The sequence below is a fragment of the Manacus candei genome, unplaced genomic scaffold (assembly GCF_025592945.1).
Source record: "Manacus candei isolate 608988 ecotype Guabito, Panama unplaced genomic scaffold, ASM2559294v1 h1tg000003l, whole genome shotgun sequence".
Classification (NCBI taxonomy): Eukaryota; Metazoa; Chordata; class Aves; order Passeriformes; family Pipridae; genus Manacus; species Manacus candei.
In genome coordinates, this window is record NW_026138051.1 from 18,664,878 (window position 1) to 18,790,734 (window position 125,857).

Sequence of the window (125,857 nt, forward strand, 5' to 3'; positions counted from 1 at the left end):
AGCCACTCTCTGACACAGGGCTCAGGAAGCTCCAGCACCTCAGGACTCAGTTCTCAAGCAGGTAGCCAGGAGCTTCAGTGTCAGTCACACTCCAACACAGTCCTTGAGAAGCTCTGGCACCTCTGGGTTCAGTCCCCAACCCCAGGCAGGTGGCCAGGAGGTTCTCCAACAGCCACGCTCCGACACGGTGCTCAGGAAGATCCCGCACTCCCAGACTCAGGCCCCAAACCTGAGCAAGTGGCCAGGAGCTTCAACATCAACCACGCTCTGACACGGTGCTTGGGAAGCTCCAGCACCCCAGGACTCAGTTCCCAACCCCAGGCAGGAGGTTCTCTAACAGCCACACCTGAACACGGTGCTCGGGAAGCTCCAGCACCTCTGGACTTAGTCCCCAACCTCGAGCGGGTGGCCAGGAGCTTCAACATCAGCCACATTCCAACACAGTCCCCACAAAGCTCTGCCACCCCAGGCTCAGTTCCCAGTCCCACATGGGTGACCAGGAACTTCAACATCAGCCACACTGGTGCTTGGGAAGCTCCAGCACTCCAGGACTCAGTCCCTGACCCCAGGAGGGTGGCCAGGAGGTTCTCCAGCAGCCACCCTCCAACACAGTGCTCGGGAAGTTCCAGCACCCCTGGAGTCACTCCCCAATCCCACGTGGAGCCTCCTCATCAGCCACATTCCACCACGGCATCCGGGCAGCTCCGGCACCACCGATCGGCTCCTCCGGGATGGAGGGACTCAGTCCCCACCCCAAGGGGTGACCACCCCCCAGCTGGGACACCATGCCCCACACCAAGTCCCCTGCACTGAAACCAGGGGGTCATGTGAGGTTTTTTACAGCCACAGCTGTTTTTTTTAATAAGAAAACACCAGTTTTCTGACAAACGGTCGAATTTGGCATGAAAACTGGTTTTTAGAGAGGGGGGTTCCTGCTTGCACTTTTCTCATTCCTGGGGAGAAAAAGGGAAGGATCAAAAACAAAAGGGACAAACCTCAGGGAGAGCAAAAAAAAAACACAACTAATGAAAAGCTGGAAAGGCACAGCAACAAACAACACAAGTAACTGTGTTTGGGTTTCACTTTTTGAAAGGAAGGAGTGTAAAAATCCAGAGACACAGGGGAATAAAAATCACCTTTCTGGCAAAGAAAAAAACCCCCAAACCATTCTCCTCTGGACACATCCAGCCCCAAGTGTCCCCAGCCCCTTCCCAAGGAGCTGCACTGTGCCAGGCTCGCTAAGAGCCTGGTCTCTGCCTCCTCTCTGTGTTCACCCACCCCAGGTCAGCCCCAGAACCTCCCTTGCCCACTTCCTGTGTCTCCCAGGCAGGATTCCCACACAGGCTGTGCCCTTGCAGGGGGATGTTGCTGTCACCCCCCTCGGGGACAACCCACCACCCTCAGGGGACTCGAGGACCACAGAAATAGGAGAGGGAGGGGATTCCTGCCACTCTGGGGACTTCACAGGGGCCACACAAGGGCTGTGATCACTCAAATGATTCCAGGAGCCACAGCAGAGGTTTGGGGGCTCACAGCTGCCATTCCCACACCAGGCATAAGCATCAGCTGGCAGGGGCTCAGCATGTTGGGTCCTTGGAAAAGCAAACACAGGAAAAGCTCAGGCCTTGCCAGGAGCCCTGCCAGGCTTTGTTTTCCAGGGAAGCTGTGCTGCTGCTGGAGCACACACCAGAGCTCCCAGGAAACACCAGGAAGATGGGGGTGTCCCCAGCAAGCCTTGCAGGACCACACAGGGAAAGGTTTTTACAATGAGGGTGGGGAGGCCCTGGCACAGGTTGCCCAGAGAAGCCGTGGCTGCCCCATCCCTGGAAGTGTCCAAGGCCAGGGTTGGAGAAACCAGGTCTGCAGGAAGGTGTCCCTGCCCATGGCAGGGGCTTTGGACTAGATAATCTTTAAGATCCTTCCAAGCCAAACCATTCTGGGATTCTGTGATAAATTATATAAACCAAAAGAGTTCCTTCTCTCTCCACCCCATCACCAAAGTGTGGCCTGGCAGCCCCGGGGCTGGGTGCCCCCCATTCCCGGAGCAGGGCACACTCCAGGCTGTGCCTGCCCTGCAGGGATCAGCCCAGCTGGGATTTCCCGAGGCAGAGCAGCTCCCCCTGGCAGGGATGGGCCAAAGCCACGGCAGGGCCCTTATCTGCTGCTGGCCTTGAGTACATCCTCCCACCTGGGACTTTGCCCCCAGCCCCCGGGGGGCCCCCCCGGGCACACCCCGCTGGCACAGGGTCCCTTTGTGGCCCCACGTGCCGGCGGGGACAGCACGTCTGGTACAGCGATAAGGGCAGCTCTCCCTGACCCCGCCACACCACGCACCTCCCTCCCAACATTCCTCTCTCTCCCTCCATCACTCCATGCAGAATTCCCTTCTGGGGGGGGAAGCCGAGATGCCGAAGGGGGTTTGGGGAAGGGAGGGCCTGGGAAGTGGGTGATGGAGGGTCCACGGTGGCTCAACCCACCCGAGGGGGTCTCAACCCAAGGGCTGGGGCTGAAGGCTCTTTGCAGTGCCAAGGAGGGGAGGGGGTGCTGGTGGGAAAAGTGGGGAGCCAGCCCCTGATCCCCAGCCCTCGAGCACTCGGGGTTCATGGGAATGGTGAGGAAGGACACCCGGGTCCTCCTCTCACCTTCAAGCAGAGGGAGCAGCAGGAGGTGAAGCCCCGAGTTACAGAGACTTGAGTTAAAAGGCAAGAAAGGCACCAAATTTTGAGGCAGTCTGGATCAGGCTGGGAAGTGAACTTCAGCTCCTGCCTCCCAGATTATCCCAGAGGCACCCCCAGCCTGGGTGAGCCCCAGGGGCTTCCACCCATCCTCAGACCCCAGCACTGGGCTGGGTCCCAAGAGCCACCCCAACGGGTGACAGCCCAGCAGCACAGCCCGGTCCCATCCCCACCGGGGTCCCAGAGCACATCCCACCCAGCAGGTGGGGACAGGGGAAGGGGCCAGACCCCGGCTGGGGGTCCCAAGCCCTGCTCTCCTCCTGCAGCAGCTGTTCCTCCCCCTGCCGCTCCCCCAAACCCACTACTCACCCCGAAGGCGGCGGCTGCAGCACTGACCTCTTGCTGTGCCGTGATGGACATCCCAAATCCTCTCTGCCTCCCTGGGGCCAGGCGCTCCTGCTTCAGCCTGGGTGCTGCTCGGGATTCCTCTGGGAGTCACAGGCTGGCCAGGGAAGGGGGACAAACCCCCCCTTGCCTTTCCCCAGGACCAGCAGACAAAGGTCGGCGAAGCTGCCGGAGCCACCCCGCGCCTGCCCCGCTCCCCCAGCGAAACCCAAAACCACCTAGTTTTGTCTCTTCCTTTCTCCTCCTCGGGAGGTTTTCCAGCCATCAAATCCCTTCCCGGGAGCCCTTCAAAGGAGAAGCGGCCGCCCCATCATCCACTTGCTAAACCAGTCTGAGCAGTGCCGGGAGAGGCCCCGCACCCCCCGGGAAAGGGACGGGGAACCGTCCGGAGGGACCTCGGGTGACCCCGGAGCGAGGAGAGGGATGAGTGTGGCACCTCTGGGACAAAGACATTGCCACCCCCTGTGCACCCTAAGGTGCCACCAGACACCAGGACCCCTCAGCCGGGCTGCAGACCCTCCTCAGTCACAGCTCATCCACAGCAGGGAGCGATTTTGAGATTGCTAAACTCTTATCCCGGCCAGGGAAAGCGGCAGGCAGGGATGGGGAAAGAGCCCCGCGGAGCTGGGGAGGTCCCCAGCGTCCCCAGTCGGGCGGTGCTGGAGCACTGGGAGGTATCACAGCCCCCGGCAGGGAAATCGAGCGGCTGTTCCAGGCGTTCCTGGGAGAGAAGGAGGGTGGGGAGGAAGCAGAAGGGCCCGAGGCTGAGGTAAATTTCCAGGACAAATGGCAAGTGGGAGGAAGGGGATGGTTTCTGTCTTTTTAATCCCCCAAAACCCAGGCTCGGACCTTTGTCAAACCTGGAAACCAAGCAGAGGGGTTCCCCATGTTCCCATCTGGGCTGCAGGGATAGACCTGGGGCCTCTGCAACAGGATCCACACCCGGCTCCACACCCTGATCCCAGCCCAGGGACACCCACTGCACGGAGGGATTTAACCCCCTGCCCCTCCCGAGCCCACGGGGGAGGGCAGTGCCCCAAAACAAAGCCAACCCCAAGAGTTCCAGCAAAGCCCAGTTCCCCCCAGTCCAACCCAGTTTGAGCTGTTGCTGCCTGCACCCAGTTGGACCGTGCTGGGAACACCATCTGCTCCCACCTCACAGGGAGACCCTCCAGCACCCACTGAGGGAAGAGCCAAGCCACGAGCACAACCCCACCCAGCCACTGGAGAACCCCCCCGAGGATGTGGAGCTGGATAACCACCTCATTCCACAGGGTGTGGCAGCAGCACAACCCCACCCAGCCACTGGAGACCCCCCCCCCCAGAGAACATGGAGCTGGATGTCCACCTCATTCCACAGGGTCTGGCAGCTCTGCAGCCACTGAGGGGCTTTGCTGAAGCTCAGGGACCACCTGCCCCAAAAAGGGGGTGGCACAGACCACCCTGGGGAGTTCCCCTTGCTCTGGGGCAACAGGATCCCAACAGGATCCCAGGGGTGAGACAGGTCCAAGGTGGAGAGCCAGGAGGGTCCATGGCTGTGGAGGTGCCAAAACAGCTCCAGCACAGCAAAAGGGGGAGCTGAGGGTCTCACCCCGAGCTTAAATGGGCCCACAGCTGTGGGTCAGGGTCTTGGGTGGGGCTGGTCACAGCAATTACGGCCAATTAGTGCCCTCAGGGCCCCAGCCGGGAGAGCAGAGCCTGGAGTCCTGGGATGATGATTCCAGCAGGTGGGGAAGGGCTGGCACCAGCTGCCTGTGCAGCAGGAGCTTGGCATCTTCTCCGAGCACAGGGTGATGCCAACTGAGAGGGGACCGATGTCCCTTTGTCACGTGTGTGTGACACAGGACCCCGTGGGACCCCCAAACCTCTGTGCCTTCCCCCAAGACCTGGGGGCTGCACCCCACCACCACCCACCCTGCCAAGGGAGCAGGAGATGCTGAGCTCCAGCACCAGGAAAGGTGTCCCAGAGGCAGGAGAAAGGATGAAGGAGGTGACACTGGAGCTGGACAGAGCACAGGGGGTCTCACAAAGGGGGGTAGGGTGGTCTGAGGCCTTCCCCAGCTCATCCCATGAGGTGAGGGCATCATCCCATGAGGCACCCTGCAGGCAGGAGGGGGGTTTGCTCCGGGGCTGGAGTGTTTGCCTCCACTCTGGAATGACAACCTGGCACCCTCCAGCCAAATGTCCACATGCAGGAGAGGTAAGGCAGGATGCAGGGGGAAAATCCAGGGAAAAAGGCACTTTTCCCTGAAAGCACATTCCCACTGGAGTGAGCTCAGCCAGCACTGGCATCTGAGACAGGATTCCCTCTCTGGGGTAAGACAAAGCCGTGGTTGGCAGCTGGGAGGAGTGACATGGGGACACCAGAGCTGTCCCATCAGCGCTGCAGTGAGTTTCTCCCCTCAGGTCTCAGCACCGCCCCCCGGGGGCTGGCTCAGGGTTTGGGCACAAACACCTCAGGGTTTGGGCCACAAGGGCCAAAATCTCACACAACACCTTGGGTTTGCCTTGGAAAACTTCCTCTCTTTTGTTGCAGTTGCTCTGGCTCCTCCACCGGCAAACTCGAGCAGCGCAGGGAAGAGCTCGGCTGCCCCTGGGGCTTCCACGATGGACACGTGTCTCCCTGGAAAACCATCACCTGCTCCCAGGCATTCAGGGAATATTTGGCCGAGCTTCTTTAAAAAGTCATTTTTTTGCCTTTAAAAAGTCTTTTTTTTGCCGTTAAAGATTCCTTTTTTTTTTTTTTTTTGCGTTTAAAAAGTTTTTTTTTTTAATCCACTGAGTCAACGTAAAAAAATAGAAGCCCAAAGTAAAAATAAAATAAAAATTAAAACAAAAAATTTCAAAAATAAAAATAAAATTAAAACAAAAATTAAAAATAATATGTAAAATAAATTAAAAAGAATATATAAAATAAATTAAAAATAAAATAAAAATAAGGTAATATAAAAATAAAAATAAATTCCAAAATAAAGTAGAAATAAAAAATAAAATATAAATAAAAATAAAATTAAAGTAGAAATAAAAATTAAATATAAATAAAAAATAAAATTAAATTAAAAATAAAATTAAATTAAAAATTAAATTAAATTAAAAATAAAATTAAAATAAAAATCAAGCAGGATAAATAAATAAATAAATTAAATAAAGCCACGGCAACAGGGAAGGATGTCGGGGAGGGGGAGTGGTGGGGCACCACCAACCCCTTCACTGCCACTTCGGAGGGGTTTGTCCGCCCCTGCTCCACCTGGGGGTCCGGGGGTGCCGCAGGGGTGGGTGAGGGGTTCGCCTCGGGGGGTCCCTGCTGAATCCAGAGGCAGGCCGAGGTGCTGCTGTTTCCCGCTGCGGGAGTTGTTCAAAAGGAAGGAAAAGCCACATTTTTCCCCAACACTGAAATTTTTTTCTCAGTTGCTGGGAAAAGGGAGATGATTAAACCCAAACGCTGTGCCCAGCTCGGCCCCTCTCCCTGCCCCACAGCACGGCGCACACGGAGCAAACCCCACTCTTTCCAGTGTTATTCCTCTGTGGAAAAAACGGGTTTGTATAAATCTCCCAGCTCTGGAGGCTCAAAGTGCCCGTCGGTCGAACAACAAAAGAGCAAACAGACCCGCCCCGCCCCAGGGCTCGCAGCAGAGCAGGGGGGGGGGCGATGGAGTCCCCGCCTGGGGGGGCTCGGGGCTGGCCCCAAAGCCCCCGGGAACGGAGCAGCCCCAGCCCCCGAGGGGCTCAGAGACCCCCCCGGGTTCTCCCTTCTCTGGGGGAAGGCAGGACACGGGAGCAGCCCCGGGAGGAGCCGCATCAGTTGGAGAGCTCGGCTTTGGAGAGGGAACAGCAGAGGGGTGGGGATGTTTTGGTTAACGAAGGGCCCGAAAATCGGTGGACAGACACTGGGAGACAGAGGAATCCAGAGGAAAACCGCTTGGACTGGGAGGGGGAAAAAAGGACAGGGGTTCCTTCGTTGTGGGTCCTATGAGGTACCAGCTCGGGTTGTTTCTGTCACTGTGCCGTGAATAAATTGCTTTATGGGATGGGCCCAGGGAAGGGAACGGAGCTGGGGAGGGGCTGGAGCAGCAGGAGCGGCTGAGGGAGCTGGGGGGGCTCAGCCTGGAGAAAAGGAGGCTCAGGGGGGACCTTCTGGCTCTGCAACCCCCTGACAGGAGGGGGGAGCCGGGGGGGGGTCGGGCTCTGCTCCCAGGGAACAAGGGATAGGAGGAGAGGAAACAGGTTGCTCCAGGGGAGTTGGAGATTGGATATCAGGGGAAATTCTTCCCAGAAAGGGTAATTAGATATTGGAAGGGGCTGCCCAGGGAGGTGGTGGAGGTGTCCAAGGAAGGCCTGGACGTGGCCCTCAGTGCTCTGGGCTGGGGGACAAGGTGGGGGTCGGGCACAGGTTGGACTCCATGGTCTCAGAGGTCTTTACCAACCTCAGTGGTTCTGGGATTCTGAGACATGTGACATCTCTTCTCCTGCTGGGACAATGGGTGGCGATGGAGAGGGAAGAGCCCATCGCCCCCCTACCCCTGTCCTTGCCACGGCTCCCAGGGTGAGGAAGGGCTTGATGCCCATGTGGCTGCGGGAGCTCCTCGGAACGGGCCAACTCCCAGGTGTAGCCTCCCCGGGGGCACTTGCAGGGCTTCTCACTCCTGTGAGGGGAACAGAGAGGGGTCAGCGCTGCCACAACGACCCCCACGCGCCTCCCGGCAACTTCCAGGGAAGGGCAATCCCTCGGTAATTCCCAGAGCAGGGCAATCCCTCGGTAATTCCCAGAGCAGGGCAATCCCTCGGCACCTCCTCCCAGCCCTCGCCCAGCACGGGCCGCGGGCGCCACCGGGTGCCCGAGCGCTGCCGTCGGGTCCCAACAGCAGCACAGCCCGGCCCGGATTTTGGGGGCACTGCCCTGCCCCAGGACCCCCCACGGCACAGCCGGGGGTCCCAGCCCCGCACCCTGCGCAGAGGGACCCCCGGGCGCTGGGGCTGGTGAGGAGGGGGGAGCCCCAGCTGGGCATTTTGGGGGCTTGGGGAGGCTTTTTTGGGGGTGCATGCACTTTCTGAAAAAAACCAGAAAGGGGTCCTTTATGGGGTTAGGGGTGTCTTTGGGGGCGCTGGCACCCTCTGCCAGAGACTGGGGAGTCCCTTTGGGGGCTCAGAGTGCTGACACCCTGTGCCAGGGCTGGGGGGTTTCCTCTGGGGACATGGGGGGCTCTTGGGAGGTGGCCTTTGGGCACACGGGGAGCCCTTTGGAGGTGCTGCCTTCCTCCGTCAGGGTTCAGGGCGGCCCCTTTAGGTCCTTTGGGGCTCTGTGCTGGCCTTTTTGGGGGTGCTGGTACACAAAGCCATGTCCCGGGGACCCTCCCGCCCCCTCTCCCCCCAGGCTGGTTATGGGGGCTCCCGGTGCCCCCGGGTGCGGGGCTGGGACCCCCGGCTGTGCCGTGGGGGGTCCTGGGGCAGGGCAGTGCCCCCAAAATCCGGGCCGGGCTGTGCTGCTGTTGGGACCCGACGGCAGCGCTCGGGCACCCGGTGGCGCCCGCGGCCCGTGCTGGGCGAGGGCTGGGAGGAGGTGCCGAGGGATTGCCCTGCTCTGGGAATTACCGAGGGATTGCCCTTCCCTGGGAATTGCCGGGAGGCACGTGGGGGTTGTTGTGGCAGCGCTGACCCCTCTCTGTTCCCCCCACACGGGTGAGAAGCCCTGCAAGTGCCCCCGGGGAGGCTGCACCTGGGAGTTGGTCCGCTCCGAGGAGCTCACTTGGTACCTCCACAAGCAGCCAGTGCCAGGCACTGTGCCCATGGAACACCATCCTGGGCACGGACATCAAGTCCTGCGGTGACACGGCCCCCAAGGAGAACTGAGTGGGACAATGGGAGTCCTTTCAAAACCAGCCTCGTGGAGCCCTGGGCCAGAGAGCTCAGGATGGAGCAGGGGGATCATATTCCCTGTCAGGCACCAGCCTCTGGGAAAGGTGAGTGGAATAATGGACTGTTAAAGACCACACTGAGAGCAGTGGGTGTGGGACCTTCAAACATTGGGATCCACATTCAGGAAAGGCCCATGCTGGAACAGTTCCTGAAGGTCTGTAGCCTGTGGGAAGGACTCACACTGGAGAAGTTCCTGGAGAACTGTCTCCTGTGGGAGGGACCCCACTCTGGAGCTGGGGAAGGACCCCTCTCCCTGAGCAGCATCAGGAATGTGGGATGACCTGACCGTGCCTCCCATTTCCGTCTCCCTGCATCACTGGAGGGAGGAGGCAGAGCCTGGGAAGGAGGGAGGGGTGGGGGGAAGGGGTTTTAAGTTTTATTTTACTTCTCATTCTCCTCCTCTAATTTTGTTAGTAATAAATTCAGTTAGTATCCCCAATTTGGGTCTGTTTTGGCCATGGCAGTGATCAGTGAGTGGCCTCTCCCTGTCCTTACCTCAGCTCCTGAACTTTAGGCTGTATTTTCTTTCCCTGCCCAGCTGTGGAGGGCAGTGATGGGCAGCTTTGGTGGGCACGGGGCATCCAGGAGGGTCCAGCCCACCACAGGGGTGGGCAATATGCTAGTTCTGGCCAGGACAGGGTTAACTCCTGCAGCTCCAGGAGGAGCAGGATTCTGGGTTATTGATCCCACCTCAGCCACGTGCAAGGGGATGGAGTCTGGAGGGTTCTCCCCAGCTTTCCAAGATGTGGGTGGTTCCACGTGGTGAGGGATCACCTGGGAATCATCCCCTGCTTTACACACTCTGTTGTTGGTGTTGGTACTGTCTGTTTTCTTATTTCACTGCTGTTTCTGGTTAATTGTTCTTATCTCAACCCCTGATCTTTACTTTCTTATGCCTCCACTTCTCCTCCCCATCCCCCCCAGTGCTCTGGGGTGTTTCAGTGGGAACACTAAATGGGGGGATACCATTCCTAAACCACCACAGGTGTACTGGACATCCCTCCAGGGGAAGGCAAACAGTGGCCTGCACTCTGCTGCCAGAGGAAGGACCTGACCACTCCCTGGCTCTCCAGTTCCCAAATCTCATGGATGGGGATCACAGAGTCTCAATTCCATCCTCGTGCCCAACCTGGCCCCTTCTCCTGGCACGGAGGGGGCAGGGGAGCTCCCACTGCTGCCAGCCCCCCTCCCTGCCCCACAGCACGGCACACACAGGGCAAACCTGACTCCTTCCTGTGTCGAAACAACGGGTTTGTATAAATCTCCCAGCTCTGGAGGCTCAAAGTGCCCGTCGGGTCGAACAACAAAAGAGCAAACAGACCCGCCCCCGCCCCAGGGCTCGCAGCAGAGCAGGGGGGGCGATGGAGTCCCCGCCTGGGGGGGCTCGGGGCTGGCCCCAAAGCCCCCGGGAACGGAGCAGCCCCAGCCCCCGAGGGGCTCAGAGACCCCCCCGGGTTCTCCCTTCTCCGGGGGAAGGCAGGACACGGGAGCAGCCCCGGGAGGGCTTTGGAGAGGGAACAGCAGAGGGGTGGGGACACACAGACTGAGACCTCGCAGGAGTCACAGAATCCTTTGGGTTGGAAAAGCCCTCTGAGACCATCGAGTCCAACCATCCCCCAGCACGGACAAGGCCACCACTAGCCCATGTCCCCAAGTGCCACATCTACATGGCTGTTAAATCCTTCCAAGAGAGGGGACTCCACCCCTGCCCTGGGCAGCTGTGCCAGGGCTGCACAGCCCTTTCCATGAAGAATTTTTCCTTAATATCCAACCTGACCCTCCCCTGGCACAGCTGGAGGCCGTTCCCTCTCCTCCTGTCCCTTGTTCCCTGGGAGCAGAGCCCGACCCCCCCCGGCTCCCCCCTCCTGTCAGGGGGTTGCAGAGCCAGAAGGTCCCCCCTGAGCCTCCTTTTCTCCAGGCTGAGCCCCCCCAGCTCCCTCAGCCCCTCCTGCTGCTCCAGCCCCTCCCCAGCTCCGTTCCCTTCCCTGCCCACGCTCCAGCCCCTCAGTGTCTCTCTTGTCTGAGGGGCCCAGAGCTGCCCCCAGGGCTGGAGGTGCCTCAGCAGTGACAGCACCAGGACGGGCACTGCCCTGGGCCTGCTGCCACACCAGGGCTGGCACAGCCCAGGTACCTTTGGCTCCTTGGCCACCTGGGCACACACTGGCTCTTCCAGGTACTTTCACAGAACCATGGAATATCCTGAGTTGGAAAGGACCCACAAGGATCACTGAGTCCAACCCCTGGCCCTGCACAGACACCCCAACAATCCCACCCTGTCCCTCAGAGCGTTGTCCAAACCCTCCTGGAGCTCTGGCAGCCTTGGGGCTGTGCCCACTGCCCTGGGGAGCCTGGGCAGTGCCCAACCAGCCTCTGGGGGAAGAACCTTTCCCTGAGATCCAACCTGACCCTGCCCTGGCACAGCTCCAGCCAATCCTCAGGTCTGTCCCTGGTCTCAGAGCAGAGGTTGGAGCTGCCCCTTTGCTGCCCCTCATGAGGATGTTGAAGATTCCAGTGAGGTCTTCCCTCAGTTTCCTCCAGGCTGAACAAACATTCCCCAGCCTGTCCATATATCTGGGGTTGCCCCATCCCAGGGGCAGAATCTGGCCCTTGCCCTTGGCAAACTCCACATGGTTGGTGGTTGCTCATGTCTGATCTGTCGAGGTCTCCCTGCAGGGCCTCCCTCCCTTCCAGGGACTCAACAGCTCCTCCCTGTTTGGTGGTGTTGGCAAAGTTACTGAGCATCCCTTTGAGTTCTGTGGCGAGGTCAGGTCAGGTCAATGAAGATGTTGAAGAGCACAGGGCCGAGGAGGGAACCCTGTGGAACCCCACTGGTGACCAGTGTCACCCCAGTCACTGTCACCCTTTGTGCTCAGCTGCTCACCCATCCTGTAACACAGTTATCCAGCTGTGGGCTCAGTTTGTCCAGCAGGATCCTGGGAGAGACACTATGGAAAGCTTTGCTGAAGTCCCAAAAGATTCCATCTCCTGGCTTTCCTAGATCAGCCACGTTACCCTGTCCCAGAAGGAAATCAGGTTGGATAAGCAGGTCTTTCCCCTGGCTGCAACCAGTTGTCCTCCAGGTGTTTTTCAGTACTTCCCAGAAAAATCTTTTCCATGATTATCCCGGGCACTGAAGTGAGACTGACAGGCCTGGAGTTTCCAGGATCCTCCTTCTTGCCCTTATTGAAAATGGGGACAACATCCTCCAGATTCCAGTCAGCTGAGAATGCCCTGGATTCCCAAGACCACTCAAAAATCATGGAGAGAAGTTTTGTGATGACATCAGCAGCTCCTGAAGGATTCTGGGATGAATCCCATCAGGCTCCATAGATTTGTAGGGATCCAGCTGGAGCACCAGATCCCACATGATTCCAGGCTCCACTTGGAGTTGGTCATTTTGCAGTCACAGTCCTGCAGCTCAGGGCACTGAGGCCCCCCTTGGTCCATCATCCATGCTGAAGATGGAGACAAAGAAAGGGTTAAACCCCTCTGCTTGTCCCTGTCCCTGCTGGTGAGGTGACCACCCTCATCCTGGAACAGGATGATGTAATTTCTACACTGCCATTAATATATTTGAAACATTCTTCCCCATCTGGCAGCTTGCCAGCCCCTCTGCCCCAGGCCTGCAGCTTGTGGGGGGCTGTCGTGCCCAAGTGCAGGACCTGGCACTTCACCTGAATCACCTGTGCCCACCCTCTAGCTGTGCCCAGCCTCAGGGAGGTCAGCAACCACAAAGCTCTGCCCATGAACACCCTGAAGTGGAGAGGAAAAGCAGTATCCCAAGCTGCCATCAGTTGTTTTTAGGGGCCACGGGTCTCTGAACTGTCCCCCCAGACCCTCCCCACACCAGCTGCTCCCTCCCCAAGCAGCCAAGGCAAAGGCATCAGCTCCAAGAGACGTTTTGGGAAGCTCGTCCCTCAAACCAGCCCCTGCAGGGACAGCCTGAGGATTAGGGTGTCATGGGCCCCCCACCCATCACCCTTCCCACCACTCAACAGCTTCAACCCCAAATCCTGCCACCCTCCCAGAAACCAGGGGGAGGTTGGCTGAGGGGGAAGGAGGAAGAAGAAACACTCCACAAAAACAATTATTAAAAAGCAAAGTGTGTGGCCACAGCCGCTGGTTTAACTTAGAAATGCTTCACGTGGCCCAGAGGCTTCCAAAAACCCCGAGAGCTGGTGGCTCTCATTCCCCCCACCCTGTCCCACCCCCTCTTAAAATTTCCATAAAATCAAAGTTTCATGTTCCACAGAGTTTCCCTTTTTGTGGTGGTGGTGGTGGTGGCCTTGTTTGTGGGTCACTGTGGGGTTGTGTTTCCCCCTGTTCTTGCTTCCTCTTTTCCTCTTGGCCCTCGACGTGACCCCAGCACTTCCCACAAAGCCCAGCACACACTGAGGGACACACAGAGGTGACACTCCAGAGTCCCTTCTCCCACTGGGACAGTGTCTGGGAGGGAGAGGGAAGAGGCCAACAGCTCCTGCACAAGGGCCTCGTTGCCTCCCTGCCCTTGCCATGGCTCCCAGATTTGCCCCCAGGCACTGGGAGGGGGCAGGGGACAATGAGCACACCAGGTGGAACAGGCTGAAGAGACGCGGGTCAGGAGGCAGCTGCTGGATGAATCCCGGGTGAAGAGTCAAGGAGGAGCCTCCAGCCGTGCCGAGTGGGGAGGAGAATCCCAGGAAACAGAAGAGTTGGGGACAAGAGAGAAGGAGGAGCAGTCCAGAATCCAGTTTCCCACGCTGTGCCAGCGGGGCTCCCGCAGCGGGCACGGGCTGCTCACAGTTAGCTCGGCCTCTCCGCTCCCACAGTCCCTGCACACGGAGGGGCACGGGGGCCCCTGGCACCCCTGGCACCCCTGGCACCCCGAGTTCACATCATGACGTGCCGCCGGCGGTGCAGGGCCAGGTGGTCGGAGCGGGAGAAGCTGCGGTCGCAGTCCGAGCAGCGGAAGGGTTTGATGCCCGTGTGCTTGCGGAAGTGCCGCGTCAGCTCGTCCGAGCGGGCGAACTTCCAGGTGCAGCCTTCCCACGTGCACTTGTAGGGCTTCTCACCTGTGGGGGGGAGGCACAGAAGGGTCAGCGCTGCCACAGCGACCCCCGTGTGCCCCCCAGCTATTCCCAGGGAAGGGCAGTTCCTTGGTGCCTCCAAAGAGTCGCCGCTGAGCCCAGGGACAGACCACGTGTGGCCCGGGGTACCGGCACCACGAAAGGGCCAGCACAGAGCACAAGAGATCCAAAGGTACCCTGACACAGGGCACCAGCACCCTGAGCCCCCAAAAAGACTCCCCAGTCTTTGGCAGAGGGTGCCAGAACCCCTAAAGGGCCACCCCTGAGCCCAGGGATGGACCACACATGGCCTTGGGTACCAACACAGGGCCCAAGTGCCCCAAAGGTACCCAAGGGGGCCACCCTGAACCCTGACAGAGGGTAACAGCACCCCCACAGAGCACCCTGTGCCTACAGAGAGCATCTCCCAAGAGCCCCCTATGACCCCAGAGGAAAGCCTCCAGCCCTGACACAGGGTGCCAGCACCCTGAGCCCCCAAAGGGCCTCTCCAAGGGCCCCTCTCTGTTTTTTTCAAAGGGCCCTGCACCCCCTAAAAGGCCTCCCCAAGCCCCCAGAGTGTCCCCTAGCTCTGGCATGGAGTGCCAGCACCCTCAAAAGGTCACCCCAGAGCCCAGGGATGACCCACTATCACCCTCCCAGCCCATCCCTGGGTGCCCCGAGCCGATGGGGGTCCTGGGGACACTGCTCCTGCTCCCACCTGTGTGTATTCTCCGGTGGGCTTTGAGGTGGGAGCTCTTGGTGTAGACCTTGTTGCAGCCCTCAAAGTCACACTGGTGGATGCGTCGCTTCTTCAAGTCGGGGGAGTCGGCCCTGGGCCCCCTCACTGCCGGCCTGCGGGAGGAGGGAGGGCTGGAGGCACAACCCTGGCACCCCTGGGCTTTGTGGGGCACCCAGGGGGCACAAACCGGGAGGGGAGGCACAGACAGGGTGAGACTCACTCTCTTTGGAGGTCCTGGAACGGGGCTGGGCCGCTCTCCGAGGCGCTGTCCTCGCTGTCGCTGTTCATGTCCATGGGGAACACGGAGCCCGGGTCCATTTTCACAGGTGGGGTCCGGGATAGGAAAGCTGTTGGCACAGAAAGAGGGAAGGGGTGAGGCAGGTGAGCACAGAAAAGGGACAATCCCAAAATCACCCACCCCTACAGCATCAAAACCACCATCCCCCTGCTCCCACAGGGCATCGAACACTCTCCGTCCCCCCACGGAATCAAATCCAATTGGGCAGATGGAGAAACTCCTGAGGCGGGGAACAACTTGGGGGGCACCCTTTTGGCTGCCTGCTCCTGCCCAGAGGAGGGCACATCCAGGGAATGTCCTGGGAAAGGGGATTGCAGGGGGCACAGGAAGCAGGCGAACTGAAACCAGAGCTGCTGGCAGCGGGCAGCCAGTGGGAAGGGCAGGCAGACTGCCAGCAGCAGCATGGGTGGAGGACAGGCAGTGCCATGCCCCACGTGTCCCCGCCCTGCCGTGTCCCCTGAGGGGCACAGGCTGGGGGCTGAGGGCGAAGGTGGCACACGGTGCGTGGGGGGGGGAAAACACCCCACAGTGGAAAAACCTGATCCCCTTAAAGAGTGAGGCGGGACAGACGCCCCCCCCTCCCACCCCCCCAAACTTCAGGGCTGCCCTTACCGGACCCCGCGTTCTTGCCATCGCCCCCGATGAGGGGCACGGTGATGGCGGTGACGCCGTCGGTGGGCACGGTGGTGTAGACGACGGGCAGCGACTGCACCACCACGGGGATGGTCTGCAGGTTGCCCATCTTGCTGGGCAGGTTGACGGAGGGGATGGTGTGAATGACGTGCAGGATCTGCTGCCCGCTGCTGCCCTGCGTGGACGCCAGGATGGAGCCGGGCGACAGCACGGCCGGGATGGCCGAGGTGGAGCTGAGGCCCGAGGGCGGGATGGACACGGTGGCGGGCGCGGGCAGCGGCGGGGCCACCAACATGGGCGAGGACTGCACCGAGGAGGGGGGAGGCGGAGGTGGCGGCGCCGAGGCGGGAGCCACCTTAGACTTGTTGAGCGAGAGATCCACGGGCTCAGCCTGCGGCTGGCTGCAGTCGCTGGCCAGCAGCTCCTCGGGGGGCTCCGTCTTGATGTCCGCCAGCAGCACCGGCGGGTCGAGGGGGCCCTCGGCCAGCAGCGCCGACGAGCTCATGGCGGGCGTGGCCTTCCCCTGCGAGAGAGACAGACAGAGAGAGAGAGAGAGAGAGAGAGGAGAGAGACCCGTGAGCGCTGAGGGGAAACTGAGGCACCAACCAACAGAGTGAGAGAGAGGGGGAAGGACTCGGCGCCTCAGGCGGCGCCGGGGCCGGGCGGGGCCGTGAGGGGCGGGCGGGACCCGCCGGGAGGGGCCGTCACGGCCCCTCCCGGCGGGTCCCGCCCGCCCCTCACGGCCCCGCCCGGCCCCTCACGGCGGGTCATGGCGGGTCCCGCCCGGCCCCTCACGGCCCCGCCCCGCCCGCGCGCGCCTTTGTGCCGGCCCAGACCCCGCCCCGCGCGCGCCTTAAAGGGGCCGCGCCCTCCCCCCCGCACCCCACCCATGGGGTCACTCACTCGCTGACCCCCCCCCCCCGCCCTCCACCCCCCCTACCCCTCTTCCCCCACGCGTGGCCGCGGAGCTCAGCGACCCACCCGCAACCCCCCCGCAACGCCGGCAGCGCCATCTCACCCCCGACCCAACCCCCCCCCTTCCCTCCCCCGCCGTGAGGGGCGAGGTGCGAAGGGCCCCGCGGCTCCACCCGGGCTCGGCCGCGCGGGTGGAGCTTTCTTAAAGGGGCCAGCGAGGCAGCGGGGACCACCCCCCCCCCCCCACACACACACACCCCTCAGGGCTGCCGTTCCGCGACACAACACCGTGGAGCAACAGGGACCCCCAAACACCCCCGCGCCCCCCCCTCAAGACACGCGTGGGGGTGCCCGGCACGCGGCGGCCACGGGGGACCCCCCCCCTCCGCAAAGCTGCGCCTCGTCACCTCCCCTACAGTGACCCTCCAGACCCTCTGCACCGACCCCGGGACCCCCCTGCGCTGACCCGGGACCCCCTCCCCCGGCACGTACCTGCCCCCGCAGGGCCCGTCCCCGCCCGCGGAGCCCCCACGCACCGGCCCCGCGCGGCCCCGCCCCGCCACACCCAGCGCCGCGCCCCGCGCACTCGGCCCGGCCCCGCACGGGGCGGGGGGGGGGGGGATAGAACACACCCCCCCCGAACCGGTACACACCCCCCCGAACCGGTACACACCCCCCAACACCGGTACACCCCCCCCCGAACCGGTACACACCCCCCGAACCGGTACCCCCCCCCTGAACCGGTACACACCCCCCCGAACCAGTGCACACCCCCCAACACCGGTACCACCCCCCCCGACACCGGTACACACCCCCCCGAACCGGCGCACACCCCCCCGAACCGGTGCACACCCCCCAACACGGGTACACACCCCCCGAACCGGTACACACCCCCCCGAACCGGTGCACACCCCCCAACACCGGTACACCCCCCCCCCCGATCAGACACCGACCCCCGAAACGCGCACAGCCACGGTCACGCCTCGGAGGGACACCCCACACCCCCCCTCAAAGCACCTCCACACACACAGCCAGGGAACCCCACCAAGCAGAGCCACGTATTCACCTGGGGACCCCCAAACCACCAGGAACCTCCCCCCAAACAAAGCCAGGGACACCTCCACCCCCCCACATATTTGGCTAGGGACCACCAAACCAAGGAGAACCTCCCCAAACAAAGCCGGAGACCCCCTCTTGTACCCACATGTTCACCTGGGGACCCCCAAACCACCAGGACCCCACCCCAGACACAGTCAGGGACCCCCTCCCAGTACCTACATATTCACCTGGGGCCCCCCAAACCACGAGGGACCACCCCCTCCCCAGACACAGCCAGGGAGCCCCCCCAGACAGAGCCAGGGACCCCCCTGGACACACTCAGGGACCCACCCCCAGTACCCACATATTCACCTGAGGACCCCCAAACCATGAGGGTCCCCACCCCCAGACACACAACACTCAGCCAGGGACACCCCAAGCAGAGCCAGAGACCCCCACATATTCACCTGGGGACCCCCAAACCACCAAGAAGCCCCCCCAGACAAAGCCAGAGATGCCCTCTCATACCCACACGTTCATGTGGGGACCCCCAAACCACCAGGACCCCCCCTCAGACACAGTCAGGGACCCCCTCCCAGTACCCACATATTCACCGGGGGACCCCCAAACCACGAGGGACCCCCTCCTCCCCCAGACACAGCCAGGGACCCCCCCCAGATAAAGCCAAGGACCCCCCTGGACAGAGTCAGGGACCGACCCCCAGTACCCACATATTCACCTGAGGACCCCCCCAAACCACCACATACCCCTGAAAGAAAGCCAGAGACCCCCACATATTGACCTGGGGACCCTCAAACCACGAGGGGACCCCCCCAGACACAGCCACACACAGCCAGGGACCCCCTCAAATAAAGCCAGAGACTCCTCCCCAGTACCCACCTATTCACCAGGGGACCCCCAAACCACGAGGGATCCCCCCAAAACAGCCACAGACACACAGGGACCCCCCTAAGCAGAGCCAGAGGGCCTCCAAGGAGAGCCACAGACACCCCCCTCAGTACCCACATATTCATCTGGGGACCCCCAAACCACCAGGAACCCCCCCCCAGCAAAGCCAGGGAACCCCCCAGTACCCCCATATTCACCTCGGGACCCCCCAACACACACACTCAGCCAAGGACCCCCCCAGACCCCCCCAGACAGAGCCATGGAGCCCCAAAACACCCCCTCCACCCAAAAACAGTTCCTCTCTCAGCCAGGGGCCCCCAAGACGCCCCCACAGAGCAAAGGACCCCCAAAACACCCACCTGAAGAATCACAGATCACCAGGACCCCCAAAACACCCCCCCACAAGCAGATATCGCCCCCAAACACCTCGAGTCACAGCCACTACCCCCCAAGACCCCCACGCTTGGCCAGTGCCCCCCAAGACCCCCGAAACACCCCCCCAGTCAGACACCTCCCCCCCAAAAAAACACACCGCAGGACACCCCCAGACAGACACACAACTGTCCCCCCGCATCTGGGTACCCCCAACCCACTCCCGGAGCCCCCCCAGGGCCCCCAAACCAACCCCTCACGCGCGAGGAGTCCCCACAAACAGATTCCTTTTGGGGGGGGAGCACAAAGGGGCGCCCCTTCCACCCCGGGGAGACCCTCCCCAACCGCATTTTGGGGGGGGTCTCTGGCACCCCAAAGTCCCGCGGGGTTGGGGGGGGGTGAGATGGGGCAGGGGCTCGTTGCACCCCCAAATTCCAGCCTTGCTGCCCCCCCCCCCTTCATCAGTGAACTGAATTCCTCCGTCCTCAGCCTGGGCACACCCCAGACCCACCCAAGCGTGGCGAGGGGGAACTGTGGGACCCCTCCCTCCACCCCACACATCGGGGGCTGCTGTTCTCCCCCCTCCGCAATAATTAGTCCCTCCCCCCCTTTCGCCCGAAACAGCCTAAAGAAGGATTTGGGGTGACCTTGGCGGGGGGGTGGCTGGGTAAACGCCTTCCACCCCCCTCCCCCGCTTTGTCCCCTGCGTGTCCCCACCCCCGGGGTCCCCCACCCGTGGGCGTGGGGGGGTCACGCCCCGCCGCCGCCACCGCCACACCCCCCCGTGGAATTTCCTCCGCGCTCCACCCTCCGCTCGGGACACGGCGCGGGGGGAGAGGAGGGAATACAAAGAGGGGGAACTCAGGGAGGGGGGATACGGGGGCCGGGGGGAGGGGAGGGGGTCAAGGCGAAAAAAGGGGGGTGTCCCTTTAAGAGCAAAGGGCGTGGGAGGGGGAGGGCCGGGCGGGGCCGCCCGCGGGGACCTCCCGGCCGCGGGGGGGCGCCCTCCGCGGAAGCGCGCGCGGCGCGCGGGGGGGGACACCCCACGCGCGACCTCCGCGGGGGGGGGAGGGAAAGGGGGACGGGGGGGAGAGACGGGGGGGAGCCGGACCCTCCCCCACCCACCACCGCCCCCTCCCCGCCGTCCCCGCGTTCACACCCCGCACGCCCCCCCCCGCCCCCCAAAACCCACCCCAACAGACCCCACGCGCGACCCCCCCGGAGCCCGCCCCCCCCCCCCGGTGCCCCCTCACCGTCCCCGCCGCCTCCTCCGAGCGCATCCCCGGCCGGCGCCGCCGCCGCTGCCCCCGGGGCGGTGCCGGGTGGGGCGGGGTGGGGCCCCCACGGGCGGGGAGGGGCCGCGTGGGGCGGAGCTCCCCTCCCCCACCCTCTCCTTTTTTTTTGGGGTGGGGGGTGCCCCGCCCTGGAGGTGACATCATCGGCAGCCAATGGGCGGCTCCCCGCGCATCCGGCGTTGCCATGGGAACGGACGGGGGTTTTGGGGATGGGGGGGTGAACCCCAACTTGCTCCCCCCCCCACGAAGGGCACACCCACCCCCCAAGGAGGGCACCCCCAAATCGGGGGGTGGGGGTGGTGCTGCTGAGACCTGGTGAACTCGTGTCAGCGATGGGGGGGAGCAGAGACCCACCCTTTTGGGGGTCGTGTGCCCCCCCCCCGTGACTGAGGGGGGGAGCATCCCACTGCACCCCCACCCCAGAGGGGCTTCGGACACCCCCAAATCCTTGGGCTGGGCACCCCTGGGGGCCCGGGGTGGGGACAGGGCATGATGTGGCCCCCTGGGGGGGGATGTCATTCCTAAAGTGGGGGGGGTGCACTGCCCGCACCCCTCCCTGCCCAATCTCTGCCTCACCCTACAGGTAACCCCCCACCCCCAAATATTTGGGTACCCCCTTGGCACCCCAGCTGGGGGGCACCCCTGTGGCTCTGGGGACAGTGGGGGGCCCCCGGGTTTGTCGGGGCTGTGGCAGAGCTGGGGGAGCCTCCCCGAGGGGCTGCAGCCACAGGAGGGGCTGGGGGTCCCCTGGCCCCTTCCCAGGGTTCCTGGGGAGCCCCAGGGCACAGCTGCCACCTGGGAATCCACCCCCCACCCACCCCACGCTCCCCGGGCCCCCACGATTTTCCAGCCCCTTGTTCCATGGGGACCTGGCAGCTCCCAGTGCAGTGTCCCCAACCTCGGGGTGACCCCACTCTCGAGGTGTCCCCAGTCTCTGGGTGACCCCAATCTCAAGGGGTCCCCAGTCTCAGGGTGCCCACAGTGACCCCACTCTCAGGGTGCTCCCATTCTCGGGGTGACCCTACTGTCCTCCCCCTGCACTGAGTTTGCCAGGGCTCAGCTGCTGGCTGGGGCATCCCCGGGCGGGTTAATCACCCCCTGACCCAAAAAATGTATCTCCTGCCCCAACTCAGGTCATCCCCAGGGCTGTTTCACACATGGCCAGGTGCCCTCCACCCACCATGTCCCCCCCCAGGGGTGACTCAAGGCCAGCACGAGTGACCTTGGCCGAGAAGCTGCAGCTCCTCCAACCACCACAGAGCTCAACTGGGGGGGAGGAGGGACCCCTGTGACCAAAATGACCCTGTTTGGGAAAAAAAAATGTAATCCCACCCCCTAGAAATGTGAGGGAAGGGGTCACCTCCCCGAGGAGGGGTCACCCTTGACCGGCCTCCCCCGGGAAGCTTTTGGGGCCAGAAAAGTTTTTTTGGGACCACAAAAGCTTTGTGGGGAGGGAGTTGTGTGGTGGGAGTGGGCCCTGGAGGGACCTCCACCCTTGGGACCCCCACCCCGACGGCACTGAGCTGAAGGAGCAGCTGCAGGCCCTGCAGTGCCAGGGGAGCTCCCAAAAAACACAGGAGAAAGGGGGGAATGGGTCATGGGGTTCCCTCGAGGTCCCTGTGGCAGCTGGGGGACCCAGGGCACATCCCCCCCTCCTGCTCTCCCTGGAAGGGCATCCCTGAGGATGAATTTGGACAGGAGGGGACACACCCCGGGTTGTGCTGGTGCTGGGGGGGGCCCTGCAGCTCCAGGGGGCCCCATGCCCATGGCACTGGTGCCTCCTCCAGCAGCTCTGCCCCAGCAGGAACTGGGCAGGAAGGGCTTAGGGAGACCCCACATCTGGGGGGACACAGAGGAGGCAGAGGCAGAGGAGGGAAGGACGGGGACAGCCCCCCCAGGAAGGGGCTCTGTGGGGTCCCCTGGGCTTTGTCACTTCCCAAGGGGAAGGTCCATCACCTCCAGCCTGTGGGATCCAAGCAGCAGCAGCTGATCCCAGGTCCAGGGGATGGACAACACCACTGGGGCTGGGCAGAAGGTGAGGGACAGGGAAGGGCCATGGAAGGAGAGGGGGGTCACAAAGAAGGACAAGCAAAAGAGCGAGAAGGTGGCAGCCCCCAGCAGCCCTCCAGCCCTTCGGGCAGCAGCAGCACGTGCTGGGCTCCAGCAGAGGTGGGGGTTGTTCCTGCCCACCCTGGGAGCAGCCAAACAACAAAAGCACCCCAGAAACGGGTGGTTTGCTGTTCTCCCGCCACCTCAGGTGAGGAGCTGGATGTGGAATATCCCAGATCCCTCCTCCATGCAGCCATGGAAGCCAGGGCAGTGGTCTCCAGGTTAACCACAGGTGTGATCCTCGACTCCACAAAACCCACAGGACCTTGGCCATGCACCGTCCTGCCTCTCCCCTCCCTGCTGAGCCTGATCCACCACATCTCCAGGTCCAACTGCACCAGGATGTTTCCTTCCACAAACCACTTCAGCTCCAATAGGAGATGGTCCCTTCTCACTGCTCTGCTGAGGGAGCAGGTCCCTCCATCCCAGCACTGGCCTCCTGGAGCTCTGGTTTGACCAAACACTTCAGGTGGGCTCAGCTCATCCCTCCAAGGGCAGGTCCCAACCCCTTCCAGCCCAGCTAAACACACCTCACCTTGTTCTTGACGTGCGGAACTCTGGAGCAACCCCGACACCCACAGCTTCCAGAAAAATGGGTGGAAAACTAAAGGAACTCTTGTGGCTCAAAGGGTTGGGATGAACATTAAGAATCCCCATGACCACTGGCGAGGGAAGATGAGACTGTTCCTCTCCTTACAGCACTTTGAGACCAGCCTTTGCCCAGTTTGGGGGTCCCCAGCACATCAAAAGCAGGGATGGAGGCACTGGAGCACATCCAGGAGGTGCTGGGGCACCTTGGGAAAGAGCCAGGTGGCTCTCCTCGTGGAGATGGTGGTGGCAGGACAAGAGGCACCATGGGAAGCTCCAATATGTGGATTTCTATTCTTAATTTTAAAATGCTGAGGGTGATGACACAACAGAAATCCATCCTTGGAGATGCTCATCTCAGCAAGGCCAGGCCCTCAGCTCCCACCTGGACCTGCCTAGAGCAGGACAATGGCCATGGAGATGGGGCCAGGCTGCAGCTGGGTGAGATCCAGCACCATATGATCATAACCACCCAAAATCATCCCCAGCTCACACGTGGGAAAGACCCTCATCTGACAGAAGGTCCCACAAGGACTTGGAGATCTTGGATCTTCTGAACTCCAGGCCCCTGGGGATGGTGTGGATGCTCCTCACGAGGTGCCTACAAACCACAGTTGAGCAGAGCAAGGCTACTGCCAGGGATTTGCAGAATCCATGCTCCCCACTGGATGTGCTGGAGGAGCTGGATCCCAGCTGGATCCCAGTGCCTGGCAGCTGGTGAGCACCACAGACCTATGTCCATCCCACCCAGCCAATTCTCCTGGGGACAGCCAGGTGCTGCTAAGGAGGGAAAAGCAGCAGGGGTACCCTCAGGGAGAGCCCCATAAGCCAAGTTGACCCTAACACAGCCCATCACTGCTCACCCTAAAGCTGACCCGACTTGGACCATCCACAGTCCAACGCAGGAAGGGAACAGTCAGAAAATTTGGGAGCAATACCCAAGACAAACACAAGGACCCCAACCTGCCCAGCCCCAGGGAACCCACCCTGGGCCTCACAGCAGCTCTAGGAGGAAAGGAACAGGGCCAAGGGGGGGATTCACTCAGGATCTCGGTGACAGGTGGCATCAAGTTTCTCCCAGTTCCAAGGTCAAGCACTGACGGAAAAGGACGGATCGCTGCCATCTCATCAGGGTTTGGCTCTTTGGGACAGGATGTGTGTGTGAGCAACATCTGGAGCAGCACCAGCTGGTTTTTGCTGTGAAGATCTGCCAGAGAAAGGAGGAAGAGTTTTCCAGGAGTGGGATGAGGGTGCTGAGCCTGATCCCCCAAAGCTCCCTGCTCAGATCTGGGGAGAGGCAAACAAGCCAACACGGTGCTGCTGGAGCATCTTGCTACAAAGCCACCTGTGTTTTGTCACAGGAGGTTTCACAGAGCAGCACCAGCAGCACCTCTGCCAGAGCAAAAGCACAAGGTTGATTCCCAAAATCCATGTATTTTAGGAAGAGAGATTTCCAATCAGAGAACAGCAGATCTTTAGCCCCAACACTGGATCACTGGTCCTGACGGGCTCCAGCCAGGCCAGACCCGGCACATGGGGTTTGGCTCCTGAGCAGCTCCCAGAACACTCCTCCCTCACCCCCATTCCCACCCCTTAACCTTATCCCGCTTCCATGTGCTGAAGTTTATCCCCTAAGGAAGCCCAACAACTCCTCATCTCCATGGAAATGATGCAGCATTCCCACTGTCCTTCCCCCGGCTCCGGCAGGATCAGGGATAATGTGTTGGGATAAGGTGCTCCCAGCAGGTGCCTCAGTCTTCCTGGAACTGTGGCTGTGACCCATCTTGTGCTGTCCTGGAGCTGCAAGCAGAGCCCTTCCTGGTTATCCCCTGGAGCTGGATTCCCAAGGCTCCAACACATGGATCAGCAGCGACTCCTCCTCTTGCTCTGCTGGGCAGCACCGAGGGCAGGGTTGGGGGGTGGGAATCCATGACATTCCCTGCAGGAATCCATGACATTCCCTGCTGGCCCGGTCCCAGCTGGAGGGGGAACTGGAGTTTGCTCCACCCAGACCTGCTGTTCCCACTCCAGGTATTCCAGAGTCAAGCACAACCCCTCCATCTCCAGCCCATTCACAGTTCTCCAGAAGCTCCTGGACTGTTCACAGCTCCTCTCCCACGGGGATGATTCCCATTGAAAGCTCCCCAGCCTGAGCAGCTGCAGGGTGGGCGGTGTGAGACACGGGTGTTAATTCCATGAGGATGGAGAGTGGATGGCAGGGTTTGTGTGGAGCCCCCTCCATTCTCCAGCCCAAGGTGCCCTTTGGCTCCTCATCCTCACCCAACAGACTTGCCCTGTCGGATGTCTCCCCTCCCAGTGGGTGTGTGGGCAGGGATATGGGGGCAAAGCCAGGCTTGGAGTCACCACACCCTTTTTATACAGTAATCTGATGCAGCAAGAGAAAAAAAAGGGAGGGAGATGCTGCCAAGCATCAGCTCCCACCCACCACGCCAGCAATTCCCAATGAAACTCCAGAATGGCTTCCAGACAAATCCCCCAAAAACATGAAAGGTGAAATGCAGCTCCCACACATCTGCTTCCCAAAGCTGCCTCAGGTTTTGGAAGAAAGCAAACCCACTTTCCAAAGCTGTAGGATCTGAAATCCCTGGTAGCAAAAATTTAATTTTATGATCGAAGACAAGGAGAAATTCAGAAACTTATTCAAGCAACCAACCAAGAAACCACTAAATATCCCATATTCTTGGGACTTAAAATGTCCTCCTGGCAGCAAAACATCCACCTGAGAGCACCAGCCCACGGGCATATCACCTGTCCTGCCTCCTTCCCAAGCCCAGGGGGTGCCAGGGAAGTCTCTGAAGGTCCGCAGTGTATCCAGACATCCTCTGAGCCTCTAGTGTCCGACGTGAAAAGGAGAGAAAACAAAGCAGCACACTCATAAAGCCCAACAAAGACATCGACAGTGTTAGATTCTCCTAAAAAGTAGTCCCAAATCCATGCCTCCTGCCCCCACAGCCTGGGATCAGCGCATGAGCAGGCTGTGCTTTGGGCCATCCACCCTCTCCAGCTTCTCAAAGTGTTTCCTGGCGTTGCGGATGTTGATCAGCGTGGCCGCGGAAGCTGCGACGGAAAAGGGACAGGGCAGATAAAAAGGAGTTAAAAGGGGGCAGTGGCCACGTCCTGAGGGCAACAGCCCTGTCTGCAAGGTCCTGTTTCATTCTGCTGCTCCCAGGATGGGCAAAATTCAGTGTGGGAGGCTCCGGGGGAAATTTGATGTGGGAGGGTTTTGGCAGAATTTGATGTGGAATGGTCTGGGCACAATTTAATGTGGGAGGGCCTGGGCAAAATTTCATGTCAGATGATCTGGGCAGAATTTAATGTGGGATTGTCTGGGCAGAATTTAATGTGGGATGGTCTGGGCAAAATTTAATGGGGGAAGGTCTGGGCAGAATTTAATGTGGGAGGGTCTGGGCAAAATTCATTGTGGGATGGTCTGGGTGCAATTTAATGTGGGAGGGCCTGGGCAAAATTTCATGTCAGATGGTCTGGGCAGAATTTAATGTGGGATGGTCTGGGTGAAGTTTAATGTGGGATGATCCAGGTACAATTTAATGTGGGACGGTCTGGGCACAGTTTGATGTGGGAGAGTCTGGGCAAAATTCAGTGTGGGATGGTCTGGGTAAAATATAATGTAGGAAGGTCTGGACACAATTTGATGTGGGAAGGTCTGGGCAGAATTCAGTGTGGGAGGGTCTGGGCACAATTTAATGTGGGAAGGTCTGGGCATAATTTAATGTGAGGGGGTCTGGGCACAATTTCATGTCAGATGGTCTGGGCAGAATTTAATGTGGGATGGTCTGGGCAAAATTCAGTGTGGGAGGATCTGGGCACAATTTAAGGGGGGAGAATCTGGGCAAAATTCAGTTGGGATGGTCTAGGCAGAATTTGATGTGGGATGGTTTGGGCAAAATTTAATGTGGGAGGGCCTGGGCAAAATTTCATGTCAGATGGTCTGGGCAGAATTTAATAGGGGAGGGTCTGGGCAAAATTCAGTGTGGGATGGTCTGGGCACAATTTAATGTGGGAGGGCCTGGGCACAGTTTGATGTGGGAGGGTCTGGGCAAAATTTAATGTGGGAAGGTCTGGGCACAATTTCATGTGAGGGAGTCTGGGCTGTTTGCTGATCCAAGAACACCACGAGGAAGAGCCCAGTGAACTCCAGCCACAGGGAGAGCTGCACAAGTCCCCAGAGCTGCCCATCTGCTGTTCCCCAGCACAGCCCTGTCCCAGCTGTGCCTCAGTCACACAGTTTTCCCTGTTTCAGTAACAAATGCAAGGGCAAGCACAGTGTGAGGCACGAGGTGTCCTGGACAGTGTCTCTGGAGCACCTCAGATCCCACCAGGAGCTCCAAGTGGAGCTGTGTAAACAGTTAACTGGTCCCAGGGGGCCTGGGCTGGCACTGCTGCAGCTTCTCCTTTAGGATAAATAGATGCTGCTATAATTAGAGTCCTGTCCACCAAGAGCAACACTCCAACATGATCCATCCCTGCTTCCTCTCCAAAACTCACCGGGGCTGCCAGCCCAGAACAGCCCAAAATAGGTTATTAGACATGACCTGCTAAACCAGGTCACATCTGTTCTGGTGGTTCCTCTCACAGCCACAGATCCTCCCCGTGACAGCAAGAGCTCAGCTGTCCCAGCACATCCCACCTCTGCAGAGTCACTGCTCACCCACCCTCCCCACCCCACTCAATTCCTCTCCCTCTCTTCAGTTTTGTAATTAAATCTCATTTTCACAGTTGAAACTGTACTCATTTTGGCCTGTTGGGGTTTTTTTTTCTGTCCTAAACAGGCTTATCTTGGCTTCGACTTACGTATGGAAGGGTCTGACATAACCACCATCACGTATGTGTTGGATGTAAAGATGTCAATGAAAGCAGCAAAGTTAGAGTTCCTGACCTCCATGCTCTGGAAAGAGGCTGCCAGCTTACTGAAAAAGTAGAAATAAAGGAAAAAAAAAGTAAAATAATTATTATTGTACCACTGCTCAAGCAGCTTTTGTGCCCACGTGGCCAAAATCCCTTATTTGAGCTGTTGGGAACAAAGCAGAGTTTGAATTCCCACTTGGCAGGGAAAATCAGGTGTGACCACAGCAGGGTTGGTTTTTAAGGACAAAACTCTTTGGCTCTGGGCTAAATGAGAACAGTACAAAGTGACTTGTGCATTGAACAGTGAAGGAAACTCCAGACACACAACCCCCTGACTGAGCCTGGACACTCTGGAGGACCCAGCAGAGATAAGGATAAAACTGGAACATCTGGAGACATCTGAAACACCTGTAAACCATGGAGCCACTTCTCCATCCACCCAGGCTCCACACACTTCCAGGTATAACCAGACTGCAGAGCCTGGAGGCTGTTCAGAACCAAGCTGCCCCAAAGCTTTCCACTTTTCCATTCAAAATATATGGATAAATAGTGCCTGGAAGCCTCTTCCTCCCCAGCCAGCCCAGGACTGGAGCAGAGCTTTCCACCTGACATTCCAAGCACTGTCACTGATTTATTCTGGAACTTTCCTCCTTTGCCCAGGAGAAAACAGCTGTTTCAGAACAAACAAACCTCTTCAACCATCAGCAAAGGAGAAAGTTATAAAAGCAACAACTTAAGTGAGCTGTGCTTAAGCCCAGTACAATCCCACAGAACTGGGATTCACTGGAGAGCCCCACAAAGCCAAAATCCCTGCTGAGGTTTCTCCCCACCTCCTGATCACATCAGCTCACCTGCAGCTCAGCTTGAATTGTTTGATGATGTTGCTGATTTTCTCAAACCTGTGGACGTCCCTCTGCTCTTTGCACTGATAGTGAGAAATGACCTGGAGAGGGAGCAGAGTCAGTCAGTGAGTCCAGCACAGGTTCCTCACTGTCAACAGCAATTCTGGGAATGGGTGGTGACCAGGATTCCCTTGGTCTTTGGCTGATAGAATCTTGGGAACCATTTGCAAGAACTCTTGTGGTGCTTTCAGGGAGGAACAGGAGTCAGTAACACAATCACCAGGGAGCCTTTCACACACACAAAGCCTGGAAATATGCAGTTGTCCACCTGAGGTCTGGATGCTGCAACTTAGCAGCAATTTAAATCTTGATTCAAAGTAAAAGAATGTGCAAGGAGAGGAAAAAAATGCAACCTCAGGAACGGGAAAGGACACCTGCCAAGTGCTGGGATGGCTCTTCCCTTCTCAGTCTAAGGTGCTGTGGATTCTCAAGGAACCTGAGCACAGGCAGGATGCACAAACAGAGCTCCTGGAGCCAGACCAAGCTGTTCCTCCTGGAGAAAAGCAGCCAAAGGCAGCTGGATTCCTCAGGAGTTCTCTATCCATCAGTCCAGTCAGACCAGCACTGAGCTGCCTCATCCAGAGCACTTCCCTCCTCTTCCTCCCACGCAAATCCAGCAGCAGTTGCAGGATTGGATTCAAACATTCAGGGATCTAAAGCCTTTTAGGAATCCTTGCAGTGGGATCTCTCTGCCAGCCTTTCTCCCCAACCCCTTCCCTCCTCAGCCACATGAAGAACAGGCCAAGAACTGCATTTACTGCACGAGGGAAGGGCACAAAGAGCTGCACCATCTCCATTCCCACTGCAAAGCAAAGAGGAATATTTAAAAAACCTGAAGCCACAAGATTCTTCAGAATCACAAAATCAACTGTTACTGGCAGTGCCCTTGCACAAGGATGTGAAACTCTGGAGTCACATTTGTGACTTCTGAGAATTAATGGTTTTTTTAAGTTTGGTTTTATTTTCCTCTTTTTTTTCCCTTAAGCACCTTAAAACAATCACTCTTTAAACCTGCCCAATTATTCACACAAGGACAGGTTTAGCCAGATTCAAGGGTTGCATTCCCAGTGTGAAGTTCCTTCCTAAACATCCCAGATGAGGGTTTTTTTTTTTAAACTATGATTTGAACACAATTTCAGAATCAGGTTTCCAGAGTAAGATTCCACAGTAAGATTTTCAGAGTTAAGATTTCACTTCAGGAGAAAAAAGCTCTGGGGGCTTTTTAATGTATTCCATAAATACATGGAATATATTATTATATATGAATATATATTATTATTCATATATTTCATAAATACATGAAAAAAGGGAGATGAGTCTTATAAAATTCAGCATCACCCTGAAAATAAGAAGTTTTGTAGCAAAGATTATTCATTTTCAGTTAAAAATGTCCTTCACTGTTACACACCCCCAAGGTGGAACTATTTATTATCTAGAAGAGGTCAAAAAGCAGGTGTTTGCTTCTGATAGTTTAAAAAGGGGGAAGAGTCATGGCTCCTTTCCCACATTCCTTCCATCATTTCCAAATCCCCATCAAGGAAAGAACTCAAAAAACTTCAAACTCTTTCCTTCAGCTCAGCAAGAGTTTTGGGGTAAAGACTGAGGAGCCAAATCCATAATCCAAGAGTGTGGATGGACAAGCAGCAGTGGTGGTTTTAAGCAGCACCTTTCACCTGGCAGAGACAGGGATTGGGAGCACAATAACCTGGAAAACCATTGCAACCCAATGGTTCATGATCCTTTATCCATATTCTGGGTTTGCAGAGCATCAAACCCCAAAAGAAATCAAGTCCAGTTTAAATGTCACAGCAGAAGGAAATGAAAAGGTTTCTTTTTCAAGCTAAATGAGGTTCCTGCCCTGTGCAGAAAGGAATTCTCAAAGAAGTCTCACACTTTCACAGCCTGGAAGAGGGAAACACCAATAAACCCTCAGCTCAGCTGCTGGAAGGGGGAATTTTGGGAAGGTCCCATGAGCCACAGAATCATATCAGCTACTTTCAGTATCCCAAGGGCTGGATCAAAGCATCCTGTGTGTGGGGCTGGCACCTCCCAACAGCACTTCCATGGAATCCTAAATGGTTTGGGTGGGAAGGGACCTTAAAGGCCATTTCATTCCACCCCCTGCCATGGGCAGGGACACCTTCCACTAGCCCAGGTTGCTCCAACCTGGCCTTGGACACTTCCAGGGATGGGGCAGCCACAGCTTCTCTGGGCAACCTGTGCCAGGGCCTCCCCACCCTCACAGCCCAGAATTCCTTCCCAATATCCCATCTAACCCTGCCCCTGGCAGTGGGAAGCCATTCCCCCTTGTTCTGTCCCTCCAGACCCTTGTCCCAAGTCCCTTTCCAGCTCTCCTGGAGCCCCTTTAGGCCCTGGAACTCACCAGGAAGGTGGCTCTCTCAAACAGCAGCACTTCATCTGCCTCGATGATCTGAGCAAAGTTCCTCAGGTTCATCTCCAGCTGCTGCACGTTGGGGATCAGCTGGTACACGATGCTGGACCAGGCCTGGCAACACAGACACAACATGAGGGGTCACCAGCACTTCTTTGGTTCCCAGTGTGCTCAGATTCCCTAAGAGTCCAGATGGTGTACAGTGTACATCCCAGATGTGGTTAAAGTTTGCACGACTCGGGCCAGAAATGTATTCCTGCTACTTAGCAACGCTGCAATGGAGGGAGGGAGAGGACAAGGTGGGAGCATTGGTCAGTAAACTCAGGATTTATGAGGACACTGTCACCGCCCCATTACGAGCCCACGTCTCATCTGTGGAAACCAAACTGGCTGAACACGTCCGAAGCCTGGAAGAGAAAATTGAAGAGGGACACCAGAAGCTAAGAGAAGAAATTAAGGAAGGGATTTTCCATATCTCGCCAGGACAAACAAGAGTCTCTGCTATTAGGAGCCAGCGTCCCCCAGCTAAGGAGAGAAGGTACACTCCATGTGGTGATCTATGGTTTTACCTCCGTGAGCACGGAGAAGATATGAGGAAGTGGGATGGGAAACCCACCTCTTCCTTAGCAGCCCAGGTACGTGAACTGAAAAGAGGAACAAGTACCACAAGGAACTCTTCAAGGGTAAACGTTGCTCCAGTCTCTCGTGGGCAAGACTCCAGACGGTGCAGGAATGATGATACGTCTGATCCTCTTGAAGGGACCTCCAGGTCATATCACAAGAAGAGCACAATGAGTACCATGACCAGGACTAGGGGTGCCCTGCCTCTAGCCAGGTAGAGGAGAGGGACAATCGAGTCTATTGGACTGTGTGGATTCGGTGGCCTGGCACATCAGAGCCACAAAGATATAAGGCTTTAGTGGACACTGGCGCACAATGTACATTAATGCCATCAAGATACGTAGGGGCAGAATCCATCTCCATCTCTGGGGTGACAGGGGGATCCCAACAGCTGACTGTACTGGAAGCTGAAGTGAGCCTGACTGGGAAGGAATGGCACAGACACCCCATCGTGACTGGTCCAGAGGCCCCATGTATCCTTGGCATAGATTACCTGAGGAGTGGGTATTTCAAAGACCCAAAAGGACTTCGTTGGGCTTTTGGCATAGCTGCTGTGGAGACGGAGGAAATTAGACAGTTGAACACCTTGCCTGGTCTCTCAGAGGACCCCTCTGCTGTGGGACTGCTGAAGGTTGAAGAACAATTGGTACCGATAGCCACAGCAACAGTGCACCGTCGGCAATACCGCACCGACCGAGACTCTGTGACCCCTATACATAAGATGATTCGTGACCTGGAGACCCAGGGGGTGGTCAGCAAGACTCGCTCACCCTTTAATAGCCCTATATGGCCAGTGCGTAAGTCCAGCGGAGAGTGGAGGCTGACGGTGGATTACCGTGGACTCAATGAAGTCACACCACCCCTGAGTGCTGCTGTGCCGGACATGCTGGAGCTCCAGTATGAGCTGGAGTCCAAGGAAGCCAAGTGGTATGCCACCATTGACATAGCCAATGCCTTTTTCTCCATTCCTTTGGCAGCGGAGTGCAGGCCACAATTTGCTTTCACTTGGAGAGGTGTGCAGTACACCTGGAATCGACTGCCTCAGGGGTGGAAACACAGTCCCAGCATTTGCCACGGACTGATCCAGACTGCACTGGAAAAGGGTGAGGCTCCAGAGCACCTACAGTACATTGATGACATCATTGTATGGGGGAACACAGCGGGCGAAGTCTTCGAGAAAGGAGAGAAGATAATCCAGATTCTCCTAAGAGCTGGTTTTGCCATTAAACGGAGTAAGGTCAAGGGACCTGCTCAGGAAATTCAGTTCCTAGGAGTGAAGTGGCAAGATGGACACCGCCTAATTCCAATGGAGGTGATTAACAAAATAGCAGCCATGTCCCCACCAACCAGCAAGAAGGAAACACAGGCCTTCCTAGGCGCTGTGGGCTTTTGGAGGATGCATATCCCCGAGTATAGTCAGATTGTAAGCCCTCTCCACCTTGTGACACGGAAGAAAAGTGATTTCCAGTGGGGCCCCGAACAACAACAAGCCTTTGAACAAATTAAACAGGAGATTGCCCATGCGGTAGCCCTTGGGCCAGTAAGGACAGGACAGGACGTGAAGAACGTGCTCTACACCGCAGCCGGGGAGAATGGCCCTTCTTGGAGCCTCTGGCAGAAAGTGCCTGGGGAGACCCGAGGACGACCGCTGGGATTCTGGAGTCGGGGATACAAAGGATCTGAAGCCAGCTATACACCAACTGAGAAAGAGATCCTGGCTGCCTATGAAGGAGTTCGAGCTGCCTCAGAAGTAATCGGCACCGAAGCGCAGCTCCTCCTGGCACCCCGACTACCAGTGCTGGGCTGGATGTTCAAGGGAAGAGTTCCTTCCACACATCATGCCACCGATGCCACATGGAGTAAGTGGATCGCTCTGATCACGCAGCGAACCCGGATAGGGAATCCTAATCGCCCTGGGATTCTGGAAATTATCACCAATTGGCCCGAAGGTGAGAGTTTTGGACTATCCTCTGAAGAAGAGGAGGAGAAGGTGACACGGGCTGAGGAGGCCCCACCATATGACAAGCTACCAGTGTGAAGGTCCGTCACATAGACACTCATGTAGGCAAGAAACGGGCTAATGAGGAGCATTGTAACAACGAGCAGGCGGACCGAGCTGCCAGGATTAAAGTCTCTCAGGTAGATCTGGATTGGCAGCACAAAGGAGAATTATTTCTGGCTCGATGGGCCCATGACGCCTCCGGTCACCAGGGGAGAGATGCAACATACAGATGGGCTCGTGACCGAGGGGTGGACTTAACCAAGGACATTGTCTCGCAGGTCATCCATGACTGTGAGACATGTGCTGCCATCAAGCAGGCCAAGCGGGTGAAGCCTCTATGGTATGGTGGACGGTGGTCGAAGTACAGGTATGGGGAAGCCTGGCAAGTTGACTACATCACGCTCCCCAAAACCCGCCAGGGTAAGCACTACGTACTGACCATGGTAGAAGGAAGCACTGGATGGTTGGAGACATACCCCGTGCCTCATGCCACTGCCCGGAATACCATCCTGGGCCTTGAAAAACAAGTCCTGTGGCGACACGGCACCCCGGAGAGAATTGAGTCTGATAATGGGACCCATTTCAAGAATGGCCTCGTAGACACCTGGGCCAAAGAGCACGGCATTGAGTGGGTGTATCATATCCCCTACCATGCACCAGCTGCTGGAAAAGTTGAGCGGTGCAATGGACTGCTGAAAACCACCCTGAAGGCACTGTGTGGGGAGACTCTCAAACACTGGGAGCTGCATTTAGCAAAGGCCACCTGGTTGGTCAACACCCGAGGTTCCATCAGTCGAGCTGGCCCTGCCCAATCAGAGCTTTTGCATACTGTAGATGGAGATAAAGTCCCCATGGTACATATGAGAGGAATGTTAGGGAAGACTGTTTGGATTAGTCCCACCTCAAGCAAAGGCAAACCCATCCGAGGGATTGTTTTTGCTCAGGGACCTGGTTCCACCTGGTGGGTAATGCAAAAAGATGGGGAGACACGTTGTGTACCACAAGGGGACCTAATTTTGAGTGAGAATGGTCTGTAATGTTTCATTGTATATATATATATATAGATGTATATAGTTTTAAAGGGATATAGTTTTTAAAGGGGGTTAATTTGGGCATGACATGGATGGCATAGAATAAGGGGTGGATAATGTCCTAGTTAGGACAGCTGAGATCAGTTCATCATGGTGGGTGTAACCCAAAACTGTATTCTATAGCCTTCCATGTCATTTCCCAGAAACTAGACTATTGTTGTCAACAGACTATTCGCACCCTCTGCCCATAGAGCCTGACTCCTCAGGCTATAAACTAGGTGTTAAGAGGCCTGTGAGATAGGAGGATGCTTTTGTCCTCACACCCTTTGTGAAACTCCCCGCCCTGAGGGGAGCACTGAACATTCCTGCCTGAACTGGAGGATATATAATCTTGGAGTCTTGGAACATTTTCAACCACTGGTGGGATCCAGAGGAAGACTGCAGATCACCACTCTCAACCAAACTGAGACCACCACTTTTCAGCCAGACTGCAACCACCACTCTCAACCAGACTGCAATCACCACTTTTGACCAGACTGCACCAGCACTCTCACCAACAGGTTTTTCCCCTCTCCCTTTACTTTGGACTCGGGGCCCAAAGAACACCACTCTGTTCATGCCCCAGGGTGCTGGGTTATACATTTGGGGTTTGTGGGTTAAAACCAATTGTTTGTCTGTATAATCTTACTGTATTATTTTATTAAATTGTTATTCTGACTTATAATCCCTCTTTTGAGTTGAGTTCATTTCCCCTGCTGGTTTACCTTTAAACCAGCACATTCAGAGAGGGATTATTTGCAGTTCTGGGTATTGACAGCCTGGGCAACACTGAGAAGCTTCTCTCACCTCAGGTACCTACAGTGGACACCACCAGAGGAAGCCCAGACCTGAGGAGACTCTTCACCAGGTCAAGTTCTTCTCCACATCACTCAGAGAAACCATAATGCCACTAAACAGGCTTGAACCATCCTCATTTGAAGTTGGCAATGCTTCTGTCTCTTCCTCCCAGATAAATCTGCTCAGGTTTCCAGAGATATTTCAATCTGGAGGAAGGTCAGATCGCAGATGGACACTTGGCAGCCCATCCCTGATCCAGAGAGCTCCACCCTATCCCAAGGAGCCAGGAACAAGCCCAGGAGGGGCTGGGGATGCTGTGATCAACATCTGTGCTCTTCCAGACTGGGATCCTCCCAGCTCAGCTCCCCCTCTCTGCCCCTCTGCTGACCCAGGTGTGTGGCACTGCCTGACCAGACCCTTCCCCAGGAGCCAGCTGGATATTTGGGATGCCTGTTTGCCAAGTGCCTGACTTCTTTTAATTAATTAATTAAGCCCAGGATGCCCTGACACCATTTACACCCTCCAGAAGGAGCTGCTGCAGAACTGACCAGAGCCAGTCTCTGCCACAACACCTCTCCCTCTTTTCATGCTCCTGTCTCCAAGTGGGAAGGCAGATATGGAGAGGGAGCTGTACAAACCTTGTAAAGGGTTTCATCCCAGATGGAAGTTCTAAAACAGACACATTCCAAGGGCCGAGAGAGGCGTTTCAAGTCCTCTTCACGCTCCTTAAAAATCTGGGAGATGAAAAGACAGAGCAGCAGTTGAGTGAAAGCAGTTCTGCCTGTGCTGTGGTTGCTGTATGGAATTACAGGATGAGTTTCAAACGGATCTCTAGAGAAGGGACAAGAGCAGAGCAGTTGTCCAGGACAGGCTGGGAGAAACCAGCTCCCAGTTCTCCCAGTGAGCAGCAGGGCCACACAGACCATGGATGTCTTGCTAGAGAATCCCAGACTGGTTTGGGTTGGAAGGGACCTTAAAGACCATCTCATTCCAACCCCTGCCATGGGCAGGGACACCTCCCACTAGCCCAGGTTGCTCCAAGTCCTGTCCAACCTGGCCTTGGGCACTTCCAGGGATGGGGAATCCAAAACTTCCCTGGGACCCAAAGCTGAAATAACTGCAGGTGTTGGGAAGTGGGAGTGAAGGCAGACAGGTTAGAGTGTCCCTGAGGACCTAAACTGTGACAAATCCCTGGCAAAAAGCTCCATCACTGAGAGCAGGATGGGAGGGAAGCAGCTGAGGGCCCTCAGAATGAGCTCACACAGACTTCTCTGCCCACACCACACTCTGCCCTCAGAAGTTATGGGCACCAAAAAAGGGCAGCAGAGGAACAGCAAAGCCCAGCCAGGCTCCTCTGGAACAGCTGGAACAGCAGCAGGACAGTCAGCAAGGGGAACACACAACCACCACCCTCACTTGAGTCTGTTCATGGGAACATGACAGAGCATGAACCCATGAAATGCTGGGCCAACACCATGTGGGTCCTGGACAGCACAGGTTTCACTAAGACCTACAAAAACAGTGATTTAGCCCAGTATTTGCATGGGCTACTGAGCAGCAGATACCCTAAAACAGTTCTTGATGGGTGGTAAGGCCCCTCTTCTGCCCACCCCTCCCTTCAGGGCCTCTCCTGAGTCTGTACCACTGGTTAAACCAGTATTTGTGCACTAGTCCCTCCTCAAATCTGGACAGGACTGCAGCAAAGAAGATTTTAGATTCATCCTTCCACCTGGAGGGAAATGAGGAAAAGCACCTTGAGCCCTCTGAAAGAGCTCTGAGCTGTTTCTGCCCTGAGCTGGAGGGTAGAACTAGAACTGGAAGAGGAAGATCTCTGCTTTCAGATAGGACAAGGGATCCAAAGCCCACCTGCCAAGTGGAAAGGTGTGTCTGTGCAGGGAGGTCAGCTCTGGTTTCAGCCACAGGACCTGCACGTTCCCTCTGCAGATGCCCAGGCAAAACTCAGTGGGAACTGGTAAAAAGTTTAATAAAACCTCTTATTTCTGACAAAACCCAGCACACTGAAGTGGTCTCCAAACTCCCTGCAATGCAGGGAGTGGCCAAGCAGCTGGGGATGTGCTCAGACCCACACAGCTCAACTCCCTTGGGCTATCAGGAGCTGTCCAAACACAAAAAGGAAGGTTTGTAGGAATTCAACATCTTCCCACCTCCCTGTGACCTTTCAAAAGCTCCAAACAGAACAGAAGTCACCCAACACCTCTGAAAGGTTGATCCTCAGCCTTTGTTCAGGTGCTTGGGTGCTTCAGAGGATCTCTGGGCAGGCAGAGCAGGATCAACCAACCGAAACCACCTCCTGGTTAAGTGGGAAAGTTCCAGCTCTTATTTTTTGGTGATGCTTTAGAACAGAGCCTGTGCTGGACTGAAAGCAGCAGCTGAGCTGAAAACAACTCTCACTGTCACCACCACCATCCAAATGGCGGGCAGGGAGTTTAAGGAGCTGGATTTCCTTCAGTTCCACCTCCCTTCTGGAGCCAAGGTGTGCTGGAAGCTCTGGAACCAGCACTATAAAGGGAAAGGCTTTGAGCGGTTGTCACTAAAAATCACCGCTTCTGTTCTCCAGGACATTACAAGATGACACACTTCAAAAAAGGCAGAGAAAGCTTAGAGAGCTCTGCCAAGCCTGAACATCTGAGAAACCCTTCGAGGAACAGCCCTGGCAGGGCTGTGTTTGATGTGTGACACCGCCCTGCACCCGCACAGGCAGGAGATGCTCCGTGGGGAAGCATTCCCATGGCAACTCCCGGCTTCTCACCAAATCCCGCTGGTCCTCCTGCACCAAGTCCATCTTGTGCACCAGGCAGAAGATCTTGGCATCAGGGGAGTTCTGCAGAATGGCCTCCAGGCAGGACTGGTAGTAGTGCATGTCCTTCTCCAGCTCCCGGCTCTCCACGTCGAACACGTAGATGAGAACCTCCACGTTGCGGAAGATGTTGTCCCTCTGGCTGGTGAAGTAGTTCTCCATGAAGGTGTCCTGCCTGAGCAGCAGAGCAGGAAAGCAAGGAGACTCCTGTTAGAGCAACCAGGACTTGCTTGGAAAGGTGAAGAAGGTGCTAAGTGTAAAATATCAGGGCTTTAATTTGGAGCTGCAGATCCCACCGCAGGAGGGACAGAGCTCTATTCCCCACGACAAGGCTCCCTGAGCATTCCCAAGCAAGGCTGGAAGCTCCTGAAGAGCATCAGCCCACCAGTTCCACCTTAAGCTGAAGCTTCCCTTGTGCTCTGTGTCCTGCTTCTGGATCCACACTGGCTTCTAAAGAGCTGCTTATAAAACACCCACAGCAGCAGAAGCAGCTGAAATATGACCAAAGTATCAGTTTAGCCTGTTATCCCAGGATTTCAGTCTCCCCTGGCTTTGGCTGAATGTGGTTTAGCTGATGCATGAGGCCATGGAGCTGAGGAAGCTGAGCAAAGCTCAGCTGAGGCTCTGTCAGAGGGACAGCATTCCTCAAAAAGCTGCTTCCAGGAGCCACAGGATCACTGGCGACCTTCAGCATCACCTCTCTGCACACATCCCACTTGGAACAAGCTGGTGGTGGGCAATTCCAAGAGCAGCAGCACCTCCCAGCACCTCAGGAGAAAGCCCAGATGGAGGATTCTCTTGGCACACAAGCACCACACTCCCCCCTTGGAGCAGAATCTGCTCTGTTCCATCCTCACCTGATTCCCCACATCCACCCCCAAAGAACTCAAAAGGAAAGGAATAAACAGTACCTACCCTCCACAGTCCCACAGGTTTAACACCAGGTTTCCCAGGAATCTGACATGGGAATGCTCCACATCAACTGCAGAGAGACAACAGGAGTTTACTGACTGTACCACACACCTGGATCAGAGCTGCCTCCCCCAAAAATGAGCAGAGAATCATGGAATGGTTGGGGTTGGAAGGGACATTAAAGCCCATCTCATCCCACCCCCTGCCATGGGCAGGGACACCAGGTTGCTCCAAGCTCAGTCCAGCCTGGCCTTGGACATTTCTGAGGATGGGCCATTTCTCCCAACACAGCCCCCAGTTGGTAAAATCCCACCTAAACACCACTGCTGGACATTTCCCACAGGAATTCCAGCCTCCCTGCCCAGGACACTGCTCTCCTGAGAAGTGCAGCAGGTGCCCCCCCTTCAACCACACACTCCCTGATCTCTGGGATATTTTAGGAATGATTTTAGTTGCATCAAACCCTGCAAGGCCTGAATCCAGCCTTGACAAAATAAACCAATAACACAGAGAATGGAAACTTCAGGAACAGGTCAAATTGACACCAATCCCTGACATTAAGCCCTCACATTAAATCCTTCCCCATGAGGAGTGTTAGATACGGACAATTCACCCTCCTCTTTCAGAGGAATCACTTCTTGTTTTTTCCCATCAATGGCTGCTTTGGAAGGGGAAAAAGAAAAGGTACAAGGCACTAATCAAGCCCAGTGTTTAATCCTGCCAAAACCACGGGCAGATTGCAGGATCCCTGTGCTGGAGATCAGCTGCATACAACAGGAATGCTCCACCAACACAGAGCACGAGGAGGCTCTGACACTCCTCCACTAACAGGTGTAGCTGCAGCACAAGCTGCTTCCTTATCCCAAAATAAAAAAAAAGTTCAGGATGAAGGTCAAACAATAAAGCAGCAAAACAGGACCCAGTCAATAAAGCAGCAAAACTGAAGCCAGTGCTGCCTCCCCCTTCCCTCTCCAGCTTCCTGCCTGTCCCCAGCTGGCCTCCAAGGGAGCTCCCTGTGAGGTGTGGCAGCTGGGAGGACCAGCAGGGACACACTTAATCCAGAGGAGAGGCAGGAATTGCTGCAGGGAATGGTCCCACCCCGTTAATGAGGGGAGTTTGAGCCCTGAGAGCTGGGAGTGCAGACAAGAGCAGCCTTACTGGTGGCCCCCAGGCGCCGCGTGTCCCGGGCGATGTAGTTGGCAAAGATGATAGATCTCATGCTGGTCTTCCCAGACCCACTTTTACCCATCAGCAGCACCTGGGAAGGAAAAACAAACCGGGAAGAATTAGGTATGAAACAGCACTAAGGCCTTCACAGCCCCCTCTAGTTGCCATCTCACTGCCAAGGCCACAGAAACACAGCACTGACATGTTTCAGCTGGGACTGCACAGGAGAGAGAGGCAAAGAGGAGCACCAGGCCTGGGAAGCAGGACATGGACATCCTTAACTCCTTGCTATCCATGGGCACTGGACTGTGGTCAGGCTGAACACCTTCTCCCAACACAGCACTTGGGAAGAGCAGGAGCTGCCTCCCCCTTTCCCGGCCCCTCACCACAGGAAGAGCCCTGATGGCTTTCATGGCAGCAAAGGACTTTGCCAGGACAGAGGAACAGCTTTGTCTCAAGCTGTTAAGACCAGACTGGAAACAATCCCTCCCCCCCCTTTCCTAATCACAGGATGGTTTGGGTTGGAAGAGACATTAAAGATCATCTGATCCTGTTGTTCTCCTTCTCATAATGTGACTTGTTTTCTCTTCCCCAACAGAAGTGACAATTCAAGTTTCAGGGGTTAGAAGACCAGAAAAAAGAAGTTAAAAGCAGGTGGGACAGCCCAGGTCAAGTGCACCAGTGTATGGGGGACACTTGACTCCAGAGTCTTGTCTGCAGGACATCAGGCCAAAGGAAAGGTACCAATAAGTAGGGGATGCTGGGGCTTGGGGAGTGGGGATGAGGGGAGACAGTCCCACAGGAGACAGTCCCACAAGGCAAGACTTGACATTGTGATCTAAAAATAAAAATAAAAAAGAAACCCAAGCCAACCGTGGCAGCCAACACAAAACCCAGCTGTTAAACAAGTTCCAGTCACAGAACCCAGTCCAGCCTTTGGCAACAGCTCTGGAAGTCTCCTGTCAAGGAGAGGTTTAAGGAGAGCAGAGGCAATTTAAGGAGTGCAGGACACTGGCCAGGAGGGCACTTGCTCCACTCCCACTCTCTCTCTGTGACAGTACAACAGGAGCTGCCACAATTTCATGGGAAAACCTCAGCAGAATCCCAGCTCTCTGCTCACTCCAGTCATTCCTGCAGCTCCTCAGAGGCTGAGAGAGCCCTGGCCAGAGGAACCTGAGCACAGGCCTCCAGGATTTGGGAACGAGGCCTGTCCCTGAGGGAGGGAGGCTGGTCAGGCCAGCCCAGAAGGCTGTGCTGTCCCCTGAGCTCATCCCAGGGAACACAGCACAGCACAGCTCTTATTTCACAGCACCAGCACAAACGCCACAGCCAGGTACTCCATCCAGATCACAGGGAAACCCAAATCCCAAGTTTTGGGCTGCAGAGGCCTTGCAAAGGGATCAACCAGCAGGCAGGAAACCCAATCCTAGCACACCATGGAAAACCAGCCACATATTCCCTACACAGCCCCTTTAACAGCTTTGGATGTGCTTCTGCTGGAATACACCCACCCCTTCAATTCCCAGAGGAGCTTCTCCTTCCCCAAGGGTTAAATTCCATCCTCCCAGGAGCCCTGAGTGAATTATGGGCTCCCCACTGAGCTCCTGGACACCTTGGAAGGCTCTCCCCTTGGAAGGGCCAAGGAAGTGGTTTGGAGCAGATCCTCTTCCCCCACACTGAGCACGGGGGTTTGCAGAGGGTTTTGCAACACATCCCAGAAACAGTTGCCCACGGTTCTGGTGGATGGCCCTGCAATCAGCCAGGAATAAACCCAATTTTAATGTCTGGCTCTTGATGCAGCCGCTGATTCCAAGAGCCTTCCAAGGCACCTGAGCCCCAGAGGGACCCACACAACAAACAACGACATTCCCAAATGGGGACGGGGAAGGAAAACCCAACAGCACAGGATCCCCCTCCCAGTCCTTACCTTCTTCTTCATGGCTGTGCTGGGCATCACACACCTGCCGAGAGAAGCCCACCTTGGATCGCTGCTTTCCTTGGATCACCGCTCGCCCATCCCGATCCCACGGCCCGCAGCGCGGGGGAAGCGCTGGCACAGCCCCCCCTCCCCTGCCATGGGGAACTCCCATGCTGGGAAACCTCCGGCACTCCCGGGATCCCACGGCCCGGGCCCCCCCGCAGCCTCTTCCCCGGGATGAGCCGGGATGTCCCTGCCCTAGGGATGTTCCGCAGCCCCTTCCCCGGGGATGCCCCTTCCCTCGGGACGTTCCAAAGCCCCTTCCCCCGGGATGGCCCCAGAGCCCCTTTCCCAGGATGTTCCACAGCCCCTTCCCCTGGGATGGCCCCAGAGCCCTTTCCCAGGATGTTCCACAGCCCCTTCCCCCGGGATGGCCCCAGAGCCCCTTTCCCAGGATGTTCCACAGCCCATTCCCCTGGGATGGCCCCAGAGCCCTTTCCCAGGATGTTCCACAGCCCCTTCCCCCGGGATGGCCCCAGAGCCCTTTCCCAGGATGTTCCACAGCCCCTTCCCCTGGGATGGCCCCAGAGCCCCTTCCCCCGGGATGCCCCTTTCCCGGTTCCCCCTTCCCCCCAGCCCCATCCCCAGCCCGCCCCGAGGCCCTCTCTCCCATCCCCGCGGGGCCCCTCAGCGGCCTGGCCGCCGGGGCCGGGCCGTGCCCGCCGGTACCTGCGGCGGCGCTGGGCGGCTCGGGGGGGCTGTGCCGGGGCGGCCCCCGGTGCCTGCGGCGGGTCGGGGCCGGCCGGGGGCGGTGCCGGTGTGGCCGCCGGTGAGTCGGGCGGCGGTGGCGCGGGCCGGGAGTGTGTCCCAGTTTATCCGGGCGGTGTGTCCCGGAGTGTCCCGCCGTGTCCCGGTTCCCCCCCCCCGCCGCTCACGGGACCCAGCGCTCTGGGGCGGCCGCCGCCGGTCACGTGAGCGCGCGCGCGCGCGCGCCCCGCCCGCCGCGCGCGCGCCCCCACCGTGCCGTCACGAAGCCCCGGGCGCCATGTTAAGTGAGGGCAGCCCTTCGCTGGCAAAGGGCGGGGAGATGTGGCGAGGGTGTCCTGGTGATTCCCGGCCATTCCCGGTGGTCCCGAGGGCACGCGCGGGGCAGCGGAGCGAGGCCCACTGGAGCAGCACCGCTCGGCGCGGCAGCGGGGAGAGGCAGCGGCACTTTGAGCCGCGCGGGAGGAACGGTTCTCAGCGCCTCCCATATGGTCTAGCGGTTAGGATTCCTGGTTTTCACCCAGGCGGCCCGGGTTCGACTCCCGGTATGGGAAGCTTTCTCTTTTCCTGCCGGGAAGGAGGAACTGTCGCCCGTGTCTCGCCGCTTTCCCCAGATTTCTCTCGCAAAACTCCTTCGGGCTTCATTTTCGCACCTCTGCGGCAAAACTTCTCGACGCCCAAAGCCGTAGGAAGCGCTTTGCTGCTGCAAACGCTGCCGCCCCCCTGTTTAAAACCTTCGAGTGCATTGGACCGCACAGCCCCTCGCTAATTAACATACCGTTAATTGCCCTTTTAGCTAAGGCAAGCAAGAAAATTCCTGCTTGTGTTCCGCAGAGTGTTTTAACCCAAGGCAAACACCATTGTACTGCAATTCCAGCAGCAGAAACCTGCTGGAGATATACATCTATAGAAATATATATGTGTATATATATATATATATATATAAATGTAATGTACAGAAATATATTACATCTATTATACATAGAAATTTATTTTATTATATTATAGTAATATATATAATATATATATTACACATACATAGAAATATATTTTATATGTATATATATAAATTGGGGGGTCTCATTGCTGAAGGAAAATCTTGGAGCAAAGCCAGGTGTGTCCAATGCCTTTGTCACGAGGTGTCCATGCTCTGGCAGAAGGAACATGGGTGGCAGCAGATCCCACCAGGCTCCTCCACCAAAGCCCACCTGGGTTCCCACAGAGAGGGCAGGGCAGCCCCCCATCCATGGGGAGAAGTTGGGGTCTTCCCGGGAGCTCCCTCAAAGCTGGGGGACTCGGAGGGGACATCCCCACCGGCTGCTGTGGCCTCCGGGGTGCCGGAGGTCAGTGGGGCTTCGGGACACACCGAGGTGGTGCTGCCACAGAGTCAGAGCCTTGTCACCTTGGGTGTCCCCTCTCAGGCCTTGTCACACTGTGTGCCCCTCTCACAGCCTTGGCACCCCATGTGTCCCCACTCACAGCCTTGGCACCCCATGTGTCCCCACTCAGAGCCTTGTCACCTTGTGTGTCCCCTCTCAGAGCCTTGGCACCTTGTGTGTCCCCTCTCACAGCCTTGGCACCTTGTGTATCCCCTCTCAGAGCCTTGGCACCTCCCTTATTCTCCCCTTAGTGCCTTGCCACCCCATGTGTCCCCTCTCACAGCCTTGGCACCCCATGTACCCCCACTCACAGCCTTGTCACCCCATGTACCCCCACTCAGAGCCTTGGCACCTTGTGTGTCCCCTCTCAGAGCCTTGTCACCTCCCTTATTCTCCCCTTCATGCCTTGTCCCCTCATGTGTCCCCTCTCACTGCCTTGACACCTCCTGTGTCCCCTTTAGAGCCCGGTCACCTCATGTACCCCCCTTTCAGAGCTCTGGCACCTCATTTATCCCCCCCAAGAACCTTCTCACCTCATTTATCCCCCCTCAGAGCCTTAGCACCCTCTGCACCCCCTTTCAGCACCCTGGCACCTCATGGATCCCCCCTTCCAGAGCACCTGGCACATTTTGGCTCTGAGGCAATCCCTGCCTGGCAAGATTTTGGGACATGGCCCCTCAGAGCTGCCTCTCCTGCCCAGGAAGGCCCTGCCCAGCTCTGCTCTCTGCCAGGGGGCCCCCAGGCAGGTTTTAGGGGGTCTGTAGACAGGACAACGTGTTCCTTGGGGGGCTGTGGGTTCCAGGGAAGCTGGGCTTGTCCTGGGTGGATGGTGGGGCTTGGCAGGAGACCCCTCAGCTTCTCTCAGCCTCTTCCAGCCAGGAATCCCCATGGAAACAGAGTCTCTGTGTCCCCTCCTGGGGAAAACTCCTGCTGGTGTTTTTTGAGGTTACTTAAATGATTTCCAAGACCCACCCAGGGCTATAAATACCTGATGGAGTTCCAACTTCAATAAGAAGCTCTAAACAGCCCTAAAACCAGAGGCCAGATGTCTAAATTATAAAGAACTAAAGACTTCAGGCACCACCAAGGACATTTTGTTCCTTTGAGCCCCAGAATGAAGATATTTCTGCTAAAATCTCAACCTGCATCTTAAGAGAAAGGAATTATTTCGTTCCACCAGGACACAGAGAGCATCAGGAATATTCAGTGCAGGGTCTCCCAGGAGGCCTCTCCTCTTCCTCCTGCTCCCACAGATCTGGGACACTCTGGCTATTGCCTGCTCTGATGCCTCCTTGTGACATCCACAGCCTTGGGAATTCATGGAGTTGTTCTGGGAGCAGATCCATGAGTGAAGGAAACCTTTCCAGAGGGCTGGAGAGAGGAATGTGCAGCTCCAAAATGCATAAGGGTGAAGAGATGAACGACAGAGCTGACAGGAATCCTTAGGGATAGAGCAGCCAGTTCCAGCTGGATGGGCTCTGAGGGAATTCCCAGATTCCCAATTGGGAAGGGAAGCTCATTGCTTCCAAATCAGTGAACGAGGCACAGAACATTCCCTTTGGAGCCAAGGAGGGTTTGTACATCCATGCAAGGGAATTTCAGCCAGGGAAGTTTCTTGGATGCTGGATAAAAAAATATCCACACAGCAGAGGAAAATGTGTCCCAAGGGGGGCAACGGCAGCTGAAAAGGAGTTTTAGGACACACAACCCCCACATTCCATGTGCTTCCCACAGAACTGCTGGGGTTGGGAGGGACTTGGAGGTGTCCAGTCCAACCCCTGCTCACAAGAGCAGGTGTCCAGGGCTGTGTCCAGAGAATCTCCAAGGAAAAGGGGTGGGAATGGCAGTGATTGCCCAAAGGATTTCACGCTTTTAGGCTTTTTTAAGTCTTTTTTCCCCCATTACTTAAAGCTTTTAAGAGCCAACACAGCCAAAATTGGTTTTAGGTCTCTCTTTGAAGACTGGGAAAGATGTGAGGAAAACATCCCCCCTGTTCCTTTTTATATTTGCTTTTAACAAGTATTTTATATTTGCATTTCAAACATCAGGACAACACCCTTGTTAGAGGCATTTCACCTCTTCATTCCTCCATCTGAACCCTTAGATGTTCCAATTAAGCAGAAAAAAAATTAAAAGTGAGATTAGCTGTGAAGGGGGAGCAGAATAAAATGGTTTTTCCTCTCCCACCCCCTTTCCTTCTGTACCTCTCCCTTTAAATGTGCCCTTTAAAGCACATTTTCAAAGAGAATTGTACAAAGTCAGAACATTCTGATAAAATCCCTTTAATTCTCTGATATTTTTGTAGGAGAGAAGCTTGTCTTCAATTTTGACACTAAGTTTATAATTTATCTGCACAAGGACAACATTCACTTGCTGCCAACACCTGCTCTGAGCTTGTTCATCAAGGGCCTCCTGCACAGATCCTGGTAATTGCACGTTTAAATTGTTGATGTTTAAAGCTTTATTGGCCAAACTTTCACTGCAACAATCCCAAAGGCTCCAAAAACTGCAGCTCAGGGAGTGTACAGGAATAACAACACACTCCACAAGACAAACTTCAACCACTGAACTTCTCTGCACCTTCAGCTCTCACTTTTAGGATGGTGACAGACAATAAATAGCCAGAAAATGTGTAGCTACACTATTTCCTTGGCAGGCTGCCCTGGATTTTGTGTTTAGCAGGGAGGGGGGTTTGCACAGAGACATGAAGGCACCAGCACTCTGATCATCTTTTGCAGCAGTACAGGAAACAAGCCTGGAAGCCTCAGTTCCAAAAATATCCAGGTGTTTCTGGTCTAAAATAGCCTCATCACCCAGGTAGTGTTTAATTGGCTTCATTACTGCAGCCTGAGATGAATCAGTGACCCCACAGGATTGTCACTGTGAGCAGCTCCCACTTTCCTCACACTGAGAAGAAAAAAAAAAACCACACACACAAACCCCAAAAAAGCTGCCAAAACTTTAAGACAAAACATTTTGTGTAAAATGTGTAAAAAAGAAGTTCACTGTGCTCTGATAAAACCTGTACCAAGGGCTCCAACAAGTGCCAAGACACTTTGTTCCCAGGGTCTGACTGTGGGGCTGCAGGATTTTCTGAACACACAGAACATTTTAATCTGCTTTAGCTGCTTTTATGGAAAAGAGAGACACAAAATGAGGTAACAACCCCCCTCCCTTCTCCTCCTGCCCCCAAACCTGACTGAAGGGCAGCAATAACTGTTGTTTAAAGAACAGGAAAACAAGGGCATTGTGTGAAAGCACTTGAAGAGACAAAATGTGTGGGTTGTGAAATCCTCCAGAGCAGGTGAGGTGGTGAGCTCTTTGTGCCAGTGCTGCCTGGGGGGAATTAGCACAGAATCATTAATCACAGAATCATGGAATGGTTTGGGTTGGAAGGGACCTTAAGGATCATCTCATTCCACCCCCTGCCATGGCAAGGACACCTTCCACTATCCCTGTCCAACCTGGCCTTGGACACTTCCAGGGATGGGGCAGCCACAGCATCTTCTTGTCTGTAATCACCCAAAATGATCCAGCAGGGAAAAAAAGAGGGAAGCTCAGAGGTGTTGGGACAGGAGGGAGCCTTGTCAGGTGGATTCTCCACATGGATATTCCTGTTCTAGTCCTGGAAAGCCTTTGCTGTCCCCAGCTGTGATCACCCTTTGTTTGCTGCAGCATTCCTTTCTTACCTCCTGCTTTGAAAAGCAGAGAATCCTTTCCAAACCTGTCAGGATGATACAGGGTAAGGGTGTAGTTGCTGACGAGCTTGGAGGGGTATGGATGGTAACTGGGATGTGACTGGTTTGACTTCCAGATGTTCATCCAGCTGGAAATCAACACAACATTCCCACTCCAGCTCTCGGGCAAGGACTGGAGTTAAGGAGTATTCCATCCTGGGGAGTGTGAGGGGTCTGACAGCACACGTGAGGTCAAGCCCAGAGCTCCAGCGGGGATTTGGGGAAGCTCATCCCCCATGGATATATGAATTCTGGAGCAGCCCCTGCTCGTTTTCCCACCTCCAGCTCCTGCCTTTTGAAGGGGATTTGGGAGGGGGTTTCCCCACTGCCCTTCTCCGGCTCCACGACACAAACGAGTTCGAAACGCCTGAGCTGAGGCCTCTCCCACGTCCCTCACCCAGATCGCTCTGGAAAACTGCCCCCCGGCCCCAGCTCAGCTCCGGCGCCTCCCACGGGATTCCCCTCCGCGGAGATTTAACGTAGCGCTCGAGACCCTCCTAAAGGCCACCAAAGCCCCCCCTTGGCCACCCCCACGGCTCAAACTCCCGCAGACAAATCTCTCCGGGTCGTTTTTTGTCTCCTTTTCCAAGGCACAAAAACTCCCAAAAATCCACTTCCCGAAGGCCCCTCACGGCCCCTGTGACGTCACCAGCGCGCCGCCCACTGATTTGTCGCTCCTGCGCTCGCGCCTGCGTACTGAAGCTGGCGGTGCTTCCGGGTTGTTGAGGGTCGGCTCCGCCGCTCCCGGTGTTCCCGGTGTTCCCAGTACCCCCGGTGTTTCCGGTGATCCCGGTGGGGCAGGGCGGCCTCTCCGACCCCGCCCTTCCCCCCGAGTCTGAGGCCCCGCCGGGCCCGGGGCGGTGCGGGCGGGCCCGCGGACGGGAGAGCGCGCAGTGCGCGTGCGCGAGGCGCGCGGGTTCTGGCGCCCCCTGGCGGCCGCGGGGCGTGGGACAGGAGACATGGGACCCCTTGAGTGACACAGAGAGAGACCCCCATTGACACAGAGACCCCCTGAGTGACACAGAGACCCCCATTGACACAGAGACCCCCTGAGTGACACAGAGACCCCCACTGACACAGAGAGAGACCCCCTGAGTGACACAGAGAGAGACCCCCATTGACACAGAGACCCCCTGAGTGACACAGAGACCCCCATTGACACAGAGACCCCCTGAGTGACACAGAGAGAGACCCCCATTGACACAGAGACCCCCTGAGTGACACAGAGACCCCCACTGACACAGAGAGAGACCCCCATTGACACAGAGACCCCCATTGACACAGAGACCCCCTGAGTGACACAGAGACCCCCAGTGACACAGAGACCCCTTGAGTGACACAGAGAGAGACCCCCCCGAGTGACACAGAGACCCCCTGAGTGACACAGAGACCCCCAGTGACACAGAGACCCCCAGTGACACAGAGAGAGACCCCTTGAGTGACACAGAGACCCCTGAGTGTCGCAGAGACCCCCCGGGCCCCACAGACCCCACAGTCACTGAGGGGGAAAAGCCCTCCAGGACCATCCAGTCCCCCCTGTGGTGACCCACCCCCACCTTGTCCCCCAGCCCAGAGCACTGAGTGTCACGTCCAGGCCTTCCTTGGACACCTCCAGGGGTGGGGACTCCACCACCTCCCCTGCCAATGTCTGACCACCCTTTCCAGGAAGAAATTCCTCCTGATGTCCCACCTCCCCTGGCACAGCTTGGGGCTGTTCCTACTCATCCTGTCCCTTGTTCCCTGGGAGCAGAGCCCAAATTCCCCCCCGGCTCCCCCCTCCTGTCAGGGGGTTGCAGAGCCAGAAGGTCCCCCCTGAGCCTCCTTTTCTCCAGGCTGAGCCCCCCCAGCTCCCTCAGCCCCTCCTGCTGCTCCAGCCCCTTCCCAGCTCCGTTCCCTTCCCTGCTCCAGCCCCTCAGTGTCTCTCTTGTCTGAGGGGCCCAGAGCTGCCCCCAGGGCTGGAGGTGCCCCAGCAGTGACAGCACCAGGATGGGTACTGCCCTGGGCCTGCTGCCACACCAGGGCTGGCACAGCCCAGGTGCCTCCTGCCCCCCTGGGCACACCCAGGCTCAGGCCCAGCCGCTGTCACCAGCACCCTCAGGGCCTTTCCCAGCTTTTCAGCCCCTCCTTCCCCAGCCTGGAGCTCCATGGGGTTGTGGTGATCCAAGTGCAGGACTTGGCACTTGCCCTTGTTGTCCCTCACACTGTTGGTCTCATCCCATGGATCCAGCCTGTCCAGATCCCTCTGCAGAGCCTTCCTGCCCTCCAGCACAGCCACATCCCACCCAGCTTGGTGTGATCCATGAATTTACCAAGGGTGCACTCAACCCCCTCACCCAGATCATCAATAAAGGGATGGACCAGGGCTGGGCCCAGCACTGATCCCTGAGGGACACCACTGGATGTGGCACCATTCCCACTCCTTCCTGGGCCCAGCCAAAAGGGAACTTCTCCAAAACTGTGGCTGCAGCTTTTCCAGCAGGTCCACCCTGTGCAGTGCTGAAATGGGGCACAAAGGCAATATTTCAGGCCAAAGAATAGCTTGAAAAAAGGAAAAGCATCAGAAAAGCCAAAGAGGATGATGAGGAGAAACAATCCTGGCCTCGGGGACAGGGAAAGGTGTAAGTTCAGCCCAGAGGAGAACTGGTGCTTTAATTAGCACATTTAATTACCAAGCTGATGTAAAATCAGAGGAAAGTAGAGGGGTCTGGAGCACAGGTAAAGTGAAAAAAACCAACCCCAAAAGTGAACAAACCCCTCACAAATAAAGAGCCCTGAGAAGGAAGGACAGGAGGCTTCAGCAACAGAGAGATGTGGCACAACCAGGTTCATTTTGGTTGCTTTGTTTGAGGCAGGACCCAAAAAGAGGAATCTGAGAGAGGAATCAAAGAGCAACAGGGTGGAAACAGAGGGAGGTGAAGGGCTGTCTCTCTCCCAGGTAGTGGGAGGTGGAAGGACTGTGGGTGTAACACACCTTTGAAGGTGAACCCCTGTGGCTGAAGTCAAACAGCAAGCTGGGAACAAAGCAAGGGAGAAGCAGCCAGACCTGAATCCAACAGAGCTGCCTCCACTTCCCAACAGGGCAATCCTCAGAGGACAAATGTCCTTCCTCTGAGTAGCTCCAGAGGCTACAGATCACCAGAGCCCCTGCAGAAAATTAGAAATAGAAAAATAGAATAGAAAGTTAAACACAGAGAGAAATAACTTGCTGCACCCATAAAATAGAATATCTTTTCAGATGTAGGAAAGCTCAGGCAAATCCTTTACATGTACAAACACTCTGCACAGCCCACTGTGCTGGAGCACACTGTACCCCCCAGGAGTGGCTTTTCAGCACCTGCATCCATTCATCCATCCCATCCATCCATGAATCCTTGGCTGGAAAGAGCAGGGAATTACCCTGAGTGGCAGCCAGAGGTCCCTCAGTCGCAGGCAGTGCAGAGCTGTGTGTGCAACCCACTCACACAGCAAGGGCATGACAAGGACAGTTCTGTTACTGCTGAGGAGTAAACGGCAAAAATGCACAATTCCAGTTCCTGTCTTGGGGAAAAAAGCAGCAGGGATCCAAAAAAAGAAGCAGGGATCAGTCCTTGGAGTCCTTAGTTGGTCTGGGAAGGGTTTTTCCAAGACAGGGACAAGCACAGGCAGCAGCTCCACGGGAGGAACAAGCTTTGGAGCTGAACACCTGCTCTGCACAGCTGGACTCAGGGGTGGCACAGCACCACAGCAAAAGAGGCATTTAGTGGTTTTTAGTAAAAAAAAAAAGGGGTTTTTAGGGACTCCTCAGGTGTTGCAGGGCTGGGGTTGTCCCATGAGTGCTGCAGACAGCGGGTTACTCTGTGCTACCACAGCCCTGCCAGTGCCCAAGGCCAGGTTGGAGCAACCTGGGCCAGTGGAAGGTGTCCCTGCCCATGGCAGGGGGTGGAACTGGATGAGCTTTAAGGTCCCTTCCAACCCCAACCATTCTGGGATGCTCTGACTGTTGCTGGTGTTCCTGTAATCCCAAATCCCTGCTCCCCCTGGCTGGATGAGTAGTAACTCCTGAGAGCAAAACCCAAAGCTCAACAGCCCCATAACAAGGCAGCTGTGACTGTCCTTAGTCCTGAGAGCACACATAACCCCAGAACCTCCAAGGAAACCTCGGGAATTACTTCCAGGCCAATGTTATTAATCCTGGAGCAGAAGCTGTTGGAACAGCAGGAGAGGGAGGTGCTCCAGGTGTCTTCTGAACTTACAAACATAGTCCCTTTTCACCCTGTGAAACACAGAACAGGGAGAGCAGAGCTGAGCCAGGCCCAGCTCCCAACATTCCCGGGGCTGGAATGGCTGATTTATTCAGGTTTTTTTCTCAGGCTGGGCACCTCCTTCTAGAGGAGTTTCTGCTGATATCAAGGGTCCCTTAAACTGCATTTTGGTTCCATTACTTTACCAACTTCATTAGGTAGCACCGAGAAATACTGAGCCTTGCTCACATTGCACCCTTTGTTATCATTGGTTACATCTCTAGAGCAAACATAAATTTTAATTTAATTTAAATGAGATACTATAACATTTAAGCATCAATTTTTACCATTTTCTTTTTCTTTCTCTTTCTCTTTTTAATTTTCCTTTCTTCTTTTCTCTTTTTAATTTTTCTCTTTTTTCTTTCTTTCTCTTTCTGTTTTTCTTTCCATCTTTCTCATTTTCTTTCTCTTTCTGCTTTTCTTTCCATCTTTCTCATTTTCTTTCTCTTTCTGCTTTTCTTTCCATCTTTCTCATTTTCTTTCTCTTTCTGCTTTTCTTTCCATCTTTCTCATTTTCTTTCTCTTTCTGCTTTTCTTTCCATCTTTCTCATTTTCTTTCTCTTTCTGCTTTTCTTTCCATCTTTCTCATTTTCTTTCTCTTTCTGCTTTTCTTTCCATCTTTCTCATTTTCTTTCTCTTTCTGCTTTTCTTTCCATCTTTCTCATTTTCTTTCTCTTTCTGTTTTTCTTTCCATCCTTCTCATTTTCTTTCTTTTTTCTTTCCATCCTTCTCATTTTCTTTCTCTTTCTGTTTTTCTTTCCATCCTTCTCATTTTCTTTCTTTTTTCTTTCCATCCTTCTCATTTTCTTTCTCTTTCTGTTTTTCTTTCCATCTTTCTCATTTTCTTTCTTTTTTCTTTCCACTATTCTCATTTTCTTTCTCTGTTTTTCTTTCCATCCTTCTCATTTTCTTTCTTTTTTCTTTCCATTATTCTCATTTTCTTTCTCTTTCTGTTTTTCTTTCCATCCTTCTCATTTTCTTTCTTTTTTCTTTCCATCCTTCTCATTTTCTTTCTCTTTCTGTTTTTCTTTCCATCCTTCTCATTTTCTTTCTTTTTTCTTTCCATCCTTCTCATTTTCTTTCTCTTTCTGTTTTTCTTTCCATCCTTCTCATTTTCTTTCTTTTTTCTTTCCATCCTTCTCATTTTCTTTCTCTTTCTGTTTTTCTTTCCATCCTTCTCATTTTCTTTCTTTTTTCTTTCCATCCTTCTCATTTTCTTTCTCTTTCTGTTTTTCTTTCCATCCTTCTCATTTTCTTTCTTTTTTCTTTCCATCCTTCTCATTTTCTTTCTCTTTCTGTTTTTCTTTCCATCCTTCTCATTTTCTTTCTTTTTTCTTTCCATCCTTCTCATTTTCTTTCTCTTTCTGTTTTTCTTTCTTTCTCATTTTCTTTCTCTTTCTTTTTCTTTCCTATACTCTTTTTATCTTTCTCTGTTTCTTCCCTTTCCTCGTTTCCCTTTTCTCCTTTCCCTTTCCCCTTTCCTCCTTTCTCTTTTCCCTTTCCTCCTTTCCCTTTCCTCCTTTTCCTTTCATCTTTTCCCTTTCATCTTTTCCCTTTCCTCCTTTCCCTTTCCTCCTTTTCCTTTTCTCCTTTTCCTTTCCTCCTTTCCATTTCCTCTTTTGCCTTTTTCCAGGGAAAATCTTAGCTCACCACTTGCAGTAATGCACAAAATCAAAACTTTTTGGAAGCAGCAAATCCAGCGTTCAAACTTTGATTATTGGACAGGGAATCTCGTCACACCTCACTGTGCCATCACCTGCTGGACTTATTTATGTCCTGGGTCAATCCTACTATTGCTTCCAATAATCCTAACAGGAAAGGAAGGGGGATCTGGGTGTGATTGAGTGTTCAGGACTCAGGGAACACTCAGCACTCAGCCCCTTCCCTGCTCCTGGAAATCCACACTGTGGGGATGAGGATTTCATTCATTCCCCACCCCTGGGCATCAGAATGTGCTCTTTGTGTGGCACCACAGCCTGGGACCAGTGCTCAGACCCTGCCCAGACTGGGACCAGTGCTCAGATCCAGCTTAAAAACAGTGCTCAGACCCAGCCCAGACTGGGACCAGTGCTCAGATCCAGCCTAAAACCAGTGCTCCCATCCTGCCCAGGGATCTGCTGGCATTGTCCATTTGGAGTCATTCCCTAGGTCAGGCTCCATGGAGGAGAAAAGCAGCTCTGGGATCTCCCCTGTTATTTGCCCCCCTCCAAACCTACCCCTGGAGCAGACCCAGCCCCTTTAGCACAGCCTGTCAGGATCCCAGGATTTTGGTTCCAGACTGGCAGCAGAGGGAAGTGCTATGAAAGTGAGGATGCTGAAAATAAACCCAAACACAACCCAGTGTCACAAAACAGCTGCTTAATGACACCTTGAGTGTCCCTGAGCCAACCCCTCAGCCAGGGCTTGCTGGCTTTAGCTCAGTCAAATCTCCTCATGTGATTCCCTTTTATTTCTAAAAAGTACAGATTGATTATCAAGAGCCCAAGTTCCCCCCTCTTTGCTCAGGAACAAAAGACTCTCAGATCAACCTATAAAATTTTACTGGCTGAAAAATGCAAGTTCTAACTGATCTGAGTGCTGGGGCTGTACCATGGTGAATCCTGGGAAAATCTGCCACAAATATAGAGAATGTTCCTGTAAAGTATTCCCTGATGTCTGTGGTAAGTCAGCACACATCACCTGGAACAGGTTTCCAGCATTTCTTTATCAGTGCATGAGCACAGCTTTGGCCAAGCTAAAAAGTCCCTTTTGTGTTTCCAATCCCAAAACAAAACACTCAGAAAATCCCAACCAAACAAACCCCCCCCCAAACAAACAAACAAAAACCGCCCCAAAACAAAAACCAAAACAAAACACCAAAAAACCCCCAAAAAACCCCAAAAAAGCCCAACCAAAATACAAATTGGATTAGTTGCATAAGTCAAGATTATTCTTAGAAAAATCACATTTGGGGCATTTATGTCTTAACAAATCTGGGTGAAATCAAAGGATGGATTCAGGGGGTTTGCTACCAGCGTTCCCTGTGTCCTCCTCAAATTCCTCTGAAGGAAAGGGACTCTACAGGAGATGGATTCTGCAGGGACACAGGGCTGTGGTCACTCCTCTCCTTATCTGTGCCCAGGAATTTGGAGCCAAAAGGGGCTCCAAGGGAACTCCAAGGAGGAGAAGCTCCTTGGCTTTTGCATTTCCTTGTCCTGACACACTTTGGTGACCCTGCAGTGTTTTGGGCTCTTGCTCATTCCAGCAAGGACTGAAACGAAAAAAAGCCACCCCAAACTGTCACTGCAAACCTACAGGGAAATCCAATCCCTCAGGCCCTGCATCCCTGGACATGAGGGCAACTGGAGTTTGAAGCAGATCCCAGTGCCCTGGACAAGTGCGTTCCCACAAGCACGAGCCCATGGCTCCATTCCCAAGAATGAATTTTCACATCCACCTTCTCATGAATATTTGAGAGAGTGAGACCAGCTTACCATAAATACAAAGCAAAAGCCAATCACTGGGATTCTGCTAGACAGCATTTAATTGTACACAACTATAGCAAAACAAGACCAATTACAAAATGACCAGGTCATTGCTAAAGAGAAGAATTTTACTGCTGCCAGCAGTAGTAAATTAAAATCTTCAGTTGCAAACTTGGATCAAATCTTTTCCCTGCCCCTACAGTGAAACAACTTTTAATGTTGAATAGTAAATTAATAGCAACACCAAACCCATATGTTCTCTGTTCAGGTGTATCTGATTGCAATCTTAGAAAGCTTTATCTGAGTTTACAATGGAACTGGCTGTTCTTTCATTATCATCACTAAAATCAGCATTGTGCTTTCAAAGGACATGCTTTCATACTGCTTCTCTGGGCTGCTGTTTTCTAAACAGAAACCAGCAGAGGCACAACAGCCATCAAGAGCTGCAGTCCAGTATTGTGCAGTGTGGTAGAAACAAAAAATTATGTTCAAAGGCACCTGTAACAGCAAAACCTTTAGCAACGCTGTTTGCTTTCACCAACGTCTTTTATTAACGTCTTTGGTGCCAGCAAACAAAAATCTAAACACATTATAAAAGCATTATAAAACTTGGGTCACGTAAGAGATGAAAAATGTCCTAAACTTGGCGTAGAGTACTTTTAAATTTGAAAATAAAAGTTACATAGTTGCACAGCGCAGCATCTCTCACTAGGAATGCAAATGTACAGTTACTTTATAAATATATATATATATATATATATTACACTAGAGACTCTTCCAAATTTAAATATCTTGCCCAGATGGCACAAACGTTTATCACTAGCTACTGTTAAAAAACTATTAGTTTTCGTCCTTAAAGGGAGAGGGGAAATAGGTTCCTTCCCCTGGCGTGCAAGGGGCCGATCCACCCACAGAGCCGAGCCATTTTATTTATTTACAGCTCTACAGCAGAAAGAAAGGAGGGGGGAGGGGGCCTGGGTGGCAAATCCCCAGCGCCAGCCCGACGGCTACCGAAAGTTTTCACAATTTTTACCTTTTTAGACAATTTTTACGCGCCTCCGACGTTTTGCAGCGGGACCTTCAATCCTCGGGCCCGGCCCCGCGCCAGCAGGGGGCGAGCGAGAGTCCCGAGCGTGAGGCGGCGGCGCGCGGGCCCGGCCCCAACCGAGCGGGGGGGGGGGGTGAGACCGGACCCGGACCCGAACATGAACCGAGCGTGAGGGGGGGTGAGACCGGACCCGAGCCCGAACATGAACCGAGCGTGAGGGGGGGCTGAGACCGGACCCGAACCCGAACCTGAACCCGGACCCGAACCCGAACCTGAACCCGAACCGAGCGTGAGGCGGGGCTGAGCCCGGACCCGAACCCGAACCTGAACCCGAACCGAGCGTGAGGAGGGGCTGAGCCCGAACCCGAACCGAGCGTGAGGCGGGGCTGAGCCCGGACCCGAACCCGAACCTGAGCCCGGACCCGAACCTGAACCCGACCCGAGCGTGAGGGGGGGCTGAGCCCGGACCCGAGCCCGAAGCGCGGCCCCCGGGGGTCAGCGGGCGCTGGGCCCGCCCCGCGGCCGCCGTTGTTCCCGCCGGCAGTTGCCGAGGGAGCGCCGAGGACGCGCCGGGCCGGTGAGTGCGGGGGAGCTGCTCCTCCTGCGGCGGGAGCTGCCGAGGGCGATGTGGCGCCGAGCCCCGCGCGGGGCTGTGCCCGGCCGGGCAGCCGGCCTGCGGCCTGGACACCCGAGAGGGTGTCAGACCCGCGGGGGCTCCTCGCTCGCACCGCGGTGAAAAGACCGAGTGCCTCACGGCTTTAATCAAAATAGCCCTGAGGCTGCCTTGGTTGCAGCTTTGTACGTAGAAAGGCCGCTGGGCTCGAGCGGGAGTTGCGTTCCTGTGCCCGGAGAGGTCCCTGGCCCAGACTGGGACCAGTGCTCAGATCCAGCCTAAAAACAATACTCGGACCCTGCCCAGACTGGGACAGGTCCTCAGATCCAGCCTAAAAACAATGCTCAGACCCTGCCCAGGCTGGGACCAGTGCTCAGATCCAGCCTAAAACCAGTGCCCAGACCCTGTCCAGACTGGGACCACTCCTCGTGAGGCGAACCCCGCCTTCCCTCCCTGCTCCTTCCAGTCGTACAAGGCTTTGTCAGAACTGGCGGAGCTGGAGAAAAGTTTGGAAGGCACTTGTAAAATATATTAAAGGCAAGACGAGGTTGTTTTGATTTTTCTGTGTTGTAGTAGGACTTACAGGTCTGAGAGGTGTTTCTCCCCTCAGTCTACAGCAGAATATTGTGATCTTGTTTCCTACTATCTTCTCTCTTTTTTTCCTTTCCACCTCCCAAAAGTCACAGCACTGCATGTTTGAAAGATGATATGTGAAAGTTTATATGAGTGAATACTCCTTCCAAGTAATAAATGAGATTATTTTAGATGACAAGCCAAATAGAGTAAATGTTTATCTTTGAAGGAGTCAGTAGAGAGAGAATGTAGGCTGGAAATACTTTGTGATAGGCCAAGGTAGACAAGTGGTTTCTCCTCCTTTTTTTTCTTTTTCCTTTTCTTTTTTTCTTCTTCCTTCTGTCAGAGAAGTGGGACAGGATTTTGTGAGAAAAGCATCATCTTGGCTGTGTCCGAGACTCAGGAAAATCTAAATCCGTATTGAAACAATTAAATGTTTTTAAGATTTCATTAGAAACCCCATCTAGCCCCACTGGCTGAGAACTTTTGATAATTTAAAATCTGCAGTTTTGCTACTTTTGAATGATGCTGGGACAGCAGTTCACTTCTGGGGGTTATACAGGAATTTGGACCTAAAGCATGAGCTTTGATACTCTAGTTTTAAGTATCCATCTCATTATGGTCTGGTCTTGTCTAACACTGCAAAGTCATGTGCACTTTTTTGTCAGATACTGGTGGTGATAGAACCAGTTTTTAAAGTAGTACAGTATATAAGAAAGTTAAGGTTTCTTTAACTTTAGTAACTACATGTAAAATTCTTACTTATACTAGGTTAATCCTAGAGATATGGATTTTTTTTCCTCTCTTCATATGTGAAGTTCTTTTCTCTTAATTTTTGATTAACAAGTGCTGAAGTGACTGTAGAGTAATCTTTCTTGGAAATAAAACCTGATTTAAGTTTTTAAGGTTCAGCATGACGTGGATCTGGCAAGATATAAATACAAATTTATCTCTCTTGCTTTATTATGCTTTCTCTTATTTGAGGTACAAGCATATGTTGTTTTGGCTTTGTTTTTAAATGAATGGATTTCTTTGACACTGAAGAGAACACCCATAGCAAAGTTTCTTAAGCAAGCAGGAAATAGTGAAAACCAGTAGTGTTTGCCTATGCCTGTTATTGTGGTGGTGTTTATGAAGCTTGGTTTTGATAGATCACAAACACTGTGGAGTCTTGGTGATAAAATATTTGTTTAGCTCTTGACATCTCTGAAATTTGCCAAAAACCTTTGTCTTTTTTTGATTTGTGAATCAAAAGACAAAGACATCTACATTCTGGAAAGACATAATTGTAACATCTTCCCCTTGCTACCATCACAAACCAAATTTGGGTTGATTATCTAGAGGTAAAAGTTTTGGTTTCTCTTTAATCTCAGTTGCTGTAAAGACATTGGTACAGTGACATATAAGGAAGCATTTGTTCCACAAGAAAGAAAAATGGGTCCAGGTTTTTATAAACAGTCAAAGCTGGAAATAATACTAAATTTTAGTGAAAAGAATTGAAAGAAAGACTGACTGGTTGGAAACTAAACTTCCATTAATAACCTTTTTGTTCCTTTTGGACAAAGCCATAAGGACACCTGTTCATGACAGAAGACTTTACTAGTAGAAGGAAGGCATTGCTCTAGCAGCAGCTTTGATTATGATAAAATTAACAGATATTTCATGGAATGTCTGTGTAGCTTCTGTCCTCTGCTGCAGGTCTTTAGTAACATCACTGTTAATTTCCCAACACATTCCTAGATATTTTTCAGTTCACCAGGGATTTGTATCACCTCAGGAGTGTAACAATAGTGGGAGGAAAAGGCCATGCAAAGGACTTTATGTTTCTCCTTTTCTTGCTGTTTCAGCATTACTTGAATCTCTGGCCAGCAGCTAATTTTGTGCACTGGAAGACAAGAAAGAAACAGCAGTGGTTAACAAGTTTCTTCATATCTCTGAAACAAATGTAGTACTTTCTCACATTAATACTTTCCTAATCTCACTTTGGCATGTAACTAAACTTTCTGCTGCCTCAAGAAAGAAATGTCTTGGTATTTATGAGAGTCATTCATAGGAGTGTCTCTGTCTTAAAAAGTAATTTCTCTTATGACAATGATTGCAAGAAGATTAAGAGAATGGCAGGCATGGAAATGAGTCCATAACCTCCAGTACCTTGGTTTCAGAGGCCCACTGAAAATGTGGAAGATGGCATTAGTCACCTACCAGTTGATGCCTTAAGCTTTGACCTGTCTTAAAATGAATAAATAGTTAAAAAAACCCCTCCAAACCCCAAACAAAAACCCAAAAATCTCCACAGGTTCCCCTCCCCCATCTATTTGGAAATATGGCCTTAGCCCAGAGATTTCTGAAGACAACAATTATAATTCTGCATTTACAGTGGGAGCTGTTGTGTAACAAAAAAGCTGTGTTTTGTCCATGGATAAAAGTTAGCATAACATGAAACTTAAAATTCAGATTGTCCCCTGAGCAATCCAGTTGAGACGGGAGCATTTCCAGTCACGGGTGAGTTTGTTATTTCTGTGCCTCTGCCATGACTTTTGTCACTGTTTTACTTGATGTGTTGTGGTTCACTCTGGTCTCCCAGTTTCAGTTGCAGCTGGAGAATCATTTCAGTTGGAGTGTGTTCCTGGTGGATAAGCCATGCCTGTGTCAGCTGATGAACCTGGGGGGGACCCAGCTGGGAGAGAGCCAGGTCAAACTCCAGCTGGAACTGAGGGACCACAAGGTTGGTACCAGATGCTGCTTATTGCACTTACAGACGTGGATCAGTGGCTTTGGTTTCTCTCTAAAGATGCTTTTGATGTTCCCACTTGCAAAATTAAGTTCAAATACCATTCAAAATCTCAGTTAAATTTTGAAAGGTGCTGTGACCTATTCTATGTTTAAGTTGGTTGTTGTAAGAGAGGAGCTGATGTGAGATGCTAAAGCCTGGAAGACTCCTTGAGCTGTAACATTCATCCTTCCAAAAGGCAAGAGAACTTTTTTGCTGAGTTAAGGTCAAGGCCAGATCCATTTAAAAAAATTGGAACCAAAAGTACCACACAATTCTTATATATTACTCAGCTGCTGTTAGAATAGAACTACGGGACTTACTTTCAGAATTAAGAGTTAACCCTTTCAAGCTTCAAGAGACTATGTTGACTTTGAAACAGATTTGAAAGCATCCTCATTGTAATGCTAATTTTATTTTTTCAGTAGTAGGTTTGATCGTACTTTGTTGCTTGCTAAATTGTTACCTTTGCCTGGTCTAGTAGATAATGTTTTAAAATTTTTTGGCTTGGGTTTTTGGGGGGTTTTTTTGTTTAGTTTGCTGCATCATTTGAACTCTTTTTTTTTTTTTTAGTCTTTAAGAGGAAGGAAAAAGGAAGTGATTAACGTGCCAATAAATCTGAAAAAACTCTCAGACCGATGGCAGTGTAAAATATCAAATGACTTGAAAACTTTCATGAATTTTTTTTTCCCAGCATTTCAAAGCGAGGTAGGCTCTGAATTACGTGCTGTTGATTGTGTTGAGGGTAATTTGAGGTTGCCTTGGTTTGGGCAGAAGCACCGACTGCACAGAACGTGAAAGCTCGACAGGCCGTGTCGCGGATCAGCCGCGAGGAGCTGGAGGACAGATTCCTTCGGATCAGCGACGACCACCTCCTGCTCAAACAGCATGCAAACAGACAGGAGGAGAAAATTAAAAGGTAGGGGGGTTAGGATTTTTATTTTAAACTTTTTTTTGCCCCTCAAAACATTATCAGCATATTGAAAGTCACGCTGGTTTCTCTCGGAGCGCTTTCTAACGCCGTGGTAAAAATCACGCCTTGGAATCCATTTCTGTGTTGGTTTCTGGTTGTCTCTGGGTGTGTGAGATGCTTTTTGCAGTGGACCCTGTTAGATCTCCATGTACAGAGGTACACTGCTACCTGCTACTTTGGAGCTGGCACTTTGGGTTCCCAGCTGTGCTGGCAAAGTACAAATGTAACAGGTGTTCTGGGAACTGAAGAAGAGGCTACAGAAGCCTAATGATTTATCAAGGGGTTTATTCTAGAATCAAAACGACCTATACAGAGAGATGCTGCCCCTTTTTTTGTCTCTGTCTGTTTTTTGAAGAAGCTGACTAGCATCCAGCCTTTTATCATTGAATTAGCACCAAAATATTTTTATAATCAGCTCTCCTTTATTCAGCATAATAGATAACTCCAATGAAGAAGTCCCAGGGAGCATGGGGAGCACAATACCCAGTGTGCCCAAATATATACAACCAACTTTAGGCTGATTACTGACCTTAGTGTGCCAAGATCTGTGTGTTAATCCAGCTGATCTGGACTCTGCAGAACTGTTTGTGGTGTTACTGTGTTGCAGGAGGGCTGATTACTCCCAAACCACTTTTCCTGTGTTCCCATTGTGCTAATTGCTAATCAAGTCTTGCTGCATGTGATCAGGCTTCTCACCAGAAGCCAACAAATTCATCAAAGGGCAGCTGAAAATATTGCCTCTGTACATGAGACTGTTTCATACTTTGTTAAAGTCCAGAATATTCTTCCCTTATGGCTCAGTGTTCAGTGAGCCAGGATCCAGTAGACCAGCAGGACATAATTTCCATCTTTTCTGTTAGACTGTTGTCAGATATAAGGTGATAGAGCAAATGAATTGTTTCCTTACAAATGGCTGTTCCTCTGTTTCTGTGCACAGCAACATGGGACATACCACTCCATATCCACTTAGGTAAAATTACACATAATGTCCAAATTGGTAGAGCAAGGCACAGAAAATAAAAAATATAGAGTGTTTGTCTAGATTCCCAGAGAAAAATCTAAAGCTAAATCTAAAGCTGAATTTCTTCCTTAGCTTCCCTCATGCCAAAACCCTTGTAACTAGAAGTTTGGAATGAATTTCTAGTAGAATTACACTGAAAAAAACCAAATAAACAAAAAACCTGCTTACAGGCAAGTAACATTCTGTGACATCCTATTACAGATGTGTTTGGTTTAATTTTGTTCTTTCAGGTAGAAGCTTCTGTCCACAAGTATCCAAAAATCTAACAAGCCCCTTTAGACAAATTAAGTGTCTCCTTATTTTCTTTCTGGGCTTTCAAAAATAGATTCCCTGTAAACTGGATACAGGTCTGGATGATATGTGGCCAGTTTTGTAAAGTCTTGAACTTGTCTGTCTCATCAAAGCCACCCTTCTCCTTTTGTCCTTTTAAAGATAGATGGCAACCATACCCTCTGTATCTGATTGTATTTTTCAGCTCACTGTTCCTTCTCTGAAGCACATTGGTCATATTTACCCAGAATAAAATTGAGTATGGTAATGGCAACTATTAAGTCTCTTTTTACAGAGTACCTTAAATATCTCCACTTATGTATTTTAGCCACTTTAGAAATGAAATATATAATTAAATCCTAAAATACTGGAAATTATATATCATTGGAATGTTGCATATTATTATCATTCTTTCAGTAGTTGAATGTTTTGTGGAATTGTAGCTTTTATAGTTTGCCCCATCACATCCAAAGTCTGTAACTTCACTTAACAGCATGCAGAGGTTCTAATAGAAGATCATGTGTTAAAATTAAGCAGCCTGTGGGGCAAATATGCTTCCTTCCTTTACTAACCTTCAATCAGAAGCCTTAGGAAACTGTTATTTGTCAGCTGTAGTGGGCTGACCTTTGCCTGATGCCAGGTGCCCACCAAGCCACTGTCACTGCCCTTCCCAGCCAGACAGGGGAGAGAAAATAAGATGGAAAACTACTTGTGGGTTGAGATGAGGCACTTTACTAAAGCCAAAGCCAAAGTTTGTGCACCCCCAAGCAAAGAGGAAAAAATAACAAGGTTTATTCTCCCCTTCCCACCTGCAGCCATGTCCGGCCCCTTCCCGGGGAGCAGGAATTCAGCACACAGTGGTTGCTCCAGAGGGCAAACACTGCAAAAAACAAATGAGCCCCTTCCTCCTCCTCTCCTTAGCTTTTCTATCTGAGCTGATGTTCCACGGTCTGCAATATCCCTTTGGTCACTTTGGGTCAGCTGCCCTGCTTGTGTCCCCTGCCAGAATCTTGCCCTCGATTGGCGGGGGAGGAATGTGCCAGTGCTGGTGCTGTGCCAGCCCTGCTCATAGGAGCCAGAACACTGGGGTGTTATCAGCACCTTTCTAGCTCCCAGTGCCAAGCACAGCACTGTGAGGGCTGCTCTGGGGAAAGGAACTGCAGCTCAGCTGTAAAGCACATTGCTGCACAGTGCTTTCAGTTACCTTCAAGGAGTTCTGCACAGGCAGTAATAGTTATACCAAAACCTGGCTTTATTATCCAGGTTCTGTGGTGAAGCCTTCACAGTGACCACGTTTCTTTCAACAGAATACTTTTTATGCTGAGTTTTCACGTTCCTTTTCCTGTTTTTTGGACTGTTTTCCCCCAGAATGACCACCAAGTTAATGCGGCTTGTTAACGACAAAAGAAAAGCCGAGCAGGCAGGGGGTGGGCCCAGGAGGCTGGGCCAGGCCCTGGAGCTGGAGGAGATGATGGAGCATCTGCAAGAGAGAGTTCGTGAGCTGGAGAAACAGAACGAGAACCTGCGCAACAAACTCATCTCCACCAAGCAGCAGCTGCAGATCCAGGGCCACAGGGCCTGTCCCTACAGCCACGTCCAGGCCCGCGTCAACTCCGGGCTCAGGAAAGGCACCGAGGCTTCTGGCACACCTGAGCACGCCAAGAGAGGTACCTGCCACATGTGTCACAAACAGGGAGCCCACAGGGTCCTCCTCAGTCTGAACCTCACAACATCTGCAGTGCAAAATCCGCAGAGCAATTATCCAAAAATAAAAAAAACCGCCTGGAAAAATTCGGGAAAGTTTAGAGGTGTGAGGAGACAGGACAAAGAAAGAAATATGTCTTGCTGTGTCTGCTTTGTGTTTGGCTGATTTAAAAATACCACGGAAAGCTCAGCCAAAAGTCCTCGTCAGGTATGGATTTTCAGTAAATACTCTCTGGTTTCTCATTACTTTCTTTATTGAGTGCAAGAAATACCTTGATTTGAACAAAAGTAAATAAAAACACATATAGTCTAGGCATATATACAGGCACATATATATGTATATCACAATTACCAGTACCTTAAAAATACTTTCTTTGTTGAGTGCAAGAAATACCTTGATTTGAACAAAAGTAAATAAAAATATATGTAGTCTAGGCATATATACAGGCACATATATATGTATATCACAATTACCAGTACCTTAAAAATAATACTTTCTTTATTGAGTGCAAGAAATACCTTGATTTGAACAAAAGTAAATTAAAATATATATAGTCTAGGCATATATACAGACACATATATATGTATATCACAATTACCAGTACCTTAAAAATAATACTTAGAGACCAAAATTCAAATTAGATCAAGTTAACACAAATGCAAAGTAGGTAATTTTTTTCAGGTGTTTGGGGAACTGATGGTCTCATTGTACCTTCAATCTAAATGAGTCCATTTTGGGGACTGAGGGATGGCCTTAATGCTGTGTTTGAAATGGTCCCACCTCAAAACTTTATTTCTTCTTGTTGGAAAAAGAGAAGTAGAAAAATTTGGAGAAACCATTGCTTTTGCAAATCTTCCTTAATTGGTTTCTGACTTTTCTTCTTCACTAGGGGCTTAGGATTCTTCTAAAGAACACAAGAAAATTATTTGCACTGCTACTAAAAATGGCCCTTTAGTTGCCTGTCTGGGTGAATGACTCTTGTGATTTTGCAAAGAAAATGCTGACAAAACCCAATCACAATTCCATGTTCCTGTTTAATAATATTGATATTGTTCTTCTGAGAAGACACCATCTCTGCTTTCTGACTTTGAAAGTAAAATCTTCTAAAAAGACCTCTCAGGACATGTTTTTAGCACTTAACACTATGCTGTATCACCCACAGTTCAAATTTTACAGCAGCTGTGTTGTAGATACTCTGTTTCTCTCCATGTGAATTGGATGTAAAAATACTTTTTATGGCATCTACAATAGAAGCTGCAAGTGTTTGTACTGTATAGAGGTTGCTGGTTTGTTAAATGCTTTTTCATGCAACGTGACAAAAATGTATCTTTTCTTTGTTTTCAGGAATGAGACTTCAGAATTTAGAAGTGAGATCATCTGACCTTGTGCTCCCAAAATATGGACAGAGTCTTCTTGAGGATTCAAGGGCTGAAATAAGAAATTTGTATGATTTTCATATTATTTATTTTTTGTCACTATTATTCTTAAAACTTATGGTTTTCTTGAAGAGGAAAAAAAATACATCTTTTCAGAAGTTTTCACTTCAGAAAATAAACTGAAGTGGTTGGATCTGATAACAATAACAATGCAGAAATGTTTTCTGATAAGGAACAAGGAGGATTGGTTTGTAATCCAACTGCACCTTTTAACTGAAAATAAACCCCTATAACATCCCTGACATAGAGTTTACATGAGCAGATAGGTGTTATATAGGCTGGAGAAAAGGTAGTTAACATCTAATTTAAAGATACTGGGGTCTGACTAGAACATTTTTCTTCTCTAAAGTATGGGTTTTGAAATCTGGTTTTCCAAAAGCTATTTTAGCATGTTTCTTTATTTTCATAATGATTTAGCTAAATTGGATTTAAGACCTCATCTGTAAATGCTATATTTTCAATAAATGGGCAAGCTAAGCATAGAAATATATGAATTAATGTGCAGTCATATATTTTGTGCTCAGAGTTGTGTAAACACAAAGATTTACTGGGATCACAGGAAATCATTGCACAGAAATGTTTTCATCAATTATTTTTTAAATTGCATTTACTGCATAAACCCCACTGTTTAAGACACATCTTTTGTGGTTTTTTTTGGTGTAAATTTACCTATCTCAGAATAAAAGCTTAAAAATTACTTTAACTGCTCCATCCATGGAAGATCTCATAATCTTTTGATAGCTAGTCCTGGTGGTTTGCTTTTCAGAAAACACTTGGTACTGATAGATCAGAGGGAAGATAATTCTAATATAGAGTAGAAGACACCATGGACAGTGTTTTCAGGCAGGTTCTGCTAAGCATTGTTCAGTCCACATAAACATTTATTTTGAGAGTTTGTGTTGTGTTTTCATAGTAATTTAAACTCTCAGGCCTCTGTTGTGATGCCTGTGATTAAGAAATACAAATTTTGCTGAACACTTAAAAGTTTTAGCTCTGCTGAGTATTCATTTGAAGTTTTTCCTTTTCTTAAATACTTCCCTGCTTTTGGAATGTAAGATGTTTGAACTTGCAGGGAGACTGTGATTGACTCCCAAAGGAAACACATCGAGGAACTAGAACATGCCAGAGAGATTCTGGTGAGTCAGCTGAGGAGGAAAGAAAAGGAGATTGAAGACTCTCTCCTGAGGCTGAAAGAGCAAGGCACAGCAAGCCAAAGGTACTGGGAAAACTGGGGAGTTCCATGGTGGAAGCATTGGAAGAGCTATGTCATAATCTTTATACATAGCTGGGGAAATTACTGCTAAATTACTAAATTTCTGTAAAGGAATAGGGGCTTTATCCATTTTTTCCCTTTAGTGAAACTGAGTCTCCAAATAACCATGGAGATAGTTACAGTAAGAAGTTATAATGTGTTTTTCATAAATAAACAAGTTCATAATTACCATGTTAGAGAATTCATTTCCAGCTGATACGGATTCAGCTGAAGTTCAAGTCATAAAGTTTTAATCCTTCACTATTAATTCTTATAAAATTTTAGGTATAAGCTCATATGGGCATTTTAATGTTCACTAATACTCATTAAGAATTTGGAATCTACAAATAGTAGAAAAATATTGGCCCTACTGCTGCTGAAAGCATCAGGATACATTGAACTCTCCAACACTATTTTTTGGTATTAGACAGTGGCACTGCTTTATTCCCAGTGCTGAGGGCAGGGGGGGGCTCCAACCAGATGCACACACACATTCAAAACTTCTTCAGTATTTATACATTTTTAGCAAACAAAGAAATTAACATTCATTGGTTCTAGATGATATTATTCTCTTCGCTAATTAGTGTTATATCTTCTAATGGTTATTGTTTTCTTGCTTCTCATGCTCATTAGTCCACATTGTCATCCTCTTTATTATCGTTTTTCCAGGTACTGTCTTTCTTACTTTCTTCTTTCTCTTCTGGTTTCTTCAGCATGTCCTTAGAGGGCTATAAGCTGTGCATTCTTTGTGTCCAATTTTCAGCAATACTTCTCTCCCCCAGGGGTTGTTCATAGCAAAACTTCAAAGTTTCAGTGATTTTTCTGAAGCTGTTCTAACAATAGCAGTCTGTGGGGAAAAAAACCCCACCTTTGCTATGTGCTGGCTAAAGTGAAAAATTACACTGCTTATATTTAATACATTTTTTTTTAACTTTCTGAAAAAATGAAAGTAATGAAAACAATTATTTTCTCTTCCCATACTCGTGGAAAGAACGGGGTTTAGTTGCACTGGTTTGAAGTAAGGAAAAACACTTAAATATTTTTTAAAACTTGGAATTATTTTAAACATCCTTTCTGTTAAACAGTACATTCTCAAATTAATCTCAGAATTGTAAGAACATGGATATTAAGGGATTTTCATGTAGTTAAGACACACCTACAGGTTGTTTGAGTACCAGCCTTAAGGTGTTCCAGTATAAATTGCTAAGGCTTATTTTCTTAACAGTGTTTGACAGGTGGAAACTGTGAATACAAAGTGGTATTCTACTGGCACCAAATACTTTGGGTGGTGGGAAAGAAGTGAATGGAAAACAAATAATCTCTTTAGGTGTAGGATTGTTTTCCTGTCGTGTCCAGTTCTATACAATAAGCAAAGCTGTAGATGTATTGATTGAAGTTGCTGTGTCACCATGCAGTAGAATGTTTCTCTCCCTAAATTCTGTAGGATGGTTTATAGGAGGAGAAATTAATTTGGGTGTTACACACGAAATCTTCTTCCATATGTGTTCTCATGGTTCATTTCTTTTTCATTGTGAAGGCTAAACATTCAGGACAACGTGGAGATGATCAAGGTCCGTAAACAGCTGGCTGAGAAAAGCAATGCTCTTTCAGCTATGGAAGGAAAATTTCTCCAGCTTCAGGAGGTAAATGCAGTTTGATCAGTAACACTCCTATACTCTTGTCACATTAACATGCTAAATGGAAAAACAGATTATCAACAATTCCTGACAATACTGAGTACATGAAAGTGAACCACATATTACATTGCACTCAAGCAAATGAAGTAGAGATTTTTAGTCTTATTTCTCTTTTTCAGAAGGGTCTTAGTGATTTTATCTGCAAAGTCATCCCAAGCAGATTATGAAGAGTGACCTGGGTTGCCATTAGAGATTCCTGATCATTTAAAGAGAGAGCTTTGACTTAAATGTACCAATTTACAAAAAGAGGTACCAGACCCCTCTCACTTTATCAATCTTTGGTAAAGTTGGGGAGGTTTGGCTCTTTTGTTCTCACATTAGGGTTTAGCTTCCGTTCATATGTTTGGGGAAATTATTTTAAAGTGGAAAATCATGTATTGCCTGAATGCCTCTTAATTTCAAATTTATAATAATTTGGAGGGAGGGATCTTCCTTCTGTTCCAGGAACGTTCTCATCTTCCTTGGCAAACATTATCTTTAAGAGAGAGAGGAAGAAATGTGGAGAGATATGAGAAGAATGTAAAAACATGATTTTTAGGGTGTCATTTTTGAAATTATTTAAATACAGTTCACAGATACAGAACAGAGCAAGAGGAGCCCTGAAGAAAGACTTAAAAATTTATGAGTAATAGACTTCATTAACTCTCTGAAATAAGATTGACTGCTAATATTATTTATTCTCTATGACATTTTTCTTACTGAGAAATGAGATATAAAAGGCTGAAGATGAAGTTAGTGATTGCTTTTTCATGGTTTTCTTTTTCTTTTCCAGTCTATTCAGGCTACATATGAACATAAATAATTTGTGCAGGGTTCATACTCAGCTTCTCCATTTTGTAGGAATATATATGGAAAAAATGAAGTTAACTTCTTTCTGTCTGCAATCATTAATCTGTACTCACATATATATTTGGCATAAGTTCTCAGTCATTTTATTAATCAGGAGGTGAGCCTTTGGACTGTTTTGTCTCAAATCATAATTTTAATGTGATTTACATTGAAATTTTTAATGAATGAGGATTTATTTAAGGATTGTGGAATGTAGGCAGTATAATATTAACTAATATTCTGCAAATAGAGGCTCTGTCAGCATTAAAATTGGTTAAATGTGCCTTACTATAATCCATTGAAGTAAATGAAAAGGTAAAGGAAATTAAAAGTCCTTTATTTATTTTTATCCTGTATATTCTTCCTTCTCATAGAACCTAAAGAATTTGAGGACCAACCACGATGCTTTATTAGCCAAAGGTGATGAACTGAATGCACAACTTAAAGAGGAAAGGTTAAAGTGCTTCCATCTTCAAAAAGAGTTGCAATCAGTAACTATTTCAAACAGGAGGACAGAAGAGGTGAGACTGTGTTCAAGAGATCTTGAACCTGCTTTAGGTAGTACATATAGATAAGGGAAAAGTTAATGATGGGGTACTTTTTAATTTCAGAAATGTGAATAGACCATTCAAGCACATTTAGAAGATTGACCTCATTATATATATACTTTTATCCCATTAAAATCAAAAACAGTGGCTGCTGCTTGCATTTTATGGAATTGTGAGCAACACCTGATCCCTCTGCCACATAATCACTGCACCAGTGTCTGGACAGTATTTGAGGTTAAACCACAGGATTTTGTGTCAGTTCTGATACTGAACAAGTGTGTTGTTAACTGAAAAATAATCATACTTGATTTCTTGAAAATGTATTGCTACTTTATTAGTATTCTTTTGACCTGATTTAATTTCAGTGGTAATTAAATGTGGTATTACGTCTGATTTAGCAGTTCAAATCAGTCACTTCTGTTACTTTGTCTAGAGGCTCTCAGAAAGCAGTGTCATCACTAACAGGCATCCAGATTTAGGGCTAAAAATCAGGTGGTTTATTCCTCATTCTCTTCAATATATGAAGAGTAAGAGTCTACAAGCTTACTTGTTCTTTCTTACGTTTTGTAGCAACTTAAATTTAATTTCACATATTTTAAATGTATTTTACGTGAACCAAGTTTACCAGGATTATCTTACAGATATTTCCTCCAAACCTTTAAACTATTGTAATGCATGTAGGTGTCTTCCCTGGTTAAGGTGTCTCAGCTTTAAAATCATATCCTGCTTTAGTGAGTATTTTAAAAGCAAGGATGTGTTGTTTCTATAATGGCAGTAAAAAATATTAATTATACAAAAGTCATACAGTAGCTAATACTAATAGTCACTTACTGAAATGGCAATTTAAAAAAGTAAGGCTATAGATTTTTATGTTATTTTACATAAGAGAGAATGCAATTAGATACTGTTCCACTGCAACAGTCTCAGCTGCACAGAAACAACAGGAAAAGACTGTTGAGGCCAAATTTAAATCCCTGTGGTGTTACTTTGAAGCTTCTGAGAGACTGATGTGGCCCCTGAGGTTGGCTCCACTGGTTAGAACAGAGTGCTAAGAGTTGGGCTTGGTGGTCCTTGCAGGGCCCTTCCAGCTCAGAATATTCTGTGATTCTGATTCTGTGGAAAAAGAACAAATAACAGCCAGACAATGCATACAAATTATTAACTATTTGTCTTCACACCTTCACTGTAATTCCCTTTTGTGCTGAAATGATCCTTCTCCATAATAGTTACAGGAAAGAATAAATTATCTAGAAAAAGAGAATGAACTCTTGAAGGAAAACTATGATAAGCTGCATAATAGGTAAGTTCTGGTTTTTGTAGATAAAAAACTAGATTCCTGTCCTGTTGAATGGGTCTTCATACACTGGGCTGGAATGTGCATCTGCATGTTGAGTGTGCACACGTGGAAATACTGTGCTAAACAAAGTCTTGAGTTTCTGTAAGGTTTTGAATAAGAGTTTATCATATGGTAAAAGCAAGCAGCCAGCTGGGTGACAGAGATGGGACCAGCTTCCCAAATCTGCACCCCTGCTACAGGGTACATTTAGTATTTATCTGAGCTACTTCATGCATATTAATTCTATCTTAGACATATCCATTCTACAGGGTTTTGCTAAGTATTTAATATAAATACAATATATTTATATTGTGTGTATATATATATATATTAAAAAAATATATAATTGATATAATTTATATTATATATATATATATAATATAAATAAAGCTAAAGGGTTATCTCTACAACCAGTCATAATTCATGCATTCTTGGACAAACAGGCACCTAAAGATTTAAAGTTCTACTCTATTTTATTCTTAGCATAGCAAGGAGGTTTTAGGCCTCTTGACCTTGTGAGGGTGTGTTTTATTTCTTTATGGGGGTGTAATTAAGTTTTACAGTCCGTTTGTTTTATTTTGCTGTAATCACCCATTTGTTTCACGAATCACAGTTATTTATTTATCACAGTATGTTCATGCTCCAGTTTCTCATCTCAGGAGGTGTTTGGAACCCCCTGTGGGGCTCTGGCTGTGTTTCATCTCTGCTGTTGGAACGGGCCAACTTTTCCTAATGCTCTCCCAAGTAGTAGGTTACTGCTTTGAAAAAATGTAATTAGAAACAAGTGAGGCTCACTTTGTTTTGAACATAAACACAAGAAGTTCTTTATTATTTCTAATAATTTTCTTTAGAGTTATTATTGAAAGAATCCATCTAGGTAGACATATATTCCATTAGGGTTGTTTTGGCCTTTGGGATTGTTCCTTTTTAATTTTGGTTTGGTTGTTGTTTTTTTTTAACAAAGGGGTGTTTGAACTTTTTGTATGTTCTTCCAGCACTTCTCAGTGAACTTACAGAAAGTCTGATATTTGAGAGCTTCTCCAATGTTTATTTTTGAGAGGTGATTGGTTGGTTTTGGTAATAGCTACCATTTCACTGCTATTGGTAAAGAAAAGAAGTCATTCTAGTCCATTGCCACAAGCATATTAAAATGACCTTCAAATAAACCTTTATTGTAAAATTATGTGATTTTTTTTTTTTACACTTAAAGAGGTTTAGAAAATAAGACACATGTCCTAGAGCTAAGAATTGCCTCAGAAAGCAGGTAAAATGCTTGAAGTCTTTTCTTCTATCGAAATTATTTCTCCTTTAAAAGTGTTTGGCTTCTCAGTGTGATGTCTGTCAAAAAATATCAATGACTAAACACAATGTGAGTGATAGCAAATTTTGTTTATAGTATTCTTACAATATTTGTTACACTTCTTGCACTGTCTGTGATGAAATTAAAAGTTAAGGCAGTAAAAAAACTGAGTACAAATAACACATTTTTTTACTTATAACAGTTGTATAATCACAATATTTAGTTTTTTTATAGAGGTAGTTGATGAGTTGTCTCTCACCTGAGTTAATTGTGGATTTCTCCAAAGTTTGATCATGTTATAAATATTTCTGGTGATCATTTCTTTCTCCTCTATCATTATGGAGAAAAATTACTCTTACTAACAAATCAACTTACAGTCTTTTTGTTCTCCATAAATCACAGTGAGATAAGAAGATGTTTAACCAGATGAATTTAAATATGTTTCTGCTATAACACAGTCATCTACAATATTGCTTTTCTTTCACATGAAATGACCTGCCTTTTCACATACTCCCATTTCAGTGTTGATTCCTGTCCCCTGTGTTTCCTCAGTGTCTTCAGCCTGCCCTACGACCAGCAGTGGAAATCCAAGGAGCAGCAGCTGAAACTGCAGATTGCCAAACTAGAGACAGCTATCAAGTCTGATTTAGCAGACAAAAATGAGATCCTTGACAAGATTAAAGTAGAAAGAGGTATGTTTCTGAAAAATACATCATTTTCTCAAGACATGAGACTGCAGTTGAGGTTTTCTGCCCAGAAAAGGGTAGTTTCTGTTGGTGGTGTTTTCAAAGCTGCCTTTTAAGTGTACATTTGCTCAATATGAGTATGTTATGACTACTTATTAAATACAAAAATTGACCCAATGCATATTATGTGCTGAATGAGGCTCATATAATTTCAGCTGTATTCATTCTGCATTTGTTTGGTTAATAATTACTCTTTATTCAGTGTTTCTTACAGAAAAGAGGCTTATCTGACAGTCTCTCTCAAGTTATAAACCACTCTTCTGTTTACTGTACAAAGTTACATGAAGCCTATATTGGCCCCTGGTGATGATGTTTAATTGTCTTTTAATTTTATTAATTCAGAATTTTTTAATATTTTCAGTATATACTAATTTTTATTTACAGCTTTGTACATTTACAATAACACAGTTTTCTTATAATCTACTGAACAGATTATTTCATGTGTGTTTTTCCCATGCTGTAGGATAAGTTCTGGTGAATATTTTTAAGAGCTTGCAATCTTTTCTTTTTTTTTATCTCAACACTGTGATATACTGTAGCAATATAAGGTTTACAAAAGAAGAGCACAGGCAGGAATTGAAAACATTTAGTTTAGAGTTGATTCTTCAAATGTGTGTTTTTAAAAGGTGCCTCTCCAGATTCTCAACAGGCTGTTCACAATTTTGAAGTTAGTGTAAGTGTGAATGAATATTACAAATGTGTACAAAAACTGGAGTTCATGTTAGAAAAAGAGTGGACTGAGCTTGTTGCTGTTACCAGAAAATCCATGGTGAGACAGAATTGCTTGAGGAGAGGGATATCTTGTCTCATCCTTGGAAAAAGTGCCAGTCCAGATCTCAGTTTATATTACAGGGAAAAGAAACATAATCAACATAAGGGGCCATTTCTCTCTGGGGGGGATCTCCAAACAGATACACATCTTTCAGGTTTGTTAGTTGGGAGGATCTGGAAGCCTCAATTGCTGTCTTCTCTGTCCATTCACAAGGCTTATTTTAACTGTTCTCTTGTTTGGTTTAGCCCTTAGTGTTTCTAATTACATTTTCTTCTCAACTGCACAAATGCATTGCATTTTCCTCAATAACTGTATAGAATTAAAACCTTACTGTGGTGACTGTGTGTCTGAATTAAAAGTGACTCTTGTGAAGAATCCTCACACGTGTCAGGCTACTGAGGATAAGAGCAATGGCATTACACATGATTCATTTTTAGTAAAGATGTCAATATATCAACACTGGAAAATTAAAACAAGCCTTGGAACATTTCAAGACCCTTGAGACCAGCATCTCAGCCTCCTGTTTCCAGATGAATTCAAATTCATTCAGATTGACAAAGAATTTTATATCCTCTCTGTTCCCCTCTTCCCTTCCTCCCCCAGAACAGAAAGCTGTACTTAGTCAGGCCTTACCTCTCAATTTAGAAATAGAAAAAGTGTAGATTTTTGACACTGTAGGTTCCCTTTTTTTAGTCCTTACATGTATGAGATGTATCAAAGAGGAATAGCTTTCTGTCCCTGTCTGTGTGGTTGTTAACTCCAAAGTGTGGTGTTTTAGGATTGGTATTCCCCAATGTAGTGTTCCCACCAAACCGTCCAAGCCAGTTTAATTTTTTTAACTATGTTGAATTAAGCTTAATATTTTCTTCTTCCATATTAAGACCAAAAGGAAAAGCTGATGCAAGACAACAAGGACCTGCAGTTATGCTACCTGGAACAAAAGCAACAACTAGATGATCTGAAAAATCAAGTAAAGTCTTTGACCAAGGTGAACTCTATTTCTGTTTAGAATATGAGACAAAAAAACCCTCTATGTTTTATGCATAGCACGAATACTTCCTGAAAATAAAAGAATGCAGAATATAAGTGTTTGTTTATTCATGCTATCAAGCAAAGTGGCATGTCTAGTGAGAATGTATTTCTTTGATTCCCATCTGATGCCATCTTTCCCTTAAGTTTCAGGAAGGTGATGTTGATGTGGCAGAACTCAACGAAGCTCTCTTGCTTATAAAGGTAATTTACAAAGCATAAGCCTATGAGGAACTAGATGATCTGTAGGATCCCTGCCAGTGCAAACCATCTAGGAGTCTATATATTTTGCATTAATTCTATTATTTTAAATCAGATTCACAACCATTTTTCTCAGTTAAATGACTTATCAGGCCATTTTGTTCTTCCTATAGTGTTTGTTAAAAGCAATTTTGTTCACTAATTGTGTAATTTCTGCGAGCAGAGCATAAGCAGGGAAGTTCTAATGTGTGACACAGCAATGCTTAGCAACTTCTCTCTGTTTATTGAAACAGAAAACCAAAAGTACTCAGAAAATTTGCAGCAAGTTTCCACTGAGTGACTTACATTTTATTTTCTTGAGGAAGTGTTTGCTGTAAATATAATCTTTTTCTGCAACAGAAATGCAAATGATAATTATATAAGGATAATGAAAAAAAGAAAGAAAAAAACCCACCGAAAAACCCTCGATGAAAATTAAAACCCCAGCATTAATAACAGAAGTAACCTAGACTTGAGAATAATAATTCAGATTTTATACATTCACTGAGCAGGATTATTAATTATATAAAAGGCAAATATATGAACAAGTTTGTATTTTCATTGGATAGCCAGGAGTGATTGCTTCTGAATAGCTGATGTGCTTTAATTGGTGCTGGTAATCAAAAGATTACATTGCTTAATACAACCCCAACACTTTCTAGTCTACCTTGTTCCTATTTTTGTGTGCTCAGAATTTATAAAGTTCTGCTGGCTGTCTTCTTGTTTTACCACAAGTATATCCCAGTGTTGCATTTAGTCAGGCACAAATAGGTCCAAACCTTTTGCAAAAGTTTGTTCTGGTAATTTTTTTGAACTTGCTCCAGGATCGGAAGCAGCAGAAGAATGGGGACCCTCTGTTTTTGGAAAAACCAGAAGATGAGATCCATAAGGATTCAGAACACTCCATAAGGGAGCTGCAGTTAACACATGCAGAAACAGTGCAAGAACTTGAAAAGACAAGGAATATGTTAATTATGCAGCACAAAATTAGCAAAGATTACCAGGTACTAAACTCTGCTTACAGTGGAAAATAACCTGATAATGGCATTTTAACATTTGTAGCTTTGACACCTGCAATAACTAAGACTTGCAAATTCAGCAAGCAACAAAGCCAGCCTGTGCATGGGGAACTGAACATAAAATTTGGGGGTGTTGAAAGCATTGTTTGAAAAAAACCTGAGGTCCCAATGAATATAATTGTAGTCTTTTAACTCATCCTCATCAGAGCCCTCAAGCTGTGCTTTCTTGGCATTATCTCTGAGCTCTTATCAGCTCCTCACAGGTAAGACAGTAACTGTGCTTATCTGATAAGCTTCCCTTGCTCCTTTCACTCTCTTCTGTTGGATTATTGCAGATCATATTTTGACTTCTCATTCGATTACTTTAAGTTTAAAATAACAGACTTATTAAAGAAACTGTTTGGAACATTGTCCTGAAAGAACAGCTACTCTGTTTTTCTGAATAATGTGTTTAGATTTTGCTGAAATTAGAACTGATTGCTGCATTGATGTATTAAAAACTGCTGCATTTTTGGGTGCTGTCAATGTTTTTACCTCAAATCTAACTCTCTTTTAATTTGTTGCCAGAAGCATTTGCAATATCAGTGCAGACAAGCCTCAAAAGTCATTTTTACATGAATTTTCTTTTCAGACTGAAGTAGAAACAATGACTAAAAAGCTGGAAAGGATACAGAAAGACTATGAGTTCAAACTGGAACAGGATGCCCACCTTCTTGATATCAGAGCTGCACGGATCAGAAAACTAGAAGGTATCTTTATTGGACTCAGGGATCCTGATGAGTCCTTTCCAACCCAGCACATTATATGATTCTTCTCTAATTTATTTTTTTTTTATATTTTATCTCTTGTAAATTACTGTTGTAAATCTGTTCTTCACTTGAAACACTTTTCCATTCCTAAAACTGGTAGAAAGGTTAGTTCTTTCATGGAAAATTATCTGTGTACTATTTTATTGACTTCAATGACAGTTACTAATCAAACAAAATCCAACAAAGCAGATTATGCTGCAGCTATTGCTGAATAAGAATAAAATTACCAAACTTCATTTTTTAAAGTAAATCATATGTTTATGATCAGCCTTTTGTTTTGCAGTCCTGTCATTACAGAATCACTTCCTGTTGCTAAAAACCCTGAAGTCATGTTATAATATACTGACATATTATTTCAAATAGTTTTTTAATGACTTCACTGTGTAAAAGGTGCATAAGAAGCCTGAAATAGAAAATCTTGCAACCCCTGATGTTGTAACAGTTCTCATGTTTTGTCTTCCAACCTTCCATGGGAAGGGTTTTGCTGAGAGTTCTACCCACTCAAGATTTAACAGATGTTAAAAGTCAGATGTATTGTTTCTTTCCCTACAAAAACATGCATCTTAAATCTCTGGTACATTTGCACAGTGATACTTATTTTGAACAGTGCATCAAACTTCTGAATTCTTGCTTTTTAACTCCTTTATAACCTGATAATAACTGTTAGGGGCCTGTGTCTATTTTTATGTATACTGAAGCAGAGCCACTGAGAAATGCTCTTGACTGTTGTCAGTGTTCTCAGTGAGCATTAGATGTATGATTTAAAGTGTGATTTCTTCTTTTTGGTAGTGCCTTTAAGAAAGTAACATTGTTCACAGAATTGAGTTAGGCTTTTATCCTTTCTACTCAGCCATTAATTATATTTGATTTTTAAAAAGACAGTCATATTATAGCTCTGTTTTATCTGTTGCAGCCCAACTAAGAGATATCATCTATGATGCAAAATCACCTAAGTCCAGACCAGAAATATCACCAGGTGATCCCATGGATGGATTTGTTGAAACTATTCATTTAGAGAAAGGAGAGAACCTTCTTGAAATTCATATCAGCAAAGTGATCTTCTCTCCCGAAGCCATGCACGCTTTTGGTGACCAGGAACCTGCAACCTTCTGTACTTATGCCTTCTATGACTTTGAGCTTCAGATCAGCCCAGTAGTCCGTGGAGGTGCCCCATGCTTTGACTTCACTTCCCAGTTCCTGGTGCAGGCTGATGACACCTTGTGCCACTACCTCCAGCACAGCAGCGTCCCCCTGGAGCTGCACCGCGCCCAGGGCGTCGAGTACCAAACCCTGGCTGCCTGCCACCTCAGCCTGCAGGGGACCCTGGAGAGCAACAGCAAGGTCCACAGCACAGCACATTTAGTTGGTAATGCAAATGGCACAGGGGGTTCTGTTGGATGCCCTGTTGGAAGTGGGAGCCGTGTGCATTTGGGCAAAAATCGAATTGGCGTATTACCAGTTCAAAGGGAGAAAAACCCCAGGTTTCTACAGAAGGCTGCTTTCTGCAGGAGGCTGCTCTCTACAGAAGGCTGCTCTCTACAGAAGGCTGCTTTCTACAGAAGGCTGCTCTCTACAGAAGGCTGCTTTCTACAGAAGGCTGCTTTCTACAGAAGGCTGCTTTCTACAGAAGGCTGCTTTCTACAGAAGGCTGCTTTCTACAGAAGGCTGCTTTCTACAGAAGGCTGCTTTCTACAGAAGGCTGCTTTCTGTGGGATGTGCAGCAGGTTCTGGTGGCTCTACCAGCTGTTGTGGGAAAGCTTGGACAGGTGCAACTTTGCTCATAATGGTAAAAGGGGGGAAAAAACCCAAACTGGGAGGGACCCCCACTTCACCCCTATCAAATATCAGGGCTTTCTAGCTGGCCCAAATGCCATCAATATATCCTCTTACTCCTTATCAATAAATAAAGGAAGAGACGGTGTAATTTAAACTGGGAGGACAAAGGTCTTCATGTAATAGTTGTAAAGCATCAAAAAGGTGCAAACTATGGAGATTATAGTTAATTATATTTCATATATTATATGAATAATCTGTGGGGATGTTGGTTTATATTTTGTGCATTATTTTAAAATTGTGCATAATTTAAAAATAATTTTAAGGTATCCTGGACAAGACACTCTTAAGAAGTATTGAATGTTCTGTGCTGCTTGCTTTTACTTTTAAAAATGTCAGATCAGCATATTCAGTGAGCTCTAACTGCCCACTTTTGTAAAGAATCTGGTTTAATAAGCCCTTATAAAGTGATACTTTTGCCAGTAATTTAAATTACATACCACTTTTTGGGATACTTCCAACTGTTGACATACAAAACTGTCCTAAGCTTTATTTGCTTTGAAGAGATTAAAATAATGAACTTGACCTGAACTCACTCTACAGCTTGCACAATAAGTATTGCAGATTACAGTATGAAAAAGTCATATTTTGATTTTTGGATCATACATGTGGAGCCAGAGGAGCTGTTGTTTCTGTTTCTAACACGAGCTACAGATCTCTTGTTACAAACACTGTCATAATGCACAGGCACAAGTCAGCTAATCTCTAATTTGTGGGGCTTCCTAGCTTTTTACTAAAGGGCTTTATTTTGGAAATGAAAATTAATGCAATCCCATATTTATTCCTTAGGAAAACCAGGACATGTTCAAAATTATGGTACCATAGAATATTGGGTCAGGTTACAAGTTCCTATGGATCAAGCCATTATTCCTTACAAACAGACATCCAGTTTTAGGGAACATGAACAACCATCCCAGGTATGTTTGGGTCTCTACTTCATAGAGAGAATTACTTCATGGAGAAGAGAAGCTTCAGGGTGACCTAATTTTCTTTTTCAGTTCACATAGTTTAATTCAAGTCTTGATGTGTTGAAAGTTAATGGAGTTAAAGATTCTTGAACTGGAAAACAGCAGTTGAATGACAGGTTTTTCATATAAAGAGATCAAGAACCAGTTGAATTATACCTTTCCTGAGGAGGCAAAGTCTTAAATTCAGTTATTTATTTTTACTGAAATTGTCATTAGAACATTTGAAATTATTATATTTAATTTTTTTAAGCCATGACAGATTTTGTGAACATGTTATTCTAGTACAATATTCATGAATGTTAAACCAACTAGGTGTCAGATCACTAGAATGGGTTGTTCAGAAAAGTCTCTGAGAAAATACTCAGAAATGTTTGAGTATTACGATATTACTTCACTTTGGGTTTTTTATTGGGTTTTTTTACTGGATATTGAAGAGAATTTTGGTAATATAATGCACAGTACAATCAAGTTAAAATAAGAGTCACAGAAAAAGAAGGGACTTCCAACATAACAGTTGATTAAGAAATAAAAGCTATCAGGTGGAAATGTATTAACTAGAGTTTTTAATGGGCTTTTTTTAATCTAAGCTGTTTAAATTACTCTAGGTCTGGAGTAACTTTAATGTTTTATATTATTTCATAATGTAAGTTTATATTCTAGGAAAATCTCAATGGGTTCCATGATGCAACCTGAGAAGTGTGTCATGTATGAGTTCTGATAAATCATCTCATCCATTTAGAATTGAATTTAGTGCCATCAGACTTGGCTTTGAGACACATCAGGGTCTCTCCTCATTTACTGCAATATAAGATGGTTAGACTGTGGCAATAACTGGTCTTCATGTGTTTTTTTGTGACAGAAACCAACCCCCAGACGGAGGCAGCGAGCAGCAGGAGCAGACAGGAGAGTCTCTTTTCTGGATCTCAGTACCAGACAGGGAGCAGTAAGTCCTAATTGTTTTTGTCACACATGTTGAAGCATGAAAGGCTGCTTATGGCTCAGGATGGACAATGTGTAGAACTAATAATCAGGAACACTGGATTATTTTAACAGCACAATCCTGGCACGTCCCAGGCAATGAGTGACAGCACAGTACTGCATATAGGGGGGGAATTCAGTGCAGGGATATTTGTGTGACACCCTCAGAAGTGCTTGATGTGCTCCACACTTCACAAGCTTCAACTTGCACAGGCTTAGGGCAAATTCTGTCAGGACCAATCCAATCCCTCTGCACTGTGTTTCTCAGCTCTCTGCATTATTAAAGTGTCTCTGTACAGTGCACCCCTTGCACCAGCATAGAAATGGCTCTGGAGAAACCAGGCATGAGCCAAACAGCTCCTGAGGGTTGTGCCAAGGAGATGCAATAGGACACAGTGCAGAGTCACCCTTTAAATGAGATTTATCAGCTGAGATAGCACACGCTGTGAAAACAATTACACTGCTAAATGTGGGATACACTGTCATCTGCACATCCTTCCAGAGTCTGGGAGAGTCTGTGTGGAACTAACTCAAACATCTCTGCTGCATACTGTACATTTTCATTTGATCTGAAATAATTTGTCTTCAGAGAACTAAGAATAGGCTGTCTTTAGTCTTTTAATTAAATCCAGTAAGTAAAGGAAAGTTTTTCAACAGGTAATTTTAAAAGGTTATGAGTATTAATATTACATAATTATAATAATAATAATATTGTGTTGCATTAATTAAAAGCTAGCTGTGATAAGTTTTCCTTTCATAAATGCCTTGATTTATTTTTGAAATGTTAACATCAGTTTTCAATTAACAGATTCTGCTGTTGTTTAGTTTACTATGAATAGAACTTTCTTGTGAGCTATACAGTATAAACTGGAAATAAGAATTAAGTCAATCTGTTGCACTTATTAACTTTATAAAAAACCAAAAAGGCAAATGTTGGTGAATAAAATCTTCCGAGAGTTAAGATAAGAAAAACTGAAATGTTAGCTGGATAGTCACACACACAGTGTATCTTCAGCTGTCCAAACAGTCACTTTTCAAAGTTCAATTTTTCACAAACTGGGATTTTCTAAGGGAGACAGCTACTTGGTTTCCATCAGGGTGGGCACCTCCCCTAGCTGTTTTAAAAATCTAAGTCTCACCATCTGGCTAGAGACAAAAGTACTGTTAGACCTAAATAATGAAATAGCTGGGCCTTCTCAGATGTCCAGATCTTGTGGTGAAATGGCAAGAGAGTGTCCATGCAAGAGAATTAGAAGTTCAGCAGGTTAAAACAGGAACAGCCTGTTTCATTTTCCAGTTCATTTTCTGAATAGCAAAGAATCTAATTCTTGATTAAGGTTCTTATTAATGTGATACATGCCAAAGCAAATAATTGTTTTCAGGAAAGGAAACTGGCTAAAAAGTGGGATGAATGATTTGACTCACCAAAACTACTTGTAAGAATTGCCCAGCCTCACACACAGAAGCTCTAGCAGGGGGTAGAACCAGTAATGCTAATGCAGGGAGGCCAAGGAGGACATAACCCCCTGTCCAAATGCTTCTCCAGTGAATTTATACCTACTTTTGTGTATTAATTGTCTACTATATATTAAAGGCTTCCTCTTATTTTCTTCATAACTTGGGGCTCTGTTGTTGAAAATAACATGGAAGTACTTTAACATTTACAAGGCAATTCCAAAGGGTTCACTACAATTATAACAATGACTTAACTATAGATTTGAGATAGTAACATCCATACCAAAGTCAGTTCACACACACAGAGGTAAAATTATGTGCAGGCCTGTTTCTGTATGTGTAAAGTTACCTGTCAAAAGTTCCCCTGGGGTTCAGTGAAAGACTCACATCAAATCCCTTTGTGTTTCCCAACTGGCAAGGGATGCACCTCGAGGAGTGTGGAGCTGTGTGGTGTCAGCAGTGGTCTTTGGGGTATTGCAGACATGAGGGGTTGTGAGCTCTGAGAGGCCCCACTTAGAGAGAGCTGCTGGAGCAGCCACTGCAGCCCAGGAGAGCTCAGAGGGCCTCCCTCAGGACCACTGGTCATAGGGCTGCAAGGTGATCAGCATTGGTCTCAGTAATTTCCATCCTGGCCATAACCCAAGTCGGTAACTACTGGATTTTTATCCCAAAGTGCAATAGGAATGGGACAGTTCCACTTGGGCTGCAGTTCACAGTGGGGCTGCTCTACTCGGGCATCATCACGGCCGGGCTTTGTGAACGAAGGTTTGGGAAGGCTCTACCCATGTTTGTTACAGGCACACTGGTGGCTAAAGAGGCCAATATGAGACAGACACGTCAGGTTGCAAAAGGCACAGCAGAAAGACTCCTTAGGTGGTACATTCTGCAAAACACAGTTCTTTCTGTGCTGTCTTTTCTCCTCAAGGGTGACCCTGCTGTGTTCTCAAAACAATCAGCAGCGTTATAGATGGTGTGTCTGCAGAGCTCCTGATTGGAGGCCAGAGTAGACCAGTTCTGGTGATCAATATGGCCAAGGCTGAGATGTTGTTTCAGGCAGTCCTTGTATCTCCTCTTTGGGGCTCCTCTCTTGCGGCAGCCGGTGGCAAGTTCACCATAAAGCAGGATCTTAGGGAGGGGGTGGTTGGTCCTTCATCCTGGAGATGTGCCCTGCCCAGCACAGCTGTGTTCTCAGCAACATGGCCTCAATACTTGTGACTGCTGCCTGTTCTAGAACAGATGGATTGGTCACATCATCTGACCAGTGGATGTTTAGGATTGTACGGAGGCAGCGTTGATGGAAGCGTTCCAGGAGTCACAGGTGGTGGCTGTAGATGACCCAGGATTCAGATCCATATAAGAGAGCAGACAGCACAGTGGCTCTGTAAACACTGACCTTGGTGCTTTTCTTCAAGTGTTTATTTCGCCCAACTCTTTTATGGAGTTTTTGGAAAGCATTATATGCCTTTGCTAACCTGTTGTCTGTCTCTCCATCAATCTCACCATCCGAGGAGATGAGGCTGCCCAGGTAATTAAACTGCTGGACTGATTTGAGCTCTGATTGGCCAATGGTGATATGGGGATGAAGGAAGACTTCCTGAGGTGCAGGTTGATGGAGAACTTCTGTCTTCTTTAAACTGACTTCCAGCCCAAAGAGCTCAGCAGCCTCAGCAAAGCAGGATGTTAAACGCTGCAGAGCTGCTTCTGTGTGGGCAACAAGGGCGGCGTCATCAGCATAAAGCAGCTCCTGGACAAGATGGTTTAAGGTCTTGGTGTGGGCCTTCAGTCTCCTTGGGTTGGAAAGGCTTCCATCAGTGAGGTATCGGATGTAGGTCCCGTCCTGATCCTCGAGGTCTGCCCTGGCCCTTTGGGGCATCCTACTGGAAAAGACTGTGAATAGGGTTGGTGTGAGAACAGCCTTGTTTCACACCATGGGTTATTAGAAAGGGCTCAGAAAGTGCATTGCCATATCTGACTTGGCTGTGCTGATCCTCATGGGGTGAGATGATCATTTTGAGGATCTTGGGGGGACATCCTAAACGTTCCAAAATCAGGTAAATGGTTTACCTACAAAGGATAATTGTTCATTGTTTGTTTACCACCTTGCCTGGGCAGCTGCTGTTTCCCATTGTTCCCACCTGTACCATGCAGGAGCTCCTGGTCAGATCAGGGAGAGCCTCCTGGTTCAGCTGATCTGGTCAAGGGACACTTCACTCAGCCAGTTCAGTCAAGGCTTATCAGGACTGTCTGAGGTCACAGAGCAGGCCCCAGGATGATGGAGGGGGGCTGCACCACCAAAATATGTAGCATTTCAAGGAGAAGGAAAGTATTAAATACTGTAATTTGTATTGGTCGAGTTGGTTGTGAAAATAAGTTTTGGCAGATTGGCAAACTGTAGTTTCCCACATTTAATCACTGACTCTTACCTGCCTGCCACTCTTCTACTTTAAAGCTCCTCTGGGACTTTGATTGAGAAAAGTCTTCCTCTTACCACATGGGGTGGTGGTGGTCAGCTAGAATAACCAAAAAGTGTTCTCTCTGAAGCTTTCATGGACAGAATACAAGTCTGTTACTGAAGGAATTAAAAAGAATGGCTGAACATTGTATAAAACACAGTGGTTATGACACATACTCTATGCCTAGAAGGAACATAAGAAACATAAAGTCAGTTCTCTATGACTTGAAAACTTCAAGGATAACCTTTATTTATAGAATAAGGCTCTTACCTGTTTGTATTACTTTGCTTTGTGAGGCTCCAAATGTGCTAGAATAGAAATAACTCTTCAGGTCAAGTTTTGGAAAATCCAGATGTTCTGTGGATAGCTGACAGTTCTCTCATGGGTTCTGGGGGTGGGAGATTGGATAATAAATAATGCAGAGGTGTCCAGCAAATTTTCATGGAAGATGCCTTGTCTGTAATGCTGATCCACTTATGAGGTAATACTTTATGTAACTGAACTCAAAAAGAAAGAAGTTTACTTCAGAATAAGTTATGCACTTCAGATATTTTACCCTAGATAACATGTTTGTACTGTGTAGCAAGGCTGATTCTTCTTTTTTGTGATATTAGTTTGCTTTTGGAACAGCAAATACTGTATAATTTAAGTTATAAAATTGCTAACTGAATAAGGAGGTGGTGGTGTTCTTTGTGTGTTTTGTTGGGTTTTGACTGAATCTTGTAGAACTTGTAGGACAAGATGAAATATAAATGAATCTGGAAATCTTAACAGGCTGTATATACACTGACAGGTACAAAATGATTATAATTGTTATGTTTCCACAAATACACATAGTTAGAGAACTGTCTTTCTGCTGTATCAATTATATGTTCCTGCAGCTGCCACCTTCTTTTGTCCTGCATTGCACAAGCAATACAGTTGTTTAAAGGCTGTGGATAATGAATGTGGGCCACAACTCTTCAAGTTTTGAACTTTAGCAGCTTTTACTATTCAAGGACTGTTATACAGAGTGTAAGTGTATTTTTCCTACAGTGTGTGGTGCAGGAGGTTCAACAGCCATCAGAGGATCAGGGGAAGGAGGTGGCTGAAGGAATTCAGCAGGGAAAAGAAGAGCTCTCCCATCTCTCTGAGCAGCAGTTACCTGAGCAAACAGCAGCTCCTTCTGCAGATGAGACAGAAGTCATTGAAGAACTGGAGCCAGAAGGTAGAATTCATTGTTGTTGATAAGTAGCTGTATTTTAGAAATTTTGGCTCTTCCCATTTTCATAAGCATTTCTTACTAGCAATGGGAGCTGCCTCATTATGAGGAACTGAGATTCTGGGGTGCTTTACAAGCTGGAGCTGGGTGGTGGATGATCTTCCCAAATGGAAACTGTATTGCAGTTGATTGCAAAAATCTGGTATCTTACCTAGATTCATAAAATATTAAAGGATATTTATATTCTTCCTTAGAAATAGGCTCTTCTAAAGACTGTTTTAATGAATATGCTCCTTTTGTGTGCAGGTAACAGCCAATGCTGGTCTCAGAAATCCTTTCAGACAGTGAGAGGAGTGGTATGCCTTATCACATCTGTAACTTAAAGGTGTTAGAGGCAGATTTATTTAAAGATTATATAAGCTATAAAGATTTATTTAAGATTATATAATTTATTTAAGATTTTTTTAAAGATTATATAATCCTCTTCCACCTCTGAGCTTAAACTGTTTAGTATTGAAATAAACCAAGTCAACATTACCAAATTTAAAGTAAAAGCACAAGCAAAATGCTAAAATTTTATGTTTAATTGTTTGCAGCTTCTGCATAAGAATTCATAAGAAAGACTGGAAAAACGTGATGTTGTCTTTATTATAAGTAATTTGCTTCAGAGAAAAAAACCCCCTGAATGCTCTAGAAAATAATCCATCTGCATACAGAATTACTTTGTTATTAAAAAAAAAGTGCATTCTTCTTTAACATGTGCATGGTTTTAAAGGAAGTCAGAGGAAATCCACAAATTCAGGCCACATTCTTATATAAAGCTAACAGTTGTTCATACCTCAGTTCATCACAGGACTTATGTCATTCTATTTGCCACCTTTCATCTGGGAAATATTACTATTTTTTTAACAAACCAGGAAAAAAATACAGTTTCTGTGACTCTAAAGGTCATTGATTTGCAGTATTAATCTTCTGCAATGAAGAGAAGATTTACCTGGCACTTATTCTTTATTTATTAGAAAAGGAAATGTAGTACTATCAGATTTCTCAGCAAGTCTCAGATTGTCTAAAATAAAGGTTTTAGCTACACTGATTTTTTTTTTCAGATCAAGATGATAGACAAGAGGATGATGCTGTTGAATCAATAAAAACTGACAGTGATGACTGTATCATTTCAAGTCCAGTATCCACAAATATTAAACAGCTGAATCAGAGTGTATATGGCAATGTGGTAAGACTAAGAAAAATAGTTTAAACCTAATGTCCTCTAAGAGTAGCTTTGCTGTATTTAACATCAGTTTTCAGTGAAGTTGTACATGCAGAGTATCCAATCTCTTGACTTCTTCAAACCAGCAATTCAGGACATGAAGTCATAATATACAAACTAGTGACACCTTGCCTTTGTTGGTTAAACCACTCCTTCTTTTGTGCCATCTTTTACTGCTATTGTTGTGTTTATTGCCATTTCCTCAGCAAATTGGGACTCCAGTTTATAATGCCTCTTAATATTCTTTCCTGCACTACCAGAAGAGGGTGTTTGAGAGGGCTTGGTCTCCTCAGGGAGTTCTAGAACATGAAGAACATTTAGAACATGGTCCTTCTTTTACAGGACCAGGGGTGTAATTTTATATCCAGTCAGTTTTAACCATTTTTAGTGTTCTGCAGTGGGATATCCTAGAGGTAATCTGATTTTTTGAAGTGCTCTTTTCAAGGTTCTGTGACATCTTACAAAGTAACTAGCAACAAGAAACACGTATGAGAAATATTGGCCCTTTTCTTTCAGCTGTAAAAGGTACATCTTTAAAGCTGTTACACATCTTCAGCTACACAGATGTGTAGAACTGCTGTCACTCTGTGTTCTTAAGAAAGATACAGAAGGTACTTTTGAAGATTGAATTATTTATATGTAAAACATTAAAAAATTTTCATCTGTAATTTTGAGAACTAAAAGGACTGCTACTTCTCAGTATTAATTCAAACTATAATGCAGTTGCTTTGTACTTTTCTAGTCATCCTGTATTTTATTTTATCAAAATTATTTAAGAAATAATGAGAATTTCTGAGAAAATATTGTGTGTAGATTCATTTCAGGTTCATCTGTTTCTGCCTTTCTCCACTGGTCTGTTCCTCTGGTAACAAAGTGCCTGTTCATGAAGGGTAGATAAAATAATAAAAGCTATAAACTACTAAGGCAACACATTTGATACAAGATGGATATAAAAAGCAGGCATTGGTTTATTTGAATTCTTGAGCTACAGAATATGGCATGTCAAAATTGTTATTGAATTGTTTTTTTTTTTTCAAAGATTAAAAATTACTGTCTTTTATCTTTTAAGATAATTACCCTTCTGGTAATCAAATACTGTAAATACATTTTGTGATTTTTAGAAATCATTGTGCTGATTATCCTGTAAATCTGCCAAACTGTTTAAGCCATTTAAGATCATACTGGGGGTTTTTTGCATGTTGCAAATTAGACAGTTCATGGTTATTTCTTATATTAATCACAAGGGATATCTAACAGATTTTCCAGTGCCTGGCTGTACCATTTGCTTCCTCTTGTCTATGATGTAGGATTAATCAAAGAATACTTCATTTTGTTTCATTTGATTTACAAATTTGAATATGAAAACCATAATTCAAGTCAAGGACCATCACTTTAATGATCCTTGGCAGTCATTTGACTTACTAGATTTTAGGAAAAGAATTCCTTTAACTCTTTCATTGTTCTGTGCCTATCCCAGTAATATTGCCAGCTGGATTAGTGGAGACAGAATGGTGTGGAATTTTTTCTGTCATCCTAGTTAAATTTCCATTAATCAACTGAATAGTAAAATAACCTTATTAAAATAATCAGATTTGGGGTTTTAGTTGAAGTGGCTTAAGATACATAATAAAAGGAAATGTTTTGAAAGAAGAGGGTAAAATTCTTCATCAAATACTGAAAGAACTTGACAGCAATGGAAGGTGTTCTCTATGATGGATATTTTTACAATAGGATATACCTGCTTTTCAGTTTAATTATATAATTTGCTTGGAAAATGTAAGCTATGTCCATAATAAATAAGAATATTGATCTGCAGTTCTGACAGAGTTAGAAAGCTAATCTTTTGAATATGGTTTAGTCCTTCAAGTGATTTAAGTTTACAATCAAAAGTTGTCAAAATATTTCAGTGTAGGGGAAATACTTCTAACGAAGTTATGAACCTGAAAAGAAAGAAGTAAAAACCATTCTTTGACCTTTCTGTACTCCAGCATGTTCTGTTTGCTCTTTGAAGAATGTCACCTTTGAGTGCTCACCTGGGTATTCCAACTTTGATACCACAGTGGCTTTTCTTTCCTTGAATTACAGAGTTAACCAGGGCACTCTTTGTGATTCTTTCTCTTGGGTCTGACATTCCCACTTAAATACATCAAACTTATTAAAAGTTATCTGCACACAAATACTCCAGACTTTGCAGAACAGTATGAAAATTTCATATAAGGAACAGAAAAATATAACTTCAGTTAAAGACAATAAAAAAAGACTGGTGAAGAACAATTGGGATATTACTTTTGTTACCATATTGTTAATTTTAACTTGTAAAGGTATGTTAGATTTACCTGGGAAAGTTCAGTATTTGACATTCAGTTCCTTGCAAATACATTGTTACTTTACATGCCTAACAATTTGTGACTTGATGGATTTTTATTGAACTGCAGGAGGTACTAACAATTCTCTTTCATCTGGAAAACTTTCGTCCCCAGTATCACTGCAACTGTTTTAAGCAGTTACAAGATCAGTTTGCTGTGTAGCTAAAAATGATGACAACTGAAATTTCTGCTTCAGACAGTGTTTGTACATAAAGATAACCTGATCTCCAGCAGACTGTGGCTATTGCAAAAATATTTTAAACATCAAATAGAAATCAGCATCTCTTGCAACAACAGTCTTCAGTACAAACCCTGGGGCTTTGGATTCTCCTTGTGTATATGTAAAAATCAGTCAGTCAGCATTAATCAGACAAAATAGCTGCTGGTTTACATGTGTGAATGTTTGTTGGGGGTTAATTTTGGGTTATGTTTGTGTTTTGTTTTGAAACAGGAAGCGGAAAAAATCCGGATTAAAATCACGTCCCTTGCTCTGAGTGACTCACGGGTTACCTCGGATGAAACCATCCAGCAGCTGTTTGTGGAGTGCAGATTAAACCATTTCCTGGCAGAGGAGACCCCCCTGTCACTCCCCAAGCCCAGGGCTGGCCAGAGGATTCACTATAACTACAGCACAGGTGAGTGGGGGTGTTTGAGCAGGCTGTTCCCTCCAGCTGGGGCACATGGAAGTGCCTGCAGTGGAGCCTCCTCCCTGGCCACAAGGGTTGTGTTCATCTGTGTGCACACTGCATTTGTCTGCTTTCCACATATTTTAGGAAATATTAATGGTGGTTTTTAAGAAATGAGGCAAAGATGCAATTTTCAAGTACAAAATGAAATACTGAAGTAGGCTCGTGCATGAAATAGTAACATCACAATATATTTAAATATGCTGGTAGCATGTAAATTTGAAAATTGGAGTATGCATAACAAATTTATATATTCTTTTTAAAAGGGCATGATGAACTAATTTTTCTATTTACATGATGATATAGCAAAAGAAAAACATTCTGTCTAACCACAAACAACTAAAATACAACTGAAAAGAGAATATGTAATTGGACTTGATCATCCCTTGCAAATACTAATAACAGCTTTTTAATATGGGAAGCTATTCACCCATGTTTAATACTAATACATTGCTAATTATTTCATAATACTTTATATTTACACTACTGGCATACATAGAACTATTGTAACAATTGATAATTCTCTTGTTAATGATTTTCCCAGCTATTTCTTAGTATTTCAATTATTCATTAACTTTTCCTTTCCTGTTAAAGTCTATTTCAATTAAGATTCAGTCTGAGTGCTTCATGTTGTCTTGGACTTTTAGGTGACAATATCCTGGAGCAGGTGAATGAGTTTGCTATTTTTGACAAACCATTAATACAGACATTCAAATTAAACATTTTTTTTTTAAAATAATTTTGTAAAAGTGGCTTTGCAGAAGTGGTGTCCCAGTCAGATCTTTAAAACTGCTACCATCTACCAACCTGATTTGAGCTGAGTCTTCCATTGGCTGAGGCTTTGCTTCCCCTCAAACCAGTGGGATTTCTGCCATCATACACTAAATAAATCATCATTTAAGGGCTCCTTCTCTGAGGTGTAAACTCCCCCAAATGTTCTAGACAGGCAGACATAACTGCAGGAATATTTTTAAAACCTCATTGAAATAATACCACAAGCCATTAAAAGCTTTTAAATGCTTTTAATTTCTCTTGCTTCAGGAACTCTCACTGCTTGGAATATAAGAAGCTTTTAGAAGGTATAAAAGTTCTTAGACAATATTCTGATTCCTGTGTATACTAGCTACAGTCTGAGCATATTAGTTGTTTAAGTATCAACTCTGCAAAATTAAACTAATGAAATGCAGCAAAATTATGATGAATAGAAAATAAAACTGCAGACTTTTAGGACAATTAGGAAACTTCAACACATTTCAAGCTGTGATATTTGAAAATAGTATCATGCTTTGTAGAGACTGTAATTTATGAAGCTTTCCAGCCTGGTAGTGCTGTATTGTATTGCTTCTGTTAATCCTGGCTTCATAACTTTGATTTTTCTATTTGCTGCTTCAGTATGGACTATAGAACTTCAAAAGTTTAAGCTTCAGCAAGTTCCTAATGAATCAGTATAAAAAGGGGGGTTTCAGGATGAATTGCTCCAGGGCTGTATCCTGCAGCATAACACTAAGGCAGCTGTGATTTGCAGAGGTTTGCTTAGATAATTGGTCACCTAATTTCTACTCAAGATTAGATTTGCATATATGGGGGAAAAAACCCTGATGAGCCTGCCTTTTGATAAAGGCAGTTGAGAAGCCAGTGAGATTATAGTAATGAAATCTGCATCTGTGTTTGCTGCAGCTTTACTGCATCTTCCAGTCATGTCTAATTAGATTTGAGTATGCTGAATATTTGAGGCTAACTGGATATTTTCTTAAATAAAAATAAGATTTGCATGGGTAGAAAGAAATTTACTTTGAGCTTAGAAGGAAACTAATAGTCTTTTAGACCTTTGTATGGAGAAAATCAGGGTAAATCCATAAATTGTCTAAAAATTACTAATTCCTTTAATAAATAAAACATTTTACATTATCTATATCTGGAACTGCCTGACTGCTTTAAAAAGATCTAAAAGAAATAGAAGAGAATGAATAGTAAAAATGTTGGAATTTAAAGACAGAGGCATTTCTAGCCCCTCCTCCCCTCAAAAGCAAATGAAATCTGTTCCAAAGAGCTATGTTTGTTCCTCAGAGGGATGTATATTCATTCAAGTTCTGTCCTAGCAAATTTTTTTCTTAAAAAAAAAAAGTAACTCCTTTAACACTTCTTCAGTTTTTGCATCCTGAATTTTTATAGTATTCCACAGAGTAAATTTGCAAGAAGGAAGGTACCTTCTTAGTCTAAGATGCCCAAAAGAAACATTTATTTTTCTTCGTTCTTTTCTCCATGCCCTTTCTCGTAAAAGGTTGAAACCAATTGATAACTAAATATATCCATTTTGATTTCCTTTGCAGTGATAAATGTGGATAAGGCACATAATGGTGCAGAAAGAGAGTATCTCAAGTCGATTCTTCTGAAGGCAGATCCACCTGCTGACAGGTACAGATCAGTGCTGGAAATCTCCTACAGGGCTCATGCTTTGCCTTGTCCTACTCGAGGTGACCCCCAGAAATCAACACATAACTACCCAGGGTTCCTGGTAAATGAGGATGAGCTAAGGCATACCAAAGATTGTATTTAAATGGTTTTCTAAACTTCAAGCTCGTAATATTTTTTAAAATTACAAAAGTCCAAGTGATTGTGGTACTGTTCATACAAGTCCACCAGTTGGAGTATTCCCTTGGGATCCAGAGTTCAAATCTCCTCCTTCCTGCTTAGCAGCAAAGATTTAATGCAGTGTTACCATCTTTTAGGCAGACTGGAACTCTAAGAGGTTAGAGGTACTCTTATTTGCATGTTTTGTTGAGCATGTAAAAAACCTGGGTTTGATTTGAACCACAGGCTGGGTCTGTATGAATGATTCTCCCCTTTGGCAAGAAGTTACTGTCCCAGATGTCACTATACCTGCTTTTAATTTATGCTTTATTGAAAATTTTAGTAATAGTGGTAAGTTAAAAATTATTCCAGCACTAATCTCCTCTTCTATCACTGTCTTAGGTGCCAAGCTGATTTCCCCATATTGATTTGATTGAACATTGACACTGAATCAAAACAGATCTATTCCCAGTACCCAGTTTTATCAGTTGTTGTTATTATAATTTTCAAATTTTTTAATGTTATTTAATATTTATCTTACACATCTAAGTATTTCTTTTTTATTGAGTTTTGGCAATTTTGCTTCTGCTTAGCTCTTTGTCAAAATCCTAAGTTAAATCAATTATAATCAAGCCACCTGTTGAAAACAGCTGTGATATTTTCCCTTTTTTGCCTCTAGACCATTTATTTAAACACACATTTTCAGTAGGTCTCTGGGTTTAGTGACAAATATTTACATATATGTACTGGCAGGACAACAAAAGAACACAAAACCAACTAAACAAATCAGTTCTGTAAGCCTGAAGATCTGGGGTTACAACCTCTCTGTCCTTTTAGTACTGCTAAATAATCCTAAAGGAGGAGGGAAGAGTTCAAAGAGATGATCTCAGAATATTCTTGCAGTGGGAAATGTTGAATATAATTCACTTTTAAAATAGTGTGGGTTTAGCTTTTTTATGGGTTTTTTATTCGATTTTTAACCTTTTTTGAAGGTAAAATATCTTTTTTGTTTGTTTGTTTGTTTTTGGGGGGTTTTTTTTTGTGTTTAGCCTAAAGTTTACAGTGGTCAGTGATCCCCCAGAAGATGAGCAGGACCTGGAATGTGAGGATATTGGTTTTGCTTATGTCAGTTTGAAAGAGATATTCCAGAAGCAAAGAGATATCATTGAGCAAGATATTGATGGTAAGTTTTAAAGATCTCTTTTTTGTTGACTTTTGTGGCCTAAAAATTGTCCCTTGAATTTCTGCTTTTCCTTGCAAGACTTACTGTGCAAGTAATTGTTGGACATTGTTTCAGTCTGAAATGCTTTGATATTAACTCCTGGCTTCCACATTTGTTTGCAGAAGTCTGCAAAGGCAGGACCCTCCACCTCACAGCCTTCACCATACACCTTAAAAAAACCCCTGGGAACTAAATGAAAAAGAAAACCCCAACCCCTTCTGGTTTTCCACTAAGTTCATTTGCTTATAATAAAACCATCAGGCACACAGTGTAGCAAATGCATTAATTGTTAGATTTTTACTTAAAACTATTGCTAACTATGCATATAATGTCTTTAACAGAGTTTGGAACACCTGTATTTACATATTGTGAAAAATCATTATTTTATATAGGCAGTTATTATACCAATAGGTTTTTTATTTCAAAGTTAATTCCAACATTAATACTTTTATTGTTGTACATTCTGGTTCTTGGACTCCTTTGTTTCTAGTAGGCTGAGGAGCTGAATGGGAAGGTTTCTTTATCATTTCTTTCTTTCTTTTCTTTTTTTTTTTAGCATACGATAGGTGCCTTTTAATCTGTCCAAACACCAAGGAAAACCATTAGAACGAAGGTGAAACCTTAAATGGACTGGCTCCTGATGTTTTGTGCTGTTTCCTTTGCAGTTTTGGATTGCCAGGATGGCAGTGCAGTGATTGGAGAGCTGACAGTGACCGTGGAGGCCCTGCAGGCCCTGCGCTCGGTGCACGAGGAGTGCAGGACTGAGTAGGGGTGGCACAGGGGCCTCTGCCTGCAGGATTCCTGCTCCACTATAAAGACATGGATGGTGCAGCAAAGAGGAGATCTCTGGCATTCTTACAGTGTATTTAATATATCATTTATATGAAAAGGATGCTTGATGGGCAGGTGTACAGTTTTGTATGCTTTTCAGTCTGTTTTCTTATTTTTAAGGTCCTGGCTGAATCACATCTCAAGCTTTCAACAGTTGATGTTATCAAGGTCTAACTCAGTCCTAGCAGTCTGTGTTCAAACCAAACCTGCTTGTAAATGATCAGATACCAGCTGAGGGTACTTTGTCTAAAGAAATGAGTGATGGTGACCCTCCAAACAGCAATGCTTGTAGATTCTTACTCAGAGTAGTTCCCTGCCATTCCTCTCTCAGGACAGGGTCAGTGCTGCTGGCAGTGCCTGGGCAGGCTGCAGGGTTAGCTGCTGGCAGGGTTAGCTGCTGGCAGGGTTAGCTGCTGGCAGGGTTAGCTGCTGGCAGGGTTAGCTGCTGGCAGGGTTAGCTGCTCTCAGGGTTAGCTGCTCTCAGGGTTAGCTGCTGGCAGGGTTAGCTGCTCTCAGGGTTAGCTGCTGGCAGGGTTAGCTGCTGGCAGGGTTAGCTGCTGTCAGCCCATGTGCTCAGGGCTGGGGGGAAACCTCCAAACCTGGAGCCTGCTCAGCTCCTCTGGGCACCCTGTTCCAGGCCTGACTGTCCTCAGAGTGAGAACAAGGAGATGCATTTCTGAACATTACTGCAGTCCAAATCAAAGCCAGGGCTAGATCTAAGCACGTGGAGCAGTTTTTGCACTTAATGTACCATCTAATAACTTAATTATTTTTTTTTAAATTCTGGGGATGGCACAAATATGACCATGTTTGTCATTTGTTTCAGCCATTTAACATTTTGCACAAAACCAAAACCAACAAAGCATTTTAGTGTTGATTTTCCTGGTTTGCAGTATGCCATCAAATTACCATCCAGTTTTATGAAGCAGTTGATACGAAATAGGTGTTATTGTTAACAATGTGGTTCACTCAGATAATTTTTCTGTACATTTCAGTGGTAAACAATTTGTTATGGTTTATTCCTGGGTTGTTTGGGGTTTCTTTATATTAGACTTAGATTATTTTAAGACTAAGGAAACAAACCAATAAATCAAACAGATCAGTCTTACACTGAAATTATCTTCCTAAGTTTCATTCATGAATTCTTCACACATTTTAGATTTTCAAAGATTTTCCCTGAGCTGTGAGAAACAGGGATATAAATCTGTAACCTCTGTCCACACCCATTCTATGTATCAAAATATCTGTTACTTCAGGGGTCCAGCATCAATAGCTGCAAGACAGGCCTTGCACATGATCTAGAAGTGATTTGTTTAACATTTTTGTGGATTTGGAAAACAACCTGTTTTCTGTTTAGACAAGCTGTCATTCTTGTTGAATGCAAAATTATTTCCTTATGTATTAAAGTCACAAGAACTTGAAAAAATGTTGGGAAAATGTGGTCCTTCTACTACAAAAAAACTCAAAGTGAACCTTCTTTTTCTTGAAAGACTGTTATCAACCAGTAGTTATTCTGATTACTGACTCCTAAACTTGCTGATAGCCTTTGACTTCAGTTAGAATGAACAACAGAAAATGTTTTCCCTTATGTACAGGGCAATCTTCCCAGAGAAATTAAAGGAGACACCAATCAGCATCTGACTCCAAACACACAGTGCACAAACAGTAAATAAAAATCAGCAAACTTAATAAAAGAACTTCAGAAAATCTTTACAGGAAATCTTCCTATATTTTGAAACCATTCCTTAATGTTCTTTGCTCTGCAATAAGCACTGTAGTACACCAAAATCAGACCCATCTGGAAACTTGCCAGTAGGTTGGTAATGTCAGGGGTATGATTTATATCCCAGATGGAATGCACAAAAATGGGTCTGTTTATAACACAGAATCAGATGTGGACCATGCATATGGACTCATTTTCCCCAACAATTAGACATGGAGGCTGCTGCCCTTGTTTTCTCATTTGTCAAAACAGGGGTACAGGGCCTTTGTGCAGCAGCCAAGGGTGAACCACAGGGATGACTTTTTTTTCTTATTAATCTCACAGAGCCCTGCTAAACTGCAGAAATGTTGCTGATAATTGTAACATCTTCAGTATTTGCCAATTTTGTTTACACAGTACCCTTAATAAACAGAATATGTACCATTCACAAACTCTACAAAATGTATGCTTTAGGTATTAAGCATGAAATGTAGGTTTTTGCTGAGGTCCTTGGATCTTTATGGTGCTGGTTAAGTGTGAAGGGTGCAAGGACTAACTCAACAACTTCAGCTTTGCCTAAAGCCACAAGCCTGTTGTCCACAAACATTTTCGGGGTCCCCACGCAGTGACTGCCAGAGCCCAACAGAGCCCAACCCCTGCTGGCCCTGGTTAGAATTGCACAAAAAGGTGGAAAGTTTCCTTTTTGAAAGGGGTTTTTGGGTACAGGATTGTTGTTTAGTTGTTTTTGTGTTCTTTTGTTGTTCTGCCCATACACAGATATCCTTTAATAAAGGGCTGTTATTTTTTTCTTTCTCCACAATTGGAGCCTCTTAATTTCGGATTTACAATTGCTTAGAGGGAGGAGTTTGGTCTTCCTCATAACTCATCCTCCTGAGCAAAACACTTCAGGCTCATTAAACTGAGACACAGCCCCATAGCCCTCCCAGAAGCCACAGCCCCCAAAGCCATCACAGCCCCCACAGCTCTCAAACCCTCCATAGCCCTCCCAGCCCACACAGCCCCTGGGAGATGCTGCATCTGAACCTCACTGAATTATTGAGATGGGTCAGAGCCAACTCACTGGGAGAGAGGGTGTGGAAGGGCTGGGGCTGACCCTGCAGGTCCCTGGTAAGGCTGCCATGTCCCACAGCCTGCAGCCAGCAGGGTCCCCAGAGCACAGGGCAGGGCTGCAGGGTGCAGCCAGCACAGCTGTGCCCTGCACGGCACAACCTGGCACTGAGGGCCATGCACAGCACAGCCTGGCACTGACAGCCCATGCACAGCACAGAGTGGCACTGACTGACAGCCCATGCACAGCACAGGCTGGCACTGAGGGCCATGCACAGCACAGCCTGGCACTGACTGACAGCCCATGCACAGCACAGGGTGGCACTGAGGGCCATGCACAGCACAGGGTGGCACTGAGGGCCATGCACAGCACAGGGTGTCACTCACAGCCCATGCACAGCACAGCCTGGCACTGAGGGCCATGCACAGCACAGGGTGTCACTCACAGCCCATGCACGGCACAGGGTGGCACTGAGGGCCATGCACAGCACAGGGTGGCACTCACAGCCCATGCACAGCACAGGGTGGCACTGAGGGCCATGCACAGCACAGCCTGGCACTGACTGACAGCCCATGCACAGCACAGGCTGGCACTGAGGGCCATGCACAGCACAGGGTGGCACTCACAGCCCATGCACAGCACAGCCTGGCACTGAGGGCCATGCACAGCACAGGGTGGCACTGAGGGCCGAGCAGCTGGGCTGGCAGTCCGGGCAGACCTGCCCACCCCACAGCCCTGCAGCTCCCCTCCCTCTGGCCTGCAAGGCACTGACACATGTCCTGCCTGGGAGGGAAAACTGAACTCTAGAACTACACGAGACTCCCCGTGAGCTTTCTCTCTTCCTCTCCTCTTATTGGCAACTATTTTTTCTCTCCTTTCTCTCCTTCTCTCTTTCTTCCTTCCTTCTTTCTTTACTCTTTTAATCTGTTTTTTGTTTTACTCTTTTCCTTCTCTTGGGGTAACTTAAAACCAATTAATTGTGTTTCACTGAAGCTGGTAAATATACTGTAAATATGTTGTTTGTAGTGGGTGTTTTTTGTGGAATGGGTCTTTGTGCTAGGTGTTTTAGTGAATGCTTCTCTTGGTTGTACTTTAGTCCTTTCTTTATTAGTACTTTATTTTTCTCACTAAATTAAAAGAATTTCTCTTAGAGTGTGTGGCTCTTTCTCCAGATGCGAATTCAAGGTTATAATGAACCAAAAGACATTTAAAACTTCTTAAATAAAATGTAACCACTCTGAGCAGCTTATGGCTGTGCAGGTCTTTGTCCAAATTGAGAACGTGTCTTCATCTGTGAAAAGTAAAGCAATAAAGCAACTTTTGTCATTAACAGCCTAAAAATAAAAAGAGAGATCAGTCTGCTGTTCAAAGGAAGGGTTGTTCAATAAGCTTTTTGTCCCCTCTCTTCACAGAACAGTGGCTTCCCAGACTACTTGATTCTCGAGACCAAAGGCAAATGTATTTTGTGGCACATAGGCTGGAAGGGGGACCAAACTGGCTATTAATAACCACACTCATTAGTAAAGCAGAGTCACACAGTGACATTTATTCTTTAATTCACCAAAAAAGAACAATAATTAAGTGGAACTGGCCAGTGAGCTTGTTCTGTTACTGACCCCAGAGGCTGGGGAAGAGGGACCTTGTGACTGCTGTTAGACAAACAAAGGCATCAGATGGAAACATCCTTGACTTCACCATAAATGTATTGCAGCTGCTGCCACAGCTCGGACTGAAGTTCTGCCTGGGCTGACTTCGTGTTCTGCTCTTGGATGAAAACAGCAGATGCTAAAAGTTGTATAAAGAAGCCTCTGGTGAAATGAAATGGGAACTCAGACACTATCAGTTGTTCTTCACATGTTTTCATACTGTCCACTCTCCTCCACAGCAGTCTCAAAGTGCCAGCTGGGGATCAAGTTTGGAACTGAAGCTCAAGAACCATCTACTCAGCATTCACTGATTATGTTGTTTCCTATCACTGTGTCTGACACAAGTGACAGGAGTAGCATTTTTTACATCCCATGAATCACAAAGGATTCCAGAATTGGGTTATGTGACATAACTCTCTTCCTGCTCCCTCACCAGAGTAGCATAAATTGGGAAACCATTGCACAGGGCCAGGGCAAAGCATGGGATTTGTGTCAGTAAGTGGCAGATATTAAACACAAATGCTTTGGGGTAGAAGCCAGAGCAGTGCTTAGGAAGTCATGGCAAGAGAGGGATCCCTGCTGTTGAGAAGGGTCACTCCTGGGAAGTGGATTAAAGAGAAATACCTGAATGGCTGGTTTATGGTGCAAAAGAACAAAGTGCAGCTATTTTTCCCGCTCTGATGTTCTGGACTATTTCAGTGATAAACACCAGTGGGTTCTCATCCCCCCCACAGGTTAAATCAAATGAAGCCTTATTCCCAAACACAGTTGTGGTGCTGACATGCATCCCAGGGAGCATTATGTGCCCCTGCACCCAGTTCCCATGCAGACAGAGGCCATCAGGCACATCTTTACCACAAGGTGAATTTTCCTGTGTTGTACAAGTAACCACAGCCAGCCACCCAAAGGCAAAGGGGCTGAGCAACACTGACTCCACACACTCTTTCAGCCTCATCACTTGAGCAAGGGCACATTGAAGAAGGTTTCAGGAGCTCTGATGCACACAGGTGCAGCATAATCTGAACCCTTGGAAGATTTAATTCAGTGCCATTCTAGTACCACAACATGGGCTTTTATATCACTTGTAAGATGTTTTTTTATTTATTTATTTTTAGCTTAAACTGTGGTAAGTCTTTTAGTACAACTGGCAGCAGCTCAGGACTCCTGTGCTGTGCTCTCCTGGGTAGAACAGGTACATCCAAACAGAAGGTTTCCTCGAAATTGCATCTAGTACTGTTTTTAAGTCTTCTGCTGTGAAGATTTCAACCATGTTTCCTCCAAACAGGTTTAGAAAGAGCTCATCCAATCCTGCATGGAAATGCTGGTATCTGAAATGTTACAGTGTGTGGGTGAGCAGAGCTCATATTTTGTAAATGAGAACAAGAAAAGATATTTTCTTCTCTAAGAATGGAATTAAAACAAACAATCCAAATAAATAAAAATTGGTGTAATGTGGTCATCAACAAAATTTTTTCCTTTTGGTATAAACTGTTATAATTATTATTTACTGATAGCAATTAAAGAACTGATCCCCCTCGATACAGGCACAAGCCCATATGTTAACTGTGGATCATGCAAATAATGTGGCATCAGAAGCTTCAAAGAAGGGTTTAGCTGCTTTGCAGCTCACATTCCTTGTGTTCTACCCACTGTTTGTTCAGCTTCATGGTCTGGAGGGGAGGATTTGGTAAGAACCCAAGGAATACCTGTTCATATTTTCAAGATTCTGGAAGTTATGCCTAATGGGTCCCTGCTGGTAGTGAGTTAGTCAATACCTGAGCCTATAAATGCTGAGCTCAGACCAAAATGCCATCCTGCAGAACGGTGAACTCCAGGTTCAGGACAGTTCTGCTCAGGAATTACCCAGCAACATGGTAAGTCACAAGTGCTGCCTGGCAAGTTCAGGTGGCACCTTTGTAACAGAAGGACAGACATATGTTGTAACATGTGTGACTGTATCTGAGACCTTCCTCACATCAGCTGTGCTGTGAAAAGCACCTTTCAGGAATCCCTCCTAAGCCTCAGCCCTACAAGCTGTTCCTGCAGGCAGAAATCTGTGAGGAGCCCACAGGAGTCCAGGGCTCTTTGCACACAGCCAGGCCCAGCTCTGGGTGGGCTGAGAGGGGCTTTGTGGTGACAGGGTGTGCAGTGCCCTGAGGCTGCCTCAGGCACCTCCCCACGGAGCAACACAGGGGAACACCAAAGGCAATGCCGCCCGCAGCCAGAGCACGGGGCCAGCAGCGGGGAAATGGGGTGGGAATGAAAAGTGAACAAGTACATTTTCAGCCTCATAAAGGATGTCTGGAGTTTCAAAAGAAGCTGAACAGGAGCCAGAGTGTGCCCAGGTGGCCAAGAGGGCCGATGGATCCTGGCCTGGCTCAGGAACAGGGTGGCCAACAGGGCCAGGGAAGTGATTCTGCCCCTGGACTCAGCGCTGGTGAGGCCACCCCTGGAGTGCTGTGTCCAGTTCTGGGCCCTCAGCTCAGGAAGGACATGGAGGGGCTGGAGCAGGGCCAGAGGAGAGCAACAAGGGTGGGGAAGGGACTGGAGCACAAGTGCTGTGAGGAGAGGCTGAGGGAGCTGGGGGGGCTCAGCCTGGAGAGGAGGAGGCTCAGGGGAGACCTCCTGACTCTGCAACTCCCTGACAGGAGGGGGGAGCCAGGGGGGGTTGGTCTCTTCTCCCAGGCAACCATCAGCAAGACAAGAGGGCTGGGTCTTGAGCTGTGCCAGGGGAGGGTTAGGTTGGATATCAGGAAGAATTTCTTTGCAGAGAGAGTGCTCAGCCATTGGAATGGGCTGCCCAGGGAGGGGGTGGATTCTCCATCCCTGGAGGTGTTTAAGGACAGACTGGATGTGGCATCAGTGCCATGGGCTGGGAACCACAGCGGGGTTGGATCAAGGGTTGGACTGGATGATCTCAGAGGTCCCTTCCAACCCAGCTGATTCCATGATTCTGTGATTCTATGAAAGCAGATAGCACCAAACCACAAAACATGCACATTTCACACATTTACAGTCCTCAGGTGTTGGTTTGGATACTGAGGTCCATGCCAAGTGTCCCCTGGGGCACCAGTCCTGCCATGCAGATAGGAAGAAGAAAGTTCCATGGGTGACCCAATTCCCAACAAATGCTGCATTGTCTCCATGGATTATTTGTCCAGAGAAACCACCTTGTCTCCTGGAAGCCAGTCTGCTTTCCTGTTGCTACAATAAGGCCCAGTTGCTGGTATTTATTGTGCACCATCACGACTCACATCACAATCCCCTGCTGAGGTGGGTAGGTGGGTGTGAGACAAGCTGGATGGGAGGGTTATAAACAAGAGCTCATTTGAAGTGACTAAACCACAGTGGCTCACTGTCATGCGAGCATCTCTCAGGTTGTATCTTAGCAACTGGCCAGCCAAAACCAGAGGATCAGCACATTTGAAATCATCTCCAGAATTACCTGAAACTCTTTGGTTAATAATTTGTGCTGAACTCCCTAAAAATAGGCACTGCTGCAAGAACTATCCCACTTCACAACAAAAAATAATGTTCTACCCCATGGGCTGGAGAACACAACCCTGTGTTTAAAATCCTGTGTTTTAAGTTCAATCCCTGCCTCATTGTTCAACCAATTTTTGCCAAGGTCCACAAGGACCTTGATGAGCGTGGCTGACACGTACCTGCCATTTGGATCCCAGAGGAATCTGCTTTTCAGACCCCCCTTGCTCCAAGGGTTATCCACAGCACCACTGCCAGCTGGCCCTGCCTGAGCCAGCTCTCATGGACTCACCTGGAGCACTGCAAGTCCCTTCTGTGAGTCGTGTCAATGCCATTTGGGGAACATGCAATGGCTTCTCCACAAGCTCACTCATGAAAATGAAGCTTAGGACCGTTTTAGACAGAATTCTGTGCAGAAAAATACAGCCCTTCACTGACAACAGTAAATCAAATTAGAAATGTTCCTAAAAATTAGCAGTAACATCAGACTAGGCTGAATTTTTTTCAGTTATCTGTGGGAGACTAAGTTTCTATAAATAAACTGAAGCATGTTTTTGATGAAGGAAGTTCAAAACAAAGCCAAATTGTCAAAATAGCCAAGAGCTTTTCAAAGCAACAAAACTCTTTTAGTCCAAACACAGGAGCATTTTCAGACACACTGAGCTGGACAAAACAAGACTGTGTGGGAAGGCACAGAGGGAAAGGCACTGGGTGCTGCTGCAGCAGTGAGCACATGACCACATTCCTTTGGTAGCACTTTGCATTGACAGATTGTTTAGCAGGGGGGAGGTACTAGAAATTTTTCCCTTTTCATGAGAGAAATGAGATAGGGAGAAGTCAGTACATTTGGTTGGGGCTCTCAGTGTCCTAAGCAAGGGACAAGCTCCAGGCAATTTTCAAGGTTGCCATCCCCTTGACTGTGGTATTTCTCCCTTAAAGTTGGTGGCAGCTGGACCTATTTCACACAAATCTGAACGAGCAATAAATATTTCAAAGTCCATTCATTAGAGACTCCTGATTCAAAATCCACTGAAATATGACTTTTTTCATGTGTTTCACAAACCTGTTTGTGGTAGAGATCATCTGCCTCTCAGTGCTGTGGCTATAAAGACAAAATGTTAAAACAAAAACGTATTTACAACCACTGTCTCTGTCAAGACAAACAGCACTGAGGGTTGCCCTTGTTTCAGCAGCTCTTCCACAGTGACTTATCTATCTTGTTCCCAGCACTTGCACAGTTCTGGGTGGAGATTAGGAACCATCCTGGGCTTTGGAAGCACAACTCCCCCAGTCAAACAGCTCAGGCAGGTCCAGTTATCTACCTCTCCTCAGGGCAGCAAAGGGGCCTCTGAGCAGCTCTGGGGGTGGCCAGGGCAGGGCTGGGAAGAGGGGAAAGGTAAAAGGCAGGTTTTTTCCTATGTAACATGTCTAATATTAGCTGGGCACCTCAGCACTTGGGCCTTGTGGCCTCCAGTGTCAAAAACTCATGCACTGTCTGTTTTCCTGCCACCTCTGATGTGTGCACAGCCCCCCAGGCTGGGGCTCTTCCTGAGTTCAATACAGAGCATCTGCATCAGAAAACAAGACCTCTGCTTAGCCCTGACCCTCCCACACACCAACAGCCCCAAAATCATGGAAGGGCTTTAGAGCTGAGGGCTTGAGGAAACCAGTCCGGGATGTGTCTCCTCTGAAAGGGATGTGGGGGAGATGAGAGCACAGCTATTTTTCCACTCACTGCAGCTGCAATGCAAGCAATTTCTAAGACCCAAAGTATGCATTTACTATGTTCACAGGATTCATGAATTTGGATAACAGAAGAATCCCTGTAGAAACACACAGATTATACTCACAAACAATCATTCAGAGATCTTGTTTGCTTTTTGTTAAATCCAAATTTCACTTTAAGGCTGGTGGGGGATCATCATGAGAAAGATGTGTAAAATGATCTGATACAAAGCCTGAGACACAGGTCAAATAATGCAAAGGAAAGAACCCAACAAGCTCCCTGGGCTGTTGCCCCCAAATTCTTAATGGTTGGTTAAAAAAATTATATTCACTGGGTTCATATCTCTGAGTAATCTCCAAGGGAATTTGTACACTCTCATTTTATGTAGAACAAATTTGTCATTGATTGTCCCAAAAATTACATATTACTCAACAATTCAGGAATTCAGCAATCATTCAGTCGAGTATTCATCAGCCTCAGCTGGCATAAATTGTGGCAGTATTTAAAATTCATCTGTCTTTATTATACCCTGCTACAAAGGAAACAAGAAATCTAAGTGTATCCATCCAGCAAGCAGTAGCTTGGTCCTACAAAAGGGAGAGATAATTTACTGTAAAATGAACAAAGGGTGAAAAAAGCTGAACAGAGAAGCTGAACTGCATGGACAGGGAGAGAGAGCCTTTCACTTCAGCACTGCTCATTAGCATTATATAGAAAGCAGAGATGCTGGATTTCAACAGCATCTCTTCTGGTCTCATTTTCAACATTCTCATCTTCAGCATGTGTCTTCTGGTTCTCATAATTCAACCAGCAACGTAATTCCTGGTCAAATAGAGCTCTCATATACAAGGACATGTACCAAAGGTTTTGAGGTGCTGTCAGGTAGTTTGTTGGTAAAGCAGTAATTGTACCAATTCCAGAGGGAGACATGCACTCCTTTATTATTGTACTTTCATTCCTACGTGCCTAGCAGGGAATGGTTGCATACACTGCAAAATTGGGAAAACATGATATTGCACATGATACTACTGCACACGATATCACAACAAAAGAAATGTGAAATAACATCAGCAATCAAATCTGCCTTTCAAGTCTTGGTTTTCAGAGGGTTCATCCCATCACAGCAGCATGAAGGAACTGGTTTTTTTCCAGAGACTGTTTTATTTATCTAAATAGTGTCCCATTGTGTACACTGTGTTTGTGAACTCCAGAGAATGATGAGCCCTTAGAGAGATGCATTTATACTACAGCCCTCCATCCCAAGAGGATGAAAGAGCTGTGCAGCTCTGGGTTTCATTACCCTTTGGCCCCTCTGCTCAGGCTGTGGTCATGAGGAACCAGAGAGGGAAAGCTGTTCTGAGGAGACGGTTTTGAGATTAAATGGCTCTATTTTGTCACTGAGAAAGCTGCAGAGAGAAAATTAACTCCTCTTTCTGAAACCCCAGTGGGACCCACTTTTCAGAGGGGAAGCTTGTTTCCAAGTGCTCCAAAAGCAGGCCTGAGAACTGCCACAAGCCAACTGTTCAGTGTGGGCCTGTGGGTCAGGCTCACCCCGTGAGGTGCCTTCAGGCAATCTGCCTTCTTGGGCACAGGGACACGGGCACATGAAACACAGCTGCTCACAGCTGTACAGAGCTCGGGTTCAGACTGTACACTGCAGCTCCTCCAGCCCTGTGCTGGTCACCTCCTCTGCTGGTGACACCTTGGGACTGCTGCAACCCATCCCAAACTAACCTCTGTCCCCGGTACAATGAACCACCCTGCAGAAAAGGGTAATCCTGTTCCCCATCTCCTTTCTGAAACATGCACACAACTAAAATTATGTTGATTCGTTGATACAGTTTATCCCAATTTGTGTCATAACAGGAACAGGATCACAAAAAATCCTCACTTTGTCAGCTGCAGGGAGTGAAGAGACACAGGTCAAAAGGTGTGGCAATCAGAGGGAACAGTGTGGTTTGGGTTCTCACCCAACCATGAGAACCCAAACCTCATTCTGCCTCATCTCTGTGGTACCTTGTAGGTAGATTTGTGCTTCACACATTCATAAATTAGCAAAAATACTTTTTGCCCATGACACCGCAAAAGTTGGGTTTATGCTTATTCATGAAAAGTTTCAAACTACTCAGGGGAGAGAGACCTGTGAACTAAACACAAACCACCAAACCCACCCAAACCACCAAACAGCAAGCACAGGGACAAGAACAGCTCAAAAGCTCCAATGCCAAAGAGCAATGTTTGGGGACTATCCTGAGCTGAAAAGTGACACTTGCCCACATTCCAGACAGGAACCCAGCTGGGAGCCCTCACCAGGCAAACCTTGCCAAGAGGCACAAACCACAAAAACCTTTGCACCTTCCAGAAAACGAGCGAAACTCATAACCTCTCCTCCGGGCTCGTGTCCTGCTCCTCACGTAGCAGGCAGCCCTGCCTCGCTTACCACTCGCAAGCACGAAAGAGTTAAGACGAACCTGGCACCAACTTTGCGGCGAGCTGAGCTCACAGCCTCCCTCTCCCTTCCCTCCTCGCCCGCTGCAGCGCCGGAGCTCTGTATCCATCGGCTCCGCTCTGCCCAACGCTGCCGAGGGAGGGCACCGGCTGCTTCCACCCCAGCAGGGAAGCCCCTGGAGCGAAGGCTCCTCGCCCCTTCTGCCATCGCCTGCGAAGGAAGGACAGCAGCAGTGATGCTGCTCTGTGACATCCCGGGAGAGGGATAAGAGCCATCGCTGCCAGCAAGCCATGTGTGTGCAAGAGCAGAGGAGAGGGAAGTGCACTAGCCTGACTCCAGCTATCAGACAGCTCATCTTTGCTGCACAGTTCCCACTAGCTGGAATGTGGGATGTTCCTAGATAAGTCACCAGCAAGCTCCTGGTCTGAATCATGGACTCTCGTGCCTTGTCCCAACACCACTGCCTGCTCTGAAAGGTAACTATGCTTTATTCCCTTCTCTCCCTATGCACTCCCACAGCTCAGACACTCTCATAGCCTTCACTTCAGCATGAGAACAAAAAATACTGCCCACCACTAAAAGAAGAGATACCACTCTATCCCCCCACCACTTTTCTCTCCCTCAGATCCTCCCTGGAAAAAATGCAAACCGTGGATGGAACTGGTACTTTTGATGTTTTGCTTGCATTTCTTCAATGCTGGTATTTTTCTGTAAAGGTGCCCTAGACAGAACACACCTGGTACTGAGTGTTCAAAACTGCTCTGTATTTGCCAGCCAGTTCAGTTCACTTTAAATTAAGGGAAAGGGGAAGCTACACAAGCTGTTGTTCTGTTCTGTCCCACTTACCTGTTTGTAAGAGTCAGAGTATCGTGTGGAAAAGCAAAAGAGAACTCAAAAAAGTTGCCTGCACTTTCAGAGGTGCCGTGCTGGCAAGTGGCACTGACACCCAGCATGGGAGTAGAAGGAAGCGAGTGGGCAAGACAGGACATTTACTGCACTTGCAGGATCAATTTGTACTCTCTGTCTGCATTGTTTTGGGGGAAAATCCTTCTTTCTCTCTGCTCCCCTGTGACCTACAAAGGGTGCAGACTACAGCCATGCAAGCTTCATAAAAACTGCAAACCTGAAGCTACCCACACCCTGAGAGCTGCAGTGAGGGGCTGGTAAATTCAGCACCCATTAAGTTTTGGCTGCTGAAATTCCTGTCTCAGGGACACACTCTGAGAAGAAACCTTTCTGTTCTTGTGTATGAGGCTTCTATTTTCATTGCAGATTTTTATTAAATGAAATATGTTGTGTTTGGGGTTTTTTTAATCTCTAATTAAAAATAACAACAAACTGATAAAAAGAAGTGTCTGCTTGGAATCCATCTGTACCCACTGAGCACCAGTGATCACTAGTGGTGCCTGGCCCCTCTCAGAACTGGAGTATTGTCCAGCCAGAGAATGATTAAATCTTGATGAACAACTGAGATCAGAGGGAATGTGGGCTCTTGTTATGCTGCTCTGCTCTATAACAAACTTCCATTTAGTTCCTCTGCCCATGGACTTGAGGGCTTCTCATGGTAACCAGTGACATTTTGCCTCCCATAATCTGTCATACAGTTATAGTGCTGACCTGCTTCATACACAGTTTTTCAGAATTACTGTGTACCACTTATTTTTACATCACTTTGGTCTCTACAGTCTTCAAGGCTCTATTCCTTAAAAGGGGTTGTGCAAAACTAAATGTACCGGATATCCAAAGAAATGTGCCAATGGGATAATTGGTAGATTGAAAAGCAAAAATCTTTGGGGTTGTCTGGAGTACTGAATTATTTCTGGCTCATTTCTGGAAAAGATGCAGTTCATGTTACAGTTTTCAATAGTCTGAACAGTTGATTGCTCCTGACAAATCTATAGTTGCAATTAAGAAAAACCCCAAACTGTGCTAACTCCCCATTGCTAATACTTCTTACTATTAATCTGCTCCTTTCATCAATAAATGCCCAGCTGAGCTTTGCTAATTCAACATCTTGGTTTGTAGTAAATTACTGAACTTCAGACTAATGTCCTCAGCATTCTGCAGTCTAATTTTATGAAGCATGTAAAGCCATTAGACTCTCTGCTCCTTAAGGAGAGAAACTAGCTCTGGCTTTTGCTTTCAGTAACAGAGCAGATGGGATGGGCAAAGGCAGTGCTCTGTACTTTAACTCACACAAGTTAAAGTCAGATTGCAGACTGACTGCATTTCACTATCAACAGAGAAATCATATTGTAAGGACAGAGGTTTGAGTCAGCCAGTTACCTTCACACCCTCTATCTCCCACCTGGTGTACAGCATGAGAACATTCTTCATGGGGGAAGAATTTCCATTTGTAGATTTGAAGTGTGAAAATCCCAGTTACTGCCCTGTAAGTGAGAGCAAAAGTGCCTGGCTGCCTCCCAGCCTTCACCTTCATGTCCCATGGCTCTGCATCAGCACAAAACCTGCTGCCACAATACCTGGCTCCACAGGGCTTGGGTCAGCTCCTGGAGAAATACTAAGCAACCTTTTCCTCCTGTGCTTGCCCACACCCTCCTACACACAGCCCAGCTCAGGACCCACTACCCACACAGGGGCTGCACAAGTCAAATCCCCAAGCTGTTGTTTCAATCAGCAATTTGGCCCAGCTTATTACCAAGGAGGATCTGGTCCAATATTCCCTAAACAGGATCACTGTTATCTCAGATGCTTTGGTACTGAAGAAGGTATTGTGGGAGCTGGAAGTTAAAGTGTAGACAAGCCTCCATGCCCCTTCTCCAAAAACTCAGCTCATCAGATGTATCCCCATCACATGAGCCAAAGTTGGCCTGTCTTGCTTGTAATAAAAGCCTGCTGATCAGCTCCTTGGTGACTCCAGATTTCAACCACCTCTCCCTGAAGAACAGCAAGGTGTTGTTCCCATTGGTGCATAGGGAGAACAGAACCAAACATTGTCAATAAATCAGCTGTATTTTACAAACAGAAGGCTCATGAAAGTCAAAATGTTTTGCAATATGTCTTCAAGGTGAAAATTTAAATGTCAGAACTTTTATCATTTTGACCTAATGTTTCATTTTAATCTGACTAGCATAGTATAATACTATGTTAATATTACTCTACTTACATCTCATGTAGGTGTATAGGGAGTGAACATTTTAAATTACTGCATCAGTTTGTTTCAGTGCTATCATTTTTGTTTCAGCTAAAACCAAGATTCTTATCAGAGCAGAATGTGATTCTTTTGGATGCACCATTTACAGTGAAATTTCAGCATTTTTATTTTCTGTTTCCAGCTATAAGAATTGAAATTGCTAAAATGTTAAGATTCCTCCCATTTCTAGTAAGTTCTGCTGCCAAGAGGTGAGTGAAGTGTCATATCCTGCAGCAGTGTTGCTGCAGTGGGATAGGTAGGGCTCTGGATACCTGCCAGGTGCATCTGGCCCCAGAAAAAAGGCTCCTGATAAACAATAAATGAGACACAGTGAAAAGCACTGATTGGATTCGTATCTTCCCTTTCTCTGTGACATCTAATTCCACAGACTGTGGGGCCTTCTCTTACCCATAAGGAATGGGAGTGTTACCAGAGGAGACCTTAACAATTAGATGGGTATGATCTTGTTCTAAAGTTAAATACTCAGTGCTTCTCCCAATTTCAGTGTCTCACAGGAGCATGATAAGGGGGTTCTTATCTATTTGTTCTAAAGATACCACATATAGACTAAGCTATTTTGGTACCTGGCTTCATTTCTCTCTCTCTCATTTTTTTTCATTTTAGAAAGCTGAATTTTTGACTGTTTGTAATGAGGAACTCGAAACTCCATGCTCTTTAAGCAAAGATCATTAGCCCAGGATTAGGAGAGAAGACATCCCTCAGCAATCTGGCAAAGCAGAAAACAACCCTCCCCAGCTCACACAAGGATAAACCACCTGCTGTGGGAGAAGGTGGCAGAAAGCTCATTGTGCAATTTGTTTGGAAAACAACAGCAAAGCTGTGCAAACCTTTGCAGCTCAGTTTGAGAGAAGGACCAAAGCTTTTCACCTGCCAAAGAAGCTGACCTACCAAAAGAAGGACCAAAATACTTTTAGCACAAAATAAAAGCCAGGGGAAGTGTAGAACACGAGTCTAATGCTTGTTATCATTGTGACAGCAACTTGCAAAATGGTTTGCAAAGTCCTGTCCCGTGCAGTGTGAACCAGCAGCCTTGACACCAAGAGGATGGAGCACCTCTTGCTGAAGCCTTCGGGACATCTGTCCTAAGTTGCCTCTCCTGCCATCCTTTGTGAGTCTGGTGAGGGAAGACAGGAAATGGAAGGTATGTAGGGAAAATGGACCAAAGCTGAGTAACCCCCAGGCCCCAGGGAGCAATGACTGAGACCTATTTAAAACCCCGTGGGAACCTGACTGGCCGTGTCCACCTCCCAACTGCGGCCACCGAAGCAGACACGGCCGCAGATAAATATTCTGGGCTCTACGTGTACGTGGGACTGTTCCTGACACTCCTGGTTGTCCTCCTCATCCTGCTCTTCTCCATGCTCCTGCGCCTGAAGCACGTTGTGTCCCCGCTCTCCGTGTCTCCAGAGGGCACTGAGAACGCCCAGCAGTTCACAGATGTGGAAATGCACAGCAGGATTCCAACCACGTAGAGACCACAGAGCAAGGAGGAGGGTTCTGTGCTTGTGAAACGTGTTTTGTTCAGCAAAACGTGGTGGAAAGAATCTGTGGCTGCCTGTTGAGCCCCACAAGTTCTTGCACAACCATCACTGGCAGCACAGAGCAGCTGGGAAGTGTCATGACTCTCAGGCTGGCTGGCTGTTAATGCTACAGCTAACCTGTGTGCAACACCCTCAGTCAAAGTTACATTACAGAGACCTGCTGCTGTCAGGAAACACTCATATCCCTCCAAAAACCTTGCAGCAATCATGAAGACCACAATAATAACAGCCAAAAACCCAGAGAGACATATAGCAGAATGTGTCTTGGAGCCTGTACTTGCTGACACCTCTCTCTGCCCTTAAATATCTAGCTTGTGAAAGGAGTTGAATCAACAAAGTTGAGTTGTGTAAGTGGGAAGAACCCACAGGGCACACACACAAATTATCAGTGGCTTGAATATTCTCAGGCATTTCTCCCATTCAAGATGGAGAACTTTAAATTGCTTTTTTTCCACTGAAATGGCAATTACACAATGGAGTTTTGGAAGTATACAAATGTTTCATCACCTGCTGGAACTACTGCTTTTTGACACTAAAAGCCAGACAGTGAATAGTTGCATGCTAGATATCCAAAAGAGACAGAACTTTAAAAGAGGAAAGAAAATAAAGCCAAAACTTAAGTAAGGTTTAAAGTAAAAAGAAAGCATCAGCAGGAAATGAGCAGCAGGAGAGAAAAAATGTTGACACTCTACCTCTTCCTTTGTTCTTCATCACATTAACTGAGCTGAATACAAACATGTTTCTGCCTTTCAGCTTCCCCAGTAACACTCAGTAATCAAAATGCAATGTAATGTTTTGGAGTCAAATGGACATCACTCTCCTAACAGACTTAAGTTCATAATAACATGTTGTTTCAGATCCATATTGGGTTTTCTTCCTCAAAAGACAGACCAGTTCTTCCAAAGCTCTTTCATTTGTTTTCCTCCCAATAACGCTGAGGAAATGCCAGGGCTTGGCACTGCAATCATGGATAATGTGAACAACCCTGGACAAAGACTAAGAGGGAATATGCAAATGGAAAGTAAACTCACTGAGCACTAAAAAATAGGATTGCATTCAAATATCCTGGTGGAATTTCCTGGAGGAAAAAAATGTTTACTTACATTTATGAAGCAACAATCTGACCCAGTCTTCTTACCTATGAATGATGTTGAGAGAGGTAGGCTTTGCTTCTGTATATGGGGAAGATGGAATCAGATATAGGATATTTGATGGTATATGAGATATCCCACTGGTCCTGGGAGCACCACTTCTTCTTACAGAAAAAACTTGAGTGAGATTGTTTCAGCTACATCTCTAAAGGGCAGAAATTTTACACAGCTTATCCTCTTTATTACAATCTAATTCTAGTTCAGCAATAAACCCCCCTGGATGTTTTCCACATGTGTATACACTTATCTGCTAATTCTTGTCTCTCCAAGGGCTTGGAAGGTGTAAACACCTGACACAAAACCAGTGTAAAATTAAGGAAGACACTGACTGTCACATGGACTTGTGACAGTAACACAAATCTCTTTCTCAAATGCTTTGTGTACAACAGGTTCTTTGTTTCCCTTTAGAGGTCTGTACATGGTGAGCTGTTTGGACTGGGAATATGGCTTTTACAGCTGACTGTGTGTGGGGGGGAGCAGAATGACAAGTAACATCCACACTGGACACACTTGGTCCTTGGGCAGGACTAGTGTTATTTCTCACTGATGTATGTAGTATGAAACTATTTAAAATTTGCTTCCTTATACTGATTAAGTCCCTTTACACTCCATTAATCCCCACATAAATTGGTTTAATCTGTGAATCATAGAATCACTGAATGGTTTGGGTTAGAAGGGACCTTAAAGCTCATCTTGTTCCACCCCCTGCCATGAGCAGGGACACCTTCCACTAGCCCAGGTTGCTCTGAGCCCCATCCAGCCTGGCCTTGGACAGTGAACTAGAACAGTGGCTGTGTAAGGGAATCCCACAAACAACACACTCACAGCAGGATCTCCCCTGCCATGCCTGACTGTGTTTCCCTGCAGAACTGGCAGGAGACAGGCTGCCCTCCACTCCCTGCCATGGGGACAACACTGAGCAGAATGGTGCCTTCACACACCATCTAGATTGGCTCCTCGAGGAGTGCTGCTCCAGAACTGCACAAGAGCCAACATTTTTTGTGATGATCTGGATATTAATCCAATGAAGACAGAGAGATACCAAGTTAGTCAGTGACATTTAAATTTAACAAAAACCTATGCAGATCAAGTTGGCTTGGTATGTGTCATTCATTGAGCCATCATAAGGCAGCCCAGCCCAGCCTCAACATCTGACTTGCTCTCTAAAACTTTTCCATTTTCTTGATATGCCATTCAAAAGCTACAACTTACCTAGACCATAAATGTTCTAATATACTAAATCAGCAACTAAACCACATTAGCCTTCCAGCACAACTATCTGTAGAAAAGCCTTGTATCCAAGAGGCTGCAGAACAGACAGCTTTAATTGACAGACTTTTATTGACATAAAATCTCAGATCTACTAATGAAAAATGACATTATCAGAATCTGAGCCAGAACCCAAACTCTGATTGCTCTGATCTCAGCCAAAATGCCCCCCAAGACAGGTGTCAAGACTGAGCTTCTTTCCTTCATACTAAAGAATGTTACTTCAGAAAAGTCTTACATTTTAAAAGTTATTCAGTAAATATATTGTAAATAAATGAGCAATCACTTTATATATCATTACATTATACCAGATACCATCTTTGGGCAGACTGTGTATTGCTATATGATACTGTTATGGAATCTTCTAATAAAAAAATGACAAGTTTTCCTTTCTATAGCTTCATTTCACACAAAGTATCTGTCCCACTTGACACTTCTACACACCAAGTGGCACTTAAGAGTGCCTCATTTGTCTGTACAATGCCAGGAGATTTCAAAACCTTTCCTACTGAGAAACAAAGAATGCCTTTCCCCCTTTTCATTCTCATTTGTAATGTCCTGGATCCGAGGGATGTCTCTGAGAAAAGACTGGATCTTGGACAACTGCAGGCCCCACATCCAAACCCTTCCCCTCCAGCAGTCTGTTTCCTTCCCACTTGTCCCTCTGCTACAGAAAATGAGCTTACAAAAATAAAGAGGCATACTCTGTCAATGGTGAGTCATTGACTGCTCTGCACTGTTCCCACCTGTGGATCTGAGAGACCAGCTCACATGCAGAAACAGGCTCAAGTGGTACCACTGTTTCAAATGAGTTGGCCACAGGAGGGGTCTGTGCAAGAAGACCCCCTGTCAGTCTGTGTAAGTAGCACTTGAACAGTTTGCCCCCATCTTTACTCTCATCTTAGGACTGGACACAGACAGGACTGTGGAGTTCATTCCTCCCCTCCTCCCCTCCCTGCCTGTGGGGGAGGACAGCCACCTGTTGTTCTGAGGAGCAGCAAAACCACCGTGCATCAGCCGGCCTGGGGGTGGGACTGCAGGGCCAGAGTGAGCCTACAGTCATCAAACACCCCCAAATCTTCCAGGGTATTCAGCCTGGGAGGTGTCAGGTGTATGTTGTAACTCCCCACACCACAGAAATCCCACAGGATTAATGCTAGGGTATTCTCATCCACATGATCTCCATCCACATCCATGAATTTTCTGCATTAACAAGCCTTTAAGTATTAAGCAGAGAGAGTTGATATGTAGAATATGTTTCTCCTCTGTGTCAGAATATATAAACATAAACATTTATCTTCATATCCTCACAGGGCTTCAGAATAAAACACAATTTTGCAAACAACGTGACTAAGTAGAGGATCAAACTTGAGCTTCCCAAAGGACCTTTTTTGATATTACTTGAAAAAGAAACAAAAAATGTTTGAAACTCAAAGATTATGTGAAGTCACACATCCATTTAACTGTCAGCATTAATGACAACTTAGTTGTCTGCCCTGTCTTCACTAGGAACAGAAATGAGTCCTCACCCTCAGTCACTACTGTGGTAATTGCTCATGAGGTAAGATCCCTGTCAGTGCAGACAGACAGCTGTAGATTTAAGCAGGTGAGCAGCTCAGGACAGATGCAGACAACTCCTCTGCTGACAGGTAATGCTACAAGTCACATTTGCTACAGATTAGGTGGCAAATTGGGTGAGACTGTGGAATGACTGTGCTTTTCAAAGAAGGTATATCTTTGTGGTGTATCCACACAATTCTGGTATGCACAGGAAGTTTGTTGACAGTCCTGTTTATTCATGTGCCCTGTGAAAACACGTGCAGTTGTACAGTGACATGTGTGACTAAAAATTCAGATGTAGCTATATCTGAAAAGGGGTATTTTCTTGGTACATGAGCTGTCAACTCAATTGTTGACATTTTAATAGAAAAATAAACCTAGAGATGGTGAAGTCTGCTTGGACTCAGTGGGGTCAAAAAAAGACTACACAGAATGTTAAGTAAAAAGGATCCAAATACTTGTGGATTGGGGAAGATATTATTTTTAGCTAGTGTTCCTGACACATATTTCACATTTGTTCACAAAAAGGAACTGCATGTTACACACTCCATCTGCCAAAAGCCTAGCCCCATAAAGCCCTCTGAAATATTTACCATCATCAAGCTTTTACAGAAGGTTGTGAAGTCCCTGCATGAACAAGAGCAGTCTTTGATTCCCAGTGTTCATTCTGGGGGCACAAATATCAAAGAAAAACACAATGGTAAGTTGGTTCCTTGTACACTTGCTCTCTAGAATGTGGTATATGAAAATTTCCTCCTCAGTCCTTTCATTATTGAGAACAGTTAAAGTATCATCTAAGACAACTGATGTCACGTGTGAAAAATAAACTGAATTTGAATTTTGATGGACTGGATTTTTCAGAATTTCTTCAGCTGAAGACAAAAAGAATCTGTCCAGCTGTAGATAGAAGCTAAGTTGTAAAAGCAGATCTAAATGTAAGAGGGAAAGTAAGGTCTGTTGCAAGTCATATGTAATTAATAAATCACCCCCTCCTTATACTCCCACCTCCATGTCTATGTAAACCTGTCAACAGGGAAACAAATGATGAATAATTCAGAAGACTATTCCCTCCTTCCTTCTCCTCTTGATTTTTTAAAGTATAATTTGATCAAGCTAATAGCCACAGACTTCCTGAACTGACTCTCTGAGCATTAATTCTGTCTGCATGGTCATAGTCCTACTCTTACAGTCCCATTTAATAGCAATGGGTTAAGAGACAACAAAAGGCACCTGAAAGCCAAATGAGAGCTCAGCCACTCTGACTCTTGAAATCTGTTCTCTGCAAGCAAGAAATTTATCTTATTTATTCTGGGCTGTTGTCTAGAAGCTCCTTCCTCTTCAAGTCCTGAAACACTTGTACCACAATAGCTACTGGATGAAGTTTATTTATGTAGCTTTATGAAAAACCCCTACATAGCTACCAACAACACTGAAGGATCAGTAGGACCTGTCTGAGATATTTATATGTACCCCATATGTGTGAGCAAACAATAGGCAGACGAGCTCTTCCCTAAAATGCAGGGGACACTGGGAAGCAAACTAGCCTTGAGCTGCCCTTTGAACTGTGTGGGCAAGCAGGAGCTGCACTGAGGCCTTTTACAGGACAACACAAACCCCTAAGTTGGATTTGAATGTATCACAGGCTTTGGCATCCTCCACCTTCCCACTGTTATTGCCACGTCCCTTAAACATCTTCCCATACAGAATGCTGTCTTTGGACCAGAATTCACAAGTGGGTGTTTCCAGTTTACTTATGCTTTAGCAATCCTAATTCAAACTAATTCATGTTCACAGCAGTTAATGTGAGCACTTTTTATAATGGCATTCCACAATCTTTAGGTTATTAGGACTTGTCTGAATAGCTGTGGCATGACTAGATTGTATTGTCCCAGGAAGCCCAGAGCTGGGCCACTGTGAAGCTGCTGCAATATACTCAGTGGCAAATGTTACAGCTTGTCACAACAGAATCAGACTGATGTGGGTTTGCAGTTGTTCACAAATTTTTCATGCTTTCACACCTCGAGAAAGCTCTAACCAGCCCTCTAGGCACTGACTCTGTCAGGATGTGCAGTCTGGGTGGTAGCACCATACCAGTTTGCACTTTATGCTGGCATCTAGTGTGGAAGAAATGTGACTTGCTGGTGTTGTACACACCCAACAAAACAGAGGAAGGAGGGAAGCATTCTGAATGCACCAGGTTTTGACTGATGCTGTACTGGATTTCAAAGCTGTTTATTGTTCCAGAGCACAACCAGCCCTGAAAGGGACAGCTAACAGGTAACTACAGCATGGCAACATTCTCCATATGCCCACCTGCAAGCTACTCAGGAAGGAACAGACCACTGGGATCACAGTGCTGAGGCTGCTTTTCCTTTGTTTGACTTTTGCTTGTAACTATCCACCAATTTACTATAAACACACCATTGGCCTGCTGATCTGCTATTCTCAGATGAATATATAATTTGCTGCACAGCAATTTGGGAAAGATATGCTGATAGAGTAAGTATATACTTAGCCTAGGTGAGATTTTGTTCTATTTTCTACTTTTCCAATTAATTTTGTCTGGCTTAGAATTCTTAAAACATCCATAAATAGATACTGCTTCAGTGTCTTCAAGGCCCACGCTGGACAACAGCAATAGCAAAGAGATTAGGAAAAGTTTATTATGTTTTGAGGTAGTGAGATGTCTTGAGAGCCTTTCTCTGGAAAGCTGCCTTCCATATCCATGAGCAAGTCACAGTTCAGACACAATGCTTGGACATAACATCTTTAAATTTGGTGTCCTGCCACTTAAAAGCCTTTGTATTTTATGAATACTGATTAGTTCAGCATCACTGCCTCTTTTTTTTTCCCCCTCCTACTGAGGAAACTTAAGAACACAGGAATTACTCACACCTCAAGAGCAGAGGACAGAGATCCTCACAGTGAAAACTCTGGGTCAGAGTACCCAGTTTATGCAAGCACACAAGTATCCAGGACAGAGAACTGTAATCCACAGCAGGCATGTGAGGCCAGAGGAGGTCTGTTGTGGATATATGTGTGATGAGCTTTCTCTTACTGTATGTGCAGCTGAAACAGAACACAGGCAGAAGAGCCACCCAGTAAATCCCAGGAATGAATCACAGCAGAGTGCCAGTGATGTTCATGGAGACCAGTTGCATCTCAGACAGAAACATACAGAAAAGTGGGACCCCTGTGAGAACTGTATCAGAGCTTTCTCACTGCATGCTTATCTCTGAATTCCAAAACAGACAGGTACTTGCTCACAACAGCAAAGATCCTATGGGAGAGAGGAAATGAAGGAGGAACATTCAATTAATAAAGCTCAAAACTCAACACTTTACAAGAATTAATAAAGTTTTGTTTTCTGTAATAACAGATAACAGTTCACCATAATTTGAACAGTTCCAAGAAATGGCTCACTAAGTTGAAATTCAGGCTACTGAAACAAGCTGTAAGGTGCTTCCGTTCTAACAGGCTACTCAAAGAGCTCAGTGAAGTAGGGGATTGATCTTATATGGAATACAGCAATACTCAGAAGGAATTAGCAATGCCATTAGCAGAAGATACCATAAGCACTTCAGCTTCATGCCAGGCTAAAATCTCAATACCTCATTGTCTCAGTTTAACATGATTACAACTTAGAAATTAAGAAATTTCAGGTGGAAGTGTGGAAAAGAACAGCTCTTTATTAACAAAATCCGAATAAACAACAAATGGTGCAATCAAAACTTTCAGAAGAAATAAAGTTCCAGTTCCCCAGGTGGAAGGAGAAACCCACGGCAACCTGGGGAGGGGGGGGAGAGGGGAGTTATTTCTCATTTCTCACCCTAGAGCAACGTGGCCTCTCGCAGCAGGCAACAGACTGAGAAACCAGCAACAGGCAAAGCAAATGCAAGAGTCAGTGCTGCACTGCCAGCCAAGGACTTTGGAATGCACACAGGCAGAATCTGCTTTGAAAAGCCTCTTTCAACAAGCAGTTCCTTCCACCGATGGGAGGTACAGCAAAGGCAGCTTGGCTGTGCCCTGTTTGCCTCTGGGCATGTTCCACGTGCTGCTCCTTTCCCTTTGTACATCAGTGTCAACCTCTCACAAAAGAACACAAGAAACTGATACAAAGAATTATCTAAATAAAATCTTTACATTCAATTTAAAGGTAAAATAAGGAGGAACAAACTGGCTTTTTCTGGACTGTTAGTGCATGGTTTGACTTTCCATGGTACTGAGGCAGGAAAACCTGGTAATTGCAAGGTTTTGTCTGTTTAACAGAGATTTTGTCTTTCTGGGTGTATAAATTGTCAATTGTTTCCTTCAAGGAAAGACAAACATGACAAACAAACCTCTCCACAGCCAGGAAGCTGTGAGAGCTGCTGTCTCTCAGGTGATTAGATCCAGCTATACCAGGTTTTCACTTCCCAAGGTATCATCTTTCAGCAGTAATCATCACTTGGTTTTGTTTTTTTTTTTTTAGTAGACCTGTCTGCAAATAAACACAGTCTTCCTCTAGGGAAGGCTGTTTATTCTTTCTTGTAAGCAAGTCTGAAAGATCTTTCATTCAGTGTAATGAAGTATAAAAGTATATGTCATTCCACTGAATGAAAATCAGAGTTTGGACTCAATTTCACCAGACAGCTGGGGAAGGCATGTTTTAGGCAATTTCAATGTTAAACACTGCCTCTTTATTTAATATTGCTGGTTTTAAACTCAGAAGAGAACATGAGGCAAAATAAACTAGAGCCTAGTGCTATGTGTACGTGGGGTTATTTCATCCCTGAGTGACCATAGCCTGCTTCTTTGCCATTCTCATCTACAACCATTCTCAGTTGTGCTGAAGAAGCCTTGCAGCTCTTCTCTCTGTTGACTTATTTTGTCACTCAGCAGTCTTTGGAACAACCCTCAGCAGAGCTCTGCAGCTCAACGAGCTATCTCAGTTTTGCAGAAATCCAATCAAATCAATGCTGGAGCTTGATCTGAGGAAAAGAGCTGGGAGTGAGGAAACCAGAGGTTTGTCCCTTTTTGATCACAGGCAAACCATTTTGTGATGTAACACGCCTGGGGACAGAAACTACTTGTCTCCTTGTCTCAGAATTTCTTAGGAGCATAGGAGAACATGTTTTCAGCCATTTTCTTCCCAAGTCTTTCTAGTCCAACATTATTCCTTGAATGTTATGTCAAGAAATCCATCAGCAATCAATGGCTGGTAATGTTTAGGCATAGACCAGTCATTATATTTAGTACAAGCCTAGATAAAGTATGAGAAGAATTTATACAAACTACCTCATATTCCTGCTTTGTCTCCCAGGGTAGTCCTTCATATTTTTCTGTGTTTTTGTTTTGTTTCTATTTTTCTGTGGTAAGTGGCTGGCACAGTCTATCTATTGTGAAATGCATTATCATTAGAGTTCTTTCAGATTTTTAGCATTTCTAGAGGGAATTAGTTCTTTAGAGAAGAAGGGTTTTCTCCATTGTGGGATTGATACCATAATTAGACAAAATGATGGGCTAGGTCTCAGTGGAAAAAATGCACTGTAACTGGTGTTCATTTTTATTACATAAACCCATGGAGATCATGCTGATTCCTCCCATTGCAGCCCCTTCTGAGGCACAGGGTTCAATGTAAAACTGGTATATCATTATTATCTAGCACCCACAAGTATCCTCAAGACTTTATCCATCTAACTCTGACATGAAACTCCTTTTTCTGAGAGAAATAAAACACCCCACAGAACATTTAAGATCAGTGGCATCTGCATTGCCTAGTCTCAGAAGCAACATGCTTGCCTCATGTTCCTTGTTCAGGCATCCTTGAATGCAGGAAAGAGACACTTGGCATGGCACAAATCCTATTTCATATGTCAAAGTAAGGCACATGAAAGGATTTTTTCCAGCCTGCACAGTACCTAGGGCAAGGAAACAGCTAATTACAATCACAGAACATAGGTACCAACCCCCAAGTACAGATCTTATTGAGTACAAGCAATATGTGACCTGATTTTGTGGAAAATAAATAAAAATATTTAAATGGGTTTATTGTAGTCAAAAAATAATTAATGAGGACAGGAGTTACTAAGAATTAACCAAATATTTGTAATTTGTTTTTTGATGAAAAATACCAGTCTCACAAATTTTTGCTATTACCTTGCTGATTTCAAAAATACAGGATGTTCACAATTAAGCCAAGTCATATCAACCACAAATACACTTTTATTGAGGAACAAAACAGTACTCTGTGTATATGCAACTCTTCTAGCTAATTAGCACCTTGGGGTAGGTGGTTCATAAACAGAAAACAGTAAGGGACCAATATATCCCAGCAGTACCTTGTGTAATACCAGTCTCAGAATCAATAAAGATTTTACCTGAATCCTCACCAAGTCACTGCCTCACAAAATAAAAAATAAAATTTCAGGTTCAGAGAAACCAAAGGTCTTGCCTGTGATGACAGAAATCTAAGGCCCTGGGGGGAAATGGGACACTCTGCTTCAGAAGACATTTCCTTTTGATCTCAGACATGAATCATTTCTTCAATATCAAAGCTCATTACATTCGGAAAAAATTAATTTATTTTACCAGTTATGCCAAAAGTGTCAACATGTAACTGTGAGTGCTGCCTGGCAATTATATCCCTTTGATAAGGGACAGAAAAGGAATATTAACTGCTTCATGGCAAAGACATTGGGTCAAGTTCAACACTTTGATAGTAACCTGATGCTGTTCTACATGGTGGTGGCCCAGCAGCCTGCAAGTGTCCTCAGTCCAATTTCTGATGGCCAACTGCCCATACCCCCACTGAAGGCTTGGAGCCAGTACCAAAGGGATTAGAGACAGACCATGCTGTGAAGTGTGAAGAATTTCTGTCTTCATCGTCCTCCCTCCCCAGCAAGACAAGGAAAGCTCACCTGTCCACACACCTGCCATGCTTCACCTCACTTATGGATTGATTAAAGGCCTCAGGCTACCCTCAACTACCAGCCCAATCTGTGATACACTTAAAAATCAGACAAACCAAGGACTGATTTAACCATGAATCACCATTTTAAGGTGGCACAGTGACAAGAACAGTGCTTTCTAGTGTGCTGCTAACAGGAAACATTGGTACACAAAGCCTTATTAAAATGAATGCCCACATGTAGTATCTGAACAGCTCTTAGTTTCATCAGAGAAAGGGAAAGGTGAAGTTACTATGGATGGAAGTAAAGGTGGCCATGCATAAGTGTGCTACAGGGTGAAGGAAACAGGACTATCCTGAGTTCAGAGAAGTTTTTTCCAGGGACAAGGTAATGTGTAACACTCCTGTTTTGGCCTCAGTGCATGCATCAGTAATGACTCTCCCAAACGTAAAACTGAGCTCTCTTTTAGATTTAAGTCAGTTCAATTACACCTGCAATGAATCTAGTCCAATATTTCCAAGCAAATTCTAGAGAGATTATTTATTTTAAACAGCTGAATGTTACCCTGGAATTATGACAAAAGTAATCCTGAGAGAAGATTCACCATTATATGTTGATACCTAAGTAACAGCATACATTTGTGAAATGCACAGGTACACACCCTCAAGACAGTTTTTCAGTTGTAAACATGTCTATATATCTCTCTTAGACATCCCTCTGCATACATCCTTAGAACATTAAAAAATAAAAGCCACAATTTTTTACCTTTGTGAAATTCATCACATAATATTAACCTTCTAGTTTGCCTCTGCATGAAATGATTCTAGCATTTCTGGTGATAAAAAGAAGGCCATAAACAGGAAATGCACACAAAGATGTTTCTGGTATTGACTCTTCTCAGTATATGCTATATATCATGCAAACAAAAAAACTGGTGGCCTAGATCTGTTAAAGAACCTCAAAGTTGAGCTCAGTGGTTTTGGTAAGTATCTAGTGGCTACTTTGATCCCTAATGTGCAATGGAAACTAGACTGCTTGTAAATAATAAGCTGGCTATTATCTTAGTAGCACAAACAAAAAGGAGAGGGAAATGAATCCCATCTCTGTCACTGCTATTAGCACCCCTACAGCTGTTCCAAACTCTTGGGAATGATGCAGAGGGCACGGTTCCTGTGAACAAGCCTTGCTGGAAACAGGCAGGTTCAGGGCATGTGACATCACTCCATCTTTCAGACCTTGTGCAGATCTGGGTTGGACATGGCCTGTTGGTTGGCTGGGAGCTGAACCTCATTTGCCTTCACTGTTTCACTTTGGTTTTTTGGCACAGCTCGAGAAGAAAAAACAAGCATTGCAAGTGGGAAGATGCTAATGCTACCCAGAACAGATGGAGCACAGTGTAGCCTGCAGGCTGGGTGCCTTTTGAACCCACTGCTGCCACGTATGTGGGCAGCCCTCTCCTGGTAGGAATGCCACTGGTCACCCCTGCCCCACACCCCTGCCCCGCTCTTTGCTTTGCCGGCAGAATCAGAGCAGCTTTTCATTAATTGTAGGGCACATGCCAGTAGTCCTCATACTTCCAAAATCCATTACATTCCAAATTTAATCAGAGGACGGACGTAGGTGTCCCTGAATACTTCTGAAGAGCAATTCAAACTGCCTAAATAAACTGCTGCTGAGAGCCAGCTCCTGGAGAACTCCAGGCAAATGGACAGAGGTGAAATTTAGACTGAGTTCACCTCCCTACCTATTTTTGTGCTGCATGGCAAAGAGAGATATTTGCATATACTTGTATAATTGGGACTGGCTGGGAAAAGGAACTCAGCTCACTCGGAGCTCCTTCCTAAAGACCTACAACTGTTGGTTTACTTGAGCATAATATTGTAATTTCCTTCAAAAATGCACATCAAAAAGAATAACTGAAGCATAAATCCCATCGCAGTGCCTGTAAAAATGCACACAAGGCACCACAGGATTTGACGATGTGCAGTAGCACAAGCTTCCTTCAGAGAACAAAGCTCATTGATTTGGGCAAGGCTGGTCTGCTTGGATGAAAATGAATTTTTAATAGATTTGCTTGTTAGAGGGATTATGCAGGAATATGAAATGGCAGGGTATTCACACGGTGGACTGCTGTGAAGATGTTTTCTGGTGGCAAGGAGGCAGGAATCGTGGAGTGCATTTTCCACCAAAAGCAAGGAGTAGTGCCAGGCTGTCATGGGCAGAGGCTCCCTGGGGAGCTGAGGGGACCAGCTGCCAGAAGACATCACCATATTGAGCCTTCACAGCCAGGATAACACTCTTTGAGACAGACCTCAGGTTCCCTCCTACATCTGC

At 47.3% G+C, this 125,857-nt stretch overlaps 4 protein-coding genes, 2 long non-coding RNA genes and 1 other non-coding gene across 17 annotated transcripts; 4 read left to right on the forward strand and 3 right to left on the reverse strand.

Annotated features, from left to right (window-relative positions):
* Nucleotides 1–13,080: 13,080 nt before the first annotated feature.
* On the reverse strand, nt 13,081–20,276 carry KLF8 (KLF transcription factor 8). 3 transcript variants are annotated; one of them, XM_051791404.1, is made up of 5 exons: nt 20,196–20,276; nt 15,688–16,231; nt 14,998–15,124; nt 14,757–14,890; nt 13,081–14,044 (listed from the first exon to the last, which is right to left on the reverse strand). In XM_051791404.1, exons 1-5 carry the CDS (start codon nt 20,220–20,222, stop codon nt 13,863–13,865), a joined length of 1,014 nt encoding a protein of 337 aa, XP_051647364.1. In that variant the 5' UTR covers nt 20,223–20,276; the 3' UTR covers nt 13,081–13,862. The 3 variants fall into 3 exon arrangements, with proteins under 3 accessions (XP_051647364.1, XP_051647384.1, XP_051647374.1); XM_051791424.1 differs by lacking the exon at nt 20,196–20,276 and adding an exon at nt 17,116–17,138; XM_051791414.1 differs by lacking the exon at nt 20,196–20,276 and adding an exon at nt 16,315–16,379.
* Nucleotides 20,277–25,524: 5,248 nt separating this feature from the next.
* LOC127472807 (ras-related GTP-binding protein A) lies at nt 25,525–43,394 on the reverse strand. Its single transcript, XM_051791544.1, has 10 exons — nt 43,151–43,394; nt 42,431–42,464; nt 40,495–40,594; nt 39,340–39,406; nt 38,377–38,599; nt 36,245–36,340; nt 31,107–31,229; nt 28,673–28,764; nt 27,768–27,883; nt 25,525–26,012 (listed from the first exon to the last, which is right to left on the reverse strand). Exons 2-10 carry the CDS (start codon nt 42,455–42,457, stop codon nt 25,915–25,917), a joined length of 942 nt encoding a protein of 313 aa, XP_051647504.1. The 5' UTR covers nt 42,458–42,464; nt 43,151–43,394; the 3' UTR covers nt 25,525–25,914.
* On the forward strand, nt 26,207–27,138 carry LOC127473013 (uncharacterized). Its single transcript, XR_007905237.1, has 3 exons — nt 26,207–26,331; nt 26,592–26,669; nt 27,033–27,138. It is a non-coding gene; the product is annotated as an uncharacterized LOC127473013 (long non-coding RNA).
* Nucleotides 43,395–43,668: 274 nt separating the features above from the next.
* TRNAE-UUC (transfer RNA glutamic acid (anticodon UUC)) lies at nt 43,669–43,740 on the forward strand. Its single transcript has one exon. It is a non-coding gene; the product is annotated as a tRNA-Glu (tRNA).
* Nucleotides 43,741–50,810: 7,070 nt separating this feature from the next.
* LOC127472994 (uncharacterized) lies at nt 50,811–57,540 on the reverse strand. The gene is made up of 3 exons (XR_007905227.1): nt 57,419–57,540; nt 54,799–57,366; nt 50,811–51,446 (listed from the first exon to the last, which is right to left on the reverse strand). It is a non-coding gene; the product is annotated as an uncharacterized LOC127472994 (long non-coding RNA).
* On the forward strand, nt 54,563–99,783 carry RPGRIP1L (RPGRIP1 like). Of its 9 annotated transcripts, none has more exons than XM_051790440.1 (23): nt 54,563–54,649; nt 58,024–61,005; nt 61,825–61,969; nt 64,683–64,981; nt 66,364–66,463; nt 67,528–67,671; nt 69,245–69,350; nt 70,607–70,753; nt 72,007–72,080; nt 73,969–74,108; nt 75,816–75,922; nt 76,111–76,167; nt 77,028–77,207; nt 77,854–77,971; nt 78,945–79,397; nt 80,654–80,781; nt 81,692–81,775; nt 86,754–86,925; nt 88,026–88,150; nt 91,004–91,187; nt 93,569–93,653; nt 94,859–94,992; nt 95,697–99,783. In XM_051790440.1, exons 2-23 carry the CDS (start codon nt 60,921–60,923, stop codon nt 95,798–95,800), a joined length of 3,171 nt encoding a protein of 1,056 aa, XP_051646400.1. In that variant the 5' UTR covers nt 54,563–54,649; nt 58,024–60,920; the 3' UTR covers nt 95,801–99,783. The 9 variants fall into 9 exon arrangements, 7 of the variants coding, with proteins under 7 accessions (XP_051646400.1, XP_051646409.1, XP_051646418.1 ...); XM_051790449.1 differs by having other exon boundaries at nt 54,582–54,596; XM_051790458.1 differs by lacking the exon at nt 54,563–54,649 and adding an exon at nt 57,522–57,671 and having other exon boundaries at nt 60,865–61,005.
* A 7,100-nt stretch (nt 99,784–106,883) lies between these two features.
* Nucleotides 106,884–116,592, forward strand: SERTM2 (serine rich and transmembrane domain containing 2). Its single transcript, XM_051791955.1, has 2 exons — nt 106,884–108,413; nt 111,716–116,592. Exon 2 carries the CDS (start codon nt 112,306–112,308, stop codon nt 112,582–112,584), a length of 279 nt encoding a protein of 92 aa, XP_051647915.1. The 5' UTR covers nt 106,884–108,413; nt 111,716–112,305; the 3' UTR covers nt 112,585–116,592.
* The last annotated feature ends 9,265 nt before the right edge of the window (nt 116,593–125,857 follow it).

Excerpts from the sequence above, each read along its gene's own strand:
- KLF8 (XM_051791404.1), bottom strand. The coding sequence starts at position 20,222 with ATGCGCTCGGAGGAGGCGGCGGGGACG. Across the intron at positions 15,125-15,687 it reads TGGCAAGAACGCGGGGTCCG|CTTTCCTATCCCGGACCCCA; the intron begins GTAAGGGCAGCC and ends CTGTGCCAACAG. Across the intron at positions 14,045-14,756 it reads CCACCGGAGAATACACACAG|GTGAGAAGCCCTACAAGTGC; the intron begins GTGGGAGCAGGA and ends TCCCCCCCACAG.
- LOC127472807 (XM_051791544.1), bottom strand. The coding sequence starts at position 42,457 with ATGCCCAGCACAGCCATGAAGAAGAAG. Across the intron at positions 40,595-42,430 it reads GCACAGCCATGAAGAAGAAG|GTGCTGCTGATGGGTAAAAG; the intron begins GTAAGGACTGGG and ends TTTCCTTCCCAG. Across the intron at positions 28,765-31,106 it reads TTGAGAGAGCCACCTTCCTG|GTCATTTCTCACTATCAGTG; the intron begins GTGAGTTCCAGG and ends CTCCCTCTCCAG.
- RPGRIP1L (XM_051790440.1), top strand. The coding sequence starts at position 60,921 with ATGCCTGTGTCAGCTGATGAACCTGGGGGGGACCCAGCTGGGAGAGAG. Across the intron at positions 75,923-76,110 it reads AAGTAAAGTCTTTGACCAAG|TTTCAGGAAGGTGATGTTGA; the intron begins GTGAACTCTATT and ends CTTTCCCTTAAG. Across the intron at positions 81,776-86,753 it reads TCAGTACCAGACAGGGAGCA|TGTGTGGTGCAGGAGGTTCA; the intron begins GTAAGTCCTAAT and ends TTTTTCCTACAG.
- SERTM2 (XM_051791955.1), top strand. The coding sequence starts at position 112,306 with ATGACTGAGACCTATTTAAAACCCCGTGGGAACCTGACTGGCCGTGTC.